The sequence below is a fragment of the Scyliorhinus canicula genome, chromosome 18, assembly GCF_902713615.1.
Source record: "Scyliorhinus canicula chromosome 18, sScyCan1.1, whole genome shotgun sequence".
Taxonomy (NCBI): Eukaryota; Metazoa; Chordata; class Chondrichthyes; order Carcharhiniformes; family Scyliorhinidae; genus Scyliorhinus; species Scyliorhinus canicula.
The window spans coordinates 69,433,186-69,577,364 of NC_052163.1; the positions used below are offsets into that span (position 1 = coordinate 69,433,186).

General features: G+C 47.6%; 2 protein-coding genes across 2 annotated transcripts in view; both read right to left on the reverse strand.

Annotated features, from left to right (window-relative positions):
- Window positions 1-2,303: 2,303 nt before the first annotated feature.
- On the reverse strand, window positions 2,304-78,133 carry slc25a19 (solute carrier family 25 member 19). The gene is made up of 6 exons (XM_038777386.1): window positions 77,950-78,133; window positions 56,855-57,010; window positions 50,895-51,065; window positions 49,475-49,658; window positions 9,675-9,805; window positions 2,304-3,668 (listed from the first exon to the last, which is right to left on the reverse strand). Exons 1-6 carry the CDS (start codon window positions 78,085-78,087, stop codon window positions 3,438-3,440), a joined length of 1,011 nt encoding a protein of 336 aa, XP_038633314.1. The 5' UTR covers window positions 78,088-78,133; the 3' UTR covers window positions 2,304-3,437.
- Window positions 78,134-100,291: 22,158 nt separating this feature from the next.
- The window catches only part of LOC119952857 (growth factor receptor-bound protein 2), a 195,323-nt gene continuing 151,435 nt past the window's right edge, over window positions 100,292-144,179 (reverse strand). The window contains exons 3-5 of the mRNA XM_038776415.1: window positions 114,020-114,142; window positions 108,186-108,354; window positions 100,292-104,517 (exon numbers count right to left, since the gene is read on the reverse strand). Coding sequence (XP_038632343.1) covers window positions 104,332-104,517; window positions 108,186-108,354; window positions 114,020-114,142 — 478 coding nt within the window. The 3' untranslated portion in view covers window positions 100,292-104,331. The remainder of the gene's footprint in view (window positions 104,518-108,185; window positions 108,355-114,019; window positions 114,143-144,179) is intronic.

The following is a 144,179-nucleotide window of genomic DNA, read 5'->3' on the forward strand; positions in this document are numbered from 1 at the left end:
CCACTGTTGCCCTCCTCAGCTGCCCACCCACCTTCCCCATGGATATCAACCTGAACTCCATCTGCAGCTTCTGCCGCTCCTTCAGCAACACTGCCTCCGGGGGAGTACCTCCTGTCGACCTGCAGAATCTCCTCAACTAGCCTTTCCAACCGTTTAGCTCAGTGGGCTAGAAAGCTGGTTTGTAATGCAGAACAAATGCCAGCAGCGCGGGTTCAATTCCCATACCTGCTTACCCTAACATGCGCCGGAATGTGGCGACTAGGGGCTTTTCACAGTAACTTCATACTTGTGACAATAAAAGATTATAGTTATATGTGCCCGTATCGAAATGAACTCCCTTCTCACCACTGCCTTCACTGCTTCCCACAGCGTGGCCCCTGTGTCATTCAGCCCCACATACTCCCGAATGGCCTCCCTCACCCGCTTACACACCTTCCCCTCACCTGCTCACACACCTCCTCATCCGACAAAAGCCCCACATCTAGCCTCAATTGCGGGCGCTGCGCCCCCCCTTACTTACCCACAAGTCCACCAAATGCAGTGCATGATTTGACCCCACTATCGCCGAGTACTCAACATCAACAACCCCACAGTGCCCCAAGATAAAAATATTCAATTCGGGATTTCACCCTGTGCATATGCGAAAAAAATTTAAATTCCTTTTCTCTCACCCTCCCAAACCTCCAGGTATTCATTCCCCCACGTGCTCCATAAACGCCTTTAGCTTCTTCGCTGCCACCGACACCCTCCCCGACCGGTTCAACCTCGGGTCCATAACCGTATTAAAATCCCCCCACCCCATTATCAGCCAATGCAAGCCAGGTCGGGGATGTTCCCCAATACGCACCTCAAACTCCAAATCATCCCAGTTCGGAGCATAAACATTCACCAAAACCACTGACTTCCACTCCAATTTCCCACTCATAACCACATATCTACCCCAGAGTCAGCCACTATACTCCCCACTTCGAATGCCACCCGTTTATTAATCAAAATCGGGACACCTTAGTTTTAGAATGTAACCCCGAATTAAATACCTGCCCTACCCATCTGATCTGATCCACCACCTTCAGATGCGTCTCCTGTAACAGAGCTATGTCTGCCTTCAGACTTTTAAATGTGCAATCACATGGGCACTCTTGACTGGCCCATTCAACCCTCGCAGGTTCCACATGATCAGCCTTGTCTGGTGGGGGAGGGGAGTTATGGTTGATCATGATTGGCAGAGCAGGTTTGAAGGACCTCCTCCTGCACCGATCTATGCTTCTATGATATGACAGAATTTCATGCTCAGATTGAAGGCGAGAAGTGTGCGTCAAACACTAGTGCTACAAACCTAAATAAAGGAAATTCTAAGTATATGAAGATGTCGCAGCAGAATTTTAAGGAGTTATTTAATGGCTGTCAGGAAAAGTTTATCCCAGTGAGATAGAGACTTTGAGAAAGGTGCATCATCTGTAGCTAAATAGTTTAGATTAAAGCCTTATTCACACCCCGAGTTATATTATTCACTAGGATACAATCCCGGTTTGAGGTAAGTGGAATCCACACCAATGCAACAGTGGTCTTTCTCAAGTGTGGTGCAGGCACCCAGGAATCAAAACACCTTTTTCTTGTACCACCACTCTTTGAGCCACACTTTTCTCAATATTATCCTTGAGGTTCTTATTTCATATAATCTCTACAGTGCAGGAGGGCATTTAGCCCGAGTCTGCACCGACCATCCAAAAAGCACCCTACCTATGCCCATTCCCCCATCCATCCCCATAACACTAAGGGGCAATTTAGCATGGCCAGTCCACCTAACCTGCTTACCGTTGGACTGTGGGAGGAAACTGGAGCACCCAGAAGAAACCCACACAGACACGGGGAGAAGATACAAACCACCCAAGTGGAAGTCACCCAAGGCTGGAATTGAACCCGGGTGCCTGGTGCTGTGAGCCAGCAGTGCTAACCACTGTGTTGCCCCCGTGAACCCAGTTCTTCAAACCCCTTCTCAGAATCACATTTAGTTCTACGTATCTTAGTCATTCCTACATGCACAAGAACCAGATCCTCCTGCTCCAACTCCCAAGTTCATTTTGAACCACAGGATGTCATTAAACCTGGTACCAGGATTACTTTTTGTCCTGGTCAACATTCCTCCCTCATGCAGACAAAGGGATATCATTTTGCACTGGGTTCATTCTATGCACAAAGTGGCTGTGTACAAAATATGTAGCTGTTATATTTCGGTAAAAACTTAAACCCTTGAAATCAGAGAAATGTTGGACAGTCAAGCAAGAGATAAAAATAAACACAACTCAAGTCTTCCCTTTTATTAAAAATACACTCTGCTATAAATATTTTTGAGGTATAAACCATAAAGACTAGATACATAACTGCATAAGAGTTTTAGGATGATTCAAGGTGACTCACTGCTTTAGCATTCACCTCAATTTCCATCCACTGTACTCCTACCGTATCCTGGAGTTGCTGACTTGCCAACAGTCCCTTGAACGTCACCTGAATCATCAATGACAGTCAAGTCCAGGCACTCAAGTGCTACAAGGCTATTTGACGATGGAGAGCACAGCTCAGCTTTATTCTATCATGGCTAACATACATTTCCTAAGCAGGGAGTGATCAGGAGTGGCTGAGTTTTTCCCCCCCTCTCTGCTCCTGAGACTGGCCGTGGCCACAGCCTCTGTTACCAGGTCTGCTCACTATGCCCCAACTGAGAATCAAACCTGGAATCTTGTACTGGGATTTGTGACCCATATATAGTGGTTTGGGCAGCACTATATTACAACACATTGAATATTAATCTGAACAATATAATAGATTAAAGCCTTTCACCCCTCCCAGAACCCTAGCTGTTTCTCCACCAAGTGGAACCTCACGGCAGTACAGTACAGACCGACAGAAAACGAATACTTGACAGGGGTTGACAACCTGGAACCTCAACAGTGTGACGCTCCCAAAATCTCAATAAATGTTTATGCTGACATATATTAGTATTTTTGCATAAAAATTAAATCAGAATGACAAGCTGGTTGCCAAAATACATGCATCTCTTTAAAAAAATAAATATTTAAATAGCCTCCTTACAGCACTATAATTACAATCTGCTTTGCATTCCATTGCTGGCCATATTCAGGAACTAAAATCTGAGAACAAGGCCAGTTTTAATCTCTTCATTTAAAGCAACGCTGAGTTGAATCCTCTTGAGCCAACCACTTTATAACAGCTCATAACAGCAGTTAGTTCAGTCAACTAAACTCACACCTCCATATGACCCAGAAAGAAGTATAAAGATGGAATGGGATTGGGTGGGAAGGATCCGACAGGTACACAAACTTTTCCAATGCATTGCGAGAGCCCACACTCAAATAGAAACTAGTATCAAGTTTGGGCTGTCAAAGGCATGTGGTGACTTGAAAGGAGTCAATCGATGATCATTGTGAGCGAGTTTTGTGCCTGACATCTGTATTCAGGTGTTGTTGATATCTTGTACTTTCTTTACGGTTGCCCAAGATATCGCAGAACAGCTCGTACCAGAAGAAACTGAATCCGGTGGAGATGGCTGCTTTCAGCACGCTGGGAGACAGGCCTTTGAAGAATCCTCTCAGGCCCTCTCTCTGAGCCACTTGATAGGCACAGTCCAGGAACCCACTGTAGGATTGGACCTGGAATGCAAAAATCACAAGGGGGTTAGTGACTGTAACTTTGCTCCCACCTTTTTTTTTTTTAAATAATTTTTATTGGAATTTTTTGAAAAATATATATCAACAAAATAATCACAATAACAATAATAGTAATAAACACCCCCCGGCACACGTAGCAACGCATATAACAACCCCCCCCCCAACCCCAATAAACAACAGAATAAATTAATAAGCAAATTAACTTAAACACTATCCCCCTAAAAAACCCCACCCCCCTTTCCCCCACTCCCCCCCCCAGGTTGCTGCTGTTGCTGACCTAGTACCTTATCGTTGAGCCAGAAAGTCAAGGAAAGGCTGCCACCTCCTAAAGAACCCTTGTACCGACCCCCTCAGGGCGAATTTGACCCTCTCCAGCTGAATGAATCCCACATTGTTGTTAATCCAGGTCTCCACGCTCGGAGGTCTCGCATCTTTCCACTGCAGCAAGATCCTCCGCCGGGCTACTAGGGACGCAAAGGCCAAGACATCGGCCTCTTTCGCCTCCTGCACTCCCGGCTCCACCCCAACCATCGCGAGTCCCCAGCCTGGTTTGACCCTGGATCCCACCACCCTCGACACCGTCCTCGCCACCCCCTTCCAGAACTCCTCCAGTGCCGGGCATGCCCAGAACATATGGGCATGGTTCACTGGACTCCCCGAACACCTGACACACCTGTCTTCGCCCCCAAAGAACCTACTCATCCTAGATCCGGACATGTGGGCCCGGTGCAGCACCTTGAACTGGATGAGACTAAGCCTCGCACATGAAGAGGAGGAGTTCACCCTCTCCAGGGCGTCCGCCCATGTCCCCTCCTCAATCTGCTCCCCCAGTTCCACCTCCCACTTAGCCTTCAGCTCCTCTACCGACGCCTCCCCCACCTCCTGCATTACCTGGTAGATGTCAGACACCTTCCCACCCCCGAAAGCACCCTATCCCTTACCCCCCGCGGGGGCAACAAAGGAAACCCCTCCACCTGTCGCCTAGCAAACGCCTTGACCTGAAGGTACCTGAACATATTCCCCGGGGGGAGCTCAAACTTCTCCTCCAGTTCACCAAGGCTCGCGAACCTCCCGTCAATAAACAGGTCTCCCAACTTCCTAATGCCCGCCCTGTGCCACCCCACGAACCCGCCATCCATGTTCCCTGGGACAAACCGGTGGTTCCCCCCCAGCGGGGCCTCCACCGAGCCCCCCACTTCCCCCCTGTGTCGCCTCCACTGCCCCCAAATTTTGAGGGTAGCCGCCACCACCGGGCTCGTAGTGTACCTCGTTGGAGGGAGCGGCAGCGGCGCCGTTACCAGTGCCTTCAGGCTCGTGCCTCCACAGGACGCCATCTCCATCCGTTTCCATGCTGCCCCCTCCCCATCCATTACCCACTTACGTACCATCGAAACATTAGCCGCCCAATAGTACCCAGAGAGGTTGGGCAGCGCCAGCCCCCCTCTATCCCTGCCCCGCTCCAAAAAGACCCTCCTTACCCTCGGAGTCCCGTGCGCCCAAACAAATCCCAAAATGCTGCTGTTCACCCTCCTAAAAAAGGCGCTCGGACCAAAAATGGGGAGGCACTGAAACAAAAACAAAAACCTCGGGAGCACCGTCATTTTAACGGACTGTACTCTACCCGCCAACGACAACGGCAGCATGTCCCACCTTTTAAATTCCTCCTCCATCTGCTCCACCAACCTAGTAAAATTAAGCTTGTGCAGAGTCCCCCAGCTCCTAGCCACCTGAACCCCCAGGTACCTAAAACTCCTCACTGCCCTCTTTAGCGGGAGCCTACCAATCCCCTCCTCCTGATCTCCCGGGTGTACGACAAACAGCTCACTCTTGCCCAGGTTCAATTTATATCCCGAGAAACACCCAAACTCAGCAAGAATCTCCATCACCTCCGGCATTCCCCCCACTGGGTCTGCTACATACAACAGCAAGTCGTCCGCATACAGCGACACTCGGTGCTCCTCCCCACCTCGCACCAAACCCCTCCACCTCCTCGACTCCCTAAGAGCCATGGCAAGAGGCTCTATTGCCAGCGCAAAAAGCAAGGGGGACAGGGGGCACCCCGCCTCGTCCCACGGTGGAGCCTGAAGTACTTGGACCTTCTCCCATTTGTCGCTACGCTCGCCATCGGGGCCTCGTACAGCAACCTCACCCATTTAATAAACCCCACCCCAAACCCGAAACTCTCCAACACCTCCCACAAGTACCCCCACTCAACCCTGTCAAAGGCCTTCTCCGCATCCAATGCCAGCACAATCTCCGCCTCTCCTTCTGCTGCCGGCTCTTTGCTCCCACCTTAATACCTTGACCCAGTTGACCCCTGTGCTGATTAATTATCTTGCTCTCTGGAAGTTTGATGCTTAGTTCACGGACACTGTTCAATCGCTGGTCCAGTCTCCAAACCTGCACTGAGCCAGAGAGCATCTGGAGACAATATGGCCGAGGGGAGCTTCACAACCGGATCCTGCCCTCACCCGTCACCTACACTGCTCCACCTTTCAGCAGAGTTCACCACACAGCTGGAGCCCATTCAAGATGCTCAGGCCTTGAACAGCATTGGCAACCTTTACACAGATGGAGTCAAATCTGGGATTTCAGTGCATTTTATTCATGTATAGATAGATTAACATAGAACAGTACAGCAAAGAACAGGCCCTTCGGCCCTCGATGTTGTGCCGAGCAATGATCACCCTACTCAAACCCACATATCCACCCTATACCCGTAACCCAACAACCCCGCCCCCCCCTTTAACCTTACCTTTTAGGACACTACGGGCAATTTAGCATGGCCAATCCACCTAACCCGCACATCTTTGGACTGTGGGAGGAAACCGGAGCACCCGGAGGAAACCCACGCACACACGGGGAGGACGTGCAGACTCCGCACAGACAGTGACCCAGCCGGGAATCGAACCTGGGACCCTGGAGCTGTGAAGCATTTATGCTAACCACCATGCTACCGTGCTGCCCACGGTACACACGGATGTGTATCAGGATCTGCTCCATACATTATCCTTCAGTTCAATTAATAAATCCCCAATGGCACAGGTGGAGTGGAATTCTCCCACAACCCATTCCAGCTCCATGGGCTGCTCCCAAACGCATGTTTCTCTGTATTTTCATAGATTGGAATGTGTGATAAATCCTGAAATTTAGCGCTCCAAAGCTTTTTTTCATGCATAGTAGCTTTTGACAAGGTGCCACACAAAAGGTTGCTGCTTAAGATAAGGATGCATGGTGTTAAGGGTAAAGTAGTAGCATAGATAGAGGATTAGCATGGTGCAGCAGGGTAGCATGGTGGTTAGCATAAATGCTTCACAGCTCCAGGGTCCCAGGTTCAATTCCCGGCTGGGTCACTGTCTGTGTGGAGTCTGCACGTCCTCCCCCTGTGTGCGTGGGTTTCCTCCGGGTGCTCCGGTTTCCTCCCACAGTCCAAAGATGTGAGGGTTAGGTGGATTGGCCATGCTAAATTGCCCGTAGTGTCCTAATAAATGTAAGGTTAAGGGGGGGGTTGTTGGGTTACGGGTATAGGTGGATATGTGGGTTTGAGGAGGGTGATCATGGCTCGGCACAACATTGAGGGCCGAAGGGCCTGTTCTGTGCTGTACTGTTCTATGTTCTATTAGTTAATTAATCGAAAGCAAAGAGTGGGGATTAATGGGTGTTTCTCTGGTTGGCAATCAGCAGCTAGTGGTGTCCCTCAGGGATCAGTTTTGGGCCCACTGGGGACCAAGTGCAATGTGTCCAAGTTTGCAGTCGACACTAAGATTAGTGGCACAGAAAAAAGTGCAGAGAATACTGGAAGTCTGCAGGGGGATTTGGATAGGTTAAGTGAATGGGCTGGAGTCTGGCAGATGGAATACAATGTTGACAAATGTGAGGTTATCCATTTTGGTAGGAATAACAACAAAAGGGATTGTCTAAGTGATAAAATATTAAAACATGCTGCTGTGCAGGGGGACCTGGGTGTCCTAGTGCATGAGTCACAAAACGTTGGTTTACAGGTACAACAGATGATTAAGAAGGCAAATGGAGTTTTGTCCTTCATTGCTAGAGGGATGGAGTTCAAGACTAGGGAGGTTATGCTGCAACTGTGTTAGTGAGGCCACACCTGGAGTAGTGTTCAGTTTTGGTCTCCTTACCGGAGAAAGAACGTACTGGCACTGGAGGGTGTGCAGAGGAGATTCACTAGGTTAATCCCAGAGTTGAGGTGTTGGATTACGAGGAGAGGTTGAGTAGACTGGGGCTGTACTCGTTGGAATTTAGAAGAATGCGGGGGGGATCTCACAGAAACATATAAAATTATGAAGGGAATAGATAGGATAAATGCAGGCAGGTTGTTTCCACTGGCAGGTGAAAGCAGAATTAGAGAGCATAGCCTTAAAATAAGGGGAAGTAGATATAGGACTGAGGTCAGGAGGAACTTCTTCACCCAAAGGGTTGTGAATCGATGGAATTCCCTGCCCAGTGAAGCAGTTGATGTTTCTTCATTGAATGTTTTCAAGATAAAGACAGATAGTTTTTTGAAGAATAAAGGAATAAAGGGTTATGGTGTTCGGGTAGGAAAATTGAGCCAAGTCCACAAAAGATCAGCCATGATCTCATTGAATGGCGGAGCAGGCTCGAAGGGCCAGATGGCCTACTCCACTCCACGTTCTTATGTTAGTACCACACACTGGGCAGTGAGGTGAAGTAGGGCACAGGTAGGGATAAAAGAAAAGGATACGGCATGTGACAGCACTGACCACACCATCCTCTTCCAATGCCTCGCCACCACTGTTCAGCAGGCTGGGACTATCGTTACCTGGTTCCATTCTTATTTTTCCAGTTGCAACTTGAAAATGACTCACAATGGCTTCTCCTCTTCCGGCACCATTGCCTCCGGGTTTCCTGAAGAGTTATCATTGATCCCCTATTTCTCCTAAAAATATTGCCCTTCACCAACATTAATCACAAACTGACCAGTTTTGAAGTGTGTTAATGACGTTTATATCAATCCCTCTTGCGTTTTCACACTGCTTGTGCACTACCCAATTGTCACGGCCATGTAATTATAGTATAAATTTTAGAGCGTTTTAAAGGAATTTAAAACCACTTTTCAAAATGGAGGTACAGACAGACACCCTGGCAACTTTCTGTGCTTGTTTAGACCTTGTCAGTCAGGGCAGCACAGGGCGCAGTGGTTTGCACTGCTGCCTCACGGCACCGACGACCCGGCTTCGATTCTGGCCCCGGGTCACTGTCTTCACATTCTCCCCGTGTCTGCGTGGGTCTCACCCCCACAACCCAAAAGATGTGCAGATCCTGGCTTGGGTCAGTGTCTGTGCGGAGTCTGCATGGTCTTCCCCGTGTCTACGTGGATTTCCTCCGGGCATTCCGGTTTCCTACCACAGGTCCTGAAAGACGTGCTTGTTAGGTGAATTGGACATTCTGAATTCTCCCTCTGTGTACCCGAACAGTTGCTGTAGTGTGGCAACTAGGGGATTTTAACAGTAACTTCATTGCAGTGTTAATGTAAGCCTACTTGTGATACTAATAACGGTTATTATTATTGGAAAACAAACTCCTGTGCACATTGAACAGAAAAGCTACAAGACCATGCACCCTGGACAAACCCCTTCCCACATCTCCATAAGCAAAGTGGGAAGAGTTGGTCTTCAAACACTGAGCTCTTCAGCACCTGGCAGCTTTTGAGATTCCAGTGGAGAGGTGTTCACATTTACAACTGGCGGCCAGTTTAGCTCAGTTGGCTGGGCAGCAGTTTTGTGATGCAGAGTGTGGCCATCAGCGTTGGTTCAATTCCCGTACCGGCTGAAGTTATTCATGAAGTTCCTGACTTCTCAACCTTGCCCCTCACCAGAGGTGTGCTGATCCTCAGGTTAAACTACCACCAGTTAATTCTCCCTGTCAAAGGGGAAAGCAGCCTATGGCCATCTGGGACTATGGTGACTTTACTTTTACTTACATATACCATAGAACCAAAGCTCTCACCTGTCCAAAGGCAGCACGTGCTTGCCCAAATCCTTCCACCTGCAGTCTCTTCTTGAGGAAGTCGAAGGGGTACGTCAGTGTTTTACTGATGACACCTGCACAGCTGCCACACAGCAGATTCTCTATATTACCTAGTAAAAAAAGAACAAGTTAAGAATGTTGTTCACTGTGGCTCAATGGAAGTATTCTCACCTCTTCAGTCACAGGTTTTTACACAAAATCCAGGCTGGCACACCCAGTACTGTAAGAGTGCCATCTTTCAGTTCAGATTCTAAACCATCACAAGAACACATTCAAAGATCCCAAGGTACTACGTGAAGTGAAGAGGTTTGCCTGCGTCCCTTAACCAGATGATCTGGTTATTGCTATTTGTGAGAGTTTACTGTCTTCACAGTGGCTGTTACGTTTCCTGCAGCACAATAGTGACATTATAAAAGTACTGTTAGGATCCCAGATGAGTTGTGGCACGGTGGCACAGTGGTTAGAACTGCTGCCTCATGGCACTGAGGACCCGGATTTAATCCCGGCCCTGGGCCACTGTCCATATGGAGTTTGCACATTCTCCCATTCACCTGCACAACCCGAAGATGAGCAGGTTAGGTGGATTGGCCACGCTAAATGGCCAGCATGGCTTTAGGCAGCATGGTAGCATAGTGGTTAGCATCAATGCTTCACAGCTCCAGGGTCCCAGGTTCGATTCCCGGCTGGGGCACTGTCTGTGTGGAGTCTGCACGTCCTCCCAGTGTGCGCGTGGGTTTCCTCTGGGTGCTCCGGTTTCCTCCCACAGTCCAAAGATGTGCGGGTTAGGTGGATTGGCCAGGCTAAATTGCCCTTAGTGTCCTAAAAAATAATGTTAATGGGGGTTGTTGGGTTACTGGTATAGGGTGGATGCGTGGGCTTGGGTAGGGTGATTTATTGCTCGGCACAACATTGAGGGCCGAAGGGCCTGTTCTGTGCTGTACTGTTCTATGTTCTATGGTCGCTAAGCCCAAAATACTTCCCTACTGAAATATCAATCACCTGACTTATTCCCCAATATCAAGCTGTGAAGAGCAATTGTATAGTCTGTGGTTGTTTTCCTTGGAACAGAGGAGACTGGGGAGTGGGGGGGGGGGGCATGATTGAGATGTTTAAAATTGAGGGGCATTGATAAAGTAGACAGGTAGAAACTTTTCCCCTTGGTGGAGGGATCAGTGACCAGGTGGCATAGATTTACGGTAAGGGGCAGTAGAAGGGAATGTGAGGAAAAACGTTTGCACTCAGAGGGTGGTGAGAGTCTGGAACTCGGTGCTTGGAAGGGTGGTGGAGGCAGAGATCCTCATAACATTTAAGAAGTATGTAGATGTGCACTTGCAATGCTAAAGCATACAAGGCTGTGGACCAAGAGCTGGAAAATCGGATTAGAATAGTTAGGTGGTCGTTTTTGTTTTTACCAGCACAGACGCGATGGGCCAAGGGACCTTTTCTGTGCTGTAGACCTCTTTGACTCATCCGGGATCCTTTTAAAAAAATAAATTTAGAGTACTCAATTATTTTTATTTCCCAATTTAGGGGCCAATTACACCCAAATTAGACGGGGACTGGGGAATGTGGATTGGGAGTAGCTATTTTAAGGCAAATCCACGTCTGGCATGTGAGAGGCTTTTAAAGGCCAATTGATTGAAGCGCAGGACAGGCATGTCCCCACGAAAATGAAGGATAGAAAGGATTCGTGAACCATGGGTGACAAGGGAAATTGTAAGCTTAGTCAAAAGGAATAAGGAAGCACACGATAGGTCTAGGCATCTAAAAACGGATGATGCCCTTGAGGAGTACAGTGGAAGTAGAAAGGAATTTAAACGTGGAATTAGGATGGCTAAAAGGGGCCATGAAATGTCTTTAGCAAACACGGTCACGGAGAATCCCAAGGCTTTTAATGCATTTATTAGGAAGAAAAGGGTAGCAAAAGAAAGAATAGGTCCACTCAAGGTTTTGTGAAGGGTAGGTCATGCCTCACAAACCTTATCGAGTTCTTTGAGAAGGTGACTGAACAGGTGGACGAGGGTAAAGCAGTTGATGTGGTGTATATGGATTTCAGTAAAGCGTTTGATAAGGTTCCCCACGGTCGGCTATTGCAGAAAATACGGAGGCTGGGGATTGAGGGTGATTCAGAGATGTGGATCAGAAATTGGCTAGTTGAAAGAAGACAGAGAGTGGTGGTTGATGGGAAATGTTCAGAATGGAGTTCAGTTACGAGTGGCGTACCACAAGGATCTGTTCTGGGGCCGTTGCTGTTTGTCATTTTTATAAATGACCTAGAGGAGGGAGCAGAAGGATGGGTAAGTAAATTTGCAGACGACACTAAAGTCGGTGGAGTTGTAGACAGTGCGGAAGGATGTTGCAGGTTACAGAGGGACATAGATAAGCTGCAGAGCTGGGCTGAGAGGTGGCAAATGGAGTTTAATGTGGAGAAGTGTGAGGTGATTCACTTTGGAAAGAATAACAGGAATGCGGAATATTTGGCTAATGGTAAAATTCTTGGTAGTGTGGATGAGCAGAGGGATCTCGGTGTCCATGTACATAGATCCCTGAAAGTTGCCACCCAGGTTGATAGGGTTGTGAAGAAGGCCTATGGTGTGATGGCCTTTATTGGTAGAGGGATTGAGTTCCGGAGCCATGAGGTCATGTTGCAGTTGTACAAAACTCTAGTACGGCCGCATTTGGAGTATTGCGTACAGTTCTGGTCGCCTCATTATAGGAAGGACGTGGAAGCTTTGGAACGGGTGCAGAGGAGATTTACCAGGATGTTGCCTGGTATGGAGGGAAAATCTTATGAGGAAAGGCTGATGGACTTGAGGTTGTTTTCGTTAGAGAGAAGAAGGTTAAGAGGTGACTTAATAGAGGCATACAAAATGATCAGAGGGTTAGATAGGGTGGACAGCAAGAGCCTTCTCCCGCGGATGGAGGTGGCTATCACGAGGGGACATAGCCTTAAATTGAGGGGTAATAGATATAGGACAGAGGTCAGAGGTGGGTTTTTTACGCAAAGAGTGGTGAGGCCGTGGAATGCCCTACCTGCAACAGTAGTGAACTCGCCAACATTGAGGGCATTTAAAAGTTTATTGGATAAGCATATGGATGATAAGGGCATAGTGTAGGTTAGATGGCCTTTAGTTTTTTTAATTTTTTTTCCATGTCGGTGCAGCGTTGAGGGCCGAAGGGCCTGTACTGCGCTGTATCGTTCTATGTTCTAAGGACAATGGAGGGAAGTTATGCGTGGAACCACAGGAAATAGGTGAAATCCTTAATGAGTACTTTGTATCGGTATTCACCAGGGGGAAGGTCATGACTGATGTTGAGGTCAGGGATGGTTGTGTAAACACTCTTGAGAGCATCAACATATCAAAGAAAGAAGTGTTCAGTATCCTAAATTGCATTAAGGTAGATAAGGGCTAGATGGGATCGCCCCTTGCAGGATGCAAAGGGAGAAATAGCTGGAGCCTTAACAGATATTTTCACATCTTCTTTGGCCACAGGCAAAGTTCCAGAGGACTGGAGAATAGTCAATGTTATTTCCTTGATTAATAAAGGAAGCAGGGAAAATCCAGCAAGTTATAGGCCGGTGAGCCTGACATCAGTGGTGGGGAAGCTTTTGGAAAAGATACCGAGGGACAGGATATATGCACATTTGGAGAAGAATTAGTGACAGGCAGCATGGTTTTGTACGGGGAAGGTCATGTCTCACCGACTTGATTGAGTTTTTTGAAGAGGTGACAAAGAAAGTTGATGAGGGAAGGGTTGTGGATATAGTTTACATGGACTTTAGTAAGGCATTTGTCAAGGTCCACATGGCAGACTGGTACAAAAACTAAACTGACATGGGATTTGGGATCAGCTGGCTAGATGGATACAGAACTGGCTTGATTATAGAAGACAGAGAATAGTGGTGAAGGGTGCTTTTCAGAATGGAGATCTGTAGTTAGTGGTGTATCTGGATCAGTGCTGGGACCTCTGTTGTTTGTAGTATATAGGAATTATCTGAAGGAAAATGTGGGTGGTCTGATTAGTAAATTTGTGGATAACACCAAGATTGGCAGAGTTGCTGATAGTGCCGAGGATTGTCAGAGGAGACAACTGGATATAGATAGATTGGATATTTTTTTAAATAATCTTTATTGTCACAAGTAGGCTCACATTAACACTGCAATGAAGTTACTGTGAAAAGCCCCTTCGGCATAGAAATGGCAGATGGAGTTTAATCTGGACAAATGAAAGGTGATGCATTTTGGAGATTCAAATCCAGATATGATTTATAATAGGAACATTTACATACAGAGGGGTATGGGTGTGCAGGTCCACAGTTCCCTAAAAGTGGTAACATAGGTGGCCAAGGTGATTAAGAAGACATATGGCATGCTTGACTTCATCAGCCGGGGCATTGAGTACAGGAGTTGGGAAATCATGTTGCAGCTATATAAAACCTTGGTTAGGCTGCATTTGGCGTGCAGTTCTGGTCACCACATTATCAGAAGGATCTGGAAGCTTTGGAGCGAGAGCAAAGAAGGTTCACCAGGATGTTGCCTGGTCTCAAGGGCGTTGGCCACGAGGAGAGATTGAATAAACTAGGATTGTTTTCACTGGAAAGACGGAGGTGGAGGGGAGACCTATACAATTATGAGAGGCATAGACAGGGTGGATAGTAAGAGGCTTTTTCCAAGGGTGGAAGTGTCAATTACAAGGGGGCACAGGTTCAAGGTGAGAGGGGGAAAGTTTAAACGAAATGAAGTTACTGTGAAAAGCCCCTAGTCGCCACATTCCGGCGCCTGTCCGGGGAGGCTGGTACGGGAATCAAACTGTACTGCTGGCCTGCTTTAAAAGCTAGCGATTTAGCCCAGTGAGCTAAACAACCCCTAGATGTGCAGGGTACGTTTTCCACACACACACACACACACACACACACACACAGAGTGGTGGGTGCCTGGAATGTGCATTAACATTAGTAGCATTTAAGAGGCATCTGGATGGCTAATCATAACAATCTTTATTGTCATGAGTAGGCTTGCATTAACACTGCAATTAAGTTACTGTGAAAATCCCCATGCAGACACCGGGAGAGCGTGCAGACTCCGCACAGACAGTGACCCAGCAGGGAATCGAACCTGGGACCTTGGTGCTGTGAAGCAACAGTTCTAACCACTGTGCTACCGGCATGAATGGTGGGCAAATAAAGGGATATGGACCGACTAAGGGCAGATGGTTTTGTTTTAGTTAGGGTATTATGATTGGCACAGGCTTGGAGGGCCAACGGGCCTGTTCCTGTGCTGTACTTTTCTTTGTTCTCTGATCTAAAACTCTCCAGCCCAGGCAACATCCTGGTAAATCTCCTCTGCACACTGACCAGTCCATCTGCCCAGAGATAACCCAAATATTTGCAACGTGAAAGATTATGACGAAATGTTACTGCACCACAGAGAGTGATAACACTGACCAATAGGTATATTTTGTGTTTAAAAAAACTTTAATATAAACATAGAATTAACCATATTAGCAACAAATAAATAGCTTTACAGTTAACAGTCACAAAAGTTAAGTTAAAGGAAAATCTTTAACATACTCCCTACACCTGCCACTACATATTCCAATTAAGCAAACCAATACAATTTAAATACCACTTCTTAATAAAGTTAACAATCAGGCTTACTTGGTTTTCTCTGTGCAGAGCCTTTGGAGGGAACATTTGAGGAGCAAACGGAAAGACACTTCTTGGCAGACTAAAATCCTATGGCAAACTGAAACTACAGACAGACCTGGCTCCTCCTCCTCATAATTACATCATCTAAGTTGACTTCCAGCAGGGGAGGAGAGCGGCCGCAGGCAACTGTAGTGTGGCAACTAGGGGATTTTAACAGTAACTTCATTGGCAATGGAGCTCCTCCAGCAGTCCAAACTGCACAAACTGGCCGGACTGCTCCCCCCTCCCGGCAGGAGAATGCGGGGTACGACAAGCGGGGACCGAGCCAGCAACGGGGACTGTACTGTTCTATGACTCTCGGTCCGATCAGAAGCCTCTCTCTCTCGACCCTCCTGACCCGGTGTATGGGTGGGTGAGAGAAAAAAAGAACTTTGGGCCTCACGGTAGCATGGTGGTTAGCATAAATGCTTCACAGCTCCAGGGTCCCAGGTTCGATTCCCGGCTGGGTCACTGTCTGTGTGGAGTCTGCACGTCCTCCCTGTGTGTGCGTGGGTTTCCTCCGGGTGCTCCGGTTTCCTCCCACAGTCCAAAGATGTGCGGGTTAGGTGGATTGGCCATGCTAAATTGCCCGTAGTGTAAGGTTAACGGGGGGATTGTTGGGTTACGGGTATGTGGGTTTAAGTAGGGTGATCATTGCTCGGCACAACATCGAGGGCCGAAGGGCCTGTTCTGTGCTGTACTGTTCTATGTTCCCCCTTTTTATATATTTTTAAAAAAACATTTTGAAAACTTTTTGAAAAAGAAGACACTTAAAGAGAAAGAACCTTTTTTGAAAAAAAGGGTTGGGGGGGGGGGGGGGAAGGGGTTAAAGGAGAGAAGGGAGGGGGAAAGAAAAGAGGGGGAAGAGAGAAAAGAGGGAAGGGGAAAAAAAGAAAGAAGAAAAAAATGCCAGAAAGGAGCCAAAGCAGAGAGAGAAATGGCACCACAAGCAGAAGGGGCCGTAGGCGAGCCAGCTCAGACGAGCCAACTGACGCATAAAGCGGCGGAACGGAAAGTTTGCAGCAACAAAAAGAGCTGGGTGGACAGGTGCATTTTCCCTTTGGGCCAGGGGAGAACTGGAAGGCAGCCTTTGCCGAGGCGCTGAGGGAACATCAGCAGGAAAACAAGGCAGAGACCAGAGCAGACATGGAAGCCGCAATGCAGGCAGCAATGGCCAAGGCCCTGGTGGAGGTGCAACTTGCCCTGGGTAGAGCAGAGGAAAGACTGGAAGCCCAAGAGGAGAAATTGGAAGCCCAAGAGGTGATCATTAAGGAGCTGGAAAAAGCCATGACTGACATGAGCGACCGGGTCACGGCCCTGGAGAAGGAGGTGGTGAGACTGGTCACAATGCAGGGGAGCTTGAAGGGCAGGGTGGACGATCAGGAAAACCGCTGAAGGCGGCAAAATGTCAGGATAGTGGGCCTACCAGAGGGGATCGAGGGAGAAACCCCACGGCATACATGGCCGAGATGCTGGGCAACTTAGTGGGGAGGAAAACTTTCCCCAACCCACCAGAAACGGACAGAGCAAACCAGTCGCTGCGCCCGAAACCCAAGGCAGAGGATCAACTGAGGGCAGTTATAGCTGTTTAGGGTGACAAAGATGGTTACGGACACGGGGACGGTATGTCATGGTGCACCGGTAGTACTAGTTAACGTGTACGCGCCCAACTGGGACGACACGAGCTTCATCAAAAAGACCATGGCAGAAATCCCAGACATACCGACGCACCGACTAATCACGGGGGGGGGGGGGGATTCAACAGTGTACAGGATCCAACGACTGACAGATAAAGCCCCAAAATGGGGAAAACCTCAAGCATGGCAAAGAACTCGGTCACTTTATGGAACAGATGTGGACCCCTGGAGGTTCACCCACCCAGGAGAGAAGGAGTTCTCCTTCTTCTCCCCAGTACACAACACATACACCAGAATTGGCTTCTTTGTGATGGGGAAAACGGTGCTTCCGGGGATAGACAAAGTGGAATACTCCGTAATTCTGATATCCGACCACACTTCACACTACATGGACGTGAGGCTAGAGACGGGCAGGGCGCAACGCCCCACACGGAGTTGGACATCGCCCCACTAGCTGACAAGGCCTTCAACAAAAAGATATTGCAGGCCATAGCAGAGTACACAGAGAACAACCAGAATGTGGAGGTCTCACCTAAAGGCTGTAGTAAGAGGGGAAATTATCGCTTTCAAAGCGAGAAGAGACAAAGAACAAAGACAAAGAACAAAGAAAATTACAGCACAGGAACAGGCCCTTCGGCCCTCCCAGCCTGCGCCGATCCAGATCCTTTATCTAAACCTGTCTCCTATTTTCCAAGGTCTACTTCCCTCTGTTCCCGCCCATTCATATACCTGTCCAGATGCATCTTAAATGATGCTATCGTGCCCGCCTCTACCACCTCCGCTGGTAAAGCGTTCCAGGCACCCACCACCCTCTTCGTAAAAAACGTTCCACGCACATCTCCCTTAAACTTTCCCCCTCTCACCTTGAAATCGTGACCCCTTGTAACTGACACCCCCACTCTTGGGAAAAGCTTGTTGCTATCCACCCTGTCCATATCTTTCATAATTTTGTAGACCTCAATCAGGTCCCCCCTCAACCTCCGTCTTTCCAACGAAAACAATCCTAATCTACACAACCTTGCTTCACAGCTAGCACCCTCTATACCAGGCAACATCCTGGTGAATCTCCTCTGCACCCTCTCCAAAGCATCCACATCCTTCTGGTAATGTGGCGACCAGAACTGAACGCAGCATTCCAAATGTGGCCTAACCAAAGTCCTATATAACTGTAACATGACCTGCCAACTCTTGTACTCAATACCCCTTCCGACGAAGGCAAGCATGCTGTATGCCTTCTTGACCACTCTATCCACCTGCGTTGCCACCTTCAGGGTACAATTGACCTGAACTCCCAGATCTCTCTGTACATCAATTTTCCCCAAGACCCTTCCATTGACCATATAGTCCGCTCTTGAATTTGATCTTCCAAAATGCATCACCTCGCATTTGTCTGGATTGAACTCCATCTGCCATTTCTCTGCCCAACTCTCCAATCTATCTATATTTTGTTGTATTCTCCGACAGTCCTCCTCGCTATCTGCAACTGCACCAATCTTAGTATCATCTGCAAACTTGGTAATCAGACCACCTATACCTTCCTCCAGGTCATTTATGTAGATCACAAACAACAGTGGTCCGAGCACAGATCCCTGTGGAACACCACTAGTCACCCTTCTCCATTTTAAGACACTCCCTTCCACCACTACTCTCTGTCTCCTGTTGCCCAGTCAGTTCTTTATCCATCTAGCTAGTACAGGGAGGAAAGGGCGGTTAGGCAGCAGCTGGTTGACTCCATACTGGATGTAGACTGTAATTACGCCGAGGCCCCAACCTTAGAGGTCCTGGCGACAGGAAAGAGCTACAAAGGAACTTTGATCTGCTCTCCACTAGGAAAGCAGTGCACCAACTCCATCAGGCATGTGGGGCCCTATACGAACATGGAGACTGTGGAAGACAAAGCCAGCCGCCTGTTGGCACACCAGCTGAGAAAGCACCAGAGAAATTGCACAAATCAGGGATACCAGAGGCACATTAGAAACAGAACCAGAAAAGATCAACAAAACCTTCAAGGCCTTCTACCATGGGCTGTAACCTCAGAGCCCCCAATGGGGGATTCCAGGATGAAACGGTTCCTTGATGGACTGGACATACCAGTCGTAGGGGAGGGCAGAAAACGGAGCCTGGAAATACCACCAGCACTGGGAGAGATCAAGGACAGCATTAGCTCCATACAGGCAGGGAAGGCGCCAGGACCAGACGGATTCCTGGCGGACTTCTACAAAACATTTGCAACAGCACTGGCCCCGCACCTGCAGGAGATGTTCACAGACTCGCTAGCTTGGGGCACACTGTCACCCACGCTAGCATAGGCCTCCATCTCACTGATACCCAAGAAAGATAAAGACCCAATGGAATGTGGGTCAACGGAATGTTGGGCAGCACGTTAGCACAAGTGGATAGCACTGTGGCTTCACAGCTCCAGGGACACAGGTTCGATTCCCAGCTGGGTCACTGTCCGTGCGGAGTCTGCACGTTTTCCCCGTGTCTGTGTGAGTTCCTCCGGGTGCTCCGGTTTTCTCCCACAGTCCAAAGGCGTGCAGGTTAGGTGGATTGGCCATGATAAATTGCCCTTAGTGACCAAAAAGGTTAGGAGTTATTGGGTTATGGGGATAGGGTGGAAGTGAGGGCTTAAGTGGGTCGGTGTAGACTTGATGGGCCGAATGGCCTCCTTCTGCACTGTATGTTCTATGTCTATGTCTACAGACTCATCTCACCGCTGAATGCAGATGCCAAAATACTGGTAAAGTCCTAGCCAAAAGGCTAGAAGACTGCGTACCAGAGGTGGTCGCAGAGAACCAGACGGGCTTTGTCAAAGGTAGGCAGCTAACCTCGAACATCAGGTGCCTGCTGAATGTGATAATGACCCCATCCGGGGAGAGAATACCAGAGATGATCATCTCCCTAGGCGCAGAAAAGGCCTTCGACGGGGTCGAATGGAAATACCTCAGAGGTACGGCAGCGGTTCGGACTTGGAACAGGGTTCACCTCCTGGGTACAACTCTGATACAAAGCTCCCATGGCGAGTGTACGGACCAACAACACCAACTCCCGATACTTCCAGCTGCTCAGGGGCACCAGACAAGGATGCCCACTGTTTAAATACTGTAGGTCATGTCGGCATAAGGAAGGGGGAGGTTTTGGGTATTCTAAAAGGCATTAAGGTGGACAAGTCCCCAGGACCGGATGGGATCTATCCCAGGTTACTGAGGGAAGCGAGGGAAGAAATAGCTGGGGCCTTAACAGATATCTTTGCAGCATCCTTGAGCACGGGTGAGGTCCCGGAGGACTGGAGAATTGCTAATATTGTCCCTTTGTTTAAGAAGGGTAGCAGGGATAATTCAGGGAATTATAGACCTGTGAGCTTGACGTCAGTGGTAGGCAAACTGTTGGAGAAGATACTGAGGGATAGGATCTATTCACATTTGGAGGAAACTAGACTTATCAGTGATAGGCAGCATGGTTTTGTGCAGGGAAGGTCATGTCTTACAAACCTAATAGAATTCTTTGAGGAAGTGGCAAAGTTAATTGATGAGGGAAGGGCTGCAGATGTCATATACATGGACTTCAGTAAAGCATTTGATAAAGTTTCCCATGGCAGGTTGATGGAAAAAGTGAAGTTGTATGGGGTTCAGGGTCTACTAGCTAGATAGATACAGAACTGGCTGGGCAACAGGAGACAGAGAGTAGTGGTGGAAGGGAGTGTCTCAAAATGGAGAAAGGTGACCAGTGATGTTCCACAGGGATCCATGCTTGGACCACTGTTGTTTGTGATGTACATAAATGATCTGGACGAAGGTATAAGTGGTCTGATGAGCAAGTTTGCAGATGATACTAAGATTGGTGGAGTTGCAGATAGCGAGGCGGACTGTCAGAGAACACAGCAAAATATAGATAGATTGGAGAGTTGGGCAGAGAAATGGCAGATGGAGTTCAATCCAGGCAAATGCGAGGTGATGCATTTTGGAAGATCTAACTCAAGAGTAGACTATATGGTCAATGGAAGAGCCCTGGGGAAAATTGATGTACAGAGAGATCTGGGAGTTCAGGTCCATTGTACCCTGAAGGTGGCAACGCAGGTCGATAGAGTGGTCAAGAAGGCATACAAAGAACAAAGAAAATTACAGCACAGGAACAGGCCCTTTGGCCCTCCCAGCCTGCGCCGATCCAGATCCTTTATCTAAACCTGTCTCCTATTTTCCAAGGTCTATTTCCCTCTGTTCCCGCCCGTTCATATACCTGTCCAGATGCATCTTAAATGATGCTATCGTGCCCGCCTCTACCACCTCCGCTGGTAAAGCGTTCCAGGCACCCACCACCCTCTGCGTAAAAAACTTTCCACGCACATCTCCCTTAAACTTTCCCCCTCTCACCTTGAAATCGTGACCCCCTTGTAACTGACACGCCCACTCTTGGGAAAAGCTTGTTGCTATCCACCCTGTCCATACCTCTCATAATTTTGTAGACCTCAATCAGGTCCCCCCTCAACCTCCATCTTTCCAACGAAAACAATCCTAATCTACTCAACCATTCTTCATAGCTAGCACCCTCCATACCAGGCAACATCCTGGTGAACCTCCTCTGCACCCTCTCCAAAGCATCCACATCCTTCTGGTAATGTGGCGACCAGAACTGCACGCAGTATTCCAAATGTGGCCTAACCAAAGTCCTATACAACTGTAACATGACCTGCCAACTCTTGTACTCAATACCCCGTCCGATGAAGGCAAGCATGCTGTATGCCTTCTTGACCACTCTATCAACCTGCATTGCCACCTTCAGGGTACAATGGACCTGAACTCCCAGATCTCTCTGTACATCAATTTTCCCCAAGACCCTTCCATTAACCATATAGTCCGCTCTTGAATTTGATCTTCCAAAATGCATCACCTCGCATTTGCCTGGATTGAACTCCATCTGCCATTTCTCTGCCCAACTCTCCAATCTATCTATATTTTGTTGTATTCTCTGACAGTCCTCCTCGCTATCTGCAACTCCACCAATCTTAGTATCATCTGCAAACTTGCTAATCAGACCACCTATACCTTCCTCCAGGTCATTTATGTAGATCACAAACAGATCTACATAATACAGCATGCTTGCCTTCATCGGATGGGGTATTGAGTGCAAGAGTCGGCAGGTCATGTTACAGTTGTTTCGGACTTTGGTTCGGCCACATTTGGAATACTGCGTGCAGTTCTGGTCACCACATTACCAGAAGGATGTAGATGCTTTAGAGAGGGTGCAGAGGAGGTTCACCAGGATGTTGCCTGCTATGGAGGGTACTAGCTATGAAGAAAGGTTGAGTAGATTAGGATTGTTTTCATTGGAAAGACGGAGGTTGAGGGGGGACCTGATTGAGGTCTACAAAATTATGAGAGGTATGGACAGGGTGGATAGCAACAAGCTTTTTCCAAGAGTGGGGGAGTCAATTACAAGGGGTCACGATTTCAAGGGGAGAGGGGAAAAGTTTAAGGGAGATGTGCGTGGAAAGTTTTTTACGCAGAGGGCGGTGGGTGCCTGGAATGCTTTGCCAGCGAGGTGGTAGAGGCGGGTACGATAGCATCATTTAAGATGCATCTGGACAGATATATGAACGGGTGGGGAACTGAGAGAAGTAGACCTTGGAAAATAGGCAACAGGTTTAGATAAAGGATCTGGATCGGCGCAGGGTGGGAGGGCCGAAGGTCTGTTCCTGTGCTGTAATTTTCTTTGTTCTTTGTCCCCGCTGCTGTTCGGTCTCGCGATTGAGCCACTAGCAATAGCGCTCAGAGTGACAAAAAGATGGAGGGGGATTCGAAGGGGCGGCAGAGAGCAGAGTCTCACTCTATGCAGATGACCTGCTCCTCTACATTTCGGATCCACAAAACAGCATGAACGGAATCATTGCGCTCCTGAAAGAGTTTATCGCCTTCTCGGGCTACAAACTCAGTATGAGGAAAAGTGAAATCTTCCTGGTACACCCACAAGGGCAGCACTAATGGGACTGCAGTTTAAACAAGCTGGACACAAATTCCGCTACCTGGGGATCCAAATAACCCATGACTGGAAAGGGATCCACAAATGGAACCTCACCAGTCAGTAAAAAAGGACCTGCAAAGATGGAACACACTCCCATTCTTCCTCTTGGGGAGAGTCCAGATGATCAAAATAAACGTTTTGCCTAGGTACCTCTTCCTACTTAGATCTATCCTGATCTACATCCCCAAGGGCTTTTTTCAAAGCTCGAGACAAACTAATCATGGGGGGTGGGCACTTCCATCCCCACCCAAAAAACACTTCCCTCCAGTCCTGGAACCAACTATGGCAGCAATTTGGCCTGACCAAAATGTCGGACAAAGCTCCCATCTGCAACAATCATAGGTTCATTGAAGCCTACTCGTGACAATAAGTGATTTTCAATTTATATTTTTCAATTTCACACCAGCGCTAACTGACGTCACCTTTAAAAAATGGGGACAGGACATTTTGGGGACAGTGTTGCAGGATCGCAACACTGGACGAACTGACAGAGAAATTCCAGCTAGCCGGTGGATCGAGCTAAGATACCTGCAACTCAAAAACTTCCTACGAAAGGAGACAAGGACATACCCACAACCGCCACGACAGACATTACTGGAAGAGTTACTGGACGCAAGCATCCTAGATAAAGGGAACTGTAGCGACATGTACGACCGACTGGTAGAAAGGGCCGACACCGTACTGGACGCAACAAGAAAGAAATGGGAGGAAGACCTGGGGATTGAAATAGGGTGGGGACTCTGGAGCGAAGCACTGCATAGGGTCAACTCCACCTCCAGAGTGCAAGGCTCAGCCTGACACAACTAAAAGTGGTACATAGAACCCACTTAACAACAACCCGTATGAGTAGGTTCTTCCCGGAGGTGGAGGATAGTTGCCAACGGTGCCAAGGAGGCCCGGCCAACAACGCCAGACTTGCGGGGTACTGGACAGCCTTCTTCGAGGCAATGTCCAAGGTGGTGTGGATGAGGGTGGAGCCATGCCCGAACGTGGCGGTCTTCGGGGTATCAGACCAGCCAGATCTATTCCTGAGGAGGAGTGGACGCCCTTGCCTTTGCCTCCATGATCACCCGCTGTAGAATCTTGTTCGGCTGGCGGTCAGCAGCACCACCCAAAACTGGCTGCTCGACCTCTCAGAATCTCTCCAAATGGAGAAAATCAAATTTGCCATCCGAGGGTCAGGCGACGGCTTCCACAGAACGTGGGAGCCATTCATGCAACTGTTCCGGGACCTGTTTGTGGCCAACAAACAAGCAGAATAGCCAAGGCATGAGAGGGAGGGATAGACCGAGGGGGGGGGGGGGGGGGGGGGGAGACAGCTAAACCTAAGAGGATAAAAAGGCGAACCACAGGAGAAGGGGAGGTGGGAGGGGAGAGGAAAGAGTGGGGAGACAGGAACAATAGAGGGGAACGAGAGAGGTGGCAGGAGGCAGGGGAATGAATGATAGACGGAAGGAGGGCACGGGAAATGATAATAAACTTGACATCTACAGAAACAGAACAAGGAAAATCCAGGCGAAAGACAGGATGAACGGTTGAAGCGGAGGTGAACGCTTTTATGTTTGTTCTTTTTGTGGTATGTTTGTGTGTGCTCTTATATACATATATTATTCTGTGTACATAACAGTAAATATACTTTGTTCAAAACCACAATAAAAAACATTTATTAAAAAAAAATAATTACATAATCTGTACCTAAATCATAAGGTCTCCTTCCACAAGATATTTCCATGACCTGGTTAGCCAGGACAAAGTACAATATCTCTCACAGATGATGTGCACCCCAGAGACCTCCAAACCAAAAATATATTCCATTACCCACCTATCTGTAAATATGTAAATTCTTCTGAAATTTATCCGCAGAACACTCGCCTAAAAATATCAAGGGTTACCTCAGTTTAGCAACCCTTTAATTACATCTTTAGCAGACATTCTGGCTGTATGCATCTTAAACCCATTTTAAAAAATAACATTACTGCCACAAATATAAAAGTTAACAATTCCCGATCACGGCATGTGGCACAGTGGATAGCACTGGGGCTGCGGCGCTGAGGACCCAGGTTGTTACATGAAGGGTTCAACGACAAGGAAAATTAGGAGAAAAGTTAAGAGGAAATATAACTTAGGAGAGGTTACTGATCAAGGTGTTAAGATTCAAAACAGAGGTAAAAAAGCCAACACAAGTGTACCCTTACCTGAATGCTCGTAATATTCGGAATAAGGTTGATGGCGCAAATCATCGTGAATGACTATGATTTAGTGGCCATTACTGAAACATGGTTAAAGGATGGTCATGACTGGGAGTTAAATATCTGTGGGTATCAAACTATTCGGAAGGACGGAGTGGATGGTCAGGGAGGTGGTGTAGTTCTGTTATTTAAGGATGACATCCGGGCAATAGTAAGGGATGACATCGGTGCCATGGAGGATATGGTTGAATCCATTTGGGTGGAAATCAGGAATAGTAAGGCGAAAAAGTCACTGATAGGAGTAGTCTATAGGCCACCAAATAGTAACGTTATGGTGGGGAAGGCAATAAACAAAGAAATAACTAATGCATGTAGAAATAGTACAGCAGTTATCATGGGGGATTTTAATCTACATGTCGATTGGTTCAACCAGGTCGGTCAAGGCAGCCTTGAGGAGGATTTTATAGAATGTATCCGCGATAATTTCCTAGAACAGTATGTAATGGAACTTACGAGGGAACAAGCGGTCCTAGATCTTGTGCTGTGTAATGAGACAGGATTGATTCATGATCTCATAGTTAGGGATCCTCTCGGAAGGAGCCATCACAATATGGTGGAATTTAAAATACAGATGGAGGGTGAGAAGGTAAAATCAAATACTCTTGTTTCGTGCTCAAACAAAAGAGATTACAATGGGATGAGAGAAGAACTAGCTAAGGTAGACTGGGAGCAAAGACTTTATGGTGGAACAGTTGAGGAACAGTGGAGAACCTTCCAAGCGATTTTTCACAGTGCTAAGCAAAGGTTTATACCAACAAAAATGAAGGATGGTAGAAAGAGGGAAAATTGACCGTGGATATCTAAGGAAATAAGGGAGAGTATCAAATTGAAGGAAAAAGCATACAAAGCGGCAATGATTAGTGGGAGACTAGAGGACTGGGAAATCTTTAAGGGGCAACAGAAAGCTACTAAAAAAGCTATAAAGAAGAGTAAGATAGATTATGAGAGTAAACTTGCTCAGAATATAAAAACATATAGTAAAAGTTTCTACAAATATATAAAACAAAAAAAAGAGTGGCCAAGGTAAATATTGGTCCTTTAGAGGATGAGAAGGGAGTTTTAATAATGGGAGATGAGGAAATGACTGAGGAACTGAACAGGTTTTTTTGGTCGGTCTTCACAGTGGAAAACACAAATAACATGCCAGTGACTGATAGAAATTAGACTATGACAGGTGAGGACCTTGAGAGGATTGTTATCACTAAGGAGGTAGTGATGGGCAAGCTAATGGGGCTAAAGGTAGACAAGTCTCCTGGCCCTGATGGAATGCATCCCAGAGTGCTAAAAGAGATGGCTTGGGGATTTGCAAGGGCACTGGTGATAATTTACCAAAATTCACTAGACTCTGGGGTGTCCCGACGGATTGGAAATTAACAAATGTGACACCACTGTTTAAAAAAGGAGGTAGGGAGAGAGCGGGTAATTCTTGGCCAGTGAGCTTAACTTTGGTAGTCAGGAAGATGCTGGAATCTATCATCAAGGAAGAAATCGCAAGGCATCTGGATAGAAATTGTCCCATTGGGCAGACGCAGCATGGGTTCATAAAGGGCTGGTCGTGCCTAACTAATTTAGTGGAATTTTTTGAGGACATTACCAGTGCAGTAGATAACGGGGAGCCAATGGATGTGGTATATCTGGATTTCCAGAAAGCCTTTGACAAGGTGCCACACAAAAGGTTGTTGCATAAGATAAAGATGCATGGCATTAAGGGTAAAGTAGTAGCATGGATAGAGGATTGGTTCATTAATAGAAAGCAAAGAGTGGGGATTAATGGGTGTTTCTCTGGTTGGCAATCAGTAGCTAGTGGTGTCCCTCAGGGATTAGTGTTGGGCCCACAATTGTTCACAATTTACATAGATGATTTGGAGTTGGGGACCAAGGGCAATGTGTCCAAGTTTGCAGATGACACTAAGATGAGTGGTAAAGCGAAAAGTGCAGAGAATACTGGAAGTCTGCAGAGGGATTTGGATAGGTTAAGTGAATGGGCTAGGGTCTGGCAAATGGAATACAATGTTGACAAATGTGAGGTTATCCATTTTGGTAGGAATAACAGCAAACGGGATTAATATTTAAATAAAATATTAAAACATGCTGCTGTGCAGAGACCTGGGTGTGCTCGTGCACGAGTCGCAAAAAGTTGGTTTACAGGTGCAACTGGTAATTAAGGCGGCAAATGGAATTTTGTCCTTCATTGCGAGAGGGATGGAGTTTAAGGCTAGGGAGGTTATGCTGCAATTGTATAAGGTGTTAGTGAGGCCACACCTGGAGTAGTGTGTTCAGTTTTGGTCTCCTTACTTGAGAAAGGATGTACTGGCACTGGAGGGTGTGCAGAGGAGATTCACTAGGTTAATCCCAGAGCTGAAGGGGTTGGATTACGAGGAGAGGTTGAGTAGACTGGGACTGTACTCGTTGGAATTTAGAAGGATAAGGGGGGATCTTATATAAACATGTAACATTATGAAGGGAATAGATAGGACAGATGCGGGCAGATTGTTTCCACTGGCGGGTGAAAGCAGAACTAGGGGGCATAGCCTCAAAATAAGGGGAAGTAGATTTAGGACTGAGTTTAGGAGGAAATTCTTCACCCAAAGGTTTGTGAATCTATGGAATTCCCTGCCCAGTGAAGCAGTTGAGGCTCCTTTATTAAATGTTTTTAAGATAAAGATAGATAGTTTTTTGAAGAATAAAGGGATTAAGGCTTATGGTGTTCAGGCCGGAAAGTGGAGCTGAGTCCACAAAAGATCAGCCTTGATCTCATTGAATGGCGGAGCAGGCTCGAGGGGCCAGATGGCCTACTCCTGCTCTTAGTTCTTATGTAAATCCCGGCCCTGGGTCACTGTCGGTGTGCAGTTTGTACATTCTCCCCATGTCTGCGTGGGTTTCACCCCCACGACTAGGCTAGGTGGATTGGCCACACTAAATTGCCCCTTAATTGGAATAACAAAAAAGAATTGGGTACTCTAAATTTATTTTTAACAAGTTAACAATTCCTTAATTCACAGTACAAAGTGCATTGACCGAGACTGTGAAAGGCACCCATCACATATAATCCCTACAGTGCAGGAGGCCATTTGGCCAATCGATTCTGCTCCGTTCCACGGAAAGAGCACCCCACCAAGGCCTTATCCCTGCAACCCACCCTAACCCTTTGGGCGCTAATGGGCAATTGGTCATGGCCAATCCACCTAACTGGCTCATCTTTGGACTGTGGGAGGAAATTGGATCCAGCACCCCGAGGAACCCCACACAGTCATGGGAAGAACATGCAAACTCCACAGGGTTCTCAATCGAACATGGGCCCCTGGTGCTGTGAGGCAGCAGTGCTAACCACTGTGCCACCATAACACATATAAATGAAAGTTCTTAATTTTGCAGTCACAAACCTTAATCCAGAACAACACACACACACACATTTCCCTGCCAAGCTGAGGAAGGGCAGAAATGCTGAAACAGGATGGGAATTCCTCTCATGTCAAACTCCTAACCCTAGTCATAGAATCCCTACAGAGCAGAAGTAAGCCATTTAGCCCATCGAGTCTGCACCAACCCTCTGATAGGGCACCCTACCCACACCTACCCGTTGGACACTAAGGGGCAATTTGGCATGGAGAATCCATCTACCTTCACGTCTTTGGACTGTGGAAGGAAACCGGAGCACCCAAAGGAAGTCCATGCAGACACAGGGAGAACGTGCAAACTCCAGACAAACAGTCTGCAGAAATGTCAAGCGGCTGCTGACTTGGAGCACAGGAGGAAAATTGGGGCAGAGACAGTCTCATGGCTGGATCAAAAAAACTCAGCCACGGGCAACCTGGCTACAATATGGGAAAATATAAAAAATAAAAGCTCCGACATGTTAACACTCAAAGGGGCTGTTGCATAGAGGAAGTACAAAATCAGCAACATAGCCCACTCATTTTCAAGTGGAACTTTGACATGGAAAGCAGAAGCAATTCACCCTGCTGTTAATAGATGGGGTCATATTTTGGAAAAGGCAAGGGCCAGGGACAGGTTTCAGGATGAACAACCACAATGTAAGGGGAGAGTCGACCACTCAGCAATGCAACACCTGGTCCATCAGCTAAGCAGCCAGCAGGTTTAAACAACAGTCTCATTTTTGATTAACTATTAAATACCTTCAGCTTCGTGTGATTTTTCTTTACAATGTCCCTGTCTGCCAAAATCTCGCTAAAAGAAAATTTACAGATGGAGGTCATTTGAGGTCAGGTCAGGTGCCTGTACTACCTTTTCAGTTGGAATTGTCTACATTAAAAGTGCTTGAGTTTCTGCCTCAATAGTCCCTTGTGGTAAAGCATTCCAGGGATCAAAATCTTATGTCTTGAACATTTCATTTCAATAAACAGCTTTTAATTGCCTGCTCTGTCTCTCCTGTGATAATCCTCAATCTGTCTCCCACCGTTACAGAATTCCCAGCTAGTGACAGCCAGTTTTCATGGCTTACGTCCACCAAAATCTTTCACAATTTTGAAACACTGAGGGGAAAAAAGGTTCAATTTTTTGCACTTCTCTTCCTTATATGGTAATCAGGTGGACCCCGATTCCCTGGTCATAACTCAGACAGGGTGTCCAGAACTGCACACATTACCAAAAATGTGGGGTTAGTGTGGGAAGGTGGAGAAGAGGTCAAAGATCAGCAGTGATCTTAACAAAGCAAGCACAAAGGATCAAAAGACCTACCCTACTACTATTGCTTATACTCTTTAGGACAGCACGGTAGCACAGTTGTTTCACAGCTCCAGGGTTCCAGGTTCAATTCCTGGCTTGGGTCACTGTTTGTGTGGAGTCTGCACGTCCTCCCTGTGTCTGCGTGGGTTTCCGCCAGGTGCCCCGGTTTCCTCCCACAATCCAAAGATATGCAGGTTAGGTGGATTGGCCATGATAAATTCCCCTTAGTGTCCAAAAGGTGGGGGTACTGGGTTATGGGGATAGGATGGAGGCATGGGTTTAAGTGGGGTGTTGTTTCCAGGAGCAGGTGCAGACCCGATGAGCCCAAATGGCCTCCTTCTGCACTGTAAATTCTATAATTCTATGATTCTTTACAGTAAGGAACAAGTGCTGAATATCAGCAGATGCTGCCTGAAGGCAAGTAAAAGAGATAAGATTGGAGATAGACTTTTCAAGGAAGGGAATGGAGCAGCAGATCACGACTGGAAGCGTACAGGGCGATAAAGCCAAATAAAGTCATGGAGGGTAGAGTGAAGTGACGGTTGACAGCTGAAGTTGCAGAGGCATAAAGGAGGCAAGGCCACAGTGGGTAGCAGAGTTATCTGTAAACAAGGATTTGGAATTCAAGGTGTGAGAGATGAGTGAGTGAAACTAAGTGTGGGGAAGTAGATGGGGGGAGTACATAGGAACATAGGAATTAAGAGCAGAAGTGGGCAACTGAGCCCTTCAAGCCTGCTCCGCCATTCAATCAGGTCATAGTTGATCTCTTCCTGGTCTTACATACACCCCCCACCTGTTGCCCAATGGGCAGCATGGTTGCACAGTTCTATAATTGTTGCTCCACAGCGCCAGGGTTCCAAGTTCGATTCCCGACTTGGGTCACTGTCTGCGCAGAGTCTGCACGTTCTCCCCGTGTCTGCGTGGTTTTCCTCTGGGTGCTCTGCTTTCCTCCCACAAGTCCCGAAAGACATGCTGTTAGGTAATTTGGACATTCTGAATTCTCCCTCCATGTACCCGAACAGGCGCCGGAATGTGGTAACTAGGGGCCTTTCACGGTAACTTCATTGCAGTGTTAATGTACGCCTACTTGTGACACTAATAAAGATTATTACCCCTTTAACCCATATTTTTAATTAAAAATCTATCTTTTGAAACCATTTAATGACTCAAATTCCACCACACTATGGGGCAGCAAGTTCCACAAATTCACCACCCTCTGCGAGTAGTTCTAAATCTACCACCTCTCAACCTGTATCAGTGATATCATTCTAGATTTCCCCACAAGGGGGAACATTTGGTCAACACTTACTTTATCAATCCCATTTAGTATTTTATACACCTCGATCAGATCACCTCTCATCCTTCTGAACTCCAGCGAGCATAAGCCCAAACTGCTTAATCTCTCTTCATACGTCAACCCTTTCATCACTGGAATCAATCTGGTGAACCTCCTCTGAATTGCCTCCAATTCCCCCACATTCATCGTCAAATAAGGAGACCAAAACTGGACGCATTACTCCGGATGTGGTCTCACCACACCCGATACACTTGCAACAACACTTCTCTACTTTTATACTCATCGTTTTACAATAAATGCTAGCATTCAATTTGCCTTTTTAATTACGTGTTGTACTTGCATACCGCCTTTCTGTGATTTGTGAACAAAGACACCCAGATCCCTCTGCCCAGATGCAATTTGAATCTGCTTTCCACTGAGATAATAATTTGCCTTTTTATTTTTTCAGCCATAATGGATGACCTCACATTTATCTATATTAAATTCCATCTGCCAAATTTTGGCCCAATCTCCTAGCCTATCTATATCAATCTGTAAAATCCTCTCCTCTTCACTGTTGCTTTCCCACCTATTTTAGCATATTTTGTATATTACACTCTGTCCAAACTTGCAGGTCAATTATATAAATTGTAAACAGTTGAGGTCCGAGAACTGCGGCACCCTGCTAGTTACAGTTCGTCAACCAGAGAAGCATCCATTTATCCTGACGGTCTGCTTTCTGTCAGTCAGCCAATCCAATCTAGTATTCTACCACCGATCCCCTGCGATCTCACCTTCTGGATCAGTCTTTTATGCGGCAGCTTATCAACTGCCTTCTGGAAGTCGAGATATGCCACATCCACAGGTTCCCCATTATCCATCTTGCTGGTTACATCCTCAAAGATCTCAAGTAAGTTTGTCAAGCATGACTTACCCCTCATAAAACTATGCTGACAATTATTACCTCATCAGTATCGTCCTCTAAAGAGCCAACATTTACTTTAGCTATTCCGTGGTTAGTGTAGCAGAGGGGGTTGGGGTAATTGTTTTGTTTAAGGGAGGAGGGGGAGGGGGGTTGCTGACAAAGGTGCTGTTGCTGTGGTGCAGCATGGGAAGGAGAGTGGTGACAGTGGACATCTGAGGGTGGGCCTGGAGGGTTACATGGCACAGGCCGGAGGCTGACGTAAGAACGGTGATGGTTGATTGGCAGGGGAGTGGGGGCCCTCCGATCAGGTTGGTCACATGGAACATGAGGGGGCTGAATGGGCCAGTTAAACGGTTGCATGTATTCATGCACCCGAAGAGCTTGCAGGTGGACCTGGCCTTTTTACAAGAAACACACTTGAAGATCGGGGACCAGACAGGGCTAAGGAAAGGTTGGCGAGTGTATTCGCAGATAACTTCAACATCTCACTTAACCGCTCCAAGGTCCCCACCTGCCTCAAGAAGACTACCATAATACTAGTACCAAAGAAGAACAAGGTAGCATGCCTCAATGGCTACGGACTGGTGGCCCTGACGTCAGTTATCATGAAATGCTCTGAGCGGCTAGACACGAGACGGATCAACGCCAACCTCGATCCATTGCAGTTCGCATAACGCGGCAACCGATCCACAGCAGATGCTATCTCTCTGGCCCTACAATCAACCCTCGAACATAGAATATTACAGTGCAGTACAGGCCCTTCAGCCCTCGATGTTGCGTCGACCTGTGAAACCCCTCTAAAGCCCATCTACACTATTCCCTTATCGTCCATATGTCTATCCATAGAACATAGAACAGTACAGCACAGAACAGGCCCTTCGGCCCTCAATGTTGTGCCGAGCCATGATCACCCTACTCAAACCCACATATCCACCCTATACCCGTAACCCAACAACCCCCCCCTTAACCTTACATTTTATTAGGACACTACGGGCAATTTAGCATGGCCAATCCACCTAACCCGCACATCTTTGGACTGTGGGAGGAAACCGGAGCACCCATAGGAAACCCACGCACACAGGGGGAGGACGTGCAGACTCCACACAGACAGTGACCCAGCCGGGAATCGAACTAGGGACCCTGGAGCTGTGAAGCATTTATGCTAACCACCATGCTACCCTGCTGCCCAATGACCATTTGAATGCCCTTAGTGTTGGCATTCCACGCCCCTACTACTCTGAGTAAAGAAACTACCTCTGACATCTGTCCTATATCTATCTCCCCTCAATTTAAAGCTATGTCCCCTTGTGCTAGACATCATCATCCGAGGAAAAAGGCACTCACTGTCCACCGTATCTAATCCTCTGATCATCTTGTATGCCTCAATTAAGTCACCTCTTAACCTTCTTCTCTCTAACGAAATCAGCCTCATGTCCCTCAGCCTTTCCTCATAAGATCTTCCCTCCATACCAGGCAACATCCTGGTAAATCTCCTCTGCACCCTTTCCAATGCTTCCACATCCTTCCTTTAATGCGGTGACCAGAACTGCACGCAATACTCCAAATGCGGCCGCACCAGAGTTTTGTACAACTGCAACCTGACCTCATGGCTCCGAAACTCAATCCCTCTACCAATAAAAGCTAACACACCGTACGCCTTCTTAACAACCCTCTCAACCTGGGTGGCAACTTTCAGGGATTATGTACATGGACACCGAGATCTCTCTGCTCATCCAGACTACCAAGAATCTTACCATTAGCCCAATACTCTGTCTTCCTGTTATTCCTTCCAAAATGAATCACCTCACACTTGTCTGCATTTAACTCCATTTGCCACCTCTCAGCCCAGATCTGCAGCGTATCTATGCCCCTCTGTAATTTGTAACATAGACATAGAGAAATACAGCACAGAACAGGCCCTTCGGCCCACGATGTTCTGCCGAACTTTTGTCCTAGTTTAATCATAGTGTCCAAAATTCTATGATAATCTAAGGGCAATTTATCATGGCCAATCCACCCAATCTGCACATCTTTAGACTGTGGGAGGAAACCGGAGCACCCGGAGGAAGCCCACGCAAACACGGGGAGGATGTGCAGACTCCACACAGACAGTAACCCAAGCCGGAATCGAACCTGGGACCCTGGAGCTGTGAAGCAATTGTGCTATCCACAATGCTACCGTGCTGCCCTTAAGAACAAATTAATCTACACTCCATTATTCTACCATAATCCATGTCCCTATCCAATAGCCGCTTGAAGGTCCCTAATGTTTCCGACTCAACTACTTCCGCAGGCAGTGCATTCCATGCCCCCACTACTCTCTGGGTAAAGAACCTACCTCTGACATCCCCCTATATCTTCCACCATTCACCTTAAATTTATGTACCCTTGTAATAGTTTGTTCCACCCAGGGAAAAAGTCTCTGACTGTCTACTCTATCTATTCCCCTGATCATCTTATTAACCTCTATCAAGTCGCCCCTCATCCTTCTCCGTTCTAATGAGAAAAGGCCTAGCACCCTCAACCTTTCCTCGTAAGACCTACTCTCCATTCCAGGCAACATCCTGGTAAATCTCCTTTGCACCTTTTCCAAAGCTTCCACATCCTTCCTAAACCAGAACTGCACACAGTACTCCAAAAGTGGCCTTACCAAGGTTTTGTACAGCTGCATCATCACCTCACGGCTCTTAAACGCAATCCCTCTGTTAATTAACGCTAGCACACCATAGGCCTTCTTCTCAGCTCTATCCACTTGAGTGGCAACTTTCAAAGATCTATGAACATAGACCCCAAGATCTCTCTGCTCCTCCACATTGCCAAGAACCCTACCGTTAACCCTGTATTCCGCATTCATATTTGTCCTTCCAAAATGGACAACCTCACACTTGTCAGGGTTAAACTCCATCTGCCACTTCTCAGCCCAGCTCTGCATCCTAGCTATGTCTCTTTGCAGCCGACAATAGCCCTCCTCACTATTCACAACTCCACCAATCTTCGTATCACCTGCAAATTTACTGACTCACCCTTCAACTCCCTCATCCAAGTCATCAATGAAAATCACAAACAGCAGAGGACCCAGAACTGATCCCTGCGGTACACTACTGCTAACTGGGCTCCAGGCTGAATATTTGCCATCCACCACCACTCTCTGACTTCTATTGGTTAGCCAGTTCGTTATCCAACTGGCCAAATTTCCCACTATCCCATGCCTCCTTACTTTCTGCATAAGCCTACCATGGGGAACCTTATCAAACGCCTTACTAAAATCCATGTACACTAGATCCACTGCTTTACCTTCATCCACATGCTTGGTCACCTCCTCAAAGAAGTCAATAAGACTTGTAAGGCAAGACCTACCCCTCACAAATCCGTGCTGACTATCCCTAATCAAGCAGTGTCTTTCCAGATGCTCAGAAATCCTATCCCTCAGTACCCTTTCCATTACTCTGCCTACCACCGAAGAAAGACTAACTGGCCTATAATTCCCAGGGTTATCCCTATTCCCTTTTTTGAACAGGGGCACGACATTCGCCATTCTCCAACCCCTGGTACCATCCCTGTTGACAGTGAGGAAGAAAAGATCATTGCCAACGGCTCTGCAATTTCATTTCTTGCATACCATAGAATCCTTGGATATATCCCGTCAGGCCCGGGGGACTTGTCTATCCTCAAGTTTTTCAAAACGCCCAACACATCTTCCTTCCTAACAAGTATCTCCTAGAGCTTACCAGTCTGTTTCACACTGTCCTCTCCAACAATATGGCCCGGACCTACCCTCGCTCTAGTCATTCTCATATTTCTCACGTATGTATAAAAGGCCTTGGGGTTTTCCTTGATCCTACCTGCCAAAGATTTTTCATGTCCTCTCTTAGCTCTCCTAATCCCTTTCTTAAGTTCCCTCCTGGCTATCTTGTATCCCTCCAGCGCCCTGTCTGAACCTTGTTTCCTCAGCCTTACAGAAGTCTCCTTCTTCCTCTTAACAAGACAGTCAACCTCTCTTGTCAACCATGGTTCCCTCACTTGACCATCTCTTCCCTGCCTGACAGGGACATACATATCAAAGACACGTAGTACCTGTTCCTTGAACAAGTTCCACATTTCACTTGTGCCCTTCCCTGACAGCCTATGTTCCCAACTTATGCAATTCAATTCCCGTCTGACGGCATTGTATTTACCCTTCCCTAATTGTAAACCTTACCCTGTTGCATGCACCTATCCCTCTCCATTACTAAAGTGAAAGTCACAGAATTGTGGTCACTACCTCCAAAATGCTCCCCCACTGACAAATCTATCACCTGCCCTGGCTCATTGCCAAGTACCAAATCCAATATGGCCTCCCCTCTGGTCGGACAATCTACATACTAGAACATAGAACATAGAACAGTACAGCACAGAACAGGCCCTTCGGCCCTCGATGTTGTGCCGAGCAATGATCACCCTACTCAAACCCACGTATCCACCCTATACCCATAACCCAACCTTACTTTTTTAGGACACTACGGGCAATTTAGCATGGCCAATCCACCTAACCCGCACATCTTTGGACTGTGGGAGGAAACCGGAGTACCCGGAGGAAACCCACGCACACACGGGGAGGACGTGCAGACTCCGCACAGACAGTGACCCAGCCGGGAATCGAACCTGGGGCCCTGGAGCTGTGAAGCATTTATGCTAACCACCATGCTACCGCGCTGCCCCACGGTTATAGCTGGTAGTCTTGCTCGAGGCCATGCCCTTGTCGAGCAGGTACTGACGCAGCTCGTCGCTCATGAAGAACGAACCCCTGTCGCTGTGGACGTAGCTGGGGAAGCCGAACAGGGTGAAGACACTGTGCAGGGCTCTGATGACTGTATGGGAGGTCATATCGGGGCATGGGATAGCAAACGGAAAAATTCATCTATGACGTTGAGGAAGTACACATTTCGATTGGTCGAGGGGAGGGGCCTTTTGAAATCGATACTCAGGCGTTCAAAGGGCCGGGAAGCCTTTACCAGGTGGGCCTTGTCTGGTCTATAGAAGTGCGGTTTGCACTCCACGCAGATCGGGCAATCCCTGGAGATGGCTTTTACCTCCTCGGTGGTGAAAGGCAGATTTCGGGCTTTGATGTAGCGGGCGAGCTGGGTGACCCCCGGGTGGCAGAGATCATTGTGGATAGCCTGTAATTGGTCGTCTTGCTCGCTGGCGCATGTGCCGCGGGACAGGCATTTGGGGGCTCGTTGAGCTTCCCCGGCCGATATATGATGTCATAATTATAGGTTGAGAGTTCGATCCTCCACCTCAAGATTCTATCGTTTTCTATTTTACCCCGTTGCGGGTTGTCGAACGTGAAGGCAATCGATCACTGGTCGGTGATGAGGGTGAACCTCCTACCTGTGAGGTAGTGCCTCCAGTGCCGTACGGCTTCCACAATGGCCTGAGCTTTTTCGACTGAGGAGTGTCGAAGTTCCGAAGCGGAGAGGGTTCGGGAGAAGAAAGCTACTGGTCTCCCTGCCTGGTTCAGAGTGGCAGCGAGAGCGACCTCTGAGGCGTCGCTCTCCACCTGAAAAGGAACGGATTCATCCACCGCCCTCATGGCGGCTTTGGCGATGTCCTCCTTGATGCAGTTGAAGGCCTGGCGGGTCTCGGCTGACAGTGAGAAGTGTGGGGTCTTAAATAGTGGGCGGGCTTTGTCCGCATACTGGGGGACCCACTGGGCGTAATAGGAGAAAAGTCCAAGGCACCTCTTGAGGGCCCTGGAACAATGAGGGAGAGGGAGTTGCATAAGGTCCGGGCCAGGCCCCAGGACTCCGTTTTCCACGACATAGCCGAGGATGGCTAGTCTGGTTGTGCGGAAGACGCATTTCTCCTTATTGTATGTGAGATTTAGTTTCTGGGCGGTTTGGAGAAATCGGTGGAGGTTGGCGTCGTGGTCCTGCTGATCACGGCCGCAGATGGTGACATTATCCAAGTACGGAAACGTGGCCCGCAGCCCGTACTGGTCCACCATTCGGTCCATTGCTCGTTGGAACACCGAGACCCCATTCGTGACGGTAAAGGGAACCCGGAGGAAATGGAATAGGCAGCCATCTGCCTCAAACGCCATGTAGTGGCGGTCCTCCGGGCGGATTGGGAGCTGGTGGTATGCAGACTTCAGATCCACCATGGAGAATATGCGGTACTGGGCGATCTGGTTGACCATGTCTGCAATTCTGGGGAGGGGTTACGCATCGAGGTGCGTTAACCGGTTTATAGTTTGGCTGTAATCAACCACCATCCGGAACTTTTCCCCGGTCTTGACGACCACCACCTGAGCTCTCCAGGGGCTATTACTAGCCTCTATGACTCCCTCACTGTGTTAGAAAAGCTTCCTGGACACACTGCACAAACACCACCCCATCCAAACTATTTAATCTAAAGAGTTTCCACTCAATGTTTGGGAAGTTGAAGTCACCCATGACTACTACCCAGTGACTTTGCACCTTTCCAAAATCTGTTTCCCAATCTGTTCCTCCACATCTCTGCTGCTATTGGGGGCATATAGAAAATTCCCAACAAGGTGACTGCTCCTTTCCTATTTCTGACTTCAACCCATACTACCTCAGTAGGCAGATCCTCCTCGAACTGCCTTTCTGCAGCTGTTATACTATCTCTAATTAACAATGCCACCCCCCCATCTCTTTTACCATTCTCCCTAATCTTGTTGAAACATCTATAACCAGGGACCTCCAACAACCATTTCTGCCCCTCTTCTATCCAAGTTTCCGTGATGGCCACCACATCGTAGTCCCAAGTACCGATCCATGCCTTAAGTTCACCTACCGTATTCCTGATGCTTCTTGCGTTGAAGTATACACACTTCAACCCATCTCCTTGCCTGCAAGTACTCTCCTTTGTCAGTGTTACCTGCCCCACTGCGTCACTGCACGCTTTGGCGTCCTGAATATTGGCTTCCTTAGTTGCTGGACTACAAATCCGGTTCCCATTCCCCTGCCAAATTAGTTTAAACCCTCCCGAATAGTACGAGAAAACCTCCCTCCCAGGATATTGGTGCCCCTTTGGTTCGGATGTAACCCGTCCTGCTTGTACAGGTCCCACCTTCCCCAGAATGCGCTCCAATTATCCAAATAACTGAAGCCCTCCCTCCTACACCATTCCTGCAGCCACGTGTTCAACTGCACTCTCTCTCTATTCCTAGCCTCGCTATCACATGGCACCAGCAACAAACCAGAGATGGCAACTCTGTCTGTCCTGGCCTTTAACTTCCAGCCTAACTCCCTAAACTTGTTTATTACCCCCACACCCCTTTTCCTACCTACGTCGTTGGTACCAATGTGCACCACGACTTCTGGCTACTCACCCTCCCCCTTCAGGATCCTGAAGACACGATCCGAGACATCCCTGGCCGTGGCATCCGGGAGGCAAAATACCTTCTGGGAGTCTCGCTCGCGACCACAGAATCTCCTATTTATTCCCCTAACCATTGAATCTCCTATTACTATTGCTTTTCTATTCTCCCCCCTTCCCTTCTGAGCACCAGAGCCAGACTCAGTGCCAGAGACCTGGCTGCTAGGGCCTTCCCCCGGTAGGTCATCCCCCCCCAACAGCATCCAAAATGGTATACCTGTTTTGAGGGGGAACGGCCACGAGGGATCCCTGCGCTGTCTGCCCGTTTGTTTTCTTTCCCCTGACTGTAACCCAGCTACTCTTGTCCAGTACCTTGGGTGTGGCTACCTCCCTGTAACTCTTCTCGATAACCCCCTCTGCCTCCCGGATGATCCGAAGTTCATCCAGCTCCAGTTCCCTAACACGGTCTCTGAGGAGCTGGAGTTGGGTGCACTTCCCGCAGGTATAATCAGCGGGGACACCGGTGGTTCCCTCACCACCCACATCCTACAGGAGGAGCATGCAACTGCCCTAGCCTCCATCCCCTCTTACTTTACAGAAAATAGCTGCCCTGTGGACCAACTGGACCTCCGCCCTCCGATTCTGCTCCCAGTCAGCTGCGCTCTGTAAACTTCTGGCTCCCTTCTTGCTCTTTGCGGAAATGAAATGAAAGGAGCACCTTGCTCCCTCTTCACCTAACTCCCTCAGTCACCAAACTCTCACTATAGCACTCAAATGCACCAAATTCAGCACTCCCTCAGTCACCAAACTCTCATTATAGCACTCAAATGCACCAAATTCAGCACTCCAGTGCAAACAAAGTCTGCACTGTCAGTGGATCCTTTTATACTGTGAATCTAGCCTCTGAAAACTGACCTAATCCAATTAACTAATTAACAAGCTCCAGCTGCAAGTACCTACAAGTATAACCTTTGTTTAAAGCTGATTGAAAATTTACCTTCTAAACCAAACAGCAACTTTGAAGTTAATTAACTAAATAAAAGACTAGATTTTAGATAAAAATGAACCCTTATACTCCCTCAGTCACAAAACTCTGACTATAGCAGTCAAATGCACCAAGTTCAGCACTCCAATGCAAAACTCAGCACTCCAGTGCAAAACCAACATCCTTCCGCACTGTCCACAACTCCACCGACTTTAGTGTCATCTGCAAATTTACTCACCCATCCTTCTACGCCCTCCCCCAGGTCATTTATAAAAATGACAAACAGCAGTGGCCCCAAAACAGATCCTTGTGGTACACAACTAGTAACTGGACTCCAGTCTGAACATTTGCCATCAATCACCACCCTTTGTCTTCTTCCAGTTAGCCAATTTCTGATCCAAACTGCTAAATCACCCTGAATCCCATGCCTCCGTATTTTCTGCAATAGCCTACCGTGGGGAACCTTCTCAAACGCTTTACTGAAATCCATATACACCACATCAACTGCTTTACCCTCGTCCACCTGTTTGCTCACCTTCTCAAAGAACTCAATAAGGTTTGTGAGGCACGACCTACCCTTCACAAAACCATGTTGACTATCCCTAATTAAATTATTCCTTTCCAGATGATTATAAATCCTATCTCTTATAAACCCTTCCAAGACTTTCCCCACAACAGAAGTAGGCTCACTGGTCTATAGTTACCGGGGTTGTCTCTACTCCCCTTTTTGAACAAGGGGACATTTGCTATCCTCCTGTCTACTGGCACTATTCCTGTAGACAATGACGACATAAAGATCAAAGCCAAAGGCTCAGCAATCTCCTCCCTATCTTTCCAGAGAATCCTAGGATAACTCCCATCCGGCCCAGGGGACTTATCTATTTTCACACTTTCCAGAATCGCTAACTTATAACTCTCAAGCGCTCTAACTGAACCTACATGTCTCATCTTAACATAAGCCTCCTTCTTAATCTTGACCAGTGTTTCAACTGCTTTAGTAAACCACGGTTCCCTCGCTCGACCAATTCATCCCTGCCTGACAGGTACATACTTATCAAGGACACGCAGTAGTTGTTCCTTGAACATGCTCCACATTTCCATTGTGCCCATCCACTGCAGTTTTCCTCTCCATCCGATACATCCTAAGTCTTGCCTCATCGCATCATAATTGCCTTTTCCCCAGATATAACTCTTGCCTTGCAGTATATACCTATCCCTTTCCATCACTAAAGTAAACATAATCGAATTGTGGTCACTATCACCAAAGTGCTCACCTACCTCCAAATATAACACCTGTCCTGGTTCATTACACAGTACGAAATCCAATATGGCCTCGCCTCTTGTTGGCCTATCTACATACTGTGTCTGGAAACCCTCCTGCACACATTGGACAAAAACGAACCCATCTAAAGTACTCGAACTATAGTGTTTCCAGTCAATATTTGGAAAGTTAAAGTCCCCCATAACAACTACCCTGTTACTTTCGCTCCTATCCAGAATCATCTTTGCAATCCTTTGCTCTACATCTCTGGAACTTTTCAGAGGCCTATAGAAAACCCCTAACAGGGTGACCTCTCCTTTCCTGTTTCTAACCTCAGCCCATACTACCTCAGTAGACGAGTCCTCATCAAACGTCCTTTCTGCCACCGCAATACTGTCCTTGACTAACAATGCCACCCCTCCCCATCTTTTACCACCTTCCCTGAGCTTACTGAAATATCTAAACCCCGGCACCTGCAACAACCATTCCTGTCCCTGCTCTATCCATGTCTCCGAAATGGCCACAACATCGAAGTCCCAGGTGCCAACCCATGCTGCAAGTTCACCCACCTTATTCCAGATGCTCCTGGCATTGAAGTAGACGCACTTTAAATCACCTTCCTTCCTGCCCGTACACTCCTGCAACTTTGAAATCTTACTCATGACCTCATTACTCTCAACCTCCTGTCTACTGGAGCTACAATTCAGGTTCCCAATCCCCTGCTGAACTAGTTTAAACCCTCCCGAAGAGCATTAGCAAATTTCCCCCCCAGGATATTAGTATCCCTCTGGTCCAGGTGTAGACCATCCCGTTTGTAGAGGTCCCACCTAACCCAGAATGAACCCCAATTATCTCGAACATCTCGACAACAAAGACATATACATAAGACTGCTGTTCATAGACTACAGCTCTGCCTTCAACACCATTATCCCGACAAGACTAATAACCAAACTCTGCAACCTTGGATTTGACCCCTCCCTGTGCAGCTGGATCCTTGACTTCATCACCACAGACCGCAATCTGTTAGGATAGGTAACAGCACCCCCTCCACACCGAGGCCCCGCAAGGATGTGTGCTCAGTCCTCTACCATACTCCCTATACACAGACGACTGTGCGGCAAGATTCAACTCCAATTCAATCTATAACTTTGCAGATGATACGATTGCGGTGGGTCATATCTCAAACAACGACGGATCAGATTGCAGAAGGGAGATTGATCACTTGATTGCATGATGTACCGAAAACAACCTCTCACTAAATGTTGGAAAGACCAAAAAACTGATCATCGACTTCAGGAAGTGTAATACGACCCCCCCCCCCTCCCCCTCCTCCCCTACATCTACATCAATGGCTCCGAAGTGGAGATGGTCAATAGGTTTAGGTTCCTGGGGGTAACCATCACCAACAGGCTGTCCTGGTCCACTCACATTGATGCAAGAGCCAAGAAAGCCCAACAACGTCTCTACTTCCGACGGAAGCTAAAGAAATTCGGCATGGCTGCATCGACTCTCACAAACTCCTACAGATGTGCCATAGAAAGTATCCTATCCAGCTGCATCACAGCTTTATGGCAACTGCTCGGCCCAAAATCGGCAGAAACTGCAGAGTGTGGTGAACTCAGCCCAACGCATCACACAAGCTTGCCATCCTCCCATTGATTCTATATACATCTCCTGCTGCCACAAGAAGGCAGATAGCATTATCAGAGACCCCTCCCACCCAGGCTTTGCCCTCTTCTAGACCCCTTCCATCAGGCAGAAGATACAGAAGTCTGAAGACCCCCACATCCAGACATAGGAACAGCTTCTTCCCCACAGTTACTAGACTCCTCAATGACTCTCCCTTGGACTGATCTGTTCCCTGTAAGAACACTATTCACGATGCCCTATGTTGCTCTTGTTTGGCCCTTGCTCCGCACTGTAACCAATTTGTCAATATACTCTGTTGATTATTGTTTTGTCTACAATGCACGTACTGTGTACACTCCCTTGGCCGCCGATAAAATACTTTTCACTGTACTCCGGTACATGTGACAATAAAGTATCAATCAAGCGTGGGTAGGATAAGTCTTCCATTCGGGATAAGAGATGAAGATGCGGGGAATGGCAGTGCTGGTAAACAAGCGAGTGCCGTTCGAGGTGAGGAATATAGTAGCTGATTCGGGGGGGGGGGGGGTGTGTGGTCGTGATCGTGATCGTGAGTGGGAAGTTGGAGGGGATGCCTGTAGTCCTGGTAAATGTTTATGCCCCAAATTGGGATGATGTGGCATTTATGAGGTGGGTACTGGGGAAGATTCCGGACCTGGACTTGCACTGACTGATCATGGAGGGGGGACTTTAATGCGGTCTTTGACGCAAGGTTGGACCAGTCAAGCCCGAGGTGGGGGGAGGGTATTGGCAGTGGTGAAGGAGCTGAAGGGATTCATGGAGCACATGGGGGGGGGGTGTAGACCCATGGAGGTTTGGGAGGCCAAGGATGAAGGAGTTTTCTTACTTCTCCCATGTGCTTCGGTGGACTCGCGGTCTGATTTTTTTGTGGTAGGTAAGATGTTATTGGTGAGGGTGGTCGACTCGGTGTACTCGACGATCGTGGTGTCAGACCAAGCGCCATATTGGGTAGACTTGCAAGTGGATCCCGGGGCGGGGGGTGCTGTATGGCCTGCAGTATGGCGGATGGACGTAGGGTTGCTAGCGGACGACGGCCGCCATTCAGGGGTATGTGGAACTAAATGATACAGGGGAGGTCTCGGCCGCCTCTCTGCGGGAGGCACTCAAGGCAGTGATCAGGGAGGAGTTCATATCAATCCAAGTGCATAGGGAGAAGGAGGAGCAAGCAGAGATGGCAAAGCTGGTAGGTGAGATTTTGAGGGTGGACAGGAGGTACTCAGGATTGTTGAAGCAGAGGCAGAAGCTTCAGACAGAGTTCAGGCTGGTGTCCACGGGGAAGGCAGTGGGGCAGTTACGAAGGGCCAGAGGGGCAGTGTACAGGGAGAAGGCTAGTGCGATGCTGGACCACCAACTCAGGGGGCAGGAGGCGGTGAGGGATTGGGTAGAGGGTAGGGGTGGAGTGGTACTGGATTCGGTGGAGGTAAACAGGGTACTTGAAGAGTTTTATAGGAGGCTTTATTAATCTAAGCCCCTGACCGGAAAAAATTTTGTGGTAACCCTGCTGGTTCGGGCATTCAATGAGGCGAGGGAGAACAGGGTGCTTTATGTTCCCTGCAAGCTTCCTTTCGTACTGTACTTTCCCCTTCTTAAACAATCCCTTTGTCCTCCTTTGCTGAATTCTAAACTGCTCCCAATCCTCAGACCTATTATTTTTCTTGGCCAATCTGTATGCTTCTTCCTTGGATCAGATACTATTTCTAATTTCCTTTGTAAGCCATGGATTGGCTCTCTTACCCCCTGAGCCTTTCTGCCAGACAGGAATGAACAGTTGCTGTATTTCCCCCATGCGTTCCTTGAATGTTTGCTATTGCCTATCTACTGTCATCCTTTCAAGTAACTCTCCCCAATCTACCAAGGCCAACTTACGCCTCATGTCTTCATAGTTCCCTTTATTAAGAATCGGCACCCTAGTCTCCGAATCAACAACGTCACTCTCCACCGTGATAAAAAAATTCAATGTTATGGTCGCTCATCCCCAAGATGTCTTGTACAGCCAGATTGGCAATGATTCCCTTCTCACTACACAGTACCCAGTATAAGATGGCCTGCTCTCTAGTTGGTTCCTCCACATATTGGTCAAAAAAACCATCCCGTATACACTCCAGGAATTCGTCATCTACTGCATTGTGGCTAATGAAAGGGGATTTTAAGAGGTGAGATATGCTACCCCGCTGTTATTGGCGGGATGGGTGCAGTCCATGAAGATGACGGTACCCCGTTTTTATTCGTGGTCCAGAACCTTACGATTTTTATTTCAAAGGCCTTTTAGGAAGGTCAATGCATTAATCTCGGGGTTTGTGTGGGCGGGGAAAGCCCCTCAGGTGAAGAAGCTGCTGCTGGAGTGGGGACGTGGGGGGTGTGGTGGGGTAGGTTGGCCTTGTCAAACTTTTATTTTATAAGTTTAGAGTACCCAATTCATTTTTTCCAATTCAGGGACAATTTAGCGTGGCCAATCCACCTACCTTGCACATCTTTTGGGCTGTGGGGCGAAACCCACGCAAACACGGGGAGAATGTGCAAACTCCACAATCCAGAGCCGGGATTGAACCTGGGACCTCAGTGCCGCGAGGCAGGAGTGCTAGCCACTGCGCTACCGTGCTGCTGCCTTGCCAAAGTTAATGGGCAGCAAACATAGCCATGGTAAGGAAGTGGATAGTGGGGAAGAGGTCGGTATGGGAGTGGATGGAGGCACCTCGTGTAAGGGAACTAGCTTGGGGGCACCGTTGACGGCGCCTCTGCCGTTCTTGCCGCCGGGTACTCCACAAGTCCAATGGTGGTGACGGTCGTGAGGGTATGGGGACCTGAATGGAGGAGGCCTTAGTTTGGGCTCCGATTTGTGTGAATCACAGGTTCGCAGGGTTCCTGGGGGGGGGGGGGGCGGCAGGCGGGGATTGAATGGTTTGGAGTCCTGTTTGTGGGGGGCAGCTTTTCGAGGGGTTAGGAGAGGAGTATGAGCTGCCCAGCAGGAATGGGTTCCGGTACTTATAGGTTTGGTACTATGTGAGGAAGCAGGTGCAAGATCATGCTGTAAGACCCCTGCATCCTCGTCACAATTCACCCTCCCACCTAACTTGGCATCATCTGCAAACTTTGAGATAGTACATTTTGTTCCCTCAACCAAATCATTTATATTGTGAATAGCTGGGGTCCCAGCACCAATCCCTGTGGTACCCCACTAGTTACTGCCTGCCAATTTGAAAAGGACCCATTAATCCCTACTCTTTGTTTCCTCTCTGCCAACCAGTTTTCTATCCCCCTCAATACATTTCCCCCACCTCAATACATTTGCACAATAATCTTTTATGTGGGACTTTGTCAAACTCCTTCTGAAAGTCCAAATATACCACATCGACTGGCTCCCCCTTGTCAACTGTACTGGTTGCATCTTCAAAGAATTCCAACAGATTTGTCAAGCATGATTTTCCCTTCATATATCCATGCTGACTCTGACTGATCCTGCAACTGCTTTCTAAATGTTCCGCTATAAAGTCCTTGATAATGGATTTAAGATAAATTTGAGGTGATGCATTTTAGCAGATCGAAAAGGGGCAGGACCTAGTCAGTTAATGGTGGGGAGTTGGGGAGAGTTATAGAACAAAGAGATCTAGGGGTACAGGTTCATAGCTTCTTGAAAGTGGAGTCACAGGTGGACAGGGTGGTGAAGGAGGCATTCGGCATGCTCGGTTTCATTGGTCAGAACACGGAATACAGGAGTTGGAATGTTTTGCTGAAGTTATACAAACATTAGTAAGGCCACACTTGGAATACTGTGTACAATTCTGGTCACCCTATTATAGAAAGGATATTATTAAACTAGAAAGAGTGCAGAAAGGATTTACCAAGATGCTTACAGGACTTGATGGTTTTGAGTTGTAAGGATAGACTGGTTAGACCGAGACTTTTTAAACTGGAGCATAGGAGGCTTGGGGGTGATCTTATGGAGGTCTATAAAATAATGAGGCATAGATAAGGTAGATAGTCAACAATCTCAAAGGCAGGAGAGTCTAAACCTAGAGGGCATAGGTTTAAGGTGAGAGGGGAGAGATACAAAATGGTCCAGAGGGGCAATTTTTTCACACAGTGGGTGGTGAGTGTCTGGAACAAGCTGCCAGAGGCAGTAGTAGAGGAGGATATAATTATGACTTTTAAAAAGCATTTAGACAGTTATATGGGAAAGCTGGGTATAGCGGGATATGGGCCAAATGTAGACAATTGGGACAAGCTTTGTGGTAAAAACTGGGTGGCATGGACAAGTTGGGCCGAAGGGCCTGTTTTCATGCTGTAAACCTCTCGGACTCTGAGTACCCTTGGACATTCAATTCCCAGTCCCCCTGCAACCATGTTTCAGTAAACCCCACCAAATCATACCCATTTGTCTCTATTTGTGCCGTCAGCTATTTGACCTTATTCCGAATACTCAAGCATTTAGGTACAAGGTTTTTAAATACGTCCCACTGATTTGTCTGCCCCTTGCAGGATTGTCTTGTGCACTATGCTTTTCACACATTCTGACCTCCTTAATTAATCTCTGTTAACACTCAGCCTCATCCACCAACCGTTATTCTCAGGTCTCTTACATTTTGACTTTTTATTCCCCCCCTCAGTAGAATGGACAGTGAGTGGGGAGTTTGATGAAATGAGTACTGGAGGATCGAGGTCGCAAGGCAACAAGACATGGAGGAAGGTTCAATTAGAGGCAGAGTGTTGTGTTGGGCGCGAGCAGGCATTTTTTTACAAAATAATTTATGGGATGTGGACGCTGCTGGCTGGGTCAGCTTTTATTGTCCATCGCTGCCTGCCCTTCACTTCAGAGCATTTACCAGTCAACTAATTTGCTGTGGATCTGGAGGTTTATGTCAGCCAGACTAAATAAAGACTGCAGATTTCCTTCCCTGAAGGACATATCTGGAGTTGGACCTCAATGCTCTTGGTGGTTTGTAGATGGGTTTCTGAAGTTAAGCTCAGGGTCAAACGGACACGGACAATGCAAATCATTGTGTCTAACAAACTAAGATGGGGTGGGTGGAGGAAATACTGAACTGAGGGGAGAGGATAGGATATTAAATGGGAGCTGAACAGGTTAGCTTCAAACGCAGCAATGTCAATTTGCAGAATTTCTGGCTTAATTATCTCAATGTCAGACAAGTGGTCAGGCAAGTGCCCCGAGAGCAAGTCTAGCCAGGTGTTGTCAAAAACACACAAAGATTCTATTCTACGCACTTTGGAATGCATCAAGATTCTACTTTCTGCCTACATACTAATTTGGTCAAGGGGCAGAGAATGGAATCTTGGTGCATTCCAAAGGTATCCAAACCCGTTGAGGAGGAAATGCCATTGCAGTAGAGGTGCTGACTGAGCAGGAACACAAGACTGCACCTCAACATGGAGCAAGAGGCAGACAGAATAGGATGGATTGGAATGGATTGGAAGACCAGGTGGACCCAGCAGAGATAGAAGGCCAGAAGGGATAACATACCATGGCAGAGTACTGAAAGGGTGACTGTCCTGGGCAGTCTCAATACTTCAGACAGGAAAGAAACAAAAGGTATTTGAAACAAGAAAGTGTGGGAGAGATGAGTCCACAGCTGCTGAGCAACAATTTGGCCAAGGGCAGTGATTGGAGAAGACAGCAGGGTGAGCTCGTTGAGATGATGATGAGGACCAGCTGCTTGGTCAGAGCAATACTTCCAGAGGGGAGGGAGTGTGAATTCCTCCATGGGAGCTTTGGAAAGTGCCACGCTGCCTGTCAGAAACAAGTGATATGGTTTCCCTGGTGTCTGCTCCCCATTGACTACTCAGGACCAATAAAGTCACCTTGGTCTCAGATGACCAACCATAGGCTGCGTTCCCCTTTTGAGGGGGAGAGCTGAATGGTGGCACTTTAACCTGAGGATCACCACACCTCAGGCGAGGGGAAAGGTCGAGAAGGTGGGGCCTTCATGAATAACCAGGACCAATGGCTCGCCAGGAGATCATAACTCCCCCCTCCACAGAAACTCTCCTGTCTCATTTTGTCAATGCTCCAGTCAATACACACACTCTTCCTGCTACTGGTTACTCACCCATCCTGGTCTGCCTTGGTGTCACAGCCCATTTAGAGATACTATGAAAGATGTTGTAAAAGGCAAACTGGAACCCAGCATAGGGGAAGACAGCTAAGACAGTGGGAGTGAGGCCACGATAGAACGACAGGGGTCCTTCCTTTCTGTACATGGTGACCACAGCGTGCCAGAGACTCGTGTAAAACTGTAAAACAATTATATATTATTCTCATCAGAGTCGAGTTTTAGTATTCTAAAGCAACACACATACTACGAACTGCAAGAGAAACCTTCACTCCCTCCACACCCATTACTCATGCTCAAATCTAGATATCATCAACGTGCTTCTCAGCCAATGGGGGGGGGGGGTTTTACTTAACTCTCAATTCTGTTCACCTACACAGCCCACACACAAGTGCCACATTACAGAGGACTGCAGGACTGTAAACAAGATAGAAAATCAAAACAGAGGTAATCACTGCAAAGAATTGGACAAAGCAGCACAGGTGTGAGCTGGTAAACAGTGAATACAGAACTGATATCAGGAACTAAGGAGAAAATGCTGGAAAATCTCAGCAGGTCTGGCAGCATCTGTAGAGAGAGAAAAGAGCTAATGTTTCGAGTCCAGATGGCCCTTTGTTGAGATGGTTTCAAATTCCAGCATCTGCACTAATTTGCTTTTCTACTGATATCAGGAAGCTCTCTTCACACATTGATCAATACATGGAATTGAACTCCAGATAAAGTGGGAATTGAAAGCAGGACTGGAACGTGATCACAAGTAGAGACAGTGGCCAACCCAAAGTCAGAGGCTGAACTTATGGACAGACAGCGATAAATGACCTTCCTCATCAGAGAGTAGTAAGGGCGTGGAATGCCCTGCCTGCAACAGTAGTGGACTCGCCAACACTAAACGCATTCAAATGGTCATTGGATAGGCATATGGACGATAAGAGAATAGTGTAGAGGGACTTTAGAAGGGTTTCACAGGACGGTGCAACATCATGGGCCGAAGGGCCTGTACTGCGCTATGTTCTAAAACACCGTCACCTGTAATTCTGAGCCCTGAAGTCGTCAACATTTCAGAAACAAACAGTGCAAAAACTAAAGATTCTTTTAACATTAGTGGTGTGCAAATATTTAACCACCAACTTGGTAACTCCCCACCTCCACATTATTTATCCCTCCTCCTGCTAGCATTCAGCTGCTCAAATTTAGATTTGTGCCATTAGCTCATCCAAATGTCCAACCTTCATGTTAAAGTCAATACATTAACCATTGAGGAGCTTCGGACCAAAATTCCAATTGGATCTTCACCCATCATTTCCAAGATACAGGTGCCTTTGTTTAATTGCTGTGCCTTTTACCCCACCACATTTATCATCATAATTATCCCTGCACCATCGCCACCACACCTTACCCCAAAACCCCATTTCCTCACCTTGGGCTCACCCTGTGCCACAAATCTGGTGCGGAGTGTGTCGAGTGGCTGCACAGTAACCACGGCCGAACAAGCTGCCACGCCTCCACACACAAAGTGCATTGTGGGATTCCTTGAGTCATACCGCATGGCATTGTGTGCAAATTTTGTTAGAAATTCAAAACTCACAAACTGGAAGGTGAAGAAAAAAGTGCTCAAATAAATTAGCCACCTGACAAAGAGAATTTTTTATTGAAAAATAGTTTCATTCAAATTTTCACATTTTAACAATTTAATATATAAAACACATAACATTTACAAACCAAAATCGACCCAAAACAAAACAAAAACCCTGGACCAACAGAGCTCACCCCCACCTTCCCCGTCAACCCCCCAGCAGTTGGCAGCAACCAGCTCCCCCAAATGCAATACAAACAAACCCTGGGGCAGCACGGTGGCACAGTGGTTAGCACTGTTGCATCATGATGCCGAGGTCCCAGGTTTGATCCTGGCTCTGGGTCACTGTCCGTGTGGAGTGTGCATTCTCTCCGTGTTTGCATGGGTTTCACCCCCACAACCCAAAGATGTGCAGCTAGGTGGATTGGCTACACTAAATTGCCCCTTAATTGGAAAAATGAATTGGGTATTCTAAATTTATTTTTAAAAACATCTCTGTGGAACCCCTCGCCCCTCAGAGCAAATTTCATTTCTCCAAATACAAGAATTCCATTAGATCCCCCAGCCACACTGAGGCACAGGGTGGAGAAGCTGGATTTCACAGGACCCGTCTGCGAGCAATCAACGAGGCGAAGGCTAAAACATCTGCCCCTGCTTCCGTCTGCAAATCTGGCAAGTCTGACACCCCGAATATGGCTCCCAGGGCACTTGTCTCGAAGTTCACATGCAGGATCGCCGACATGGTGCTGAAGAACGACCCCCAACTTCAGGCAGGACCAGAACACGTGTACATGATTGGCTGGGCCCCTGCCAAATATCCTCCACCCCCCCCAAACAACCAGCTGATCCTTGACTTTGTCAGATGCGCTCCGTGTATTATCTCTAGCTGCATCAGCCCAGCCTCGCACTCTAGGTTGAGGCATTCACCTTCCGCAGCACCTCACACCAAAAACCTTCCTCCAGCGCCATCTCCTGCTCCTCTTCCCATTTAACCACCTCCAGAGTCGCCCTATCCTCCTCCAAAATCCTCCCATAAATTGCCGAGATGACATCCCTCTCCAACCCAATCACCGACAGTGCCGCCTCCAGCAACAAGGAGGGTGGTGCCATCGGAAAGGTCGGACAGACGTTTTACACAAAATCGCACACCCGCATGTACCTGAAATTCTCCTCTAGCAGCACCCCAAACTTCACCCCAACACCTCCAGACTCACAAACCGCCCTTCTAGAAACGGATCTTCTATTTCCACCATCCCTTGTATCCATCCTCCCAGGCTCAAATCCAACATTCCCTCAAGTCAGCATCAACCTCGACCCCGCCCCCAACTTAGGGGCTGGTTTAGCACAGGGCTAAATCGCTGGCTTTGAAAGCAGACCAAGGCAGGCCAGTAGCATGGTTCAATTCCCGTACCAGCCTCCCCGAACAGGCGCCAGAATGTGGCGACTAGGGGCTTTTCACAGTAATTTCATTTGAAGCCTACTTGTGACAATAAGTGATTTTCATTTCATTTCATTAAAGATTTATTTTCAGTGTAGCCACTAACACTGGACTACCCGAATACCTCCCTGAGGCAAACGGAAGCGGCATTGTTGCCAATGCCTGCAACCCTTACAAAAACCTGCCGCCATCTTCACCCACAAAACATCTATCTCCCTACGCCTGCCCCGCACATTCTCAGCATTTGCCGCTCAGTTCGGAAGGGGCCAGCCAACCGTTGCCCTCTCTGGAGCACCGTCCTCCTAATCCTTGCTACCTTACCTGCCCACACAAACAACAAAATCAGCCTCTCAACCCCATAAAAAACATTTTAGGCAAAAAGGCTGGAAGGCACTGGAAGAATAAAAAGGGTGGCAAATCTTAACCGCCTGCACCCGGCCTGACAACGATAGGGGCAGGCTATTCCACCTCAGCATATCCACCCTCTGCTCACCAAATGCGTAAAGTTCAACTTACAGAGCGGAACCCAGTCCTGAGCCACTGGCACTCCCAGATACCTAAATTGGGTTATCGTCACCCAAAATGGCAACCACCCATGCTAACTCCCACCCCTGGAGACAAGACCACAGAGCAGTCACATTTCCCAAATTTAACTTGTAGCCTGAAAAGGTCTCAAATCTTTGAAGCAATCCCATTATATTCCGCACTGATGAGCCCAGATTGGAGATATACAACAGCATATCATCAGCGTATAGGGACACTCTATCCTCCAACCCCCCTTCTCACAGAACAAAGAAAAGTACAGCAAAGGAACAGGCCCTTCGGCCTTCCAAGCCAGTGTCGACCATGCTGTCTGTCTAGCCTAAAACTTTCTACACTTCTGGGTTCCGTATCCCTCTATTCCCATCTTATTTATGTATTTGTCAAGATGCCCCTTAAATGTCACTATCGTTCTTGCTTCCACCACCACCTCCAACAGCGAGTTCCAAGCATCCGCTACCCTCTGTGTAAATAAACTTCCCTTGTACATCTCCTTTAAACCGTGCCCTACGCACCTTAAACCTATGCCCCCTAGTAATTGACTCTTCCACCCTGGGAAAAAGTTTCTGACTATCCACTCTGTCCATGCCCTTCATAATTTTGTAGACTTTCATCAGGTTAGACCTCAACCTCTATAGTTCCAGTGAGAACAAGTCGCGTTTATCCAACCTCTCCTCACAGCTAATGCCTTCCATGCCAGGCAACAGTCTGGTAAACCTCTTCTGTACCCTCACTCTCTGAGCCATCCACCAGTATCACTATCCCCCTCCATTTATCCGAACACCGCAGCACAATGGCCAAGGGCTCAATTGTAAGCGTTAAGGGGGGGTCATGGGGCACCACTGCATCGTTCCCCTGTGCAGAGGAAAGTACCCTGAATTAATCTTGTTTCTACGCACACTTGCCATCGGGTCCTTATACAACAGTTTCTCACTAATCCCAAACCTTTCCAAAACTTCAAAAAATAGCTCCATTCCACACGATCTTCTCTGTATCCACGCCATCACCACCTCGAATTCCTTCCCTTCTGCCAGAGAAAGCACCACATTCAACAGATACCCCACATTAGAAGACAACTGTCTTCCCTTCACGAACCCCGTCTGCTCTTCCCAAATCACCTTCTAAAGGGCATTCCTCCAGCCTGAGCATCAACACCGTTGCCAGAATCTTGGCATTCACATTCAATAATGATATTGGCCTGTATGACTCAAAATAATTTTTCAGCAGAAGAGAAATGGATGCCTGTCCCATTGTCTCTGGCAGTACCCTCTTCGCTACCGTGTCCTCGAACATCTCCACCAGCAGTGGCACCAACCTATCCAGAAACATCCTATAAAACTACCCCAGGAAACCATCGGGTCCTGGTTCTATACCCATCTGCATCTCCCCTATGCCACACGCACTTTCTCCATGCCCACAGGCTCCTCAACCCTGCCCTCTCCTCTTCTCCCACCTCAGGACACTCCAATCACCCAGAAACCCCACCATATCTGACTCATTCGCCAACACCACTAACACCCCTGTCCTGTCCCGGACCCGAACAATCTCTCTCGCCACCACCTGCCAGTGGTGCTGGCCCACCAACAAGCAGCTGGCATTCTCCCCATAATCTTATATAACCCACTTTGTGCGGCTTAATTGCCGAATCGTATTTCCCGTGAACAGAATTTCAAACCTCACCTGCTGCTCCTTCCTCCTCACCGTAAGATCCAGTGTCTGATCCTCGGCATACCTACCACCCACCTCTAAAATTCCCTCTACCAACCGTTGCCGCGCCTCTCATTCCCCTATCCACTTGAGCCTTAAATGAGATAACTTTACCCCTCACTACAGCTTTCAATGCTTCCCACAAAGCGACGCCTCTCTGTTCCTATTAAAGCCTACATAGTCCTTAATCATCCTTCCCATTTTGGGGAATTGAGTCTGCCATCAACCCAACGTCCAGCCTCCAGGCAGACCTCTCTGGCGACCCCTTCTCCAGGGCTATATCTACCCAATGTGGATGACAATCGCAGAATATTCTGTCTTTCACAGCCCTGTCAACAGCACCTTTTCCATAATAAAAAAGTCTCTCCTCGAATACACGTTATATACTGGTGAAAAGAATGAATAGTCCCTCTCGCACAGGTGCAGAAACTTCTGTGGGTCCAACCCCCCTCCTCCCATGATCGCAGCCAACACCTTTGCGCCACACCCCACAGCGAACGTTGCTTAGACCTAAACAGATCACAGAATCCCTAGTGCAGAAGGAGGCGCAATGGGTCTGCACCAACACTCCAAAACAGCATCATACCTAGGCCCACTCCTCTCCCTATCCCTGTAACCGCACCTCATCTTTTGGACATTAAGGGGTAATTGAAAGGTCACATCCTTCTAAATCATAGAGCACCTCAGGGGCTGGTTTAGCACAGGGCTAAATAGCTGTCTTTTAAAGCAGACCAAGGCAAGCCAGCAGCACGGTTCAATTCCCGTACCAGCCTCCTCGAACAGGTACCGGAATGTGGCGACTAGGGGCTTTTCACAGTAACTTCATTTGAAGCCTACTTGTGACAATAAACGATTTTCATTTTATTTTATTTTTTTCAGGCCAATCTACCTAAACGTGCACATCTTTGGACTGTGGGGGGAAGCTCATCCCCACCTTCCACACACACACACACACACATATACAAACTCCACATAAACAGTCACCTGCTAACCACTACCCCCCCCCCCCCCCCCCCCCCCCCCGTATTAACTAGTGCGTATCCAAATTTGGATTATGGCAGCCAACATCTTCTTTATAAATCCTACATAGTTCTACTTTGGGGCGCATACGCTAACCAGCACCACTAACCTTCCCTCCAAAGCACCTGTTACTATTACGTACCTACCCACGCCACCACCGTTGCCGTCTGGAACCTCACGCCAGTATCACTGCCCCCGGCCCTGCTATCAAAGCCTGGGTGGAATAACTGACTTCTCCAACCTCATCTGGTTCTTCACCCTCAGATGGGTCTCTTGCAACAACACCACGCCGGCTTTCAAACTCTTCAAATACAAGAAAACCCTTGCTCGCTTCACCGGTTTCCCCCCAACCCTCACGCGTTCAACGTCACCACGTGGCCCGGGGGGTCTCTCACTACCCCCCCGCCCCTCCTGTCTGTCATAATCATTACTCCTGGCCCCGCCCAGCAAGTGGGACTCAGCCCTACCCCTAGTCATAGTCAGTCAGCTGCCCCCTCCCCCAGCTTCAAAGAAAACCCCAGCCACTTCCTCTGGAAACCACCTCACCCAGTAACAAAGAGATAATCAAAATGGAAAAGATGTGCTTTACATGTCAACGATAGGCCAATTAATGGAATTTTAATCTGAACTGTTGTAATGTGGGAAAAAGGCAGCCAATTTGCACACTTGGTTTAATATTTCTTCTGAAAACATTACCATTTCTTCGTACTGCATAAAGTAATAATCTGGAGAATGCTTTTGGGGCCTGGATTGAGGTTGGAACATGTGAACTCTTGACTCTGAGATGAGAGTGTTATCACTTAACACCAGAGAGCATTGCAATAAATCATAAAATGGTCTCTTTAAAAATCTAGTCATCTAAATCTGCCAATGGAAGGATTTGAACTTCCATCCACTGGATGATTGACCAATGAACATAGCCATTGCACGACTAGGGTCCCATTACATTCTCAAGCACACTAACCCTCAGCTTAAGAAGCTGAAAAATTCACATTTAAACTAAGTTTGAAAATTACACAAAGAAAGAAAAGTGATACTCTGCCATAAGTTAAGATGCTCTTAAATGGTTCTCTGAGAGAGATGGAAATTTGCATCACACCTGAACTGCTCCATAGGTGATGGAGAGTAGCTGAGCTGGAATGTGGCCTTTCCAGAATGCCTGTAGGCCCTCCTCTTGGAATATTGTATTAGTCGCCTGCAGAATGCCATGATATTTGGCTGCTGGCTCAAACAGTGACAACCTCTCGATTTGCAGCTGAGAAAACAAAACCAGAGCAAGTATAAGTGAGAACAGTCTTGACATTAGCAGCCACATAACATAAAAGGGAGATGGCAAACCCATTTCCATAAAATCTATTCTGGCCAAACTCTACCTGCCCCAGGAATTATCTCATACTGCTGGATATTTACCTGCTTCTCTGCATCGTTACCCACTGCCCCACATTGAACCCATTGCGCACCTACCCTAAATGGTCTGTACTGGTCTATTCTCCACATGAGGCTACTCCCACCCCTCTCCATATCACACTATTAACACCTCCAAATTACATTTCCTCTCATGTGTTTATCTAACTACCCTTAAAAGCATCTCTGCTATAAAGTCGCCATAGTCCCAGATGACCATAGGCTGCTTCCCCCTTTGAGAAGGAGGGTTGTTTGGTGATGATTTAACCCGAGAATCACCACACCTCAGGCGAGGGGCAAGGTTGAGAAGAATTGATGAATAACCTCAGCCGGTACCTCATTCCATTGGAATTGAACCCGCACTGTTGGCCTTGCTCTGCATCACAAACCAGCTGTCCAGCCCACTGAGCTAAACTGGCCCCCATCTACGCGATAGACGTTGACAACTCCCTATGGTAGCAAGATCTGCATTTTAACCAGTCCCTGGGAGAAGGACGTTCTCCTAAATTCTCTAATGATTTCTTTTTAGTGACTATTTTAAATACATAACATCTAGGTTTGGACAAGCCACAAAGGGATCATTTGCTTTGCATCTACTCTGCCACAGAATCTCACAATGGCTGCAGCACGGAAGGAGACCATTCATCGCATCATTTCCATGCAGGTCTCTGCAAACCCTTTCCGAATTTTAAAGCCCTCTATCAATTCACCATTCTAGAGGAAAATAAATAGTTGCAACCTGTTCAGCCGTTCCCAATACATATAATCTCTCTGTTCAGGTGCTATTTTGGTGAATATTTTTGCATCTTCGCCTATGTTTCTGTATCTTTTTCACAGTATGGAGAGCAGGAATATTCACAGTACTCCAAACATGGTTTAATCGAGATTCTAAAAAAGGAAAGAGAGATCGAGGTGTAGAGAGAGAATTCCAGAGCTTGGGGCCCTGGTAACTGAAGGCTGGGCCACCAATGGCAGAGCAATTAAAGTTGGGGAGGCACAAGGGGCCAGTGTTGGCATGCAGATACCTTGAGAGAGTCTGGAGATTACAGAGATGATGGGGTGCGAGGTCATGGAGGAATTTGAAAACACGAATGAGAATTTTACAGTGAAGATGTTGTTTGATCAGGAGTCAATGTAGATCAGCAAGCACAGCTGACAGGGGAATAGGACTTTCTGCAGGTTAAAGCATGGGCTGCAAAGATGACTTCAACATTACAGCGGGTGAATGTGGGAGACCAGACAGGAATGTATTGGAATAGTAAAGTCTCGTAGTAAGAAGAGGAAGATTGAGAGATGCAGTAACAGATGAGCTGAGATGGAGTGAAATTGGGCAATGTCAGAGGTGGAAATAGGCAGTTCCAGTGAAGGCTCAAATACAAGGTCAGAGCTCCATCTCAAAATCGAACGTGGTACCAAGGCTGTAAATAGACTGGCACTGAGTCAGGAAGGCATAGAATGTCCAGTCCAGTTAAGTCACAAGGGAGTTTGGCAAGACTAGATGGTATTTATTTTAATGTGAGTAGTCTGACGAACAAGACAGATTAATTGAGGGCACAAATTAAAACATGGGTTATTCCTGTCACTGAGACATGGTTGAGAGGGGAGCAGATTGGCAGCTCAATATTCCAGGATATAGAATCTTCAGGTGGGATAGGGAACAAAGTAAAAGAGGAGGGTGTCGCAATTTTGATCAGGGAATCTATTACAGCAGTAAGGAGGAGTGACATCTTAGAAGGCTCTTCAAACAAGGCCATATGGGTAGAACTTTTAGGGTAGCACGGTAGCCTTGTGGATAGCACAATTGCTTCACAGCTCCAGGGTCCCAGGTTCGATTCCGGCTTGGGTCACTGTCTGTGTGGAGTCTGCACATCCTCCCCGTGTGTGTGTGGGTTTCCTCCGGGTGCTCCGGTTTCCTCCTACAGTCCAAAGATGTGCAGGTTAGGTGGATTTGCCATGATAAATTGCCCTTAGTGTCCAAAATTTCCCTTAGTGTTGGGTGGGGTTACTGGGTTATGAGGATAAGGTGGAGGTGTTGACCTTGGGTCGGATGCTCTTTCCAAGAGCTGGTGCAGACTCGATGGGCTGAATGGCCTCCTTCTGCACTGCAAATTCTATTCTAACTTAAAAACCAGAAAGGAGCAATCACATTGCTGCAGTTTTCCAAAGGTCCAATAACAGTCCGAGAGAAATAGAAGAGCAGATAGGTAGAAAAATTTCAAGTAATAGGGTAGTGCTAGCGGGGGATTTCAACTTCCCTAATATTAACTGGGGAAGCCATAGTGTGAAAGGTTTCGAGGGAACGGAATTATTAAAATGCGTCCAAGAGAACTTTTTAAGACAGTAAGTAGAAGGTCCTACAAGGGAGGGGTGGTCCTGGACTTAATTCTCGGTGAAGAAACTGGGCAAGTGGTTGAAGTATCAGTGAGGGAACATTTTGCTGACAGTGATCATAACTCCATGAGATTCAAGATTGGAGGACCAAAGGGCCTGTTCCTGTGCTGTATTGCTCTTTAAATTTGTTATGGAAAAGGACAAGGATGGGCCTGAGATCAAAGTTCTAAAGTGGGGGAAATCCGATTTTAATAAGGTCAGATATGATTTGGCCAGAATAGACTGGGAGTGGACATTTACAGGTAAATCTGTGACAGAACAGTGGGACTCATTCAAGAAGGAAATAGGCAGTGTGCAGGGCCAACATGTTCCATTCAGGAAAAAGGATGGGACCAACAAATCCAGTGAACCCTGGATATCAAGGGATATTATGGCATTGGACAAAGAGAAAAACAGAAGCTTTGGCACATGTAGAGGGCTCAAAACAGCAGAAGGCCTTGAGGCGGATATAATGTGCAAGAAGGAACTTTAAAAGAGAAATTAGGAGAGCAAAAAGGGGACATAAAAGGATATTGGCAGGTAAAATAAAGGAAAAGGCCAAGTTGTTTTACAAGCAGTGGTTAGCATTGGTGCCTTCCAGCTTCAGGTTCAATTCCGGCTCAGGTGACTGTGTTTGGAGTTTGCACTTTCTCCCCGTGTCTGCGTGAGTTTCCTCCGGGTGTTCCCACTGTTTAAAGATGTGCAGGCAAGGTGGAATAGCCATGCTAAATTGCCCCTTAGTGTCCAAAAGTTTAGGTTGTGTTACTGGGTTACTGGCTAGGGTGGAGCATGGGCTGAAGAAGGATGCTCTTTCCAAGAGCCAGGGCAGACTCGATGGGCCGAATGGCCTCCTTCTGCACTGTAAATTCCATGACTCCTATGACTAAGTATATTACGGGTAAAATGATAACTAGGGAAAGAGTAGGGCCCATTAAGGACCACAGTAGTAATTTGTGAGTGGATCCGGAGGATGTAAGTAGAGTTTTAAATTAGTACTTTGTGTCCGTGTTCACTTGTTAGATGGCGGTGTGCGTATAGAAATCAGGGAGGAGGACTGTAATAAAATTAAAGAGATTAACATAGACAGAGAGGGGGTTCTGAGTGGTCTGGCAGGATTAAAGGTAGACAAATCTCCAGGGCCAGACAAAATGTATTCCAGGCTTCTGAGTGAGGCAAGGGAGGAAATAGCAGGGACACTGACAATAATTTTCAATTCCTCTCTGGCCACAGGATTGGTGCCAGAGGACTGGTCTGATTAGCAAGTTTGCAGACGACACAAAGGTTGGCGGAATTGCGGATAGCGATGAGGACTGTCAGAGGATACAGCAGGATTTAGATCGTTTGGAGACTTGGGCGGCGAGGTGGCAGATGGAGTTTAATCCGGACAAATGTGAGGTAATGCATTTTGGAAGGTCTAATACAGGTAGGGAATATACAGTGAATGGTAGAATCCTCAAGAGTTTTGACAGTCAGAGAGATCTTGGTGTACAGGTCCACAGGTCACTGAAAGGGGCAACACAGGTGGAGACGGTAGTCAAGAAGGCATACGGCATACTTGCCTTCATTGGCCGGGGCATTGAGTATAAAAATTGGCAAGTCATGTTGCAGCTGTATAGAATCTTAGTTAGGCCACACTTGGGAGTATAGTGTTCAATTCTGGTCGCCACATGACCAGAAGGATGTGGAAGCTTTAGAGAGGGTGCAACAGAAATTTACCAGGATTTTGCCTGGTATGGTGGGCATTAGCTATGAGGAGAGGGTGAATAAACTTGGTTTGTTCTCACTGGAATGAAGGAGGGTGAGGGGCGACCTGATAGAGGTCTACAAAATTATGAGGGGCATAGACAAAGTGGATAGTCAGAGACTTTTTCCCAGGGTAGATGGGTCAATTACTTAGGGGGCATAGATTTAAGGGGCAAGGTTTAGAGATGTACGAGGTACGTTTTTTTACACAGTGGGTAGTGGGTGCCTGGAACTCGCTGCTGGAGGAGCTGGTGGAAGCAGGGACGATGATGAAGTTTAAGGGGCATCTGACAAATACTTGAATAGGATAGGAATACGGACCCCGGAAATGTGGAAGATTTTAGTTTAGACGGGCAACATGGTCGGCGCAGGCTTGGAGGGCTGAAGGGCCTGTTCCTGTGTTGTACTTTTTTTTGTTCTTTGACTGGAGGATAGCCAATATGGTACCATTATTCAAGAAGGGAGGAAGGGATAAACTAGGAAACTGCAGGCCTGTCAGTTTAACCTGGTGGGGAAATTGGAAGCAATTCTGTGAGTCCAAATTAATCTGGATTTGGAGAGGCGGGAACTAATCAAGAACAGTCAGCATGGTTCTGTTACGGGGCGGTCATGTCTGACCAACTTGATGAAGTGTTTCGAAGAGGTGACCAGATGTGTAGATGAGGGAAATGCATTTGACATAGTCTACTTCGATTTCAGCTAGGCTTTTGATAAGGGCCCACATGGGAAACTGACATGGGAAAGTTAAGAGCTCATGGGACCCAAGGAAATTTGGCAAATTGGATCCAGAATTGGCTGAGTGGCAGGAAGCAAAGGGGTGCTTTTCTGACTGGAAGCCTATGCCCAGTGGGGTCCTGCTGTTTGTGGTTTATATAAATGATTTAGATATGAATGTAGGAGGGTTTATCTGTCAGTTTGCAGATGATACAAAATAGTGAGGAGGATAGCCTTCGATTACAGGAGGGTATAGACAGGCTGGTCAGATGGGCTGATCAGTGGCAAATGGAAATCAATCCAGATAAGTGTGAGGTGATACACTTGTATAGGACAACAAACCAAGGGAATACATGATAAACGACAGGACCCTGGGAAACATCAAGGATCAGAAGGATCTTGCTGTACATGTACACCAGTCCCTTAATGTAGCAGAGCAGGTGGATACAGTGGTTAAGAAGGCATATGACATACTTGCCTTCATTAGCCGAGGCATAGAGTTTAAGAGCACGGAGGTTATGCTGAAACTATATAAAATGTTAGGCCACAGCTAGAGCATTGTGTGCAGTTCTGGAATCCATATTACAGGAGGGATATGATAGCAATAGAAAGGGTGCAGAGGAGATCTACCAGAATGTTGCATGGGCTGTAGAGTGTTAGTTATGAAGAGGGATTGCATAGAGTTGGATTGTTTTCCTTGGAGGAGAGGAGACTAAGAGGGTATAAAATTATGGGGGGCATAGATGGAGCAGTCAGGAAAAAACTTTTCCCCTTGGTGGAGGAGTCAATGACCAGATGGCATAGATTTGAGGTGTGGGGCAGGAGGCTTGAGAAAAAACCTTTGCACCCAGAAGGTGGTAGAAATCTGAAAGTCACTGCCTGAAAGGATGGTAGAGGTGGAAACCCTCACAACATTTAAGAAGCATTGAGATGAGCACTTGAAACGCCTTGGCAAACAAGGTTACGGACCAAGTGCTGGAAAATGGGATGAGAATAGGAAGGTGCTTGATGGCCGGCACAGTCACTGTATTGTAAAACTCTATGACTCTCTGCAAGTTCACCTCTGTTATAACTGGCAGGGGTCTAACAGGGTAGGGATAATTAACTACCCCATGGATCTTGCAGAATACAAGCTCCCTGGCTAAGGAGGCACGGGACCCTTAACAACACTTGGCTATGTAAAAATAGAGTAGGCCAGTAAGGCACCAAGGAGAAGATCCAGTAGGGAACTATTGGAGTTAGAACATAGAACACAGAACAGTACAGCACAGTACAGCCCTTCGGCCCACGATGTGCCGACTATTGATCCTAATCTAAGATCAACCTAAACTACACCCCTTCAATTTACTACTATCCCCTCGTGACAGCCATTTCCGCCCTGGGGGAAAGTCTCTGGCTATCCACTCTATCCGTGCTTCTCATCATCTTGGACACGTCTATCAAGTCACCTCTCTTCCTTCTTCGCTCCAGTGAGAAAAGCCCTAGCTCCCTCAACCTTTCTTCATAAGACATGCCCTCCAGTCCAGGCAGCATTCTGGTAAATCTCCTCTGCACCCTCTCCAAAGCATCCACATCCTTCCTATAATGAGGCGACGAGAACTGGACACAATATTCCAAGTGTGGTGTAACTAGGGTTTTATAAAGCTGCAGCAAAACCTCACAGCTCTTAAACTCAATCCTCCTGTTAAGGAAAGCCAACACACCATACGCCTTCTTAACAACCCGATCAACCTGGGTGGCAACTTTGAGAGACCGGTGTACGTGGACCCCAAGATCCCTCTGTTCCTCCACACTTCCAACAATCCTGCCTTTAACCCTGTATTCAGCATTCAAATTCGACCTTCCAAAATGAATCACCACATTTATTTAGGTTGAACTCCATCTGCCACTTCTCAGCCCAGTCTGCATCCTGTCAATATCCTGTTGTAACCTGCAACAGTCCTCAACACTATCTACAACTCCACCAACCTTCATGTCATCGGCAAACTTACTACCCACCCTTCACTTCCTCATCCAAGTCATTTATAAAAACCACAAAGAGCAGAGGTCCCAGAACAGATCCTTGCGATACACCACTGGTCACCGACCTCCAGGCGGAATACTTTCCACCCACTACCACTCGCTGTCTTCTTTCGGCCAGCCAATTCTAGAACATAGAACATTACAGCGCAGTACGGGCCCTTCGCCCCTCGTTGCGCCGACCTGTGAAACCATCTGAAGCCTATCTGACCTACACTATTCCATTTTCATCCATATGTCTATCCAGTGACCACTTAAATGCCCTTAAAGTTGGCGAGTCTACTACTGTTGCAGGCAGGGCGTTCCACACCCCTACTACTCTCTGAGTAAAGAAACTGCCTCTGACATCTGTCCTATATCTACCACCCCTCAATTTAAAGCTATGTCCCCTCGTGTTGGTCATCACCATCCGAGGAAAAAGACTCTCACTGTCCACCCTATCTAACCCTCTGACTATCTTATATGTCTCTATTAAGTCACCTCTCAGCCTTCTCCTCTCTAACAAAAACAACTTCAAGTCCCTGAGCCTTTCCTCGTAAGACCTTCCCTCCATACCAGGCAGCATCCTAGTAAATCTCCTCTGAACCTTTTCCAAAGCTTCCACATCCTTCCTATAATGTGGTGACCAGAACTGCACGCAGTATTCTGTATCCAGACTGCCAAACTTCCCTGTATCCCATGCCCCCTAACTTTCTGAATGTGCCTACCAAACCTTATCAAGCGCCTGAAATCCATATACACCACATCCACTGCCCAACCTTCATCAATGTGTCTCATCACATCCTCAAAGAATTAATGAGGCTTCTGAGGCATGACCTGCCCCTCACAAAGCCATGCTGATTATCTTTAATCAAACTATGTTTTTCTAAATAATCATAAATCCTATCTCTCAGAATCCTTTCCAATATTTTGCTCACCAGAGATGTAAAACTGGCAGGTCTGTAATTCCCAGGGATTTCCCGATTCCCTTTCTTAAACAGGGGAACAACATTCGCCTCCCTCCAATCATCCGGTACTACTACAGTGGAGTGTGAGGATGTAAAGATCATCGCCAACGACGCAGCAATCTCCTCCCTTGCTTTCCGTAGTAACCTTGGGTATATCCCGTCAGACCCAGTTATTATATATCAGTTGTATAAAATAGTAATTTTAAATAAAGCAAATTTTTGTTTTGATCTACTTGGCCTTTTTGTGACCTTTACTAAACCCTCCAAGCCACATACCATCTTGATTTGGGAACATATATCTCCTTCCTTCACTGTCGCTGGGTCAAAATCCGAAACTCCCTCCCTAATATCACTGTGGATGTACTTACACCATATGTCCGTGTCATTCACAAGTTTGAAGTTGGACTTCTAATCCTAGAGTCCAAATTACAAACAGTGGTCCCAGTAAGTGTCCTTGTGGAACATCACTTCCCACCAGTCTGAATAGCTGTGGTTAACCCCGACACTCAGATTCCTGATTTATAGCTCATTTATTGTCCATCATGTTACTTGTGCCCTGAATTCATATGCTCTAACATTCATAAAGAGCCTATTATCTAATCTATTACCAAACATTAGTGAAGGTCTTTTGAAAATCCAGTTGCATGACATCTACTATATCACTTTTGCCCACTCTTTACATGCCCTTCCATTGTGGCGCTCTTAGTTCCCCATTAACAAGGTAGCCTACCTCCCAGTAGTTACCTGGTATTGCAAATGTTTATCCACTGCCCTGTATATTATTTATTTTTCATTGTTCTTGGCATGTCCAAAGATGTGCGGGTTAGGTGGATTGGCCATGATAAATTGCCCTTAGTGTTGGGTGGGGTTACTGAGTTATGGGGATAGAGTGGAGGTGTTGACCTTGGGTAGGGGGTAGGGTGCTCTTTCCAAGAGCCGGTGCAGACTCGATGGGTCGAATGGCCTCCTTCTGCACTGTAAATTCTATGTCTATGTGAACATTACTGGCGAGACCAGCGTTGATTGCCCAACCCTAATTGCCCTTGAGAAGGTGCCAAATTGAAATGAGGATGATGAATCACTCAAGAGGGTAACGAATGTTTTGGACAGGTTGACAGAGCAGAGATGGACAGACTGGTAAAGGGGATATTACAGATCGATAGGAGGTATGCGGAGACCCCAGAGGCAGGGCTCCTGAGGGAATGGCGGAGGCTGCAGGCGGAGTTTAGCTTGCTGACCACAGGGAGGGTGGTGGAGCAGCTGAGAAAAGCGAGGGGGAGAATTTATGAACATGGGGAGAAGGCCAGCAGAATGCTTGCACAGCAGCTTAGGAAGAGGGAGGCAGCTAGGGAGATAGGGAAAGTAAAGGACGGTGAGGGGAACCTGGTTGGTGATTCGGTAGGGGTGAATAAGGCATTTAGAGATTTTTACTGCAGGCTGTACAGGTCGGTACCCACTACGGGGCCGGAGGGATGAGGCACTTCTTGGAGGGGCTGAATTTCCCAACGGTGGACGGAGAGCGGGTAGAAGGACTGGGGGCCCCAATTGGGCTGAAAGAGATAGTGGAGGGCTTGAAGGCCATGCAAGCGGGTAAGGCCCCCGGTCCGGACGGGTACCCAGTGGAGTTTTATAAAAAGTTCTCGGGGATACTGGGGCCATTGTTGTTGAGGATGATCAATGAGGCAAGGGAAAGAGGGGTGCTGCCCCCAATGATGTCACAGGCAATGATTTTACAGATTCTTACGCGGGACAAGAACCCAGAGCTGTATGGGTCCCACAGGCCGATCTCCCTGCTGAATGTGGATGCCAAGTTGCTGGCCAAAATCTTGTCCTCCAGGATTGAGGACTGTGTTCCGGACTTTATTGGGGAGGACCAGACGGGGTTTGTTAAGGGTAGGCAGTTGGTGGACTATGTTAGAAGGCTGTTAAACGTGATCATGATGCCCCCGGAAGGTAGGGATGTTGAGGTAGTGGTCGCAATGGATGCAGAAAAGGCTTTTGATCGGGTAGAATGGGATTATCTCTGGGAGGTACTGGAACGGTTTGGATTTGGGCGGGGCTTTATTGACTGGGTTAGGTTACTGTATCAGGCTCCTGTGGCAAGTGTGCGGACGAACAGGACAACTTCGGACTATTTTAGACCGCATCAGGGGACGAGACAGGGATGCCCCCTCTCCCCACTGCTGTTTGCGCTGGCTATAAAGCCGTTGGCAATTGCTCCGAGAGCTTCAAGGGGCTGGAGGGGACTGGTCCGCGGGGGGGGGGGGGGGGGGGGTTCCACTTGGGCATCCAAGTGGCACGGGAATAAATGGCGCGGTTGCATAAATTGAATCTGGCCCAGCTAGTGGACCAAATGAAGGACGATTTCCAGAGATGGGACGCACTCCCTTTGTCGCTGGCCGGGAGGGTACAAACGGTGAAAATGACGGTCCTCCACAGAGGTTCCTATTTGTATTTCAATGTCTCCCTATTTTTATTCCGCAGTCCTTTTTTAAGAGGGTCAACAGGGTGATCATGGGCTTCGTCTGGGAGGGCAAGGTAAGGAAGGTAATGCTCGAGCGGAGCCGGGGAGAAGGCAGGCTGGCGCTGCCAAATTTTACTGGGCAGCCAACATAGCCATGATCAGGAAGTGGGTGGTGGGGGAGGGGTCGGTGTGGGTGCGTATGGAGGTGGTTCCTTGTAAGAGCACCAGTCTGGGGGGCGTTGGTAACTGCGCCTCTGCGCTCCTACCGGCGCGGTACTCATGGGTGGTATTTTTGGGATAGAAAGGCCCCATGGTGGTGGCCTTGAGAGTTTGGGGCCAGTGGAGGCGGCATGTGGGAGCATCTGTGTGGACCCCAATTTATGATAACCACCTGTTTGCCCCGGGGAGTATGGATGGGGCGTTCCGGGTATGACGGAGAGCGGGGATTGAGAGGATAGGGGATGTATTCATAGAGGGGAGCTTTCCGAGTATGGGGGTACTGAAGGAAAAGTTTGGGCTGGCGAGGGGAAATGAATTTAGATATCTGCAGGTGCGGAACGTCCTTCGTAAACAGGTGGCAACCTTCCCTCTCCTACCGCTGAGGGGGATTCAGGATAGGGTAATTTCCAGAGGATGGGTAGGGGAGGGGAGCGTCTCGGACATCTATAAGGAGCTTATGGGATCGAAGGAGACGCAGACCGAGGAGCTGAAGCGTAAGTGAGAGGAGGAGCTGGGAGAAGAGATAGAGGATGGTTTATGGGCAGATACGTTGAGTAGAGTCAACGCGTCCGCAACAGGAGCCAGGCTCAGCCTGATACAATTTAAGGTTGTGCACCAGGCTCACATGACAGTGGCTCGGATGATCAGATTCTTTGGGGTGGAAGACAGGTGCACAAAATGCACAGGGGGACCAGCGAACCATGCCCACATGCTTTGGACATGTTCAAAGCTTCGGGGATTTTGGCAGGGGTTTGCTGACGCCATGTCCAACATTTTAAAAACAAGAGTGGCGCTGGGTCCAGAGGTGGCAATTTTTGGCGTGTCGGAAGACCCGGGAATCCAGGAGGAGAAAGAGGCAGACGTTCTGGCCTTTGCTTCCCTGGTAGCCCTTTTAGCATGGAGGGACCCAAAGCCCCCGAAGTTGGAGACCTGGCTATCGGGCATGGCTAGCTTTCTCTGTATGGAGAAAATTAAGTTCGCCTTGAGTGGTTCACTGTTCGGGAGGTGGCAACCGTTCGTCAACTTCCTTGCGGAAAATTAATCGTCAGCAGACAGGATGGGGGGGGGGGGGGTAGTAGTAGTTTTGGTTAGTGTAGGGGGTAATAAGGGTGGGACCTGTACGAAAGGTAAACGGTTTTTGCACTATGTTCATGTATATTGTATGTATATTGTCTATTTTGTTGTTGTTTCTATCCCAAAAATACCTCATTTTTTAAAAAATGGGTCGCCGGAAAAAAAGTTTGAAAAACACTGCTCTGCACTATCCATCACTCAGCCAATCTTTGCATCATCTGCAAATTTCCCACTCATGCGCCCTACATTCACGTCCAAATTGTTAATATACAACACAAACAGTAAGGTCCCAACACTGAGCCCTATGGAACACCACTTGAAACAATTTTCCAATTGCAAGGTCAGCCATTGATCCACTTTGTTTCCTGTTACCAAGCCAACTTTTATCCAGTTTGCCACATTGCCCTGTATCTCATGCGCTTTCACTTTCTTGACCAATCTGCCATGTGATAGTTTGTCAAACGCCTTGCTAAAATCCAGGTGCATCGCATCCGCTGCACTACCTTCATCAACCCTTCTTGTCACTTCCTCAAAGAATTCAATCAAATTTGTGAGGCAAGACCTTACTTTAACAAATGATGACTATACCTGACTAATCCATGCGTTTCTATATGATAGTTGATCTATCAGGAGTGATTCTACTAATTTGTCCACTATTTGACATAATACTAACTGGCCTATAATTGTTCAGCATTTCCTTCAATCCGTTTTTAAACAATGGAAGAAAGCAGTGAGGAGAGTAAAGAGGGGATATGAGAAAGCTCTGACTGTTAAAAGTAGGGGAAATCCCAAGACATTCTATAAGTACATCAATGGGAACAGGATAACCAGGGAAGAGTAGGGTACATTGTGGACTAAGACAGCAATCTGTGGATGGAGCCAGAGGACATTGGTTGGGTGTTGAACTAATCTGTCTATCAGGGGCTGATTTAGCACAGTGGGCTAAATAGCTGGCTTGTAAAGCAGACCAGGTCCAGCAGTGTGGGTTCAATTCCCGTACCAGCCTCCCCGAACAGGTGCCGGAATGTGGCAACGAGGGGCTTTGCACGGTAACTTCATTTGAAGCCTACTTGTGACAATAAGCGATTTTCATTCATTTCATCTTCAACTAAGAGAATGAGGGTATAGGTATGGAACTCAGGGAGAGAGACTGTGAGGTTCTTGAGCAAATTAGCATAGGGAGTGACAAGGTATTGAGAGGTGTTGGCAGGCTGAAAGTGGACAAATATCCAGGTCCGGATTAATTGTGCTGTGGGAGGCAAGGGAGATTGCAGGGACACGGACCCAAATTTTTAATTCCTCTCTGGCCATCGGGGAGGTGTCAGAGGACTGGAGAACAGCTAATGGGTTGTAAAGATAAGCAAGGGAACTACAGACCAGTGAGTCTTACATCAGTGGTCGGGAAACTTTTGTAGAAGATTCTGAAGGAGAGAATCTATCTCCACTTGGAGAAGTAAGGTTTGATCAGGGATAGTCAGCATGGCTTTGTCAGAGAGAGGTCATGCCGAACAAATTTGAATGATTTTTTTGAGGAGATGACCAGGTGTGTAGATGAGGAGAGTGCAGTTGATGTAGTTTACATGGATTTCAGCAAAGCCTTTGACAAGGTCCCACTTGTAAAGAAGGCAAATGCACATGGTATACAGGGTAACTTGCTAAGGTGGATTCAAAATTGGCTTAGTCGTAGGAGGCAGACGGCGATGATAGAAGGCTGCTTTAATGACTATGAGCCAGCTTCCAGTGGCCTACCACAGGGATCTGTGCTGGGTCCCCTATTATTCATAATTTATATAAATGACACAGATGACTATGTGGGGATAGGATCACTAAGTTTGTAAATGACACAAAATTTGGCTGGGTGGTTAACAGTGAGGTTGAATGTTTTGAGTTAGAGGAAGATATAGATTGGATGGTCAATGGGCAGATTAGGTGGATCGGCCATGCTAAATTGCTCCAAAGATGTGCACTTTAGATGGGGTTACGAGAATTGGGCAGTGGAGTGGACCTAGGTAGGGCGCTCATTCAGAGGGTCAGTGCAGACTCGATGGGCTGGATAGCTTCCTTCTGCACTTTAGGAATTTAATGGTTCTGTAAGTGGCAGATGGAATTAACCCTGAAAAGTGTGAGGTCATACACTTTCAAAGGAGCAACTTGACAAGGAAGTATTCAATGAACAGCATGACACCGTGAAGTTCTGAGGAAAAAAGGGACCTTGGTGTGTTTGTCCATAGGTAGTTGGGAGGGCAGGTAAACAGGGTAGTTAAGTATGGCATGTTTGTCTTTATCAATCGAGGCATAGATTACAAAAACAGGGAGGCCATGTTGGAGTTGCATAAAGCTTTTTGTGAGGCCACACCTGGAAAACTGTGCAGTCCTGGTGGCCACATTATAGGATGTGATTACACTGGAGGAAGTGCACAGGAGATTCACCAGGATGTTGCCTAGGATGAAGAGAGATTGGATAGGTTTGAGTTGAATTCATTTGAACAGAGAAGATTGAAGGGTGACCTGATCGAGGTGTACAGGATTATGAGGGGCTTTGTGGCAGCCTAAAATGGCATCTGGCAACCAACAACGGTGACCCTTCACCGGCCTAAGAGGAAGACCATCCACACCATCGACGGAAGGACCAGGGCCAAGGAAAATGACGAACAGCAACAGACTTTCAACACTGCCAGACTGCAGGCTCCAGATTAGGCCATATCTGCCTGGTGTTTGCCAGTTACTTGAAAATTAAGTTAAGGACTTCCGGTGGCGGCAATGCGGAGCTAAGCCGCACATTCGGCAGCTCCCGCTGAAAACGGACTTTGGGGCTCTTTTCAGGGCCCCCAACGGAGCTGTGTCGGCAAATCCCGACATGGGAAGAGGACAGGAGTCGACCCCTACGGTCCAATGGTCCGGACCAGGAGTGGGGTAAGGAGAAAAATGGAGAAAGCACCCCTGAAAAAGCGGGGGAAGGAAGACAAAATGGCGGCCGGCGGAGGCCTCGAGGAGCTGAGGCAGTGGGCTCAGGAGCAGAAGCGCTGCTTCCAGGAGCTTAAGTTGGGGCTGCTGGAGTCGTTGAAGGTAACCAACAGGGAGCTGATGGAGACCCAGACAGCCCAGGGGGCTGCGATCCGGGAGCTGCAGCAGCAGGCTTCCGAAAGGGAGGATGAGGCCGTGGCCGTCACGGGGAAGGTGGAGATGCACGAGGCGCTCCATAAACGATGGCAGGAGCGGTTCGAGGAGCTGGACAACCGGTCGAGGAGGAAAAATTTGCGGATCCTGGACCTCACGGAGGGGCTGGAGGGGTCGGACCCGGCGGCCTATGTGGCGGTTATGTTAAACTCGCTGATGGGGGCTGGGTCCTTCCAGGGGCCCCTGGAGTTAGAGGGGGCCCACAGAATTCTGGCTAGGAGGCCCAAGCCGAACGAGCCGCCGCGGGCGGTGTTGGTGCGGTTTCATCGGTTCGTGGATCGTGAGTGTGTGCTCCGGTGGGCCAAGAAGGAGCGGAGCAGCAAGTGGGAGAACACGGAGGTGCGGATCTTCCAGGACTGGAGTGCGGCAGTGGCGAGGCGGAGGGCCGGGTTTAACTGGACGAAGGCGGTGCTCCATAGACGGAGTGTGAAGTTCGGCATGTTGCAGCCGGCGCGTCTGTGGGTCACCTATAAGGATCGGCACCATTATTTTGAGTCCCCGGAGGAGGCGTGGGCCTTAATGCAGGCCGAGAAATTGGACTCAAACTGAGGGTCTAAGATGGGGGATGCTGTATAATACTGTATTTGTATTTGCTTGGTTTAATGTAAGATGTGGGTTGGCCTTCGGGTGGGTGGGGATGTCGATTTGTCTTTTCTATACGGGTTTTTCTGTAGGGGTCTGGTGGACGGGTTCGGGCAGGGGGGTAAACGGGGACTGACAATGGGAGTTGCCCTGGAGGATGCGGGGCCAGGCAGGGCGAAAGCGCGGGCTTTCTGCGGGTTTCCCGCGCTGGGAGATGGTGGGGGCGGGGTCGGGGCTGAGAAGCGCGGGTCGTTGCTGGCTGTTTTCTTTTCCCGCGCAAGAGCAGGGGTGGGGGGAGGACCCATTGACAGGCACGATGGAGGAGGGGTAGTCCCACGTGGGGAGGAGTCGGAGGTAGGGCAGGAGTCGCCGGGGTCAGCAGAAGTTAGCTGGCTCACGGGAGTGCTATGGAGGGAGGGGCGCGGCTAGGAGGGGTCCTAGCCTGGGGAGGGGGGAGGGGGTACCGGGTTGCTGCTGAAACGGTCAGGAAGGAGCTGGAGGACGCAGGGAGTGCTGGAGGGGGGGGGGGAGTTGCCGCCGTGGGAAACTGGCAGAGCGGGGGACGCTGGCCGGTGGTGGGCAAGGGATGTGGTATGGCTAATCGGCACTGGAATGTGAGGGGGCTGAATGGGCCGGTCAAACGGGCCCGGGTATTTGCGCACCTGAAGGGGCTGAAGGCGGATGTGGCCATGCTCCAGGTGACACACCTGAGAGTGGTGGACCAGGTTTGGCTGAGGAAGGGATGGGTGGGCCAAGTATTTCACTCAGGGCTGGATCAGAAGAGTAGGGGGGTGGCGATCCTGGTGGGGAAGAAGGTGTCGTTTGAGGCGTTAAATGCGGTGGCTGACAGTGGCAGGAGATATGTGACGGTGAATGGTAAGCTGCAGGGGGGAGCGGGTGGTGTTGGTGAATGCTTACGCCCCAAATTGGGACGATGCGGGGTTTATGCGGCACATGTTGGGCAGCATTCCGGACCTGGAGGTGGGGGGCCTGATCATGGGGGGGGGGCGGGGGGGACTTCGACACAGTACTGGATCCCCCATTGGATCGATCCAAGTCCCGGACGGGTAGGAGGCCGGCGGCGGCTAAGGTGTTGAGGGGCTTTATGGACCAGATTGGGGGGGGTGGATCCCTGGAGGTTTGCGAGGCCAAGGGCCAGGGAGTACTCGTTTTTCTCCCACGTACACAAGGCCTACTCGAGGATTGATTTTTTTGTCCTGAGCAGGGGGTTGGTTTCGAGGGTGGAGGATGTGGAATATTCCGCCATTGCCATTTCAGATCATGCCCCGCACTGGATGGACCTCGGGCTGGGGGAAGAGAGGGACCAACGTCCGCTCAAGGTGCTTGGAGGTGGGGCTGCTGGCAGATGAGGAGGTGGCCGGGAGGGTTCGGGGGTGTATCGAGAGGTACCTCGAGGCCAATGACAACGGGGAGGTCCGAGTGGGGACGGTGTGGGAGGCACTGAAGGCGGTGATGAGGGGGGAATTGATCTACATCCGAATCCATAGGGAGAGGGGGTATCAGAGGGAGAGGGAGAGACTGATAGGTGAGATGGTGCGGGTGGATAGGAGATATGCGGAGGCTCCAGAGGAGGGATTGCTGGGGGAGAGGCGTAGCCTTCAGGCCAGATTCGACCTATTGACTACCAGAAAGGCGGAAGCTCAGTGGAGGAAAGCACAGGGGGCGGTATATGAGTATGGGGAGAAGGCGAGCAGGATGCTGGCACACCAGCTCCGAAAGTGGGACGCGGCCAGGGAGATTGGGGGAGTGATGGATAAGGCTGGGAAGGTGGTGCGGAGGGGAGTAGATGTTAATGGGGTCTTCAGAGACTTCTATGGGGAACTGTACCGGTCGGAACCCCCGGTGGAGGGGGGTGGAATGGGGCGCTTCTTGGACAAGCTGCGATTCCCGAGGTTGGAGGAGGAGCAGGTGGAGGGACTGGGGGCGCCGATCGAGCTAGAGGAGGTGGTCAAAGGGATAGGGAGCATGCAGTCGGGGAAGGCGCCGGGGCCGGACGGGTTTCCGGCAGAATTTTATAAAAGGTATTTGGACCTGTTGGGTCCCCTGTTGGTCCGGACCTTGAACGAGGCAAGGGAGGGGGGGGCTTTGCCCCCAACTATGTCACGGGCGCTGATTTCCTTGATCCTGAAGCGAGACATGGACCTTCTGCAGTGCGGGTCATATAGGCCAATTTCGCTGCTAAACGCCGACGCTAAGCTGCTGGCAAAGATCCTGACCACTAGAATAGAGGATTGCGTGCCCGAGGTCATTCAGGAGGACCAGACGGGGTTTGTGAAGGGAAGGCAGTTAAATGCGAATGTGCGAAGGCTCCTCAATGTCATTATGATGCCGGCCATGGAAGGGGAGGCGAAGATAGTGGTGGTACTGGATGCGGAGAAGGCCTTTGATAGGGTTGAGTGGGAGTATTTGTGGGAGGTGTTGGAGAGGTTTGGGGAGGGGTTTATCCAGTGGGTGAGGCTGCTCTACGAGGCCCCAATGGCGAGTGTAGCCACAAATAGGAGGAGGTCTGACTACTTTCGGCTGTACCGGGGGACGAGACAGGGGTGCCCCCTGTCCCCCTTGCTCTTCGCGTTGACGATTGAGCCCCTGGCCATGGCATTGAGGGAGTCAGGGAACTGGAGGGGCCTGGTGCGGGGTGGGGAGGAGCATCGAGTGTCGCTGTATGCGGACGACCTGTTGCTGTATGTGGCGGACCCGGTGGGGGGAATGCCGGAGGTGATGAGGATTCTTAGTGAATTCGGGGGTTTCTCTGGGTATAAGTTGAACCTGGGCAAGGGTGAGTTGTTTGTGATGCATCCGGGGGATCAAGAGGAGGGGATTGGTAGACTCCCTCTGAAGCAGGCAGGGAAGAGCTTCAGGTACCTAGGGGTCCAGGTGGCTGGGAGTTGGGGGGGCCCTGCACAAGCTCAACCTCACAAGGTTGGTGGAGCAGATGGAGGAGTTTAAGAGGTAGGATATGTTACCGCTGTCACTGGCGGGGAGGGTGCAGTCCGTTAAGATGACGGTGCTCCCGAGGTTTTTGTTCCTGTTCCAGTGCCTCCCCGTCCTTATCCCGAAGGCCTTTTTTAGGAGGGTCAACAGGAGTATTACGGGATTTGTGTGGGCGCACGGGACTCCGAGGGTGAGAAAACGGTGTTCCTGGAACGGGGCAGGGATAGGGGGGGGCTGGCGTTGCCCAACCTCTGTGGGTACTATTGGGCTGCCAACGCAGCGATGGTGCGTAAGTGGGTAATGGACGGGGAAGGGGCCGCATGGAAGAGGATGGAGGTGGCGTCCTGTGTGGGCCCGAGCCTGGAGGCGCTGGTAACGGCGCCGTTGCCGCTCCCTCCAACGAGGTATACCACGAGCCCGGTGATGGCGGCTACCCTCAAAATTTGGGGGCAATGGAGACAGCATAGGGGGGAGGTGGGGGGCTCAATGGAGGCCCCGATACGGGGGAACCATCGGTTTGTCCCAGGGAGCATTGATGGCGGATTTCTGGGCTGACACAGGGCAGGGGCTAGGAGGCTGAGGGACCTGTTTGTGGAGGGGAGGTTCGCGAGCTTGGGGGAGTTAGAGGGGAAGTTTGGGCTCCCCCCGGGGAACATGTTTAGGTACATGCAGGTGAGGGCGTTTGCCAGGCAGCAGGTGGAGGGGTTCCCTTTGCTGCCCCCACGAGGGGTGCGGGATCGGTTGCTCTCGGGGGTGTGGGTTGGAGGAGGGAGGATTTTGGACATATACCAGGTAATGCAGGAGGTAGACGAGGCCTCGGTGGAGGAACTGAAGGGTAAATGGGAAGAGGAGCTGGGTGAGGAGATTGAGGAGGGGACGTGGGCGGATGCCCTGGAGAGAGTGAATTCCTCCTCTTCCTGTGCGAGGCTTAGCCTCATACAGTTCAAGGTGCTGCATAGGGCCCACATGACTGGGACGAGGATGAGTAGGTTTTTCGGGGGCGAGGACAGGTGTTCTAGGTGCTCGGGGAGCCCAGCGAACCACGCCCATATGTTTTGGGCGTGCCCAGCGCTGGGGGAGTTTTGGAAGGGTGTAGCGAGGACGATGTCGAGGGTGGTGGGATCCAGGGTCAAGCCAGGCTGGGGACTCGCAATTTTTGGGGTTGGGGTGGAGCCGGGAGTGCAGGAGGCGAAAGAGGCCGGTGTTCTGGCCTTTGCGACCCTAGTAGCCCGGCGGAGGATATTGCTCCAATGGAACGATGCGAGGCCCCCAAGCGTGGAGGCCTGGATCAATGATATGGCGGGGTTCATCAAATTGGAGAAAGTGAAATTTGCCCTGAGGGGATCAGTACAAGGGTTCTTTAGGCGATGGCAGCCTTTCCTGGACTTCCTGGCGGAGCGGTAGGGAAATACGGCGGCAGCAGCAGCAACCCGGGGGGAGGGGGGAAGAGGGAGGGAGGGAGGGTTTGGATCGGTGGGAGGGAGAACTGTGTACATGGGTTTGTGGGATAAGGCGGGTGTTATCTCTTTCCCTTTTGTTGTTTGGGTGTTCTTTTGTTTTTCTCTTTTGTTTGTAGTTGCTTTTGAAGTTGGGTGGGTATTGTTCTTGGGGTGTTACCGCGGTTGTTTTGTTAATAGAGTTGAGATGTTTATATTTTGTAAAAATTTCAATAAAAATTATTTAAAAAAAAGAAAATTAAGTTAAGGACTTGTGTGTATTAGTTTATAGTTCAACTTGCATGTGTGTGTGGTTGATTAACAGTAACAATTGTGTGACAGTAAAATATAGTATTGTACGAAACAACCTGTGGTCGTTTGTCCATCGTATACGGGTTGGACACATTGTGGTTTAGGCACAACAGCGTGGACAGGGTGGATAGGGAGCAGCTGTTCCTCTTAGTTGAAGGGTCAGTTATGAGGGGACACAAGTTCAAGGTGAGGGTCAAAAGAGCTTTGGAGAGTTGAAGTAGAAGATACATACGGCTGTCACTATGCGGCAGTGGTGGAAGGAGGGAGAGTTTCAGGTGGCTAGTTGAAGGGTCAATTATGAGGGGACACAAGTTCAAGGTGAGGGGCAGGAGGTGGGGGGGGGGGGGGGGGGGGGGGGGGGGGTTGTGAGGAAAACCCTTTTTACCCAGAGAGTGGTGATGGTCTGGAATGCATGGGAGGGTGGTAGAGGCGGATTGCCTCACATCCTTTAAAAAGTATCTGGATGAGCACTTGACATGTCATAACATTCATGGCCAACTGCTGGCAAATGGAATTAGGTAGACAGGTCAGGTGTTTTTCATGTTGGTGGAGACTCCATGTGCCGAAGGGCCTCTTCTGAACTGGGAGATTCTGCATAAAATCTACCATTTCAATAGGATTACTGATCCAACAACATGATCAGTCGGCTTCTGCTCCGAATAACTGGGGAGAGACCCACCCCTCTGTATTTACCCATTCCCCTTGTGCATTTACCCCCCCTCCCCTGGTATTTTTACCCGGCATTAATGGGTATTCAGCAGGTACTCGTCTCCCTCATTACCTGGAACCGGATTTTGATGACATCCAAAGGATTGATCAGGACTCGGGTCAGGAGTCCGGACATTGATCCGGCCGCAGCCACCTCGCTGAACGACAGACCACGGCCGCCTTCCTGGGTCTGCGGGTCATAACCGACCATCGCCGGTTCCCAGTGCCCCCTGCTCTCTCCCTGGTGTCCCCTCCTATTCCCCGTTCTCCCCTCCTATTCCCCACTCTCCCCTCCTATTCCCCGATGTCCCCTCCTATTTCCCGCTCTCTCCCCAGTGTCTTCTCCTATTCCCCGCTCTCTCCCCGGTGTCCCCTCCTATTCCCCGCTTTCTCCCTGGTGTCCCCTCCTATTCCCCGATGTCCCCTCCTATTTCCCGCGCTCTCCCCGGTGTCCCCTCCTATTCCCCGCTCTCTCCCCGGTGTCCCCTCCTATTCCCCGATGTCCCCTCCTATTCCCCGCGCTCTCCCCGGTGTCCCCTCCTATTCCCTGCTCTCTCCTCGGTGTCCCCTCCTATTCCCCGATGTCCCCTCCTATTCCCCGCGCTCTCTCCGGTGTCCCCTCCTATTCCCCGTTCTCTCCCCGGTGTCCCCTCCTATTCCCCGTTCTCTCCCCGGTGTCCCCTCCTATTCCCCGATGTCCCCTCTTATTCCCCGGTGTCCCCTCCTATTCCCCGGTGTCCCCTCCTATTCCCCGCTCTCCCCCCCCTCCCGTGTGCCTTCTCTCTCTCCTCTCCCCCCCCCCCCCCCCCGTGTCCCCGCTCTCTCCCCTCCCCCACGGGTGTCCCCGCTCTCTCCCCTCCCCCACGGTGTCCCCGCTCTCTCCCCTCCCCCACGGGTGTCCCCGCTCTCTCCCCTCCCCCACGGGTGTCCCCGCTCTCTCCCCTCCCCCACGGGTGTCCCCGCTCTCTCCCCTCCCCCACGGGTGTCCCCGCTCTCTCCCCTCCCCCACGGGTGTCCCCGCTCTCTCCCCTCCCCCACGGGTGTCCCCGCTCTCTCCCCTCCCCCACGGGTGTCCCCGCTCTCTCCCCTCCCCCACGGGTGTCCCGCTCTCTCCCCTCCCCCACGGGTGTCCCCGCTCTCTCCTCTCCCCCCCGGGTGTCCCGCTCTCTCCCCTCCCCCACGGGTGTCCCCGCTCTCTCCTCTCCCCCCCGGGTGTCCCCGCTCTCTCCTCTCCCCCCCGGGTGTCCCCGCTCTCTCCTCTCCCCCCCCCCCCCCCCGTGTGCCCGCCCGCTCTCTTCTCTCCCCTCCCCCCTGGTATGCCGGCCCGCTCGCCCCCGCTCTCTCTCTCCCGCCCCCGCTCTCTCTCTCCCGCCCCCGCTCTCTCTCTCCCCCCCCGCCCCCGCCCCCGCCCCCGCTCTCTCCCTCCCGCCCGCCCCCGCTCTCTCTCTCTCCCTCCCGCCCGCCCGCCCCCGCTCTCTCTCTCTCCCGCCCGCCCGCCCCCGCTCTCTCTCTCTCCCGCCCGCCCCCGCTCTCTCTCTCTCCCGCCCGCCCCCGCTCTCTCTCTCTCCCCCCCCGCCCCCGCTCTCTCTCTCTCCCCCCCCGCCCCCCGCTCTCTCTCTCCCCCCCGCGCCCCCGCTCTCTCTCTCGCCCCCGCTCTCTCTCTCCCCCCCGCCCCCCGCTCTCTCTCTCCCCCCCCGCCCCCGCTCTCTCTCTCCCCCCCGGTGTGCCCTCTGCCGATTCGGGCAGCACAAGGTGGAACCCACTACCGGAAGTGAGTGTTGACTGACAGCCAATGTGACACGCCCCTCTGATTGATAGGTCCCGCCGCCAATCACAGCCCTGCTTCAGGACAATCACCCAATAAGATTGCCGAAGCCAGGAAATCTGATTTGCGCATGCGTAATTTTATTCTAGTAAAGAAAGTACGAATAAATATTAAAACAATATTTTAGGCATTAATTAGATACAACAGACTAAAATATTCATTCAATAATAAATAAATATCAATTATTCTTTCAAATTATACCGAATTCTGATTTTGTCCCAGTTTCTGCCAATGATGGCTTGCGCCTAAGATTTCCTGCTATTTCTCTCACTGCTTCTAGCTGCACTGACTCCTCCCGTCCACGGAGAGCCCTGTCGCACATACACCTCCCGTCCACTGAGAGCGCTCTGCACCTAATTCGCCCCTCCACCTAGAGCGCTGCTGCACATACTCCTCCTAGCCCCGGAGAGCACTATTGTAATGACTCCTCCCAGCTACGGAGAGCGCAGCTGCGCTGATTCCTCCCAGAACCGGAGCAGCTCTATTGCACTGACTCCTCCCAGCCACAGAGAGCGCAGCTGCACAAACTCCTACCAACGTGCAAAGATGTGCAGGTTCGGTGTATTGGCCATGCTAAATTGCCCTTGGTATCCAAAAAGGTTATGTGGGGTTACGGGTATAGGGTGGCAGTGTGGGCTTAAGTGAGGTGCTCTTTCCGAGGGCCAGAACAGACTTGATGGGTCGAATGGCACTGTATAGTCTATGAGTCCTCGCGGCAAAGGAGAGCACTACTGCACTAACTCCTCCCTGCCACAGAGAGCATTGCTGCTCCGACCCATCCCGGCCATGAACAATACTACTACACTGACTCCTCCTGCCCACGAACAGCACTACTGCACCACCGCCGCCTCCTGGCCACCGACAGCACTGAATCAGGCCAGTGTGGCTCAAAGGAAGAGCAGACAGGGAGATGTTGCTGAAAACAGCAGGACTGGTGGCCCGAAGGGCTTATGTTTTAATGCAAGATGAACTGAGGGCTCAGAAGAGTACTTGAAAAGGATGTTGTTACCATTACAGAGACCTGTTTGAGAGAAGGACAGGATTGGCAGCTAAAGGTTCCAGGATTTAGATGTTTCAGGAGAGATAGAGGGGGATGTAAAAGGGGTGGAGGGTTGCACTAGTGGTTAGGGAGAATATCTCAGCTGTACTGCGGGAGGACACCTCAGAGGGCAGCAAGATTATATGGGTAGAGATCAGGAATCAGAAGCGTGCAGTCACAATGTTGGGGGTTTACTACAGGCTTCCCAACAGCCAGCGGGAGATAGAGGAGCAAATAGGGAGACAGATTTTGGTGAAGGAGGAAAAACAACAGGGTTGTTGTGATGGGAGACTTTGGTCAGGAGTCTCCGACCTTGCGCCGGGTCGGAGAATCGCCGGGCAGCAGTGTGAATCCCCCCCCCCCCCCCCCCCCCCGCCGGCTGACTGAATTCTCCGGCACCGGGGATTTGGCGGGGGCAGGAATCGCGGCCGGTCGGGGGCCATTGGCAGCCCCACGATGGGCCGGGTTGTTGCTCGTTCTACTGTTAGTGTGATTAACATGCCTCCATTTAAAGGACATGTGCTTAACACTGGTTTGGCTCTGTATCTGTATCTATGCTCAGGAGTCGCCAGGTGCCGTCAGAGACACCGTCACAAGTTATCAAGGTCAAGTTCAAAGCAATAAGTCTAAACAATCAGTAAGTCTAAACAATTAGTGTTTATTATAACAGATATAATAAATACTCATGCACATGCTAAAAGACTAATACTTATTTCTACTATTAAACGACTAAATACTTATCTAAGTAGGAACCAGCAAGGTCAGGGGACAAGGCCTTTGTTCCTTTCTAGTCTGCATCTTCTGTTCACTAATAGTCGGCAAGAGTAGGAGCAATGCCTGGGTCACGTAGCGATCGTTGTTTTGGCACTTACTGAAAGATGGCTGATGCTCAACGGCCGGTGATGAAAGACAGGATCTGGAGGCTGGGGTCGGAGTCAGGATACAACAGATCTGGGCCGGAGTCTGGAAGCAACAGACCGAATCATGTGCTTGACCTTCTTCTTATAGGTCCCAGAGGTCCGTGCCCCTTGGGGCGGGCTCTTTCACCTGCTAGGTATCGATTGGGTCTTTCCCAATCAATATCATTCGAACTCCCCTATCCTGGAGTCGTTCCTCGATGGCGGGGGCAGTTCCTAGGGGTCATTGACCTGGGTTCTCTGGCGCCATTCTGGCTGGGTAGCTATAGAAAAGTATCCATTGATACTTAAAATGTTTCTATTGTATCTGGGACTGGGCCGGTATCATCTCATTAGTATGCAGATCGCTTTCCTATTTGCACCTTTGGCTGAGTCTCTGCACCTGCCTTGAAACCGGTTTTGTACGTGCAAAAATGCTACTGCAAGCTGTGTGTCCTTACTATGGCTGTTTTTCCCTGCAGTCTTAGCAGTTCTCCATTTTGTAGACTGGTGTCCATTTTAGAGGGCTACAGGGTCGCCGCCCGTTTTCAGCCAGTTCCGCCGGCGTATGTTACGACGGGTACTTACCGGCAGGACCTGGCTCCTCGGGCAGCCTCCGGGGTCCTCGGGGTGGGGGGGGGCGCATGGGGATCTGGCCCTGGGCAGTGCCCCGATGGTGGCCTGGCCCGCGATCGGAGCCTACCGATCCACAAGCGGGCCTGTGTCGTCGGGGAACTCTATTCCTCCGCGCCGGCCAGTGTAACGGTCCGCAATGGCCGGCACGGAGATGAACCCCCTACCGTGCATGCGCTGGGATGACGCCAGCACATGCTGGCGCTCCTACGCATGCACCAACTCGCGCTGGCCCGGCGGAGGCCCTTTGGCGCTGGTTGGCCTGGAGCCAAGCCCCTTCCGCATCAGCCGGCACGGCGCAAACTACTCCGGCAGCGGCCTAGCCCCTGAAGGTGTGGAGGATTCCGCACCTTCAGGGCGGCCCGATGCCGGAGTGGTTCACGACACCCCTTCGCAGCTGTGTTGCCCGCCCCGCCGGTTTCCGAAGAATCCCACCCTTTAACTTTCCCAATTTTGACTGGGACTCACTTAGTGCCAGGGACTTGGATGGGACAGAGTTTGTAAGGAGCAGCGAGGGGAGCTTCTTAAAACCAATATGTAGATAATCCAACAAGGGAAGGGGCTGTACTGGACCTGGTATTGGGGAATGAGCCCAGCCAGGTGGTAGAAGTTTCAGTAGGGGAGCATTTTGGGAACAGTGACCACAATTCAGTAAGTTTTAAAGTGCTGGTGGATAAAGATAAAAGTGGTCCGAGGGTGAATGTGCTAAATTGGGGGGGAAGGCTAATTGTAACAATATTAGGCGGGAACTGAAGAACCAAGATTGGGGGCGGATGTTTGAGGGTCAATCACCATCTGACATGTGGGGGGCTTTCAAATGTCAGTTGAAAGGAATTCAGGATCGGCATGTTCCTGCGAGGAAGAAGGACACATATGGCAAATTTTGGGAACCTTGGATAATGAGAGATATTGTAGGCCTAGTCAAAAAGAAAAAGGAGGCATTTGTCAGGGCTAGAAGGCTGGGAACAGATGAAGCCTGTGTGGAATATAAGGAAAGTAGGAAGGAACTTAAGGAAGGAGTCAGGACCCCTAAAAGGGGTCACAAAATGTCATTAGCAAATAGGGTTAAGGAAAATCCCAAGGCTTTTTACACGTATATAAAAAGCAAGAGGCTAACCAGGGAAAGGGTTGGCCCACTGAAGGACAGGGGAATCTATGTGTGGAGCCAGAGGAAATGGATGAGACACTAAATGAATACTTTCATCAGTATTCACCAAAGAGAAAGAATTGGTGGATGTTGAGTCTGGAGAAGGGCGTGTGGATAGCCTGGGTCACATTGAGATCCAAAAAGATGAGGTGTTGGGCATCTTGAAAAATATTAATGTGGATAAGTCCCCAGGGCCTGATGGGATCTACCTCAGAATACTGAAGGAGGCAAGAGAGGAAATTGCTGAGGCCTTGACAGAAATCTTTGGATCCTCACTGTCTTCAGGTGATGTCCCGGTGGACTGGATAATAACCAGTGTTGTTCCATTGTTTAAGAAGGGCAAGGATAATCTAGGGAACTACAGGCCGGTGAACCTTACGTCAGTGGTAGGGAGATTACTGAAGAGAATTCTTCGAGACAGGATCTACTCCCATTTCGAAGCAAGTGGACGTATTAGCGAGAGGCAGCACGGTTTTGTGAAGGGGAGGTCGTGCCTCACTAACTTGATGGTTTTTTTCGAGGCGGTCACAAAGATGATTGATGCAGGTAGGGTAGTGGATGTTGTCTATATGGACTTCTGTAAGGCCTTTGACAAGGTTCCTCATGGCAGACTGGTACAAAAGGTGAAGTCACACGGGATCAGGTGATTCATAGAATTTACAGTGCAGAAGGAGGCCATTCGGCCCATCGAGTCTTCACCGGCTCTTGGAAAGAGCACCCTACCCAAGGTCACCAACTCCACCCTATCCCCATAACCCAGTAACCCCACCCAACACTAAGGGCAATTTATCATGGCCAATCCACCTAACCAGCACATCTTTGGACTGTGGGAGGAAACCGGAGCACCCGGAGGAAACACACGCACACACGGGGAGGATGTGCAGACTCCGCACAGACAGTGACCCAAGCCGGAATCGAACCTGGGACCCTGGAGCTGTGAAGCAATTGTGCTATCCACAATGCTATCGTGCGATCACAATGCTGATCTGGCAAGAATAATACAGAACATAGAAGGGTGCTTTTCTAATTGGAGGGCTGTGACTAGAGGTGTTCTGCAGGGATCAGTGCTGGAACCTTTGCTGTTCGTGGTATATATAAATGATTTGGAGGGAAATGTAACTGGTCTGATTAGTAAGTTTGCGGACGACACAAAGATTGCTGGAATTGCGGATAGCGATGAGGATTGTCAGAGGATACAGCAGGATTTAGATTGTTTGGAGACATGGACAGAAAGACAGAGGATACAGCAGGATTTAGATTGTTTGGAGACATGGACAGAAAGAAGTGACAAAAGCAAATGCCTGTCTTTATCATCCGTAACCCTACCTCCATAGTTACATTCACTGTTAGAAGTTGAGAAAAGCACAAGTTGTTTTACAAGCAGTGGTTAGCATTGGTGCCTTCCAGCTTCAGGTTCAATTCCGGCTCAGGTGACTGTCTGTTTGGAGTTTGCACTTTCTCCCCGTGTCTGCGTGAGTTTCCTCCGGGTCCTCCCACTGTTCAAAGATGTGCAGGTAAGGTGGAATGGCCATGCTAAATTGCCCCTTAGTGTCCAAAAGTTTAGGTTGTGTTACTGGGTTACGGGCTAGGGTGGAGCATGGGCTGAAGAAGGAGGCTCTTTCCAAGAGCCAGGGCAGACTCGATGGGCCGAATGGCCTCCTTCTGCACTGTAAATTCCATGACTCCTATGACTAAGTATATTACGGGTAAAATGATAACTAAGGAAAGAGTAGGGCCCATTAAGGACCACAGTAGTAATTTGTGAGTGGATCCGGAGGATGTAAGTAGAGTTTTAAATTAGTACTTTGTGTCCGTGTTCACTTGTTAGACAGTGGTATGCGTATAGAAATCAGGGAGGAGGACTGTAATAAAATTAAAGAGATTAACATAGACAGAGAGGGGGTTCTAAGTGGTCTGGCAGGATTAAAGGTAGACAAATCTCCAGGGCCAGACAAAATGTATTCCAGGCTGCTGAGTGAGGCAAGGGAGGAAATAGCAGGGACACTGACAATAATTTTCAATTCCTCTCTGGCCACAGGATTGGTGCCAGAGGACTGGTCTGATTAGCAAGTTTGCAGACGACACAAAGGTTGGCGGAATTGCGGATAGCGATGAGGACTGTCAGAGGATACAGCAGGATTTAGATCGTTTGGAGACTTGGGCGGCGAGGTGGCAGATGGAGTTTATTCCGGACAAATGTGAGGTAATGCATTTTGGAAGGTCTAATACAGGTAGGGAATATACAGTGAATGGTAGAACCCTCAAGAGTATTGACAGTCAGAGAGATCTAGGTGTACAGGTCCACAGGTCACTGAAATGGGCAACATAGGTGGAGAAGGTAGTGAAGAAGGCATACGGCATGCTTGCCTTCATTGGTCGGGGCATTGAGTAAAAAAATTGGCAAGTCATGTTGCAGCTGCATCGTACCTTAGTTAGGCCACACTTGGGAGTATAGTGTTCAATTCTGGTCACCACACTACCAGAAGGCTTTGGAGTGGGTGCAGAAGAGATTTACCAGGATGTTGCCTGGTATGGAGGGCATTAGCGATGAGGAGGAGTTGAATAAACTCGGTTTGTTCTCACTGGAACGATGGAGGTTGAGGGGCAACCTGATAGAGGTGTACACAATTATGAGGGGCATAGGCACTGTGGACAGTCAGAGGTGTTTCCCCAGAGTAGAGGGGTCAATTACTAGGGGGCATAGATTTAAAGTGCGAGGGCAAGGTTTAGAGATGTACGAGGCAAGTTTTGTTTTTTTTACAGAGGGTAGTTGGTGGCTGGAACACGCTGTCGGAGGTGTTGGTGGAAGCAGGAGCGATAATGACGTTCAAGGGGCGTCATGTCAAATACATGAATAGGATGAGAATAGAGGGATACGGATCCCGGAACGTAGAAGATTTTAGTTCAGATGAGCAGCATGATTGGCACAGGTTTGGTCGGCCGAAGGGCCTGTTCCTGTGCTGTACTTTTCTTTGTTCTTTGTAGTCCTCAATACCGGGGCCCCGCAAGGCTGTATAATTAGCCCCCTACTGTACTCCCTATATACACACGACTGCATGGCAAAATTTGGTTCCAACTCCATCTACAAGTTCGCTGACGATACGACCATCTCGAATAATGACAAGTCAGAATACAGGGAGAGAGATAGAGAACAGAGTGGAATGGTGCAGCGACAACAATCTATCCCTGAATGCCAGCAAAACTAAAGAGTTGGTAATTGACTTCAGGAAGCAAAGTACTGTACACATCCTGTGAGCATCAACGGGGCCGAGGTGGAGGTCCTTGACTTCCCTCATCAGCCATGGATGTCTTGTTCTCCCTTTAGCACGTTTCTTTCTCCTTGGGATGAATTTCTGCTGTGTCTCCCGAATAACCCCCAAAAACTCCTGTCATTTCTCTTCCACTGTCTTTCCTGCTAGGCTCCTTTTCCAATCAACTCTGACCAGCTCCTCCCTCATGTCTTTGTAGTTACCCTTATTCAATTATGATACATAAGACCATAAGAACTAGGAGCAGGAGTAGGCCATCTGGCCCCTCGAGCCTGCTCCACCATTCAATGAGATCATGGCTGATCTTTTGTGGACTCAGCTCCACTTTCCAGCCCGAACACCATAACCCTTAATCCCTTTATTCTTCAAAAAACTATCTATCTTTACCTTAAAAACATGTAATGAAGGAGCCTCAACTGCTTCACTGGGCAAGGAATTCCATAGATTCACAACCCTTTGGGTGAAGAAGTTCCTCCTAAACTCAGTCCTAAATCTACTTCCCCTTATTTTGAGGCTTTGTCCCCTAGTTCTGCTTTCACCCGCCAGTGGAAACAACCTGCCCGCATCTATCCTATCTATTCCCTTCATAATTTTAAATGTTTCTATAAGATCCCCCCTCATCCTTCTAAATTCCAACGAGTACAGTCCCAGTCTACTCAACCTCTCCTCATACTCCAACCCCTTCAGCTCTGGGATTAACCTAGTGAATCTCCTCTGCACACCCTCCAGTGCCAGTACGTCCTTTCTCAGGTAAGGAGACCAAAACTGAACACAATACTCCAGGTGTGGCCTCACGAACACCTTATACAATTGCAACATTACCTCCCTAGTCTTAAACTCCATCCCTCTAGCAATGAAGGACAAAATTCAATTTGCCTTCTTAATCACCTTTTGCACCTGTTAACCAACTTTCTGTGACTCATGCACTAGCACACCCAGGTCTCTCTGCACAGCGGCATGCTTTAATATTTTATCGTTTAAATAATAATCCCGTTTGCTGTTATTCCTACCAAAATGGATAACCTCACATTTGTCAACATTGTATTCCATCTGCCAGACCCGAGCCCATTCACTTAACCTATCCAAATCCCTCTGCAGACTTCCAGTATCCTCTGCACTTTTCGCTTTACCACTCATCTTAGTGTCATCTGCAAACTTGGACACATTGCCCTTGGTCCCCAACTCCAAATCATCTATGTAAATTGTGAACAATTGTGGGCCCAACACGGATCCCTGAGGGACACCACTAGCTACTGATTGCCAACCAGAGAAACACCCATTAATCCCCACTCTTTGCTTTCTATTAATTAACCAATCCTCTATCCATGCTACTACTTTACCCTTAATGCCATGCATCTTTATCTTACGCAGCAACCTTTTGTGTGGCACCTAGTCAAAGGCTTTCTGGAAATCTAGATATACCACATCCATTGGCTCCCCGTTATCTACTGCGCTGGTAATGTCCTCAAAAAATTCCACTAAATTAGTTAGGCATGACCTGCCCTTTATGAACCCATGCTGTCTGCCCAATGGGACAATTTCTATCCAGATGCCTCGCTATTTGATTGCAGCTTCTCCCTCTCAAACTGCAGGGCAAATTCTATCATATTGTGGTCACTGCTCCCTAAGGGTTCCTTCACCTTAAGTTCCCTAATCAAGTCTGCCTCATTACACATCACTAAATCCAGAATTGCCTGTTCCCTCGCAGGCTCTGTCACAAGCTGCTCCAAAAAAACATCTATCAGACATTCCACAAATTCCTTTCCTTGGGATACACTACCAACCTGATTTTCCAAGTCCACCTGCATATTGAAGTCTCCCATGATTATTATAATATTGCCTTTTTTACATTCCTTTCTATCTCCTGATTTATTTTCTGCCCCACATCCTGACTACTGCTCGGGGCCCTGCACATAACTCCCATCAGGGTCTTTTTACCTTGCGATTCCTCAACTCTACCCACAGAGATTCTATGCCTTCTGATCCTATATCGCTCCTTGCTATCAATTTAACTTCATTCCTTACTAACAGTGCAGCCCCATCACCTTTGCTCATCTGCCTGTCCTTTCGATAGGACGCATATCCTTGGATATTTAGATCCCAGCCCTGATCCCCTTGCAGCCACGCCTCTGTGATGCCCACCATATCGTACCAGCCAATTTCAATGTGCGCAACAAGCTCATTTACCTTGTTCCGTACCCGGCATGTATTTAGGTACAACACCCTCAGTCCTCCATTGACCACCTCCCTTTTCACACTTGTCACCTTTTTTGCTCTGCCTGAGGGTGATGTTGTTCTTTTATTTTGGTTCTGTTTCCCCTTCTGTTATTACACCTTCTAAGCTCACATTCTTGCTCCCACCCCCCTGCTATACTAGTTGAAATCCTCCTGAGTGAATTTAGCAAACCTCCCAACTAGGATATCAGTGCCTCTCCAGTTTAGATGTAACCCGTCCTTCTTGCACAGGTCCTACCTGACCCAGAAGAGATCCCAGTTTAGCCACGTGTTTTGCTGCACTATCCTCCTATTTCTAGCCTCACTAGCACATGGCACAGGGAATAATCCTGAGATTACAACCCTAGTGGTCCTGCTTTTTAGCTTACTGTCTAACTCCCTGCACGCCTCCTGCCTATGTCATTAGTACCTATGTGCACTACGACCTCTGGCTGTTCGCCCTCCCCCTTCAGGGTGCCCTGTGTTCGTTCAGAGACATCCTTGACCCTGGCACATGCCATCCTGGAGTCTCTTTCTCATCCATAGAAGTGCCCATCTGTGCCCCTTACTATAGTCCCCTATAACTATCGCTCTCCTGCACTTTGCCCTCCCCTGCTGAGCAACAGAGCCAGTTGCGGTGCCATTGGTTTGGCTGCTGTTGTTTTCCCCTGATAAGGTATGCCCCCCAGTATCAAAAACGGTATACTTGTTAGAGGGGGGGAACAGCTACAGGGGATTCCTGTGCCGACTGCCTGCCGTTTCTAGCAGTTACCCACCTGTCTGCCTGCACCTTGGGTGTGACCATGTTTCTATAACTCCTATCTATGATGCTTTCCGCCACATGCATGCTCCTAAGTGCATCCAACTGCTGCTCCTACCGAACCACACGGTCTGTGAGGAACTGCCATTGGTTACACTTGCTTAGATGTAGTCGACCACAGCGCTGGAAGCATCACAGATCTGCCACATCTCACAGTTGGAGCACTGCACCCCGCTGAGTGACATTTAAGCACCAGTTAGTTAATTTAAAATAAATATTTGAATTGTTAGATTGAGTTATAATTAACTTTTTGGCCCTGACACTAGATTTTTACTGTAAAATTAAATGCTAAATACTAATCTCTGCCCTCAGGTTCAGTTACTCCTCTATCTAGTTTATCGAGAAGTTTTAATTTGATTTTTTTTTTCAATGTTTTTTTTGGAAATTTAACAGATCTCTCCCTGCAGATCAACAGTTACAAGCCAGAAGAAGGAAAACAAAATAGGGAAAAAGCACCTCCGCCCACTCTGCACCGAATTACCTCACTGTGTAAATGACCAAGTTTCATAGAACATTACAGCGGAGTACAGGCCCTTCGGCCCTCGGTGTTGCGCCGACGTGTAAAAGCACTCTAAAGCCCATCTACACTATTCCCTTATCGTCCATACGCCTATCCAATGACCATTTGAATGCGTTTAGTGTTGGCGAGTCCACTACTGTTGCAGGCAGGGCATTCCACGCCCTCTGAGTAAAGAATCTACCTCTGACATCTGTCCTATATCTATCTAACCTCAATTTAAAGCTATGTCCCCTCATGCTGGACATCACCATCCGAGGAAAAAGGCTCTCAATGTCCACCCTATCTAATCCTCTGATCATCTTGTATGCCTCAATTAAGTCACCTCTTAACCTTCTCTCTAACGAAAACATCCTCAAGTCCCTCAGCCTCTCCTCATAAGATCTTCCCTCCATACCAGACAACATCCTGGTAAATCTCCTCTGCACCCTTTCCAATGCTTCCACATCCTTCCTATAATGTGGTGACCAGAACTGCACGCAGTACTCCAGGTGCGGCCGCACCAGAGTTATGTACAGCTGCAACATGACCTCAAGGCTCCGAAACTCAATCCCTCTACCAATAAAAGCTAACACACCGTACGCCTTCTTAACAACCCTCTCAACCTGGTTGGCAACTTTCAGGGATCTATGTACATGGACACCAAGATCTCTCTGCTCATCCACACTACCAAGAATCTTACCATTAGCCCAGTACTCTTTATGCCTATTACTCCTTCCAAAATGAATCACCTCGCACTTTTCTGCATTAAACTCCATTTGCCACCTCTCAGCCCAGCTCTGCAGCTTATCTATGTCCCACTGTAACCTGCAACATCCTTCCGCACTTCCATAACTCCACCGACTTTAGTTTCATCTGCAAATTTACTCACCCATCCTTCTACGCCCTCCTCCAGGTCATTTATAAAAATGACAATCAGCAGTGGCCCCAAAACAGATCCTTGTGGTACACCACTAGTAACTGAACTCCAGGCTGAACATTTCCCATCAACCACCACCCTTTGTCTTCTTCCAGCTAGCCAATCTCTGATCCAAACTGCTAAATCACCCTGAATCCCATGCCTCCGTATTTTCTGCAATAGCCTACCGTGGGGAACATTATCAAACGCTTTACTGAAATCCATATACACCACATCAACTGCTTTACCCTCGTCCACCTGTTTGGTCACCTTCTCAAAGAACTCAATAAGGTTTGTGTGTCACGACCTACCCTTCACAAAACTGTGCCGACTATCCCTAATTAAATTATTCCTTTCCAGATGATTATAGATCCTATCTCTTACAAACGCTTCCAAGACTTTGCCCACAACAGAAGTAGGCTCATTGGTCTATAGTTACCGGGGTTGTCTTTACTCCCCTTCTTGAACAAGGGGACATTTGCTCTCCTCCTGTGTACTGGCACTATTCCTATACACAATGATGACATAAAGATCAAAGCCAAAGGCTCAGCAATCTCCTCCCTATCTTCCCAGAGAATCCTAGGATAAATCCCATCCGGCCCAGGGGACTTATCTATTTTCACACTTTCCAGAATCGCTAACACCTCCTCCTTATGAACCTCAAGCCCTTCTAGTCTAGAAAAATATTCATTTAGCACCTCTCCTATCTCCTTGGACTCCATGCACAACTTCCCACTACTGTCCTTGATTGGCCCTACTCTTACCCTAGTCATTCTTTTATTCCTGACATACCAATAGAAAGTTTTAGGGTTATCCTTGATCCGACCTGCCAAAGACTTCTCATGTCCCCTCCTGGGTCTTCTTAGCTCTCTCTTTAGGTCCTTCCTAGCTAACGTGCAACTCTTGAGCGCCCTAACTGAGCCTTCATGTCTCATCTTTCCATAAGCCTCCTTCCTCTTGACAAGTGATTCAACTACTTTAGTAAACCACGGTTCCCTCGCTTGACCACTTCCTCCCTGCCTGACAGGTACATACTTATCAAGGACACGCGGTAGCTGTTCCTTGAACAAGCTCCATATTTCAATTGTGCCCATCGCCTGCAGTTTCCTTCCCCATCCAATGCATTCTAAGTCTTGCCTCATTGCATCATAATTTCCCTTCCCCCAGCAATAACTCTTGGTCTGCGGTCTATACCGATCCCTTTCCATCGCTAAAGTTAACGTAACCGAATTGTGGTCACTATCACCAAAATGCTCACCTACCTCCAAATCTAACATCTGTCCTGGTTGATTACCCAGTACCAAATCCAATACGGCCTCACCTCTCATTGGCCTATCTACATACTGTGTCAGGAAACCCTCCTGCACACATTGGACAAAAACGGACCCATCTAAAGTACTCGAACTTTGGCGTTTCCAGTCAATATTTGGAAAGTTAAAGTCCCCCATAACAACTACCCTATTACTTTCACTCCTATCCAGAATCATCTTTGCAATTCTTTCCTCCACATCATGGTTTTGTGAAGGGTAGGTCATGCCTCACAAACCTTATTGAGTTTTTTGAGAAGGTGACCAAACAGGTAGATCAGGGTAAAGCGGTTGATGTGGTGTATATGGATTTCAGTAAGGCCTTTGATAAGGTTCCCCACGGTAGGCTATTGCAGAAAATAAGGAAGTATGGGATTGAAGGTGATTTAGCGGTTTGGATCAGTAATTGGCTAGCTGGAAGAAGACAGAGGGTGGTGGTTGATGGCAAATGTTCATCCTGGGGTTCAGTTACTAGTGGTGTACCGCAAGGATCTGTTTTGGGGCCACTGCTGTTTGTCATTTTTATAAATGACCTGGAAGAGGGTGTAGAAGGATGGGTTAGTAAATTTGCAATGACACGAAGGTTGGTGGAGTTGTGGATAGTGCTGAAGGATGTTATAGGATACAGAGGGACATAGATAAGCTACAGAGCTGGGCTGAGAGGTGGGAAATGGAGTTTAATGCAGAAAAGTGTGAGGTGGTTCATTTTGGAAGGAGTAACAGGAATACAGAGTACTGGGCTATGGCAAGATTCTTGGTAGTGTAGATGAACAGAGAGATCTCGGCATCCAGGTACATAAATCCCTGAAAGTTGCCACCCAGGTTACTAGGGCTGTTAAGAAGGCATATGGTGTGCTAGCCTTTATCAGCAGGGGGATTGAGTTTCGGAGCCACAAGGTCATGCTGCAGCTGTACATATCTCTGGTGCGGCCGCACCTGGAGTACTGCGTGCAGTTCTGGTCACCACATTATAGGAAGGATGTGGAAGCTTTGGAAAGGGTTCAGAGGAGATTTACTAGGATGTTGCCTGGTATGGAGGGAAGGTCTTACGAGGAAAGGCTCAGGGACTTGAGGTTGTTTTCGTTAGAGAGGAGAAGGCTGAGAGGTGACTTAATAGAGACATATAAGATAGTCAGAGGGTTAGATAGGGTGGACAGTGAGAGTCTTTTTCCTCGGATGGTGATGACCAACATGAGGGGACATAGCTTTAAATTGAGGGGTGATAGATATAGGACAGATGTCAGAGGCAGTTTCTTTACTCAGAGAGTAGTAGGGGTGTGGAACGCCCTGCCGGCAACAGTAGTAGACTCGCCAAATTTAAGGGCATTTAAGTGGTCACTGGATAGACATATGGATGAAAATGGAATAGTGTAGGTCAGATAGGCTTCAGGTGGTTTCACAGGTCGGCGCAACATCGAGGGCCGAAGGGCCCGTACTCCGCTGTAGTGTTCTATGTTCTATCTCTGGAACTTTTCAGAGGCCGATAGCAAACTCCCAACAGGGTGACCTCTCCTTTCCTGTTTCTAATCTCAGCCCATACTACCTCAGTAGATGAGTCCTCATCAAACGTCCTTTCTGCCACCGTAATACTGTCCTTGACTAACAACGCCACCCCTCCCCCTCTTTTAACACCTTCCCTGAGCTTACTGAAATATCTAAACCCCGGAACCTGCAACAACCATTCCTATCCTGTCTCTATCCATGTCTCCGAAATGGCCACAACATCGAAGTCCCAATTCAGGTTCCCAACCCCCTGCTGAATTAGTTTAAAGAGACTGTCCCTGTTGCTCAGAAGGGAAGGGGGGAAGAGGAGTAGAGCATTAGTCATTGGAGACTACATAGTTAGGGGGACAGATAGGAGATTCTGTGGGAACAAGAGAGACTTGCGGTTGGTGTGTTGCCTCCCAGGTGCCAGGGTCTGCGAACTCTCGGATCGTGTTTTCCGGATCCTTAAGGGGGAGGGGGAGCAGCCCCAAGTCGTGGTCCACATAGGCACCAACAACATAGGTAGGAAAAGCGATAGGGATGTTAGGTAGGAATTCAGGGAGCTAGGGTGAAAACTTAGATTGAGAACAGAGTTATTATCTCTGGGTTGTTACCCGTGCCACGTGCTAGCGAGATGAGGAATACGGAGAGAGAGCAGTTGAACACGTGGCTGCAGGAATGGTGCAGGAGGGAGGGTTTCAGATACCTGGATAATTGGGGCTCATTCTGGGGTAGGTGGGACCTTTACAAACGGGATGGTCTACACCTGGACCAGAGGGGTACCAATATCCTGGGGTGGGAAATTTGCTAATGCTCTTCGGGAGGGTTTAAACTAATTCAGCAGGGGGTTGGGAATCGGAATTGTAGCTCCAGTATACAGGAGGTTGAGAGTGGTGAGGTCATGAGTAAGGTTTCATGGTTGCAGGAGTGTACCGGCAGGCAGGAAGGTGGTTTAAAGTGTGTCTATTTCAACGCCAGGAGCATCCGGAATAAGGTGGGTGAACTTGCGGCATGGGTTGGTCCCTGGGACTTCGATGTTGTGGCCATTTCAGAGACATGAATAGAGCAGGGACAGGAATGGTTGTTGCAGGTTCCGGGTTTTGATATTTCAGTAAGCTCAGGGAAGGTGGTAAAAGAGGGGGAGGGCTGGCATTGTTAGTCAAGGACAGTATTACGGTGGCAGTATTACGGTGGCGTTTGATGAGGACTCGTCTACTGAGGTAGTATGGGCTGGTTAGAAACAGGAAAGGAGAGGTCACCCTGTTGGGAGTTTTCTATAGGCCTCCGAAAAGTTCCAGAGATGTAGAGCAAAGGATTGCAAAGATGATTCTGGATAGGAGCGAAAGTAACAGGGTAGTTGTTATAGGGGACTTTAACTTTCCAAATATTGACTGGAAATACTATAGTTTGAGTACTTTAGATGGGTCCGTTTTTGCCCAATGTGTGCAGGAGGGTTTCCTGACGCAGTAGGCCAACGAGAGGCGAGGCCATATTGGATTTGGTACTGGGTAATGAACCAGTATAGGTGTCAGATTTGGAGGTAGGTGAGCACTTTGGTGATAGTGACCACAATTCGATTACCTTTACTTTAGTGATGGAAAGGGATAGGTATATACCGCAGGGCAAGAGTTATAGCTGGGGGAAAGGCAATTATGATGCGATGAGGAAAGACTTAGGATGCATTGGCTGGAGAAGAAAACTGCAGGGGATGGGCACAATGGAAATGTGGAGCATGTTCAAGGAACAGCTACTGCGTGTCCTTGATAAGTATGTACCTGTTAGGCAGGGAGGAAGTGGTCGGGCGAGGGAACCGTGGTTTACTAAAGTAGTTGAATCACTTGTCAAGAGGAAGAAGGAGGCTTATGTAAAGATGAGACGTGAAGGTTCAGTTAGGGCGCTCGAGAGTTACATGTTAGCTAGAAGGACTTAAAGAGAGAGCTAAGAGCCAGGAGGGGACATGAGAAGTCTTTAGGAGGTGGGATCAAGGAGAACCCTGAAGCTTTCTATAGGTATATCAGGAATAAAAGAATGACTAGGATAAGAGTAGTGGGAAGTTGTACGAGGAGTCCGAGGAGATAGGAGAGGTGCTGAGTGAATATTCTTCGTCAGGAAAAAGACAAAGTTGTCGAGGAGAATACTGAGATTCGGCTACTCGACTAGAAGGGCTCGTGGTTCATAAGGAGGTGTTAGCAATTCTGGAAAGTCTGAAAATAGATAAGTCCCCTGGGCCGGATGGGATTTATCCTAGGATTCTCTGGGAAGCTAGGGAGGAGATTGCTGAGCTTTTGGCTTTGATATTTATGTCGTCATTGTCTACAGGAATAGTGCCAGAAGACTGGAGGATAGTAAATGTTGTCCCCTTGTTCATGAAGGGGAGTAGAGACAACCCCGGTAACCAGTGAGCCTTACTTCTGTTGTGGGCAAAGTCTGGAAAGGTTTATAAGAGATACGATTTCTAATCATCTGGAAAGGAATAATTTGATTAGGGATAGTCAACATGGTTTTGTGAAGGGTAGGTCATGCCTCACAAACCTTATTGAGTTCTTTGAGAAGGTGCCCAAACAGGTGGACGAGGGTAAAGCAGTTGATGTGGTGTATATGGATTTCAGTAAATCGTTTGATAATGTTCCCCACGCTAGGCTATTGCAGAAAATACGGAGGCATGGGATTCAGGGTGATTTAGCAGTTTGGATCAGAAATTGGCTCGCTGGAAGAAGACAAAGGGTGGTGGTTAATGGGAAATGTTCAGCTCTAGTGGTGTACCACAAGGATCTGTTTTGGGGCCACTGCTGTTTGTCATTTTTATAAATGACCTGGAGAAGGGCGTAGAAGGATGGGTGAACAAATTTGCAGATGACACTAAAGGCGGTTGAGTTGTGGACAGTGCAGAAGGATGTTGGAAGTTACAGAGGGACATAGATAAGCTGCAGAGTTGGGCTGAGAGGTGGCAAATGGAGCTTAATGCAGAAAAGTGTGAGGTGATACATTTTGGAAGGAATAGAAGGGAGATAGAGTACTGGGCTAATGGTAAGATTCTTGGTAGTGTGGATGAGCAGAGATATCTTGGTGTCCATGTACATAGATCGCTGATTCACCCAGGTTGATATGGTTGTTAAGAAGGCGTATGGTGTGTTAGCTTTTATTGGTAGAGGGATTGAGTTTCGGAGCCGTGAGGTCATGTTGCAGCTGTACAAAACTCTGGTGCGGCCGCATTTGGAGTATTGCGTTCAGTTCTGGTCACCACATTATAGGAAGGATGTGGAAACATTGGAAAGGGTGCAGAGAAGTTCAAGGATGTTGCCTGGTATGGAGGGAAGATATTACGAGGAAAGGCTGAAGGACTTGAGGCTGTTTTCGTTAGAGCGAAGGTTAAGAGGTGACTTAACTGAGGCATACAAGATGATCAAAGGATTAGATAGGGAGGACATTGAGAGCCTTTTTCTTCGATGGTGATGGCTAGCACGAGGGTACATAGCTTTAAATTGAGGGGAGATAGATATAGGACAGATGTCAGAGGTAGATTCTTTACTCAGAGAGTAGTAAGGGCGTGGAATGCCCTGCCTGCAACAGTAGTGGACTCGCCAACACTAAACGCATTCAAATGGTCATTGGATAGGCATATGGACGATAAGGGAATAGTGTAGATGGGCTTTAGAGTGGTTTTACAGGTCGGCGCAATATCGAGGGCTGAAGGGCCTGTACTGCGCTGTAATGTTGTATGTCTATGTTAACTGCCTTTGACCAGAAGCTCCTGTGAAAATGAAGTCAAATGAGGACGGGGGAGAACTCTACTGGTTGGAGTAATACTTAACGCAGATGAAGATGGTTGTGATTGTTGGAGGCCAATTATCTCAAATCCAAGATATTTGCTGGAGTGCCTCTCGAAGTGTCTTAGTTCCAACCATCCTCAGTTGCTTCATCAATGATCCTCTCTTCAAAGTAAGGTTGGAAGGGGGATGGGTTATTTGAGGAAATCTCTTTTATGTTATTGTGTCTCACAATAGAGATTTGATGGAGGTATTCAAAATCACGAGGGATCTGGACAGAGCAGACAGGGAGAAACAGTTCCTATTGGTAGAAAGGTTGAGAACCAGAGGGGAGAAGGCAAAAGAAGCAATGGCTACTTGAGGAAAGGCTTTTTCATGCAAATGGTTAGGATTTGAATTCACTGCCTGAGTGTGTGAGGACGAAGAGTGGCTCTCAGTGAAATGTTCCTCCAATTAGCACAGGCACAATGGCAGACTTCCGTGCTGTAACTATGATTCTACTTTTTGACATGGCAAAATAAATATTGAATATAACGGAAGGAAATGTTAGCTTTTCACAGTTAAACTAAATTATATTATGGCAGAGGGTTAGAGACGCTTGATTAGTTTACGTTAACTAAAGTTTACCAAAAAGCGCCAACACTGGAAAGGAATAGGTTGTAACATGTAGGCTTCATAAATGGCAGTATTCTTTCTCAGCAACATTACATCCAAAGCAAATTAAACCTATTGCCTTTTATTTATACTGTTTTCTTTTCACTACTATTTTAATTTCTGATGTCCGTTGAGAGCTTTTATCTCTTTATTCAGCTCAACAGTGGTCACGGAGTGTAATGGTACATAATGCACGGGGTGGAGCTATTGTGGTACCAGAGAACAAACAATCACTGTTTTTCAACCCAAAGAACCGAAAACCAATTTCTACTCCTCACCGTATTGCAAATTGTTCTAACTGATCAAAACCTGGCAAGTTATCTTGAGCCTCGAGGTCCCCTCATTGATGGAGGCTCTGACCCATTTAAAGGTATGTCCATGTCCAGCACAAATTGGGATCACTGACGGTCAAAGTGCCTCAAAACCCTCATCGTTTCTTTTAATTCTCCCATAACATAATAATCTTGTTCTATTGTTCAACGTTGGTAGCAGTCAGACGACTTCCCTACTCACCTGATTAAGTCAATATCTTTAAATCTTTATTCTACGACACATTCACCCAAAGCACCCTTTCCCGAGTATGCCAACTGTTAAAAGCAATAGTGCTATTATTTATACATCTGTATTTACTTCATAAAATAGCATTGAGAACATTAATGCCAACATTCACAATATATAAAGCAGGGAATTTAGGAAGCTTAGCAGTGGACAAATAGACTTTCTTTCCAAGCATGATATTACTGAATTCCTCTATGTCCCTCTACAATATCTTATTTTAGTTCAATGAGTACAATTACCCCAACTTTGTTGTATGCTTCTTTCTTTGGATTGTCGATCAAATTATTAACCATTCTGCATGAACAAAGACCCCCCTCGTATGCAATGTTTTCTTGGCCACTTTCCTTATTGAAAAGTGGTGTGAGGAGTTAGCCCCAAGAATATAACTCTATCCCACATCAATGTTTAATTGAACTATCATCCTGAATTAATGATGGAACATGTGTTTGCTCATTATATTGTGTAAGGACATTTAGCTGCTACAAAGATGTGGTGTCTCTCTCTTTTAACCTACGTAAAGCTGATGAAAAAATGAAAATCGCTTATTGTCACGAGTAGGCTTCAATAAAGTTACTGTGAAAAGCCCCTAGTCGCCACATTCCGGCACCTGTCCGGGGAGGCTGGTACGGGAATGGCGTATGAGATTCAAAGCTGACATTCTGTCCCCATCTTGAGGATCAAGGAAACAAAATAAATCCATTTATGCATTGCTGAATCTCTTATCTAAAGTTCCCTGACTTTCTTTAGCTGGCACCATTTTATTTCCCTCTATTGGAGCTGGAACATTGCTCAAACACATTGATCCAAAATGAAACAAACCTGTGTCTTAATTACATCATTATTCAGACAGGAGTTCATTAACAGGCTAAGGTGGAGACATATTACAATATTGAGAGTTCAACAGTTGAATTACCCTTTTCCTTACTGAAGACAGTGCAGAAAGATGGAGGCACAAATTTTATTTATTTTTGGGTGGCAAAGTCAGCATTTATTGCCCATCCCTCAATGCCCTTGAGGCATCTTCTCAAACTACTGCAGTAGATATGGTGTCTGTACTTCCACAGTGCTGTTAGGGAGAGAGTTCCAAGATTTTGACAGGAACAGAGATATAGCTCAAAGTCAGGATGGTGTGTGACTGGAGGGAAACTTGAAGGTGGTGGTATTCCCATGTGCATGCTGCCTTTATCCTCTGGACCTAGTTTTGGCAGATGCTTCTGAATAAACTTTAGGATGTTGCTGTGGTGCATCTGTAAATGGGACACACTGCTGCTCGACACTGCATGCTAGTGATGGAAGGAGTCAATGTTTGTGGTCGAAAGTGATGAGGAGAGGGATACAAAGTGAGCAGAGAACTAAAAATATACCAACAAAAAATAATTACATTACTTCATGAAGAATACACAGCATTTTATTATTCACAGTTAATTTCTACCTACCAAATGCATTGAGAATCAAGGGATAAGTACACAGGCCTTTCCATTTTAACATTGATTTTTTAATATATACATGAAATGTCTGCAAGGCTCATGATATACACCAATTCAAAAAAGTAAACAATCAAATGGTCCAGGTGCCAAATGCTCTTTCACACAGTTCAATAGATTAGGTGACAGTGTGCAGAGGAAAGCTCAAACTTGCTTGTCTCATCATTTCTTAGTATTTTCTCTGTGTAAGGCAGAACTTAAACAAAAATATAACTGGACTCCAAGAACTAAAACCCCATTTCAGATCAAACTGCATTACAGTCAAACTTCCTGCACACAGACTCCAACATATGGCTGGGCTCACCAGCCGTTGATCAGGTGTCTGACTAGTTGATAGGATCAGCTCCAAGTATTTGCCCCTCCTTACCACACACAGTTCTCACTGTGCAGCAATCTGTGAACTGTGCCACCTGCAACCAGAACTTTTCCCACACTTCACACTGTGACCAGCAGTAAAAGAGTATCTTACCAAATGTGGGGAGAATCTATCACTGCACAATACTGGGGTACAGTATTGGTGGGTACAGGTTCCTCCTTGTATAACGCTGGGGTCCGGTACTGGGTGCGCAGATCTGTCATTGTATAACATTGGGGGTGCAGGGGTGATGGGAACAGGTGTCACACCAGGAAATACAGCCAATTTGCTGGTGCTTGAAAAAAATTTGAAGGAAGAGTTAAGATCACAAAGTGCTTTATGCAATGTTGACGTGTACTGACTGATACAATTTACCTTCTCCATGTCATGAGTAGGATATTTGTAGCAGACTCTGGGAGCCAAGACCCGTCAGAGTGATGTTGTGTTGCACAAAGCTCAGGCACCTAAAAAATTAAATCCTTTCATGCACAGAACTCTTGTTTAACATCAATGGTTGTATTTCCACCACTGGTTACAATGCTTGGCAAAACACATTTCAAGTTATAGGTAGGTAGCTGGGTAATAGACTACTTGCTATTAGACGCACAGTGCCGGCATTAGACATTCTCAGATAGCCATATCAGGTGCATCAGTGGGTTGAATATTTTATGGATAGCTTTCTGTATCGAGTCACATTGCCCAAAGTCTGTTGTGACATTATATCCTTTCAGGATGAGTCCAGGACAACTCTGAACCCAGCTCCCAGAAGTCAAAGGACAGAATAATAGACCCAATCTATGGATTTAATGCTCAACTGTTTCAATATTAGTCATATTCAGTGTATCCCAAAACTGACGCTTTGATTGAACCACCCAGGACTTGACCAGTGGTTCCAGTTCCACTCACCACACCGAGACCCGACCAATAAAACAATGCCAATTGTTGTGCTTCCAAACATGATGTTTGAGAACTGTGAGATACAGTAGCATGTCAACTCCCAGTTTCCTGCTGAATGGTGCAGCAATCACTACCTCGTTGTTGGTCACCACCTCAGCTCTGCCTTCAAGAACAAGTAAAATGCTGACCATCTTTAGGTGAACATACAAGAGACTGGACTGTACTGGTGCTTTGCCAGGTGTCTCCTTGCCCATGCACCATACATGGTGTTTCTAGCTGGGCACATCAACAATATTGAACAGAAATCAAACAGCAATAAACAGAATCTGCAATTCATTCCATAGGTTTTAATGTCAATGTATGACATTGCTTACAGGGGTGGTGAGCAACAGGACAACAGTTAGCCACACAAGAACCCAAGTCATATATCAGGACACTGATTGGACATTGCCTTTAGCTACCACATATCTTTGGGGCCAGTCTCAATCCAGGCCTCTGCTGACTGAGGATAACCACCTACCCGTTGCTGCCTTTGGTGGAATTCTGTTACCCACTTGAGTCTGTAATTTTTTCCCCCAGTCTGCCCTATCTGCAGAAGGTTCTGAGGAATTGGTCTGCAAGTACTAACTTCCGTCTTATTTGCAATGGGTGTTGTTCGCTGTGGCGTCAGTCTTGTACCGTGGAAATTCCTCTTCCTCTGGGCTGGTACATTCTGTACCGATGTATCCTATAGTCCTGATTTTTCGATCCAGATTTCTTGCATATTCTCTTCACGTTGAAGTACATCAGCCCACGAGATCCATTGCCAACACTGAGGCATTTAGTTGAGAAATGTTATACGAGTGGCTTGGCCATCAGCCCAACCCCACTACTCAACCAGAGCAAAATATTGCTCTCCTGCCACACATTCACCACGTTGCCAACTGCAAGGCTGCCAGAATCAGATGCTGCATGGTTGCTGGCACTCTGAACCTATTGTCATTGGTGTGGTCAGCTTGAGAACCACACTATCGGGACAGTGGGAAGTGAATTATGCAGACAGCCAACAACATCCAACCCCCAAAATACTAGGATTGAAGATGACAGGGGTTTTGGCAAACTGACTGGGCTGGGGTTACCAACGCAAGGAGTGGTAAAATACATCATATCCTTGGAACTACAGTGACCGACCAGGCCTGAACATCGATAACTTGTCAACTTGGTTCAGTTCCAACTAATCTGCATGATCAGTCAGAGAGACATGTGCCCACTTTTACTTAAAGCAAAAAGGCCCAAGAAATGGATTAATAGTGATCAGTTGTGATAGAAACAAGCAACGAAGGAGGGGAGTTAAGGAAAAGCAGCAAGACGGCTCTAAAAATTCATGAATTAGAATATCTCAGTTATGTCATCAGATAATGCGTTCAGTTCAAAATAAAAGTCAAATTCCCATTGTCCATGGTGAAACTGCACATTCCCTTCAGTATCACACCGTTGCTTTATATAAATACATATCTGGTTGGAGGGGTGAGCTGGACTGAGTGTTAAAAAAAAACAGCTTGAATGGAGAAAGAAAGTACTTGACACCAGGCCTCAGCATAGCAATATGGCCACAGGGACCACACAACATAAATTCACTGCCATAAGAGACTGAGGAATCACCCCCATTGCTGCCTTCAACAGGCAGTTACTGAATCCCATTCCAGTGCTACCAAGAGTCTGACTTGACAACACATCCCTGACTTATAAATGTAACAGAGTTAATCCATAAGAGTGGTTCTGTAACTCGATCAGAGCCCCAACTTGCAGTAGAAAATGAAGGGGGCAGAAGGCTGTTTTGCAGCGATGGGCACAGAATAGAAAAAACAGCTCTGGATTCTCCTTGTCCAATCTCACATTCAAACTCCATCATGGGATAGATGTCCAGTGGCTCCTCAGTGTGAATGAAATAACCACAGCACACACCTATCATGGTGAATTGGAGGGTCTGCGTTGATATATTCAACAACAAAAAAACAAAATTAAAAGGCACTATGAAGAGAAAAATTCAGAAAGTGCTCAGCCACACACCGTTTAGACCAGAAGCTCAACCTCCCGTATAAGCTCCAAGAACATGCTGTTGATAAAAGCCCTCAAGTTATTCTGTAAAATTACAAGTCATCTTGACAATTTATACATGATTCCTATAGCTGCAAACTGCTAAAGGAAACTTTAGGTTTATTTCCAAGGACAAGCTAAATTAACATAATTTATACAAAAACAAGAGAGGAGAAAAATAAAGCAGGAATTCCGTGTCCAAAACGCACAAGGCCAAGAATGATATTTTTTTCCTTTTAAAAAGACCCAAGGCAAGGGTTGTTACTAATCTCTAGTCTGTGTTACATCTCTGATAAGATTATTCAATATTTGCATAGAAAAAAAAATCATTTAAACTTTACAACAGGATTAAAAGTAATGGAACCCATGCACAGACTGACAGGGGGGGGGGGGGGGGGGGGGGGGGGGGAAGAGAGGAGGTGGATAGGAGGAGGAGGAGAGAAAAAGAGGGATCAGGTTGGGAGAAGCAGCTGCAGAAATCTAGGTGAAACCACTCAGATTTTCCGTTTCCCTTCCCATAGAATTGGTTTTGGCGCTCTAGTTTGAAGTTCCGTACAGACTGCGAAGTTCACAGAGGAGCCGCGACTGCTTTCAGGCATCAACACTGCTGTCCATCAGATGTTCCTGTTGACTGGGGTAACGTAATTGCGGGGAAACATGCCCGACTGCCCGTGGCAACTGCCCTTCCACCAATTGGGGTCCGAGTTGTCAAGAACCTGGATGAAGTCGCCGCGACGGAATCCGAGTTCACCTTCCTCCTGGGGGTCAAAGTCGAAAAGTGCCTGCACGTACGTGGGTTGCTGTTTGGGGGTTTGGAGGAGAACAAAAACACAGTTATCTAGACAGTTTTTCAGCCCAGGTACTGAAAGCAGGCAGCTATCTCAGGATTGCTGAGATGGGGTGGCTGTTCCTCAGTGGAATCACTGGCACCCAATTCCATGATTTGGGGGTTCCCACTCCTCTTGTGGGCCATTGGACCCCACAGTGCACAAAGTCAAAGGGGCACACTCCTGTCAAACCAAGACCCTTGTGGATATCATGCACCAGCAAAGGCCCTTGCTATTCTGCTCTCTAGCAGACAATGCACTATGCCCCCAATCCAATGCAGATTGACCACTCCTGTTGGAGAGCTGGTTTCAATTGGTTAGTGCTCAGCAACTTTTCATCTTGAGCTGGTGAGTAAAAATTAGCTCCAAACCCTTGAAATCACGTGGGGAAGTAATTTGTATTCACAGTGTACTATTGCGTTCAAACCGTTCCATGAAACACTCCCATGGCAGCTGCAGGACAGATTAGAATACAGTTCCCTATATACACTGTTCCATCAAATATTCCCAGGGCAGGGATAGCATGGATTAGAATATAGCTCCCTATATACACTGTTCCACCAAACATTCCCAGGGCAGAGATAGCATGGATTCCCTGGCCTTATCTATGTATTTTAGACCAAACTCAGAAGCTACTGGGCTATTGCAGCACTTCCCATTTTTCACCAGGCACCTTTTTTTGCACTGTGGACTGATAACTGGAATTGGATTGGGAATTCCCAAAGCATGTAGCACTGAGAGCCTGGACTGGACTTTAAGCCAGGTATCAGGAGTGGAAAGCATCTTAGTGGAGGAAAGGGACACAGTGAGGGTGGTTCAGGGAGGAAATACCAGAGCTTGGTGCCCTGAATGTTTGGCTGATGATGGTGGAGTGATTAAAATAGGCGATTGCTCAAGAAGCCAGAACTGGAGGATCTATCTGAGATCCTGTGGGTTGTAGATCTGGAAGATCTAACAGATTCTGAGGGTTGTAGCTCTGGAGGATCAAACCGAGAAAGGGAGGGATTTGTATGTAAAAATGAAATGTTAAAATAATTGGATCAAAATTCCTCAGCCCTCTCTCTGTGTCAGACATATCCTAAATCCCACTTCAAATTCCTGGTTTTGACTATACCAAGAACAGAAACTAGTGTACAAATGCTCAGGGCTCCCCATGCTTTTCACCCTCCATTCAGTACACTCACAGACCACTGGGAAAGAGGGTGGGTTAATCTCCACTTTGAACAAAGAACAAATAAAAATTACAGAACAGGAACAGGCCCTTTGGCCCTCCAAGCCTGCGCCGATCCAGATCCTCTATCTAAAACTGTTGCCTATTTTCCAAGGATCCGTTCCCTGCCCATTCATGTATCTGTCTAACTACATCTTAAATGACGCTATCGTGCCCGCCTCTACCACCTTCACCGGCAATGCGTCCAGGCACTAACCACCCTCTGCTTAAAGAACTTTCCACGCATATCTCCCTTAAACTTTTCCACTCTCACCTTGAACTCTGACCCCTTGGTAACTGAGTCCCCCACTCTGGGGAAAAAGCTTCTTGCTATCCACCCTGTCTATACCGCTCATGATTTTCATAGATTATCATAGAATTTACAGTGCAGGAGGCCATTCAGCCCATCGAGTCTGCTCCGGCTCTTGGAAAGAGCACCCTACCCAAGGTCAACACCTCCACCCTATCCCCATAACCGAGTAACCCTAGGCAACACTAAGGGCAATTTTGGACACTAAGGGCAATTTGGCATGGCCAATCCACCTAATCTGCACATCTTTGGACTGTGGGAGGAAACCGGAACACCTGGAGGAAACCCACGCACACACAGGGAGGATGTGCAGACTCCGCACAGACAGTGACCCAAGCCGGAATCGAACCTGGGACCCTGGAGCTGTGAAGCAATTGTGCTATCAACAATGCTACCGTGCTGCCCTTAATTTTGTAGACCTCAATGAGGTCCCCCTCAGCCTCTGTCTTTCTAATGAAAATAATCCTAATCGACTCTCTTCATAGCTAGTGCCCTCCATATCAGGCAACATCTTGGTGAACCTCCTCTGCACCTTATAGAATTTTCATAGAATTTACAGTGCAGAAGGAGGCCATTTGGGCCATCGAGTCTGCACCAGCTCTTGGAACGAGCACCCTACCCAACCCCGCAACTCCACCGTATCCCCATAACCCAGTAACCCCTCCCAACACTGAGGGCAATTTTGGACACCAAGGGCAATTTAGCATGGCCAATCCACCTATCCTGCACATCTTTGGACTGTGGGAGGAAACCGGAGCACCCGGGGGAAACCCACACACACACGGGGAGAACGTGCAGACTCCGCACAGACAGTGACCCAAGCCGGGAATCGAACCTGGGACCCTGGAGCTGTGAAGCAATTGTGCTAACCACTATGCTACCGTGCTTCTCCAAAGCATCCACATCCTTTTGGTAATGTGGTGACTAGAACTGTACGCAGCATTCCAAATGTGGCCGAACCAAAGTCTTATACAGCTGTAACATGACCTGCCAACTCTTGTATTCAATACCCCTTCCGATGAAGGAAAGCATGGCGTATTCCTTCTTGACCACTCTATCCACCTGCGCAGCCACCTTCAGGGTACAATGGACCTGAACACCCAATCTCTCTGTACATCAATTTCCCCCAGGGCTTTTTCATTTACCGTATAGTTCGCTCTTGAATTGGATCTTCCAAAATGCATCACCTCGCATTTTCCCGGATTGAACTCCATCTGCCATTTCTCCACCCAACTTTCCAATCTATCTATATTCTATATTTGGTAGAAAGTTATCACATTTCCCTCCCGTCTTATTCCCGTCTCACTCAAAGGTAAAATCCAACAACTCTCTTGGGTCACATTGGACATGCAAAAACATACTAGTTACAATTGCTAGGACAGCAGGAAAGCTCATTAGTCAGGTGAGTGAACCTTTATGGTTCACAATAGCCTGGCTTCAGGAGCCCACAATTGCTGTGGTTATTGTTTGCAAGCAGGAACAGTGAACAACCACGACGATTATCATGACTAAACCCCACCCTCACTTCAAAGTCCTATGTACAAGGAACAAAGAAAAGTACAACACAGGAACAGGCCCTTTTGGCCCTCCAAGCCTATGCCGATTATGATGCCCGAGCTAAAAACAAAACCTTCTGCCCTTACTCGGTCCAGTTCCCTCTATTTCCTCCTTATTCATGTACCCATCCAGATACCTCTTAAATATTGCTAATGTACCTGCTTCCACCACATCTTCTGGCAACGCGTTCCAGGCACCCATCACTGTGCGAAAAACTTAACCCGCACATCTCCCTTAAACTTTCCCCCTCTCACCTTGAACCTGTGCCCCCTTGTAATTAACACTTCCAGCCTTGGAAAAGCCTCTGACTATCCACCCTGTCTATGCCTCTCATAATTTTATAGACCTCTATCAGTTCTCCCCTCCGCCTCAGTCTTTCCAGTGAAAACAATCCTAGTATATTCAATCTCTCCTCATAGCCAACATCCTCAAGACCAGGCAACATCCTGGTGAACCTTCTTTGCTCTCGCTCCAAAGCTTCCACATCCTTCTGATAATGTGGTGACTAGAACTGCACACAATACTCCAGTTCTTTATCCGGTGCATTTTTGCCATTCTCCTCACCTGTGGGACCTGCTCAATATCACGCAGGAAGATCTGTTGGTTCCGTGATACAGATGTTGATCTGTGATAGTCCACCAGCTCATTCAGAGAGTTAAACTTTACGACCCACAGGAAGTATTTCCCTGCACCATCACGCAGTACTTTAAAATGCTGCACATCATTCCCAAACCTGTAAGGAACATAGAAAGGAAAACAATTGTTTTTAAAAGGAACTTCACAAGGTAATTTCACAATAAAAACCACATCCAGCTTTGTTAATGACTTTACTCCTTTTAAGAACATAAGAACTAGGAGCAGGAGTAGGCCATCTGGCCCATCGAGCCTGCTCCGCCATTCAATTAGATCATGGCTGATCTTTTGTGGACTCAGCTCCACTTTCCGGCCCGAACACCATAACCCTTAATCCCTTTATTCTTCAAAAAACTATCTATCTTTACCTTAAAAACATGTAATGAAGGAGCCTCAACTGCTTCACTGGGCAAGGAATTCCATAGATTCACAACCCTTTGGGTGAAGAAGTTCCTCCTAAACTCAGTCCTAAATCTACTTCCCCTTATTTGAGGCTATGCCCCCTAGTTCTGCTGTCGCCCGCCAGTGGAAACAACCTGCCCCGCATCTATCCTATCTATTCCCTTCATAATTTTAAATGTTTCTATAAGATCCCCCCTCATCCTTCTAAATTCCAATGAGTACAGTCCCAGTCTACTCAACCTCTCCTCATAATCCAACCCCTTCAGCTCTGGGATTAACCTAGTGAATCTCCTCTGCACACCCTCCAGCGCCAGTATGTCCTTTCTCAAGTAAGGAGACCAAAACTGAACACAATACTCCAGGTGTGGCCGCACTAACACCTTATACAATTGCAACATAACCTCCCTAGTCTTAAACTCCATCCCTCTAGCAATGAAGGACAAAATTCCATTTGCCTTCTTAATCACCTGTTGCACTTGTAAACCAACCTTCTGTGACTCATGCACTAGCACACCCAAGTCTCTCTGAACAGCGGCATGCTTTAATATTTTATCGTTTAAATAATAATCCCGTTTGCTGTTATTCCTACCAAAATGGATAACCTCACATTTGTCAACATTGTAATCCATCTGCCAGACCCGAGCCCATTCACTTAACCTATCCAAATCCCTCTGCAGACTTCCAGTATCCTCTGCACTTTTCGCTTTACCACTCATCTTAGTGTCATCTGCAAACTTGGACACATTGCCCTTGGTCCCCAACTCCAAAACATCAATGTAAATTGTGAACAATTGTGGGCCCAACACGGATCCCTGAGGGACACCACTAGCTACTGATTGCCAACCAGAGAAACACCCATTTATCCCAACTCTTTGCTTTCTATTAATTAACCAATCCTCTATCCATGCTACTACTTTACCCTTAATGCCATGCATCTTTATCTTATGCAGCAACCTTTTGTGTGGCACCTTGTCAAAGGCTTTCTGGAAATCCAGATATACCACATCCATCGGCTCCCCGTTATCTACTGCACTGGTAATGTCCTCAAAAAATTCCACTAAATTAGTTAGGCATGACCTGCCTTTTGCGAACCCATGCTGCGTCTGCCCAATGGGACAATTTCTATCCAGATGCCTCGCAATTTCTTCCTTGATGATAGATTCCAGCATCTTCCCTATTACCGAAGTTAAACTCACTGGCCTATAATTTCCTGCTTTCTGCCTACCTCCTTTTTTAAACAGTGGCGTCACGTTTGCTAATTTCCAATCCACTGGGACCACCCCAGAGTCTAGTGAATTTCGGTAAATTATCACTAGTGCATCTGCAATTTCCCTAGCCATCTCTTTTAGTACTCTGGGATGCATTCCATCAGGGCCAGGAGACTTGTCTACCTTTAGCCCCATTAGCTTGCCCATCACTCCCTCCTTAGTGATAACAATCCTCTCAAGGTCCTCACCTGTCATAGCCTCATTTCTATCAGTCGCTGGCATGTTATTTGTGTCTTCCACTGTGAAGACCGACCCAAAAAACCTGTTCAGTTCCTCAGCCATTTCCTCATTTCCCATTATTAAAACTCCCTTCTCATCCTCTAAAGGACCAATATTTACCTTAGCCACTCTTTTTTGTCTTATATATTTGTAAAAGCTTTTACTGTCTGTTTTTATATTCTGAGCAAGTTTACTCTCATACTCTATCTTACTCTTCTTTATAGCTTTTTTAGTAGCTTTCTGTTGCCCCCTAAAGATTTCCCAGTCCTCTAATCTCCCAGCAATCTTTGCCACTTTATATGCTTTTTCCTTCAATTTGATACTCTCCCTTATTTCCTTAGATATCCACGGTCAATTTTCCACTTTCTGCTCTGCTCTCGAAGGCACAGGCTATCGTTCAGCTGGGCAGGACACCCTGTAGCACACTGGCCAAGTGGCAAATCTTCGCACAAGAGATGGTAACTGCAAGGGTATTTAATCATGGGGAGCATCACAACTGTTCTCATTGGCCTGTAGCCACTTCACTCCCTTGAAATTTCTTGGTTTGAACAGACCGGCCCAAACATGCCCTACTCTATCCCTTAGCCAAGAAGCACCAAGCCCAATATAGCTCATTTCACTGCTGCTCCAGTTTCAATGTTCATTGATCAATTCCTCTATTATTGGGGCTTTTATTTCTGAGAAAATGTCTGCAATTAAACATTTTCAAATACAACACAAGTGGCCTTCACAGCTGCAGTACTGTTCTCACAGTTAGGGGGCAACAGTGAACTACCGTTCCAAATTGCAGGCCCAATGTCTGCAGAAATAACATTCAAAACTCCCCAGACTTGTGCAGTCAGCTTGCAGATTTGAGACAGTGATGTTCGTGGCTCTGCAGGTTGTTCAAGGGAGTCACAATGATGGCGGTTGGAAGAGTAATTCAGTTTGAGCCACGGAATACTGTACAATGATTCAAACTCTCACATTAGGGTTGGTTAAAAAGAGATGAAATGAGACACACCAGGACAACTGTATTTTTTACATTTCCATAAAGTATTGTATCAAAATGAATAAAAGCCCTTGGCCCCAGAAACTTGGTTCTCCGCACATGGAATCTTACAGAAAGACTGAGGCCATTTAATCCACCACGCGACTCTTGCTAATGTACTTTAATCTGTATCTCTGTTCAAGGCCTTCCAATTGTTTAACAGGTACATCCTTCTAGGAATCCTAATCTGCGAAGAAGAGGAGCAAATAGAAGGACTATGCATAAGAAACTGTCACCCACCCAATAGTGAAGGATGACAGGGCTGCAGGTTATATTTAGGAGCAGTACATAAGGAGACTTCACTTATTCCAAGATGTTCTCACAGAGTTGTCCCATACCTCCAGGAGAAGCTAAAACTAACTGCATGTGCCAAGAAAATCCAAATTCTATCTTTAATCAGACAACACCATATGATTAGAGAGAAGTACCCATTTGTATCAAACCCAGTCCCACTGAAAGCGGTTCAATCCATTACCACACCATTGTTCAATAACTGGTCAGAATGAAAGCAGCTGTCCTTTGCAGAGCTAGAGATAATTTTTAAATTGTTTTTCAAAGGCACGACAGGATAAATGTCGAGAGGCTGAAGCCCCAGCTTGCACAGTCGAAGTATATGGAATCTGCCATTTAGGAAACGAGATTAAAATAATTTTTTTTCCTCAGCGAGTTGTGAATCTCAACCGCAGGGAGCTGCAGATGTTCAGTGATTGAGTACATTCAAGAACAAGATGGCAGGAAAGTGGCATTGAGGTAGATGATCAGATATGGTCATATTGAAAGACGAGCCAGACTCAAGGAGCCAAGTGGCCTCGTCCTATGGTTCAAATTGATAGAGAAATACAGCACAGAACAGGCCCTTCGGCCCACGATGTTGTGTCGAACTTTTGTCCTAGGTTAATCATAGAATTTTGGACACTAAGGGCAATTTTTCATGGCCAATCCACCCAACCTGCACATCTTTGGACTGTGGGAGGTAACCGGAGTACCCGGAGGAAACCCACGCACACACGGGGAGGATGTGCAGACTCCACACAGACAGTGACCCAAGTCGAAATCGAACTTGGGACCCTGGAGCTGTGAAGCAATTGTGCTATCCACAATGCTACCGTGCTGCCCTGAAGAAGAAGTTAATCTACACTCCATTATTCTACCCTAATCCATGTACCTATCCAATAGCCGCTTGAAGGTCCCTAACGTTTCCGACTCAACTACTTCCACAGGCAGTGCATTCCATGTCCCCACTACTCTCTGGGTAAAGAACCTACCTCTGATATCCCCTCTATATCTTCCACCATTTATCTTAAATTTATGTCCCCGGGGAAAAAGTCTCTGACTGTCTACTCTATCTATTCCCCTGATCATCTTATAAACCTCTATCAAGTCGCCCCTCATCCTTCTCCGTTCTAATGAGAAAAGGCCTAGCACCCTCAACCTTTCCTCGTATGACCTACTCTCCATTCCAGGCAACATCCTGGTAAATCTCCTTTGCACCTTTTCCAAAGCTTCCACATCCTTCCTAAAATGAGGCGACCAGAACTGCACACAGTATTCCAAATGTGGCCTGACCAAGGTTTTGTTCAGCTGCATCATCACCTCACGGCTCTTAAATTAAATCCCTCTGCTAATGAACGCTAGCACACCATAGGCCTTCTTCACAGCTCTATCCGCTTGAGTGGCAACTTTCAAAGATCTATGAACATAGACCCCAAGATCTCTCTGCTCCTCCACATTGCCAAGAACCCTACCGTTAACCCTGTATTCCGCATTCATATTTGTCCTTCCAAATGGACAACCTCACACTTGTCAGGGTTAAAACTCCATCTGCCACTTCTCTCAGCCCAGCTCTGCATTCCATCTATGTCTCTTTGAAGCCGACAACAGCCCTCCTCACTATCCACAACTCCACCAATCTTCGTATCATCTGCAAATTTACTGACCCACCCTTCACTCCCTCATCCAAGTCGTTAATGAAAATCACAAACAGCAGAGGACCCAGAACTGATCCCTGCGGTACGCCACTGATAACTGGGCTCCAGGCTGAATATTTGCCATCCACCACCACTCTCTGTCTTCTATCGGTTAGCCAGTTTGTTATTCAACTGGCCAAATTTCCCACTATCCCATGCCTCCTTACTTTCTGCACAAGCCTACAATGGGGAACCTTATCAAATGCCTTACTAAAATCCATGTACACTACATCCACTGCTTTACCTTCATCCACATGCTTGGTCACCTCCTCAAATAAGTCAATAAGACTTGTAAGGCAAGACCTACCCCTCACAAATCCGTGCTGACTATCCCTAATCAAGCAGTGTCTTTCCAGATGCTCAGAAATCCTATCCCTCAGTACCCTTTCCATTACTTTGCCTACCACCGAAGTAAGACTAACTGGCCTGTAATTCCCAGGCTTATCCCTATTCCCTTTTTTGAACAGGGGCACGACATTTGCCACTCTCCAATCCTCTGGTACCACCCCTGTTGACAGCGAGGACAAAAAGATCATTGCCAACGGCTCTGCAATTTAATTTCTTGCTTCCCATAGAATCCTTGGATATATCCCGTCAGGCCCGGAAGACTTGTCTATCCTCAGGTTTTTCAAAATGCCCAACACATCTCCCTTCCTGACAAGTATCTCCTCGAGCTTATCAGTCTGTTTCACACTGTCCTCTCCAACAATATGGCCCCTCTTGTTTGTAAATACTGAAGAAAAATACTTGTTCAAGACCTCTCCTATCTTTTCAGACTCAAATAGAAGACATCCTGCCGATGAGTGTGCATGTGGCGGAGTGGGGTGTGGGAAAGAGGGGGGCTCTCTTCTTGGACCCTTGATGCCTGCTGATACTCACTTGACTGAGAGCGAGAAGTCTCCAGGTGCACTTTCACTTTCCCGTATGAGGAAGGCTCCATCGTGCCTCTGTTTGCTGAGCAGCTCCTCTGCTTTTGCTCTGGAGATTTTCCCAAAGAACCATCTGTAGAAAGGAAACAGTGGAAAGTCACTTTCGTGCCCAGTCCTAAATGCCAGGCTGGAAGGTGCAAGTACTAACTCTCACCCAAATTATCAGAACTATTCATATTTATACTACAATTGTCCAGGTGCTTCAGAGACACAATTAAGTGACACAAATTGGCTAAAGAACAAAGGCATTAGGATAGGTGGCCAGCAGCTGTGAGGTTTTAAGGAACAATCTGATTAAGGAGGGAGGGAAGTAGAGGGATTTGAGTTCTTAATGCCCAAACAGTTGAAGGCAATTGATGGGTCTCCAATTTTTGAGCAATGAAAATCTGAGAAGATTATATCTACAAGACACACCTGAGCAACTCACCAGAACCCATTTGACAGCACCTAGAGAGCAAGTGCAACAAACACAGGCACATCACCAGGTTCCCCTCCAAGCCACATACCATGCTGACTTGGAAATATTCCTTCACTGTAGCTGGGTCAAAGTTTTGGAACTCTTCTTATCTACACAGGTAAGGTGAATTAACCATGGTTATGTCCCATTGTGTCCAAAGTTGTGCAGGTTACGGGGATAGAGTGGGAACTGGACCCAAGTAGTGTGCTATTTCGGAGGGTCAGTGCAGGCTCAATGGGGCGAATGGCCTCCTTCTGCACTGTAGGGATTCTATATTACAACAGATGTCAGGACAAGATCAGAATAGTCAAGTCTAGAGGTAACAAAGGCATTGGATAAGAGTCAGCAGTGGATGAGCGGAGGCAGAAAATCAATTTTACTGGACTTGGTTCATCCTACTTTGTGATAGCAACCACCTGCTAACAGGACTCCTCACTCCTTCCACAAACACATTGAATTATCTCTTTTTTTTAAAAACAATTTTTATTAAGATGTTCAAAAACATATCAAAAACATAAAATAACAACAAGAAAACTATTAACAACAACAAAAATAAGAAAAAAACACAATAACCCCCAAAACCAACCCCCCCCCCCCCCCCCCCCCCCCAGTAACTACAAAAAAGAAATAGATAAGCACCTGGCATATTCAATATACACATTTCTCCCTTCCCCCGCAACAAAGCCGCTCCCTCCCCCCCTCCCTCCCTCCCCCCTCTCCCTCCCTCCGTCCGGGGATGCTGCTGCTGCCGGCCTATTTTCCTACCGTTCTGCCAGGAAGTCCAGGAAAGGCTGCCACCGCCGAAAGAACCCCTGTACTGATCCCCTCGGGGCAAATTTCACCCTCTCCAATTTGATGCACCCCGCCATATCATTGATCCAGGCCTCCACGCTTGGGGGCCTCGCATCCTTCCATTGAAGCAAAATCCTACGCCGGGCTACTAGGGACGCAAAGGCCAGAACATCGGCCTCTTTCGCCTCCTGCACTCCCGGCTCCACTGCAACCCCAAAAATTGCGAGTTCCCAGCCTGGCTTGACCCTGGACCCTACCACCCTCGACACCGTCCTTGCTACCCCCTTCCAAAACTCCCCCAGCGCTGGGCATGCCCAAAACATATGGGCGTGGTTCGCTGGGCTCCCCGTGCACCTAGCACACCTGTCTTCGCCCCTGAAAAACCTACTCATACTCGTCCCGGTCATGTGGGCCCTGTGCAGCACCTTGAACTGTATGAGGCTAAGCTTCGCACAGGAAGAGGAGGAATTCACACTCTCCAGTGGAATCGGCCCACGTCCCCTCCTCAATCTCCACACCCAGCTCCTCTTCCCATTTACCCTTCAGCTCCCCCACCGAGGCCTCATCCACCTCCTGCATGACGTGGTACATGTCCGAAATCCACTCCCTCCAACCCACACCCCTGAGAGCACCCTGTCCCGAACCCCACGTGGGGGCAGCAGAGGGAACATCTCCACCTGCCGCCTGGCAAACACCCTAACCTGCATGTACCTAAACATGTTCCCCGGGGGGAGCCCAAACTTCCCCTCTAACTCACCCAGGCTTGCGAAACTCCCATCCACAAACAGGTCCCTCAACCTCCTAATACCTACCCTGTGCCAGCCAAGAAACCTGCCATCGATGCTCCCTGGAACAAACCGGTGGTTCCCCCATATCGGGGACTCCATTGAGCACCCCACCTCCCCCCTGTGCCGTCTCCATTGCCCCCAAATTTTGAGGGTAGCCGCCACCACCGGGCTCGTGGTGTACCTCGTTGGAGACCTCGTTGGAGGGAGCGGCAACGGCGCCGTTACCAGCGCCTCCAGGCTCGTGTCCACGCAGGACGCCATCTCCATCCTCTTCCATGCTGCCCCTGCCCCGTCCATTACCCACTTACGCACCATCGCTGCGTTGGCAGCCCAATAGTACTCACAGAGGTTGGGCAACGCCAGCCCCCCCCATATCCCTGCCCCGCTCCAAAAACACCCTTCTCACCCTCGGAGTCCCATGCGCCCATACAAATCCCGTGATACTCCTGTTGACCCTCCTAAAAAAGGCCTTCGGGATAAGGATGGGAAGGCACTGGAACAGGAACAAAAACCTCGGGAGCACCGTCATCTTGACGGACTGCACCCTGCCTGCCAGCGACAGCGGCAACATGTCCCATCTTTTAAACTCCTCCTCCATTTTCTCCACCAGCCTAGTGAGGTTAAGTTTGTGAAGGGCCCCCCAGCTCCTAGCCACCTGGACTCCCAGGTACCGAAAGCTCCTCCCTGCCCTTTTCACTGGGAGCCTACCAATCCCCTCCTCTTGATTCCCCGGGTGCACGACGAACAGCTCACTCTTACCCAGGTTGAGCTTATACCCAGAAAAGTCCCCAAATTCCCTAGGGATCTTCATCACCTCCGGCATTCCCCCCACTGGGTCCGCCACATACAGCAAGTCATCTGCGTAGAGTGACACTTGGTGCTCCTCCCCGCCCCGCACCAGACCCCTCCAATTCCCCGACTCCCTCAACGCCATGGCCAGGGGCTCAATTACCGACGCAAAGAGCAAGGGGGACAGGGGACACCCCTGTCTCATCCCCCGGTACAACCGAAAGTACTCCAATCTCCTCCTATTTGTGGCTACGCTCACCATCGGGGCCTCATATAACAGCCTCACCCAACTGACAACCCCCTCCCCGAACCTTTCCAGCACCTCCCACAAGTACCCCCACTCAAACCTATCAAAGGCCTTCTCCGCGTCTATTGCTACCACTATCTCCGCCTCCCCTTATACCGCCGGCATCATGATAACATTCAGAAGCCTACGTATATTGCTGTTCTGCTGCCTTCCCTTCACAAACCCTGTCTGGTCCTCATGAATGACCCCCGGCACACAGTCCTCTATCCTTGTAGCCAAGATCTACGCCAACAGCTTGGCATCCACATTTAACAACGTGATCGGCCTATATGATCCACACTGCAGGGGGTCCTTGTCCCGTTTAAGGATCAAGGAAATCAGCGCCCGTGACATAGTCGGGGGCAAAGCCTCGTTAAAGGTCCTAACCAACAGGGGCCCAGCAGGTCTGCATACATTTTGTAAAATTCGACCGGAAACCCATCAGTCCCCGGCGCCTTCCCCGACTGCATGCTATCTATCCCTTTGACCAGCTCCTCCAGCTCAATCGGCGCCCCCAGCCCCTCCTCCACCTTCGGAAATCTCAGCCTGTCCAAAAAGCGCCCCATCCCCCCCTCCCAACCGGGGGCTCAGACCGGTACAATCCCCCATAAAAGTCCCTGAAGACCCCATTAATGTCCACCCCCCTTCGCACCACATTGCCTCCCCTATCCGCTGGCCGCGTCGCGCTTACGAAGCTGATGCGCCAGCATCCTACTCGCCTTACATTGAATTATCTCTGTTGGCTTGGTCTGCTTCACTGTCTTATCCGATCATTTTTTTTGAAACTCTCACCCAATAGTTGAAAGGGCTCAATTGAACATTCTTATTTTTTATCTCTGTCCCTGGGATTTGAATGCTTTGCTCAAATCCACAGAGACCAATGTGCCAGGGCTGGTTATGTCAATTCTCCTCAATCTGGATATCAGTTGGTTTCAGCTTATCTTCAGGCCGAGCACAGTGCATCGACACCATCTGTACACCAGCCTGCAAGTAGAGTACAGGAACTATTGTATAACCAGCCAACTGATGCCACATCTTGAACATCTGACCTCCCCACGAAGAATGATGGTTGCCTGTCAGCAAGTTTGAAGCAGTACATGAGAAAATAAAAAATGAGTCGACTATTCACAGCTTTGAGACCGCTCCACCAGATGAGATTGTGACTGATCTTCTATTTAACACCATTTTTCTGAACTAGCAATGTATCCCTTGATGTTTTTATTTGTAGAAAACCACCGATCTCAGTCATGAACATACTCAATGACTGACCTTTTGCAGCCCTCTGAGGCAGAGAATTCCAAGATTCACCACCCCCCAATGACCTGCCCCTTATTCTCAGACTGTGTCCCCTGGGGCTGCCAGCCAAGAACAAGAACAATACGGCACTTTGGCCCTCCAAGCTTGTACCGGTCATGATGCTAACCTTTGCCAAAACCCTCAGCACTTCTTTGTATCGTATCCCTCTATACCCATCATCCTATCCATGTGTTTGTCAAGATGCCTTTTGAATGCCGTTCATGTATCTGCTTCCACAACCTCCCCGGGCAATGCGTTCCAGGCACTCACCACCCTCTGCGTAAAAGAACTGCCTGACATCTCCTCTAAACTTTGCCCCACGGATCTTAAACCTGTGCCCCCTGGTGACTGATCCCTCCACCCTTGAGTTGGATGAACTACGGATCGTTCGGGAGGCAGAGGTGGTCATAGACAGAAGCTTCAGGGATGCAGTTACTCTGAAGAATGAAGATAGATGGGTGACGGTGAGAGGGGCTGGGAGGAAGCAGTCAGTACAGGGATCCCTTGTGGCCGTTCCCCTTAGTAACAAGTATACCGCTTTGGATACCAGTACAGGTCTCTGGCACAGAGTCTGTCCTTCTTGCTCAGAAGGGAAGAGGGGGGGGGGGGGGGGGGGGGGGAGAGGGGCAGAGCATTAGGCATTGGAGGCTTCATAGTTAGGGGGATAGATAGGAGATTCTGTGGGAACGAGGGAGACTCGCTGTTGGTGTGTTGCCTCCCAGGTGCCAGGGTCTGTGATGTCTCGGATCATGTTTTCGGGATCCTGAAGGGGGAGGGGGAGCAGCCCCAAGTCGTGGTCCACATAGGCACCAACGACATAGGTAGGAAAAGGGATAGGGATGTAAGGCAGGAATTCAGGGATCTCGGGTGGAAGCTTAGAACTAGAACAAACAGAGTTATTATCTCTGGGTTGTTACCTATGCCACGTGCATGCGAGACGAGGAATAGGGAGAGAGAGCAGTTGGACACGCGGTGCAGGAGGGAGGGTTTCAGATACCTGGATAATTGGGGCTCATTCTGGGGTAGGTGGTACCTCTACAAACAGGATTGTCTACACCTGGACTAGAGGGGTACCAATATCCTGGGAGGGGAAATTTGCTAATGCTCTTCGGGAGGGTTTAAACTAATTCAGCAGGTGGATGGGAACCGGAATTGTAGCTCCAGTATACAGGAGGTTGAGAGTGGTGAGGTCATGAGTAAGGTTTCATGGTTGCAGGAGTGTACCGGCAGACAGGAAGGTGGTTTAAAGTGTGTTTACTTCAACGCCAGGGGCATCCGGAATAAGGTGGGTGAACTTGCAGCATGGTTTGGTACCTAGGACTTCGATGTTGTGGCCATTTTGGAGACATAAGGGCAGCACGGTAGCATTGTGGATAGCACAATTGCTTCACAACTCCAGGGTCCCAGGTTCGATTCCAGCCTAGGTCACTGTCTGTGCGGAGTCTGTACATCCTCCCAGTGTGTGCGTGGGTTTCCTCCGGGTGCTCCGGTTTCCTCCCACAGTCCAAAGATGTGCAGGTTAGGTGGATTGGCCATGATAAATTGCCCTTAGTGTCCAAAATTGCCCTTAGTGTTGGGTGGGGTTACTGGGTTATGGGGATAGGGTGGAGGTGTTGACTTTGGGTAGGGTGCTCTTTCCAAGAGCCGGTGCAGACTCGATGGGCCGAATGGCCTCCTTCTGCATTGTAAATTCTATGATAATAACATGGCTGGAGCAGGGACAGGAATGGTTGTTGCAGGTTCCGGGTTTTAGATATTTCAGTAAGCTCAGGGAAGGTGGTAAAAGAGGGGGAGGGGTGGCATTGTTAGTCAAGGACAGTATTATGGTGGCAGGAAGGATGTTTGATGAGGACTCGTCTTCTGAGGTAGTATGGGCTGAGGTTAGAAACAGGAAAGGAGAGGTCACCCTGTTGGGAGTTTCCTATCGGCCTCCGAAAAGTTCCAGAGGTGTGGAGGAAAGGATTGCAAAGGTGATTCTGGATAGGAGCGAAAGTAACAGAGTAGTTGTTACGGGGGACTTCAACTTTCCAAATATTGACTGGAAATGCTATCGTTCGAGTACTTTAGATGGATCCGTTTTTGTCCAACGTGTGCAAGAGGGTTTCCTGACACAGTATGTAGATAGGCCAACAAGAGGCGAGCCCACATTCGATTTGGTACTGGGTAATGAACTAGGACAGGTGCTAAATTTGGAGGTAGGTGAGCACTTTGGTGATAATGGCCACAATTCAGTTACGTTTACTTTAGCGATGGAAACGGATAGGTATATACAGCAGGGCAAGAGTTATATCTGGGGGAAAGGCAATTATGATGCGATGAGGCAAGACTTAGGATGCATTGGATGGGGAAGGAAACTGCAGGGGATGGGCACAATTGAACAGCTACTGCGTGTCCTTGATAAGTATGTACCTGTCAGGCAGGGAGGAAGTGGCCGAGCGAGGGAACCATGGTTTACTAAAGTAGTTGAATCACTTGTCAAGAGGAAGAAGGATGCTTATGTAAAGATGAGAAGTGAAGGTTCAGTTAGGGCGCTCGAGAGTTACAAGTTAGCTGGGAAGGACCTAAAGAGAGAGCTAAGAAGAGCCAGGAGGGGACATGAGAAGTCTTTGGCAGGTAGGATCAAGGATAACCCTAAAGCTTTCTATAGATATGTCAGGAATAAAAGAATGACTAGGGTAAGAGTAGGGCCAGTCAAGGACAGCAGTGGAATGTTGTGTGTGGAGCCCGAGGAGATAGGAGAGGTGCTAAATGAATATTTTTCATCAGTATTCACGCAGGAAAAAGACAATGTTGTCGAGGAGAATACGGAGATACGGCTACCAGACTAGTAGGGCTTGAGGTTCATAAGGAGGAGGTGTTAGCAATTTTGGAAAGTGTGAAAATAGATAAGTCCACTGGGCCGGATGGGATTTATCCTAGGATTCTCTGGGAAGCTAGGCAGGAGATTGCTGAGCCTTTGGCTTTGATCTTTATGGCGTCATTGTGTATAGGAATAGTGCCAGAAGACTGGAGGATAGCAAATGTTGTCCCCTTGTTCAAGAAGGGGAGTAGAGACAACCCCGGTAACTATAGACCAGTGAGCCTCACTTCAGTTGTGGGCAAAGTCTTGGAAAGGTTTATAAGAGATAGGATTTATAATCATCTAGAAAGGAATAATTTGATTAGGGATAGTCAACATGGTTTTGTGACGGATAGGTCGTGCCTCACAAACCTTATTGAGTTCTTTGAGAAGGTGCCCAAACAGGTGGACGAGGGTAAAGCAGTTGATGTGGTGTATATGGATTTCAGTAAAGCGTTCGATAATGTTCCCCACGGTAGGCTATTGCAGAAAATACGGAGGCATGGGATTCAGGGTGATTTAGCAATTTGGATCAGAAAGTGGCTCGCTGGAAGAAGACAAAGGGTGGTGGTTGATGGGAAATGCTCAGCCTGGAGTTCAGTTACTAGTGGTGTACCACAAGGATCTGTTTTGGGGCCACTGCTGTTTGTCATTTTTATAAATGACCTGGAGGATGGCATAGAAGGATGGGGGAGTAAATTTGCAGGTGACACTAAAGTCGGTGGAGTTGTGGACAGTGCGGAAGGATGTTGCAGGTTACAGAGGGACATAGATAAGCTGCAGAGCTGGGCTGAGAGGTGGCAAATGGAGTTTAATGCAGAAAAGTGTGAGGTGATTCATTTTGGAAGGAGTAACAGGCATAAAGAGTACTGGGCTAATGGTAAGATTCTTGGTAGTGTGGATGAGCAGAGAGATTTCGGTGTCCATGTACATAGATCCCTGAAAGTTGCCACCCAGGTTGATCGGGTTGTTAAGAAGGCGTACGGTGTATTCGTTTTTATTGGTGCAGGGATTGAGTTTCGGAGCAATGAGGTCATGTTGCAGCTGTACAAAACTCTGCTGCGGCTGCATTTGGAGTATTGCGTGCAGTTCTGGTCGCCGCATTATAGGAAGGGTGTGGAAGCATTGGAAAGGGTGCAGAGGAGATTTACCAGGATGCTGCCTGGTATGGAGGGAAGATCTTGTGAGGAAAGGCTGAGGGACTTAAGGCTGTTTTCGTTAGAGAGAAGGTTAAGAGGTGACTTAATTGAGGCATACAAGATGATCAGAGGATTAGATAGGGTGGACATTGAGAGCCTTTTCCCTCGGATGATGTCCAGCATGAGGGGACATAGCTTTAACTTAAGGGGCGAGAGATATAGGGCAATGTCAGAGGTAGGTTCTTTACTCAGAGAGTAGTAAGGGCGTGGAATAACCTGCCTGCAACAGTAGTGGACATGCCAACATTAAGGGCATTTAAATGGTCATTGGATAAACATATGGATGATAAAGCAATAGTGTAGATGGGCTTTAGAGTGGTTTCACAGGCCGGCGCAACATCGAGGGCCGAAGGGCCTGTACTGCGCTGTAATGTTCTATGTTCCATGTTCAGAACCTTCCATTCAGAAAAACACCTTTCTACTGCTGCCGTCTGTATCCATTTTACCACCTCCTCTCTGATCCCGTATGACTTCACCTTTTGCACCAGTCTGCCATGAAACACCTTGTCAAAGGCTTTTAAGTCCATGTAAACAACATCCACTGCCCTCCCCTCATCAATCATCTTTGTCACCTCCTCAAAAAACTCGATCAAGTTAGTGAGGCACGACCGCCCCTTCACAAAATCAGACTGTCACTTATGAGTCCATTTGTTTCCAAATGGGTATAAATCCTGTCCCTAACAATTCTCTCCAATAATTTACCTACTACTGACCTGAGGCTCACTGGCCTATGGTTTCCAGGATTATCCCTGCTACCTTTCTTAAACAGCGGTACCACATTCGCTATTCTCCAGTCCTCTGGGATCTTACCTGTAGCCAATGAGGATACAAAGATGTCAGTCAAGTGCATATTGTAGATTGTACATCAAGCTGCCACTGATGGTCGGTGTTGAAGGGATTCAATGTTTGTGGAAGGAGCAGCAATCAAGTGGGCTGCTTTGTTCTGGATGGTATCCAGCATTTTGACTGTTGTTGGACCTGCACTCATCCAGGCAAGTGGAGAATGTTCCATTACACTCCTGACTTGCGCCTCGTCGATGGTGGACAGGCGCTGGGGAGTCAGGAGGTGAGTTACTTACCATGGCATTCCTAGCCTTCGACCTGCTCTTGTAGTCACAGTATTAATATGGCTAGTCCAGTTCAGTTTCTGATCAATGGTAACCCCAAGGATGTTGATTGTGGGGCATTCAGCGTTGGTAATGTCATTGTACGTCAAGGGACGATGGTGAGGTACTCTCTTTTTGGAGATGGTCTCATAGCAACCTATAAAATTCTAACAGAACTGGACAGGGTAACTGAAGGAAGGATGTTCCCGATGGTGGGTGTATCCAGAACCAAGGGTCACAGTCTGAGGATACAGGGGAGATTTTAGGACAGAGATGAGGAGAAATTTCTTCACCCAGAGAGTGGTGAGCCTGTGGAATTCGTTACCACAGGAAGTAGAGGAGTCCAAAACATTGTATGGTTTCAAGAAGCAATTAGATATAGCACTTAGGGCAAAGGGAATCAAAGGATATGGGGAAAAGTGGGATTAGGCTATTGAGTTGGATGATCAGCCATGATCACAATGAATGGTGGAGCGGGCTTGAAGGGCCGAATGGCCTCCTCCTGCTCCTATTTTCTCTATGTTTCCATGGTCATTACCTGGCACTTTTAACTTGCCACTGGTCAGCCCAAGCCAGGATATTTTCCAGGTCCTGCTGCATTTGAAAATGGACTTCATTGTCTGAGTCGTCGCAAATGGTGCTGAACATTGTACTGTCATCGGCGAACATCCCCACTTCTGATCCATGGTGGAAGGTCATTGATGAAGCAGCTGAAGATGGTTGGGCCTCAGACATTACCCTGAGGAACTTCTGCAGTGATGTCCTGGAGCCGAGATGATTGACCTCGACCATCTTCCTTTGTGCAGGCATGACTCCAACCAGCTTTCCCCCAGATTCCCATCTACTGAAGTTTTGCTAGGGCTCCTTGATGCCATACTCAGTCAAAAGCTGCCTTGAATACCTCTGGCATTCAGCTCTTTTGTCCATGTTTTAACCATGTCATGAAGTCAGCAGCAGTTAGGGGCGGCACGATGGCACAGTGGTTCACACTGCTGCCTCAGCTCCAGGGCCAGGTTTAATTCCACCTTGGGTGACTGCCTGTGTGGAGTTTGCACTTTCTCCCTGTGTCTGCATAGGTTTCCTCCAGGTGCTCTGGTTTCTTCTCAGTCCAAAGATGTTGTGATGTGAATTAGCTATGCTAAATTGCCCCTTGGTGTCCAAAAAGTTAGATGGGGTTACTGGGTTATGGGAGTAGGATGAAGGCATGGGCATAAGTAGGGTGATGTTTCTAAGGGTCGGTGCAGGTTCGATGGGCTTCCCTCTGCACTGTAAATTCTATGATTGTATGAGTAACCTCAGCGGAACCAAACTCAGCGCCCGTGAGCAGGTTATTTTTAGATGTGCCTGGTGTTGCTCCTGGCATGCTCTCCTGCATTCTCCATTGAACCAGGGTTGATCCCCCAGGATCAGTGCTGGATCTCTTATTGTTTGTGAAATATATAAACAATATAGATGACAATGTGTGGAGGGAGGGGTTCATGATAAGTAACTTTAGAGATGGCATGAAGATTGGTAGGGTGGTTAATAGTGAGGAAGATGGTCTTAGGTTGCAAGAAGAAATCAGTGGCAGATGGAATTTAAATTTGAAAAGTATGAGGGAAAGCACTTGGGAAGGAGCAACAAGATGCAGGGATGTACTTCTGAGGCTATTTAAGGCTCTGGTCAAACCCTATTTGGAGCATTGTGAGCAGTTTTGAGCCTTGTATCTTAGGAAGGATTCAGAGGAGATTCACAAGTATGATCCCTGGAATGAAGAGCTTGTCGTATAACGGTTGAGGACACTGGGTCTGTACTCGTTGGAGTTTAGAATGATGAGGGGGAATCTTATCTAAACTTACAGGATACTGTGAGGCCTGGATAGAGTGGACGTGGAGAGGATGTTTCCACTTGCAGGAAAATCTAGAAGCAGAGGACACAATCTCAGACTAAAGGGAAGATCCTTTAAAACAGAGATGAGGAGGAATTTCTTCAGAGGGTGGTAAATCTGTGGAACTCTTTGCCGCAGAAGGCTGTGGAGGCCAAATCAGTAAGTGTCTTTAAGACAGAGATAGATAAGTTCTTGATCAATAAGGAGATCAGGGGTTATGGGGAGAAGGCAGGAGAATGGGGATGAGAAAAATATCAGCCATGATTGAATGGTGGAGCAGACTTGATGGGCTGAGTGGCCTAATTCTGTTCCTATGTCTTATGGTCTTATAAGGGAGTACTCAATGAATGCAGGACACTAGAAAGCTCAGAGGAACATAGGGATCTCGGGTGCTTGTGCGCAGATCTCTGAAGGCAGCAGGACAGGTTAACAGGGTAGTTAAGAAGGCATATGGGACACTTGCGTTTATCAGTTGTGGCATAGATTATAAGAGTGGATTGTTTTCTTTAGAGCAGAGAAGGTCGAGAGGTGACCTGATTGAGGTGTATAAGATTATGAGAGGCATGGACAGGGTGGATAGGAAGCAGCTGTTCCCCTTAGTTGAAGAGTCAATAATAATAATCTTTATTAGTGTCACACGTAGGCTTAAATTAACACTGCAATGAAGTTACTGTGAAAATCCCCTAGTCGCCACAGTGCGTCGCCTGTTCGGGTACACAGAGGGGGAATTCAAAATGTCCAAATCACCTAACAGCGCATCTTTGGGGCTTGTGGGAGGAAATCCAAAGGAAACCCATGCAGACACAGGGAGAGCGTGCAGACTCCGCACAGACAGTGTCCCAAGCCAGGAATCGAACTTGGGGCCCTGATCATCAAGCCTGGGCGATTTATCTACTTTAAGTCCCAGTTCATCACTTACACGAGTCCCTTGATTCCCCATTTATCTGGGAGGATTTTAGTATTTTCCTCCTTGAAGTGTGATGAATGTAAGAAATTGTTTTTTTTTCCCAGTAGTTATTAAAACCTGGGTTACGATGCATACAGACAGAATGAGTGCTAGAGTGTTGATTAAGGTGTCATAAAAGTGAGATAATTATTGATTTGCAGGTGAAGTCTTCTCATAATAATGGGGCAGCACGGTAGCATTGTGGATAGCACAATCACTTCACAGCTCCAGGGTCCCAGGTTCGATTCCGGCTTGGGTCACTGTCTGTGCGGAGTCTGCACATTCTCCCCGTGTGTGCGTGGGTTTCCTCCGGGTGCTCCGGTTTCTTCCCACAGTCCAAAGATGTGCAGGTTAGGTGGATTGGCCATGATAAATTGCCCTTAGTCCAAAATTGCCCTTAGTGTTGGGTGGGGTTACTGGGATAGGTTGTTGACCTTGGGTAGAGCGCTCTTTCCAAGAACCGGTGCAGACTCGATGGGCTGAATGGCCTCCTTCTGCACTGTAAATTCTATGATAAATCTTAGGAACCATTTACTCGTTTACAGATAGCTAGCTAATGGAATATTGTTGGACCCTTGGGGTGTAGATAATTTATGAGGGGTATTGTGTTTGGTCCTGGCTGAATAAGTCAATGGAAATCTTGTAAGACGAGACAAAAGGATGCCTTATGCTTTGGTACAGATGGTGTAGTTAATGGAAGGATCAGGTCTGTCTGAAGAGTCAGTAGGTCCAATAATCTGAACAGAGCCGTTCAAGTTTGGTCCTGAAAGAGTCTCTCTCCAAAGATTCTGCAGAGAAAAGCAAGTAAAATCCTGGTTGTTAACTTCATTCATGAGTGCTATTTAATGTATATTGGTTTGCTTAATTGAAATACAGTGGAATCTAGGTTTTTTTTTTCTTTTACTTAAGAACTGTTGTAATTGTTAACTATAAAGCTATTTCTTTGTTTTAATGTGGTTAATTCTGTGATTAAATTAATGTTTATTTTCACATAAAAAGATACCTATTGGTCACAGGTATACAAATTAAAAATAGTTGGGTTCTCGGACGGGACCATAACAGAAGACAAACATAGAATTTACAGTGTAGAAAGAGGCCATTCGGCCCATCGAGTCTGCACCAGTCCTTGGAAAGAGCACCCTACCTAAGCCTACCCTGTCCTCGCAACCCCATCTAACCTTTTATGGGCAATTCACCTGAGGAAGGAGCAGTGCTCAGAAAGCTAGTGACTTGAAACAAACCTGTTGGACTTTAACCTGGTGTTGCAAGACTTCTTACTGTGCTCACCCTAGTCCAAAGCCAGCATCGCAACAGCATAATATCCAGACAGTCCATTAGCTGGTTAATTTAACCAGGTTACTGAGCACCTTCTGATCAGGTACAAGGTTCAAGCACATTAATCAACGCATTAACAGAGGATAGAGGGTGGAATCAGGTACAATGCGTCAGCCCTACAGTGGACTAAACTGCCCATGCTCACGCAGTGAATGGCCACTACCAGAGTGCTGTGAAACTGTACCAGTGAATAACCTTCATTAGAACCAGAGAGTCTATAAGAACGATGGGGGAGGGAAGTATAATAAAACAATGAATAACTCCCATTCTTATTAATACAGCCAAGGCTCAGCTTACTACGTGAGCCGAAGCATGAATTCTGCTACTGGAGGAGTAAAACATTAATTTCAACTTGGACAACTGGTTACTTTAGAGATCCATGTGAAAAAGGTTGAACTTAAAAAAAAACTGTTTAGATCTTAAATGAAGCTGACAATGTTAATTATTTTTCTTTAATTTAGATTACCCAATTGTTTTTTCTAATTAAGGGGTAATTTAGCACATCTTTTGGGTTGTGGGGGTGAGACCCACGCAGACACGGGGTAAATGTGCAAACTCCACACAGACAGTAACCTGGGGCCGGGATCGAACCCTGGTCTCGGCGCCGTGGGGCAGCAGTGCCATCGTGCTTCCCTGACAATATTAATTCTTAAGCATTTCCTGGAAATAATGTAAGAGCAGAAGCACATGGTTGGTGTCGAGGAAGGAGAGGGATATTAGCAGCGTGGCCACCATCTTATTGTGTGGCAGCACTCTTGCCTCAGTCAAAAGCTTGTGGATTCAACTTGGTTTGTGCACAAAATGTAGGCTGCAATTCCAGTGCAACGCTGAAGCAATGTGGCACTGTCGGAAGTCTTGTTTTTTTAGAGAAGGTACTAAATCGACCCTGCATTTTCAAGTGATTGCATAATACCATGTGGTCATAAACAGGGCCTAATTTTAAGGCCGATTAAATGGGATATCTTAATTTAAAGAATTGGGCACTTTAAAAACCACAGTCTGCAGAAGCCTGCAGAATCCGAATATACAGAACTCAAGACAAGTGGTCAGGGTCTGCCTGAAGCAGGCCCTGAATAACCCATCAATTGGAGGGCAATGGGAAAAGGGTGAGGAAAGAGTGAGTAGATGAGGTTGCCGCAGAGAGCTGGCACAGACACAATGGGCTGACTGGCATCCTATGCCGTAACCAAAAGGAGCAGATGCAAGCCATTTGGTCGATCGAGTCTGCTCTGCCATTCAATGAGATCATGACTGATCTGATATGATAATCCTCATTCCACTTTCCTACCTTATCCCCATAACACTTGATTCTCTTACTGATTAAAATCTGGCTGCCTCATCCTTGAACATACTTAGCAACCCAGCCTCTACAGCTCACTGCGGTAAAGGATTCCACAGATTCATTTCCCTCCAAGAAATTTTTCCTCATCCTGGTGTTAAATGGGCGACCCTTAATCTGAGATCATATTCTCTGGTCCGAGGATCTCCCACAAGCCGAAAAAACTTCTTGGCATCTACCCTGGCAAACCCCCTGAGAATCCGATGTGTGTCAGTAAGATGGCCTGTCATTCTTCTAAACTCCAATACAGGCCCAACCTACTTGACGTCTCCTCAGAAGAAAATCCATTCAAACTCGGGATCAACCTAGTGAACCTTCTCTGGACCGCCACCAGTATATCTTTCTTTAGCTAAAGGGACCAAAACTTCAGCTCACAGTATTCCAGGTATAGTCTAACTAATGCCTTGTATAGTTTTAGAAGGACTTCCCTATTTTTATACTCCATTATGTTTGAAATAAAGGCCTACATTCCATTTGGCTTCCCTTTTACCTGAACTTTTACCTGAAAAGCATGGTAGCTTTTTGTGATTCATGTGCGAGGACCCCCTCCCCTCCCCCCACAAAGCCCTGTGCTGCAATTTTCTGCAGTCTTTCGCCATTTAAATAATATTCAGCTCCTTTATTCTTCCGACCACAAGTGCATAACTTAACATTTCCCTACATTATATTTCTTCTGCCAAGTTTTTGCCCATTCACCTGTCTATATCCCTCTGGAGACTATTTTATGTGTCACCCTCACAACTTGCCTACCCACCTACTTTTGTGTCATGTCCAAAATTGGCAATAGTACATTGACTTTCAATGCCAAAGTCATTGATATATATTGCCAATAATAGTGGCTGAAAATACCCCTCTTATACCAAATCTCGGTCTTCTATCAGTTAGCTAATCCTCTATCCATGCCAATATACTAAACCCAACACCATGGGCTCTTATTTTATTAAGTAGCCTTTTGTACGGTACTTTATCCAACGCTTTTTGGAAATCCAACTATATTACATCCACTGGTTCCTCTTTATCTACCTGCAAAGAATTCTAATTCATGTCAGGTATGATTTCCCCTTCATGAAGCCATGCTAAGTCTGCTTGATTATATTATGCATTTTAAATGCTCTGCTGTTACATCCTTTATAATGAACTCTAACATTTTCCCAATGACAGAAGGTAAGCTAACTGATCAATTTCTGTCTCCCACCCTTTTTTTGAAATGAAATGAAATGAAATGAAAATCGCTTACTGTCACAAGTAGGCTTCAAATTAAGTTACTGTGAAAAGCCCCTAGTCCCCACATTCCGGCGCCTGTTCGGGGAGGCTGGTATGGGAAGAACAGTGTTAATATTGGCAGAATTTAACGATTCTTGGAAGATTACTAGCAGTGCATCCTTTATCTCTGTAGTTATTTCCTTTAATATCCTGGGATCCAATCCATCAGGTCCAGGAGACATATCGGCCTTTAGCCCCATTAGTTTAACTAGTATTTCTTCTCTAGTGATTGTTATTGTACTTTTTTCCCCAACTTCTTCTGACCTTTGATTATTTAGTATTTTTGGAATGCTATTAGAGTCTTACACCGTGAACATTGATGCAGAGTATTTGTTTAACTCTGCTATTTCCTCAGTCACATTCTCTAAGGGGCATGCGTTCCCTTCAGCCCCTTTCTTTCATTTTATATATTAAAGAAGCTTTACTGTCCATTTTTATATTACTTGCTGGTTTACCCTCAGTTTATATTCTCCAAGATTCTTTTCCTTGTCCCTTTCTCTACGGCATCACATTTGCAATCCTCCAGTACCCCGGAACAAATCCTACATTCAGAGGGGCCTGGAAAATTTCTGTCAACGGCTCCGCAATATGCTCCCTGACCTCTCTCAGCAATCTAGGATGCATCTCATCTGGGCCTGGCACCTTCTCTACCTGGAGTGTTGCCAGCCTTTTTAGTACCTTTCCATGATCTATCACTATACTGCTCAGTTGCCCAACACCCACATTTTCAACTGAGCCATTGTCACCATCTTCTAATTCGGTAAAGATAGAAGCAAAGTACTGTACCCAATTACTTTTTTTCCAATTGAGAGGCAATTTAGCTCAGCCAATCCACCTACCCTGCACACCTCTGAGTTGTGGGGTGAGACTCACGCAGACACGGGGAGAATGTGCAAATTCCACATGGACAGTGACCTAGCGCCGGGATCGAACCCGGGCCTTCGGCACCGTGAGGCAGCAGTGCTAGCCACTGCCCGCCATGCCGCCCCTGCAAAGTATTCATTTAGTACCACTGCAATACCCTCTGCCTCAGTGATCAATAAGGGACCCTGCTTGTCCCTTATGTGCCTCACTCTATCCTTCATTAATCGTTTACCATTAATATGCTTGAAGAACATTTTACCATTTATTTTAGCACAGCCTGCAATTCTTTTCTCATGTTTCCTTCCTTATTTCAGCCCCTCCCCTGCATGCGAGATATTCTTCCTGATTTCTTAAGCTATTATTATTCCGGCATGCATCATATGCCTCTTTTTTCTTCCTTATTTTATCATCAAAGTGGCAGAGTTCAAAGCAGCTCTCGGTTAAAAAAATTGTTTGTGCAGAACACAGGAGATCAATGAGTGCTTTGAGTGTGCATATGTGCGCAGGCACCCGCCCTTCCGTGCGCTTCTGTGGGATCAGAATTTTCCTCTGTAGCAACTAATTTCTTTTCCCCTTTCGATATTTTTTTAAAGAAGCACAAGCACATTACAACCTATCTAAAATGCACGAATAATCCAGCTCCCTTGGAAACACATATTATGGGTCAGGGTTTAGAGAACCCCAAAGTGTATCATGGAGTTCACCTGACCCACAACTTTTACTAGATTGCGGTATGGGGAGCACACAGCCCACTCTACAGGTGTGGTACAGCAGAAATGGAAAAGTATTTTTCAAAGCAAAACAATGTTTATTCTATGAACTCAAATTAACCTTTTTAAAACATAGTGAACATCTTAGCAACCATCAATTCATATATAACCCCCAAAGAATACAACACTAAGTAATCCTTAAGCTGTTCTTTTAACATACTTTAAAAAAAAAAACTTTAAACAGAAGCACATCAGGTTAAAGTCACTAGTGAGAGCAGCTATTAGTTTTAAATCACCAAAGGATCGATTTACAGTCTTTAGATTACAGAGAGAGAGACTCATACACCTTCTGGCTGTGACTGTAGCTATCCAGCTCTGAAAACGAAACTAAAACACACCCTGCGGCAAACAGCCTAAAACGAAAGTAAAAAGCTGACAGAAAGCCCAGCTCCACCCACACTCTGACATCACTGATAAACACAAATGTACTTAAAGGTACATTTCTTAAACACCCATTTCTTAAAGGTACTCTCATATGACACCTTCCTCCCCCCAGCCCCCCCCCCCCCCCAAGAAAAAAAAATAAACCATCAACTTCAAGATGGTTTCATTTTTCACCTTGCACCATCCTTTACGAAATGCACACAGTAAATATACATTTTCGTTTCAAAAAACAACACACGCGAACAGGTATAATATAGTCCTTTTTTTTTGTTCTTCTTCCTCCAACTAAAATCCTTCACGATTGTCAGTCTCTTTGCACAAGGTGGTCTCTACACGATCCAACCATTTCTCTACGCCTCGGCATTTCTTTTTAAAGTCAGATACTTTAGTTCAATCTGATCACCCTTGTAATTCTCCAAAACAGGAGCATTGGTTATCACAGCTTTCAGGCAGTCAAATGCCTGTTGAAAGTCCGCTGTCCACTGAGATTTACGACGTTTCTTCAGCAAGTCCTTCAGTGGAGCAATCACGCTCCCAAATGTTCGATCAAATCTACTCATGCCAAGAAATCGCATTATTTCCCTTTGTGTTGAGGGTATCGGAAACTCCTCAATAACTGTTGGTTTCACATCCCGTGTGACCATTCGACCCTGTCCGATTGTATGGCTTGGGCTTTTCCAAATTCACTTTTGGCTAGGTTCATCACCAAACCCGCCTCCTGAAGTCGATCGAATAACTCCATCAGATGCTTCAAATGTTCTTTCCATGTCTGGCTGAAAATGACCAGATCGTCGATGTATACCGCACAATTGGGTAATCCTGAAATGACTTTGTTAGTTAACAGTTGAAATGTGCCTGGTGCGTATTTCATGCCAAATGGCATAACTTTGAATTGGTACATATCACCTGGAGTCACAAAAGCTGAAATCTCCTTCGCCCTTTTGGACAAAGGTACCTGCCAGTAACCTTTAAGTAAATTCAGTTTGGAAATAAAAGCTGATTGTCCCACTTTCTCAATGCAATCCTCCAAAGGTGGGATAGGATAAAAGTCCATTCTTGTAACTGCATTAACCTTTCTATAGTCCACACACAACCGTTGGGTACAGTCTGGTTTTGGTACCATCACTATAGGTGAGCTCCATTGGCTGCAACCCACTTCAAGTATGCCATTTTTAAGCATACTCTCAATCTCTTTGTTAACCTATGTCAATTTTAAAGGGTTAAGTCTATATGGATGTTGTTTGATTGGAACAGCATTTCCCACATCTACATCATGTATAGCCATTTTTGTACTTCCCAATTTTCTCCACAAACTTGCCCACGTGATGTCAATAACTCTTTCAGGTCAGTCCGTTTTTCCTCAGAAAGGTAACTCAACAATTTATCCCAATTTTTAAGAACATCCTAATTTTCCACTTTAATTTGAGATATGTCAAATTCACAATCATCTGGATTTGGTTCGTCACATTGAGTTAGAATCATTAAAACGTCCTCCTTTTTCTCTCCTTCCCTTTCAAAATACCTCTTAATAATATTCACATGACACACTCGGTGAGTCTTCCTTCCATCCAGCGTTTTTACCACATAATTCACCTCACTTAATTTCCTTTCAATCTGATAAGGTCCACAAAACCTTGCTTTTAAAGGTTCACCTACCACTGGTAACAATACTGAAACTTTATTTCCACTGGCAAAACTACGAACTTTGGATTTCTTGTCCGCTACCCAATTCATCACATTTTGTGCAACTTTTAAATGTTGTCTAGCCAAGTCACCTGTTCTATTTAATCGTTCCCTAAAATTTGACACGTAATCCACTAATGTAATTTCCGATTTCTCACTCACCAATTTTTCCTTCATCAATTTAAGTGGTCCTCTTACCTCATGACCAAACATTACTTCAAAAGGACTAAATTTGGTTGACTCATTAAGTGCATCCCTAATTGCAAACAGTAAAAATGGAATTCCTTTATCCCAATCCTCTGGATAATCTTGACAATAAGCCCTCAACATTGTCTTTAATGTCTGATGCCACCTTTCTAACGCCCCCTGCGATTCTGGATGGTACGCAGTTGATTTAAATTGTTTTATTCCTAAGCTATCCATAACTTCTTTGAATAACCTTGAGGTAAAATTTGATCCTTTATCTGATTGTATTTCTGTGGGTAGTCCGTATCTAGTAAAGAATTTAAGTAACACTTCCACAATCTTTTTAGCTGTAATATTACGTACTAGAATGGCCTCTGGAAACCTAGTAGACACATCCAGTGTCGTCAAAAGATATTGATTCCCACTTTTGGTTTTCGGAAGCGGTCCTACTCAATCAATTAGGACCCTTGTAAAAGGTTCCTCAAATGCTGGAATGGGTACCAAGGGTGCTTGTTTTATCACTGCTTGAGGTTTCCCTATCACTTGACATTTGTGACATGATTGACAAAATTTGACTACATCTTTGTGTAGTCCATGCCAATAAAAATGTTTTTGTATCTCAGCTTGAGTTTTCCTTATTCCCAAAAGACCTCCCACTGGTACCTCATGTGCAACTCGCAACACCTCCTTTCTATACCCTACCGGCAATACTACTTGATGAACTTCTGCCCATTTTTCATCCGCCTGAATTTGTAAAGGTCTCCATTTCTCATCAAGACATCACTTTTACGGTAATAACACACTGGTATACACTCAGATTCCTCTTCCGCATATGCTTTCTGATAGATCCGTTTTATTTCTATATCTTTTTGTTTCAACTCCGCCAATTTTCCTGAACTAAAAATAACCACCTCATCCTCCACCTGTTCTTGTTCTTTTTCAACCATCTGATCAAAAATCGTTTCTGATAATTGCACTTCAACTTCATCTTCACTGTTTGATTTCTCCTCTTGTTTTAACCTGTGACTTTGCGACCTTGTTACTGCACAATCCGGAAAAATCCCAGGATATTCGTCCTTCAACACTTCATTGATTTTCCAGTGGCTTATCAACCAAAGTAGGCATCACTCCCACCTGCGATCCAGCTATAACATTACCCAAGATAAACTGTATTCCTGGACAAGATAGTTTCTCTATTACTCCTACTACCACTTCACGACTCTTCACTGGACTTTCCAACCTTACCTTATATAATGGAACGCTACTCCTCTCACCCTGAATTCCACATATTACCACCTTTTCTGGCAGCATTCTTCCCAAACAACATAACTCCTCATCTCTTACCATTAAAGGCTGATTCGCTCCCGTATCTCTTAAACTTGTGACTTCTTTACCTGCTCCTCCTGATACACGAGTAAATTCTTCAAAGAGATCTGGCACCTTCTTATCAATCACCTCTTGATCAGGCTGTACAATCTTTTGCACCTCCTTCACTTCACTTGGGTTTTCCTTCACCACTTTAACAAACCCCACTGTTTTATCCTGTTTTACCATATCAGCCTTCCCAGTGCTTTTCTTCAACCACCAACACTGTGACTTTACATGGCTTAGTTTATTACAGTGAAAGCATTTGAAACTTTTCATGTCTTTTCCACCCTCCTGGACTTCTTTTTTAATCTGAGGTAGACTCTCCTTATTATCTCCCATCAGATCACCTTTACCTTTATCAGTTGAGTATTTCTCATGTCCCCAGTTTCTATCCCTCACAGGCTGAAACTGATGTCGGAAACCAAGCTTTGGACATATTTAAATAGATCCCCACCAAGCCTTCGACTATGACGTTCTTTCTCACTATCCTCATCACTATATCCAACTGTACGTTTCCCTTTACGTCTGCCAATTTTAACTGACTGTCACGTTTCATGGCCATTTTCTGAAGTTCAAACTCTCTCTTTAGCTTTTTCCCTGATCTTTTCATAGAATTTACAGTGCAGAAGGAGGCCATTTGGCCCATCGAGTCTGCACCCTACCCAAACCCATACCTCCACCCTCTCCCCATAACCCAGTAACCCCACCTAACACTAAGGGCAATTTGGACACTAAGGGCAATTTAGCATGGCCAATCCACCTAACCCGCACATCTTTGGACTGTGGGAGGAAAACGGAGCACCCGGAGGAAACCCACGCACACACGGGGAGAATGTGCAGACTCCACACAAACAGTGACCCAAGCCGGGATTCGAACCTGGGACCCTGGAGCTATGAAGCATTTGTGCTATCCACAATGCTACCGTGCTGCCCGTGCTGTTCTGCTCGGGCTATTCTTTCTTTTCTCCTTTCTTCTCTCTCCTTTTCTTTTTCCTCTCTCTCTCTTTCTTTTTCCGCGCTCTCTTTCTTTTTCGTCCTTTTCGTATTAAAGCTGCTTTAATTCTTTCTCATGTTCCATTTGTTTAATTTGTAACTGAATTTTTGCCATTTCCAATGAGTCAAACTGTATCTCAGGCAACTTTAAATGCTTAGCCACCGCCATAATTGCCTCACCTTTTCGCATTTTGTCAGGTAATGTTAACTGCAATGTTTTTGCCACATCTAACAGTCTCTGTCTATAAGGTACTGCGTGTGACCATCTCCTCTCCCAAAAACTTCAGAGCCTCTGAAAGAGCCATTGTCCACAACACACTCCCCACTGAAACTAGAATACCACACCTGATAAGCAACCACAATATTATCACCCCTCACTGTCTTTAAGTTCACTAAGCCAATCCAATAGATAGACTTGTATCCCAGACGAACCCCCAATTTGTTATGGGCCAGGGTTTAGAGGACCCCAAAGTGTATCATGGAGTTCACCTGACGCACAACTTTTAATAGATTGTGGAACACACAGCCCACTTTACAGGTGTGGTACAGCAGAAATGGAAAAGTATTTTTTTTTAAAGAAAAACAATGTTTATTCTATGAACTCAAGTTAACCTTTTAAAACATGCAGTGAACATCTTAGCAACCATCAATTCAAATAAAACCCCCAAAGAATACAACACGAAGTAATCCTTAAGCTGTAATTTTATGAAATGAAAATCACTTATTGTCACAAGTAGGCTTCAAATGAAGTTACTGTGAAAAGCCCCTAGTCGCCATATTCCGGCGCCTGTTCGGGGAGGCTGGTACGGGAATTGAACCGTGCTGCTGGCCTGCCTTGGTCTGCTTTAAAAGCCAGCAATTTAGCCCTATGTTAACATCCATAAGACTTTAAAAAAACCTTTAAACAGAAGCACATCAGGTTAAAGTCACTACTGAGAGCCTTAAGTCACCAACGATCGATTTACAGTCTTTAGATCAGAGAGACTCATACACCTTCTGGCTGTGACTGCAGCTTTCCAGCTCTGAAAACGGAACAAAAACACACCCTGCAGCAAACAGCCTAAAACAAAGTAAAAAGCTGACAGACAGCCCAGCTCCACCTATAAACTGACATCACTGATAAACACCCATTTCTTTAAGATACATTTCTTAAACACCCATTTCTTAAAGGTACTCTTAAATGACACACAGTAGAACCTCCTTATACTCTCTATCTATCACAATCAAGTTGATCAAGGTATTCAAAGAAGAATTCAATTGCTATCTGAAAAGAATGCTGACGTTTAGGGGGATAATGCAGGGAGTGGGATGGTAGGATGTTCTTCAGCAAGCCAGTGCAGACTCAATGGGTGGAATGGTCTCCACCTGAATGGTGAAATCTTGAGCTTTAATTAACAGCACCTAATGCACCAGTGTGCACATTTCAAATGGCACTCAGCATCTATTCTCATGTCCTAAATGAGACTGAATTTAGCATGGCTCATTTCATTTGTGCTGTGGACTTGTCGGAGATGGAGCAAGCTCACAATTTGGGGGGGGGGAGGGGGAAGAGAATGTCGTCAGGAGTCAGCTGGGGGTGGCGGACGGAGGTCGGGGAGCCAGGGCGTGGGAGGGAAAGGTCGAAAGAGGCCGGTGTGGGGCATGTTGTGAAGAGCCACTGGGGGTGGAGGAAGTCGAGGGGAGCCGGGCGAGGTCGAGGGGAGCCGGGCGAGGTCGAGGGGGGCCGGGCGAGGTCGAGGGGAGCCGGGCGAGGTCGAGGGGAGCCGGGCGAGGTCGAGGGGAGCCGGGCGAGGTCGAGGGGAGCCGGGCGAGGTCGAGGGGAGCCGGGCGAGGTCGAGGGGAGCCGGGCGAGGTCGAGGGGAGCCGGGCGAGGTCGAGGGGAGCCGGGGCTGGGCGAGGTCGAGGGGGGCCGGGGCTGGGCGAGGGGAGCCGGTCGAGGGGAGCCGCGGGCCGGGCGAGGTCGAGGGGGGCCGGGCGAGGTCGAGGGGAGCTGGGCGAGGTAGAGGGGGGCCGGGCGAGGTAGAGGGGAGCCGGGTGAGGTAGAGGGGAGCCAGGCGAGGTAGAGGGGGGCCGGGCGAGTTTGAGGGGAGCCGGGAGGTGGGGGACAGGGAGGCGAGTGAGTAGCCAGGTATGGAAAGGAGGCAGGGTGTTGGGGGAGGTTAAATGGTAGGGAGGAGCCTGGGTGGGGAGGTAGAGAGAAGGCAGTCCAGGGGGCGGTGGAGGGGAGAAGGGGAATAGATAAGGGAGTGAGGGATGAAGATCTTTTTAGTAATAATCTTGGCTACATACCATCTTGGATCGTACATGTGACTGGGCGGTCTGTGTGAACTTAGTGTCCCAGAAACTTTGAAGTTCAAAAGATCTTGGCCCTTGGCAAATGCAACAACCTCAGCATGAAGCTGTGCCTCTACCCTTCATGGTGTTGATGTATTTCACATGTTGCACAGTATGCCCATTAAAATGGTTGCTTTCTCAAGCAGAGGTTACAACGAACACTAAGATCATGTCACAGAATGAAGGTGGAATCGGATGAATGTGACCACAAAGCCCTTACAGGATATGACAGCGGTGAAGATCTGGGCTTGGCTCCATTGATGATGCTGTGTCAGACTGGGAAGGAATCATCCACTTCCTGTGTTTTCCAGTCATTCACATAGCAAGACACAGATAATGAAAATAAATACTGTGACAGCACAGTCCAATAACTAAGATGGACCTTAAAAGTCATAAAATGCTCCAAGGCTCCTGACAAATGTAAACATCAGCAGATGAAATTCAGCTTATTCAGAGAGGTAGGTTTTAAGGAGCATCTGAAAGAAAGTGGGATAGAAAATCAGAGGGGTGTAGGGAGCCATCAATGCTGGATCAATTAAAATTAGGATGCTTAAGAGTCCAGCATTAGATGAGCACAGATATTCTGGAAAGCTGTGGGACTAGAGGAAATTATATGAATGAAAATCGCTTATTGTCACGAGTAGGCTTCAATGAAGTTACTGTGAAAAGCCCCTAGTCGCCACATTCCGGCACCTGTTCGGGGAGGCTGTTATGGGAATCGAACTGTGCTGCTGGCCTGCCTTGGTCTGCTTTGAAAGCCAGCGATTTAGCCAAGTGTGCTAAACAGCCCCAGATAGAGGGGATATAGAGGGGATTGCAGAGATAGAGGAGAGTTCGAGGGGATTTGAAGTCAAGAATGAGAATGTTAAAATCAAGGGGCTGGATTCTCTGTTTTTGGGACTATGTCCCCACTCCCTTGTAAAGACTGGACTTTCGCGCCAGAAAAACTGGCTTGAAAGGGCCACATATTCCTAGCCCTGCAGGGAACCAGAGTAAATCAAGCAGCTTTTGCTGCAGATACTGGCCCCCGTACGCCCCGGCCGGTAGCACATGAGGTTGACAACATTTGCTGAGTCGCACGAGTATGTGCCACGTACATGATGGGTGGTGTTCTCATGTCGATGATCTGGCACGTCTTGCCGAGATTGCCATGGCAGGGTTGTGTGGTGTCGTGGTCGCTGTTCTGAAGGCTGGGTAGTTTGCTGCAAACAATGGTCTGAGGTTGCGCGGTTGTTTGAAGGCAAGTAGTGGGGATGTGGGGATGACCTTGGCAAGCTGTTCGTCTTCATCGATGATGAAGTTGTCTACCACAAATACTGCAGGAAAGGATGTCCCGAAGCGTAGTACATTGGCGAGACCATGCAGATGCTGCGACAACAGATGAATGGACATCGCATGGCAATTGCTAGGCAGGAATGTCCCCTTCCAGTTGGGGAACACTTCAGCAGTAAAGGGCATTCAGCCTCTGATCTTCGGGTAAGCGTTTTCCAAGGCAGCCTTCAGGATGCGCGACAACGCAGAATCGCTGAGCAGAAACTTATAGCCAAGTTCCGCACACGAGTACGGCCTCAACTGGGACCTTGGATTCATGTTGCATTACATTCACCACCCACCATCTGGCCCATTACAAAATCCTACCAACTGTCCTGGCTTGAGACAATTCACACCTCTTTAACCTGTGATTATCCCTCTCTCCAGTTGTTCCGTCTGGACCCGTAATGACTTAATTACCTGCATAGACTCGCATTCAAAGTATCGTCTTGCATCTTTGACTTTGTTTATATATATGTTTCTAGAACCCACATCTTCATTCACCTGAGGAAGGAGCTGTGCTCCGAAAGGTAGTGATTCGGTGGATCAGATTAAGCTGTTGAAATCCGTTGATCCAGATAAGATCCTCTTTGGTGGGGATAAGGACTGGGATGGAGTAGAGAATGTGACTAATAACGGTGTTCACAATAATAGGGTCGTAATCACTAATTATCGTCTAACAATTCATGCAATTCATCAGTTTTCCTTTTGCCGTTAAAAGGTTACCCTAATACAATGTACACATTGTAAATAACAATTTTAATATTGTTCTTTTAATTAAATGACATTAAAATTTTAATGAAATTAAATAAATTTTTAATCACGGAGTTATTTGCTGTCCTATTAATAAGGAAGAACAAATGCTTAATTTGGGGGGTTAATCATCCGCTGAAACGGCAACATAGGGATCAATGAAACACGTATATAGAAAAATCAGGAGTGGGAATTAAACATTGCAGGGGATAACAATTTAAGAAAGGTAGAGAGGGAGGTGGAGTAGCCACAATTAAGGAATTGAGTAAACAACATAAAATAATCACGAGAGATTTCAATTACCCTGATATTTATTGTACAGAATAGGTAGATAAAGGGGATAAAGGAATTTACTTCCTACAATATATACAGGATGCCTTTCTAACCCAATATGCAAAACACCCGACCAGAGTCGATTCATTTATATCTATTAATGGAGTATGAAGCAGAACAGATGTAAATGTAAGGGAACATCTAAGCAGTTGTGACCATAGTATAATGCAGGGGCAGCAGGGTAGCATTGTGGATAGCACAATCGCTTCACAGCTCCAGGGTCCCAGGTTCGATTCCGGCTTGGGTCACTGTCTGTGCGGAGTCTGCACATCCTCCCGTGTGTGCGTGGGTTTCCTCCGGGTGCTCCGGTTTCCTCCCACAGTCCAAAGATGTGCAGGTTAGGTGGATTGGCCATGATAAATTGCCCTTAGTGTCCAAAATTGCCCTTAGTGTTGGGTGGGGTTGCTGGGTTATGGGGATGGGGTGGAGGTGTTGACCTTGGGTAGGGTGCTCTTTCCAAGAGCCAGTGCAGACTCGATGGGCTGAATGGCTTCCTTCTGCACTGTAAATTCTATGAAACAAACCTGTTGGACTTTAACCTTGTGTTGTAAGACTTCTTACTTATTTCATACAAAATTTTATTTTAAAAAGAATATAAATTTAGAGTACCCAATTCATTTTTTCCAATTCAGGGGCAATTTAGCGTGGTCCATCTACCTACCCTGTCCATCCAGAGCAGCACGGTAGCACAGTGGTTATCACAGTTGCTTCACAGTTCCAGGGTCTCAGGTCGATTCCAGGCTTGGGTCACTGTCTGTGAGGAGTCTGCACGTTCTCCCTGTGTTTGCGTGGGTTTCTCCGGGTGCTCCGGCTTCCTCCCACAGTCCAAAGATGTGCAGGTCAGGTGGATTGGCCATGATATATTGCCCTTAGTGTCCAAAAAGGTTGGGTGGGGTTACTGTGTTACGGGGATACGGTAGTGGTTTGGACTTGAGTAGGCTGCTCTTCCCAAGGGCCTCCTTCTGCACTGTAGATCCTATGATTCTTTCTTTGGATTGTGGGGGCGAAACACACGCAAACGCAGGGAGAATGTGCAAACTTCACACGGACAGTGACCCAGATTCATACAATGCTTTAAGTGTGGTGCCACCAGGGAAAACTTCAGTGAAAGCACTGCCCCGGTGTCCTTGTGGTGCATGAAATACAGTTTGATAGAGCTGGGTATCGCACATTAGCAGAGATGCACACGTTACTTGGCAGTGAACAGGGGCAAAGAACAGTCCAAAGATGTGCGGGTTAGGTGGATTGGCCATGCTAAATTGCCCGTAGTGTGCTAATAAAAGTAAGATTAAGGGGGGGGTTGTTGGGTTACGGGTATAGGGTGGATACGTGGGTTTGAGTAGGGTGATCATGGCTCGGCACAACATTGAGGGCCGAAGGGCCTGTTCTGTTCTATGTTCTATGTTCTAATACAAGCACAGGAACAGGCCCTTCGGCCCTCCAAACCTCGACCGGTCATGATACCACCCTTGGCCAAAACTCTCAGCACTTCCTGGTGCCGTATTCCTCTGTACCCAGCCTATCCATGTTTGTCGAGATGCCTTTTGAATGCCGTCAATGTTACTGCTTCCACAACCTCCCTTGGCAGTGCGTTCCAGGCACTCACCACCCTCTGCGTAAAAAACTGTCTCACGCATCTCTAAACTTTACCCCCTAGTGACTGACCAGTCCACCCTGGGAAAGAATGCCTGACCACACACTCTATCCATGCCTCTCATAATCTTGTAGAACTCTGTCAGGTCGCATCTCAACCTCTGTCCTTCCAGTGAAAACAGTCAGTCTATCCAGCCTCGCCACATAGCTAACACGTTCCAGACCAGGCAACATCCTGATAAACCTCCTCTGCACCCTCTCCAAAGCCTCCACGTCCTTCTGGTAGTATGGCGACCAGAATTGTGCACGATATTCCAAGTGCGGCCTTACTAGGGTTCATTACAACTGTAGCATGACTCGTCAGTTTTTATTCTCGATGCCCCGTCCAAAGGCGGCAAACATTCCGTATGTTCTCCTGGCTTCCTTGTCCCCTTGTGTTGCCACTTTCAAAAGCCTGTGGACCTGTACACCCAGATCTCTCTGACTTCTATATTCCTAAAGGTTTCGCCATTTACAGTATATTTCCCCTCTATGTTAGACCTACCAAAATGTATTACCTCACATTTGTCTGGATTAAACTCCATTTGCCATTTCTCTGCCCAAGTCTCCAACCTAGCTGTGTCCTGCTGTATCCTCTGACAATCCTCAACACTATCTGCCACTCCACTTTTGGTGTCAAGGACACAATTTGATTATCCCTTTCCTCTATTTGCAGGGTCCTGATACCTACCCCAGCAGAGGTCAGCACAGTAGCACGGTGGTTAGCACAGTTGCTTCACAGCTCCAGGGTCCCAGGTTCGATTCCCAGCTGGGTCACTGTCTGTGCTGAGTCTGCACGTTCTCCCACTGTCTGTGTGGGTTTCCTCCGGGTGCTCCGGTTTCCTCCCAGAGTCCAAAGATGTGCGGGCTCGGTGAATGGGCCATACTGAATTTCCCTTGGTGTCCAAAAAATGTTAAATGGGGGTTACTGGGTTACGGGGATAGGGTAGATACGTGGGCTAACATGAATTTCATAGAACCATAGAACCCCTACAGTGCAGAAAGCTATTTGGCCATGCACCACCCCTCTCCCCATCTAACCTGCAAACTTTGGACTGTGGGAGGAAACTGGAGCACCCAGAGGAAACCCACGCAGCTACGGGGAGAACATGCAAACTCCACACAGCCACCCAAGACTAGAATTGAACCAGGGTCCCTGGCACTGGGAGTAAGCAGTACCAACCACTGTGCCACCCA

Bases quoted from the DNA above. Each gene is read 5' to 3' on its own strand.
- slc25a19 (XM_038777386.1), bottom strand. From the start codon at position 78,087: ATGGTCGGTTATGACCCGCAGACCCAGGAAGGCGGCCGTGGTCTGTCG. The intron at 57,011-77,949 runs GTAATGAGGGAG...TTGTTTTCTCAG, and splicing joins TCATCAAAATCCGGTTCCAG to CTGCAAATCGAGAGGTTGTC. The intron at 49,659-50,894 runs GTGAGGAAATGG...ATTGTTTTACAG, and splicing joins TGGCACAGGGTGAGCCCAAG to TTTTACACGAGTCTCTGGCA.